The sequence below is a fragment of the Enhydra lutris genome, unplaced genomic scaffold, assembly GCF_002288905.1.
Source record: "Enhydra lutris kenyoni isolate GAN:26980312 unplaced genomic scaffold, ASM228890v2 scaffoldscaffold3, whole genome shotgun sequence".
Classification (NCBI taxonomy): domain Eukaryota; kingdom Metazoa; phylum Chordata; class Mammalia; order Carnivora; family Mustelidae; genus Enhydra; species Enhydra lutris.
The window spans coordinates 75,261,996-75,405,371 of NW_019154087.1; the positions used below are offsets into that span (position 1 = coordinate 75,261,996).

Sequence of the window (143,376 nt, forward strand, 5' to 3'; positions counted from 1 at the left end):
ACAAGATCTTTTTATTTCTTACTATAAAATAAATTTAGCTCTTTTTCAGTCTCTTTGAGACACCCTACTTATCTTTCCTATATAGGTATATAATAATTTTTATTAGATAAATGTTCATTGTTTGTATTATGATTATAAAATCTAATACAGCTGAAAGATATCATATACTATGTTTATTTTTTCAAACACAAATTAAGTTTTCCTTTGATATAAATGACTTGATTTTTCATTTGCTTAATTATCTGTGTTTATCGCTAATTCAACCCTTTGCCTCAAACCAGTTGTCCCTGGTTGTGTAAATCTCTTCTCAAAGCATTCAGATACAACAAGCAATGTGGTAATATTGTCTTACTGAAGACATCCCCCAGAGACTCTGACCTGCTCCAAAGTGTGTGGGTTGTTTCCTAAGCATGCTTCACAGCTGTACCTCTCTTAAAAATCAATATTTTAAGATGTTGCATGACCCTAAAATGTCTTTATTCTACTCTCACCATAATTAATAGTTAGGCTTAAGACAGAATTCTAAGTTGGAAATAAGTTTCCCTTAGAACTTTGAAGACACTAGTACAGCACTTTCTAGTTTTCTAGCATTCCTTTGAAGAGTCTGAAGCTGTTTTGGCCATTGGTCCTCTGTTCACTCTGGAAATGCATAGATATTCCTTTTACTTCATTGATCTGAGATTTTATGCTGTAGTGCCTTGGTGTAGGTTAATCTTTATCCATTGTGCTGACCATGCAGTGGGGCTTTTCAATCTGGAAACTTAACATCTTTCAACTCAGACATTTTCCTTTAACTAGTTCTTGGTTAATTTCCTCCTTTCTTTTTTATTTTTCTATCTCTGTGAGGTTTTTGTTCTCATTTTATTTAAAGTTTGGACCTTCTTGTTGGTTAATTTTCATTTCTTTTCTCTATCTCCTTTCTCTTTTTCTCTATTTCTTTGAGATTTCTTCAGCTTTATTTTTCAGCCCTTCCATTTCTTGTTGATCCCTAAGACTCTTTTTATTTTTAAAGTTTCTGTTTCTTCTTTCTTAAACATCCTGTTTTTCTTATTTTGTGGTTCAATATTATCTGCTGACTCTCTAAGAATATCAGTAATAGTCTTTTTGAAGTTGTCCTTTCCTGTATAGGTTCTGTTTTCTCTGAGTTGTTTTTCCCCCCTCCTGTTTGCTTTGCCTCTGCCTGATGTAGTAGAGGCTTTTTCAAAAAATACTTATTCCTGACTGGTTGCTCATATTTCAGACTGGTGTACTCAAAACTCTTTTTGGAAACTCTGAGCCCACAGGTGGGGACTGTCAACTGTTCTTCTTAGAGAGTGATACCATGTGAGCTTTTCTCATAGAAACTCTCATGCTAGCATCTTTAGACTCTGGGCTAGTCAGAGTGCCCAAAGAAGACCTTTCTACTCTCCAGCTTGGAAGCACAGGCCTGGATGCCTGTGCTTTGGATACAGAGTTGGAAAGAAAGCTGAGGTTGGCAGTTCTCAATCTTCAGTAAACAAATTTCACTTACTCCCTCTGAGATTAGTATATAGCTGTGTCTTCAGTTGTGCCTGGAGTCTCCCAGTACAGAGTTCCTCTGTTGTAACTTCGGGAGTAAACCTCCAGGCTTCTGCTGGGGTGAGGAGGGGGCAAATGCCAGTGTGTGCTGAGTAGGAGTCAAAAAGCAATGGGGTGGACTCTAACTGCTTTTTAAATAAACTTTCATCAATTAGTCTGTTTTTAGCTTCCTTTTATCCTCCTTTTAAATTCCTGAATCTTCTGGAGAATCTGTGTTGAAAATGGGGTCTTCTTTTTTCTTTATTGATTGGTTTAGCTAAAGGTTTATCAAAACTGTCTTTTGGTTTCTTTGATTTTTCTCTTTTTGTTGGTTTGTTTGCCTTCTGTTTCTTTGACCCTTACTCTATTATTTCCTTTCTTCTACTTACATCACATTTGATTTGCTCTTCTTATTCATTGATTTTAGGTATTTATTTTGTTATTTTCTTATGCTGACATTTAAAGCTATAAATTACTCTTGAAGTACTATTTTTTTGCTGCCATAAATTTTGATGTGCTCTCTAAAAATTTTGATTCAGGTTAAGCTATTTCCTAATTTCCCTTCTAATTTCTCTTTTTTGAGGTTATTTAGAAATGTGCTGTTCAATTTCCACATATTTGGAGATTTACCAGATTTATTTCTATTATTGATTTCTAATGTAATATCCTTTGCAGTTGGAGAATGTACTTGAATAATTTCATTCTTTTCACAGTTTTGGGGGCTTCTTTTAAGGCCAAGCATAGGGTCTATCCTGGTAAATGTCCCATATAGACTTGAAAAGAATGGGTATTTTGATGTTGCTGGGTGGAGTGTTTATATGTCCGTTAAATTGAGTTAGTTGTTAGCATTTCTCAGATCTTCAAACTTACTGATTTTCTTTCTACTTATTCTATCAGTTCCTAAAGGGAGACTATCAAAATCCTAACAATAATTTTTGGATTATAAACTACATCTTCTTTAAGATTTATTTATTTATTTGAGAGACAGAGAGAGAGGACATGTGAGTGAGGGGAGGGGTGGGAGAGAGGGAGAGAGAGAATCCTCGAACAGACTCTCCACTGAGCACACAGTCTGATGCTGAGCTTGATCCCAGGACCCTGAGATCATGACCCAAGCAGAAATCACGAACCAATTGAGTTACCCAGGTACCCCTAAACTATACTTTTTAATTCTGTCAGTTTTTACTTCACCTGCTTTAGGGATTTTGTTGTTGTTTAAGGGCATGCACATTTATAGTTTATTACTATGTATAGTAAATATATATATATATATATATATATATATATATATATATATATATCGTTTTATTGTTCTTTTGTTACTATGAAATAATTCTCTTTTCTCAGTGATAGCTCATCTTAAAGTCTATTTTGTCTGATATTAATATAGACACTCCATTTATATTTATTGTTAGCATCATATAGATTTTCTATCTTTTACTTTATTTGTTGATCTAGCTTCAAAGCTGGTCTGAATTTATTTATTTATTTTTAAAGATTTTATGTATTTATTTTAGGGGGGAGATGGGAGGGGCAAAGGGAGGAGAGAAGCTCAAGCAGACTCTACACTGAGCATGGAGCCTGGAGCCCAATGCAGGGCTAGATGTCATGACCCTGAGATCATGACTTGAGCTAAAATAAGAAGTCAGATGCTCAAGCCACTGAGCCACCTAAGAACCCTTGATGTTGCTCTGAATTTAGAGTGCATGTTTTGTACCCAGAATGAGGTTGGATCTTGCTTTTTTTTTTTCAGTCTGAGACAATCTTTGCCTTTGGATTGGAGTATTTAATCCATTTATATTTGATGTAATTATTTATGTTTATATTTAGAGCTATGACGTTACCATTTGTTTTTTACATGTCTCATCTCTATTTTGTTCTTCTGTTCATCCTTTATTACCTGCTTTTTATTAAAAAATATTTTTTGGTATACCATTTTAATTTCTCTTTATTTTTTCCATCAGCTTTATTTAGCTGTTTACTTATTTATTACCATGTTGTCACAAATGGCAGGATTTCCTTCTTTTTAAAGACTGAATATTATATAGATATATAAATTTTCATAAATATGTGAAATATAAATATACATATATAATATTAATATAAATATATAAATATAAACTTTATAAATATATATAAAAGTTTATATCTATATAAAAGTTTATATTTATCCATTCATCAATTCAACAGACATATTGTTTCCATATCCTAGCTATAGTGAATAATGCTGAACTCAACATGGGAGCAAAGACCTCTTTAAGAAACCAATTTCATTTCCTTCAGATATATGCCCAGAAGTGGGATCATAATGTAATTTAATTTTTTTATTCTTTAAGAAACCTCCACACTGTTTTACATAATGCCTGTACTAATTTACTGTCTCACCAACAGTGTAGAAAGATTCCTTTTCTGGGTGCCTGGGTGCTTCATAGTCAGTTGAGCAGCCAACTCTTGATTTTGGCTCACACATGACCTAAGGGTCCTGGGATCCAGTTCTGAGTTGGACTCTGTGCTCAGTGAGTAGTTTGCTTGAGGACTTTCTCCCTCTCCCTCTCTTCTCCCACTCACTCTCTCTCTAAAAATAAATAAATAAATAAATCTCCTTTTTAAAGATTTAATTTATTTGACAGAGTGAGACACAATGAGAGAGAGAACACAAGCAGAGAGAGTGGGAGAGGGAGAAGCAGGCTTCCTGCTGAGCAGGGAGCCTCATGAGGGGCTCAATCCCAGGACCCTGGGATTATGAATCATGACCTGAGCTGAAGGCAGATGCTTAATGACTGAGCCACCAGGTGCCTCTAAATAAATAAATCTTTAAAAAAGATTCCTTTTTCTCCATATCCTTGCCAAATTGTTATCTTTAGTCTCTCTGATAATCATTTTAACAGATGTGAAATAATACTTCATGGTGGTTTTGATTTACATTTTCCTGATGACTAATGAAGTTGAGCAACTTTTCATGTACCTGTTGGCCATTTGTATGTCTTCTTTTGAGAAATGTCTATTCAGATCTTTGCCCATTTGTTTTTTGCTTTCTTGTTTTGTTTTGTTAATGAGTTGTATGAGTTCCTTATATATTTCGGATATTATCTCCTTATCAGAGACAGTTTGTGAACATTTTCATCCGTTCCATAGGTTGCTTTTTCATTTCACTAATTTTATCCTTCTCTGTGCAGATGCTTTTTGCATTTGATGCCATCCTATTTGGCATCTTTTCTTTCATTCTGAAGAGTTGGAGCATTACTGTAAGTCATGTCTAGTGGTGATAAACTCTCTTAGTTTTTGTTTGTCTGGGGAAAACTACCTTTCCTTCAATATTAATGGATAATTTTGTTGGATATAGTATCCTTGGTTGGTAGATTTTTTTCTTTCAATACTTTAAATATATTATTCCAGTCTCTCTGGAGCAGAGAGAGACTACTCCAGATTTACAGGAGTGCAAGGTTTCTGGTCTGATTCTGAGAAATCCACTGATAGTCTTTTGGGGATTTCCTTGTATGTGATGAGTCTTTTTTCTCTTGCTGCTTTCAGAGTTCTCTTTGTCCTTGAGTTTTGATAGTTTGAGTATATTATGTCTTGATGTAGTCCCTTTTAGGCTAATCCTATTTAGGGACTTTTGAACTTCATGAATCTGGATGTCCTTTTTCTCCCAAGATTTGGGAATTTTTTTAGCCATTGTGTTTTAAAATAAGTTCTCTCACTCCTCTTTCCAGAAATCCCATAATGCATAAATTGATTCATTTGTTAGTTTCCCATAAATCATGTAAACTTACTCCACTCTTTCTCATTCCTTTTTCTTCTCTAACTAGATAATTACAAATAGTTGAGTCTTTGAGTTTGCAAATTTTTCTGCTTGGTCAAGTCTGCTGTTGAAGCTGCCTACTGCATTTTTCATTTTATTAATTATATTCTTCAGTGTTTGGTTCTTTTTAATGATTTCTTTCTCTTTGTTAAACTTCTCATTTTATTCATGTGTTGCTTTCCTGATTTTACTGAGTTATTTATCTGTATTTTCCATGACTTGCTAATCTTCCTCAAAACAATCATTACATTATCATAGATTCATAGATTTCCATTTTTTTGTGGTTGGTTATTGAGAAATTTTTGTGTTCCTTTCATAATGTCATGTTTCCTTGATAGTTCATTTTCCTTATAACCTTGTGTTGATGTCTGCACATTTAAGGAAGCCACAACCTCTTCCAGACTTTACAAACTGGCTTTGGTGGGGAAAGAGCTCCACCTGTGGTGGGGGGTTCTAGGGCATTGGCTGGGTGAGAGGCTGTGGATCCAGATCTGGGGCAGGGGGTGGGGGTGTAGCTTTAGCTCTAGATCTGGACAAGACACAATGACATAGTCTCTGTGCAGGTCCAGCAGCTGAGGTCAGCATTAGCAAAGACTGTGGAGGTCCTTAGCAGCCAAGCCTGCAGGTGTCCCTAGTGATGGTGATGGATCCTTATGTGTTGGTGTTCCCTGCTGGCAAAGGCTGTTGGGATCCCCCTGTTCCTTTCATTCCCCACAGGGGAATGTTGTGGCCAAGATCTTTCTTGGTGCTGGATTTGGCATGCCGTTGTGCTCACTGTAGTGGTAGCACTGGTGTCTGAGCACAATGAAGTGGTCATAGTGCCAGGTCTGGCGCACAAGCATGTGTAGAGCAAATGTAGCTCCAGAGTCTGGGGTACAGACAGGCTTGGTGCAGCAGGAGCACTGGTGTCTAAGATGTAGGCAAATGTCAAGGACCATGGCTCTGGAATCAACAACACAGGTGCACTTGTTGTGGTCCTGCCATTGTCTGGGGCATGATTTACATTGAGGAGCTGCTGAGCTAGGGTATGAGGCATATGTGCAGTTGTTGGGGACGGGGACTTGGGGGCCCAGGGCTGCTCCAGCCCTGGGGGATACACCAGCAGCTCTTTCTCAGGGCAGGGAGCACAATAGGGTTTTGGGGCAGGAGAAAGGCATAACAGCAGCTTCTTCTTTGGGTGGAGGGCACAGCAGTATCAACTCCAGGGAGCTTCATCATCTGAAGTTAGCACCAATAAAATACTGTGGGAGCCTTTGGTGATGAAAGCTTTTGGGTGTCTGCAGGAGTGGTAAGGGCCACTGCATCTGGATCTCCTTTTTCCCCAAGTGGGGAGGTCATGCTGAGGGACTCTCTCTTGGTACCAAGTTATATCAGAGTGGGGCATATGGTGGTCTAGTTAAGATACTTTATATGCTTTTCTATGCAGCCATTCTTGGTTTTGTGTTCTATTGAGTTGCTGCAAGTTCTTAATTATATTTAAAGCTCTCTCAGTGCTTTTTTCATCTGTTCATAGTCCTTTATTCATTACTTTTTTTTTTTTTAATGGGAGGGAGAAGTACTAGGATTGCCTAATCTGCTAACTTGCTAAGATCACTTTTCATCTTTACCTTTTAACTAAGTTCCTTTGAGAGATGCCTGGGTGGCTCGGTCTGTTAAGCATCTGCCCTCAACTCAGGTCATGGTTCCAGGGTCCTGAGATGAAGTCCTGCAACCAGCTCCTTGCTCAGTGAGGAAACTGCTTCTCCCTCTCCCTCTGCCTGCCCGTCCCCCCACTCATCCTCTCTCTCTCTGTGTGTCTTAAACAAATTAAATTAAATTAAAGCTAAGTTCCTTTGAATTTGTTTTCTTTAGTTACTGTCTTGGGCATTACAATATGCACCTTCAATTTATCACAATTTACTTCAAATTAAAACTGATTTTTTTGTGTGTGAAAAAGGAAACTTTGCGCTGGTATAGTTCCATTTCTTCTCTCCTCCCACATTATTATTTTCATATACATTTATATGTGTTATAAACCCCCAGTGTGATGTTTTCATTCTTGCTTTAAACAATCTGATATTTTTTTTTAATTATGAGAAGAAAAGGTACTATATATTTATATTTTTAATATATGTATTTTTTATTTACCTTCATGCTTGCCATTCCCAGAGATTTTCATTCCCTTTTGTGAACTGGTTACCATCTGATGCCATTTCCTTTCAGCTAAAAGAATTTCTTTTTTCTCCTTTCTTTCTTTCTTTCCTCTGTAGCTTAAGTCAGATAAAAACAAATTCTCTCAGGTTTTTTAACATGGAAAAGATATTTTTATTAGATAGTAAATTCTTAGGTGACAATTCTTCAGTTTTTTTTTCTTTTAAGACTTCAAATATGCATTCCACTGCCCTCCAGCATCTAGTTTTCCCAATTAGAAGTCAATCTTGAGTTGTTTTGTTGTTGCCATACATATGATGCATTATTTTTCCTCTTGCTGCTTGCAAAATTATCTCTTTTCTTTGGTTTTCTGTATTTTGACCATGATATCAAGGTGTGGTTCTCTTTGTTTGTATTTATGTTACCGTAGACTTGGTGGCTTATAACAACATAAATTTATTTCCCATTCTTCTAAGGGCTACAAAGTCCAAGATCAAGGTGCCAGCAGGTTTGGTGTCTAGTGAGAACCCTCTTCATACGTGGTTATTTTTCACTGTAACCTCACATGGTAGAGGGGAGGAGGGGGACTCTTTTGGGCCTGTTTTATTCTTGGGCACTAATTTTCATTCTTTGCCAGATAAATACTACTGAGAGAATTTGATTCTACCCAACTTACATGAGGCTCCGCTCTCTTGACCTAATCACCCCCCCAAAGCCCCACCTCTTTATACCATCATTCTGGGCATTAGGTTTCACCGAATGAAATTTGGGGAGACACAAACACTTTGAGCAAGTGTTATTTACTGTTGGTGGAGAAATTTCAACTACGTTTTCTTCAAATTATTTTTCTGTGCCTTTTCTTTTTCCTCTCCTTTGGGGTTCCTATTATATTTATACTAGAACACTTTACATTGTCTGGCAGGTTTCTAAAACTCTGTTCATTTTTCTTAATTTTTTTTGGTATCTTTTAGATTGGATTACTATTGATTGCTCTCTCTTCAAATTCAAACTCTTTCTTCTGTCATCTCAGATCTGCTGTTGAACCTATCTAGTGAATTTTCAATGTTAGTTTTATAGTTTTCAGCTCTAGAAAATCCATTGATTTTTTTTAAATCGTTTTTTAAATTTATTTTCAGCATAACAGTATTCATTGTTTTTGTACCACACCCAGTGCTCCTTGCAATCCATGCCCTCTCTAATACCCACCACCTGGTTCCCCCAACCTCCCACCCCCCCCACCTCTTCAAACCCTTCAGATTGTTTTTCAGAGTCCATAGTCTCTCATTGTTCACCTCCACTTCCAATTTCCCCCAAATGCCTTCTCCTAACTCCCCATGTCCTCCATGCTATTTGTTATGCTCCACAAATAAGTGAAACCATATGATAATTGACTCTCTCTGCTTGACTTATTTCACTCAGCATAATCTCTTCCAGTCCCGTCCATGTTGCTACAAAAGTTGGGTATTCATCCTTTCTGATGGAGGCATAATATTCCATAGTGTATACGGACCACATCTTCCTTATCCATTCGTCCGTTGAAGGGCATCTTGGTTCTTTCCACAGTTTAGCGACCGTGGCCATTGCTGCTATAAACATTGGGGTACAGATAGCCCTTCTTTTCCCTACATCTGTATCTTTGGGGTAAATACCCAGTAGTGCAATTGCAGGGTCATAGGGAAGTTCTATTTTTAATTTCTTGAGGAATCTCCACACTGTTCTCCAAAGTGGCTACACCAACTTGCATTCCCACCAACAGTGTAAGAGGGTTCCCCTTTCTCCACATCCCCTCCAACACATGTTGTTTCCTGTCTTGCTAATTTTGGCCATTCTAACTGGTGTAAGGTGATATCTCAGTGTGGTTTTAATTTGAATCTCCCTGATGGCTAGTGATGATGAACATTTTTTCATGTGTCTGATAGCCATTTGTATGTCTTCATTGGAGAAGTGTCTGTTCATATCTTCTGCCCATTTTTTGATATGATTATCTGTTTTGTGTGTGTTGAGTTTGAGGAGTTCTTTATAGATCCTGGATATCAATCTTTTGTCTGTACTGTCATTTGCAAATATCTTCTCCCATTCCGTGGGTTGCCTCTTTGTTTTGTTGACTGTTTCCTTTGCTGTGCAGAAGCTTTTGATTTTGATGAAGTCCCAAAAGTTTATTTTGGCTTTTGTTTCCTTTGCCTTTGGAGACATATCTTGAAAGAAGTTGCTGTGGCTGATATTGAAGAGATTACTGCCTATGTTCTCCTCTAGGATTCTGATGGATTCCTGTCTCACGTTGAGGTCTTTTATCCATTTTGAGTTTATCTTTGTGTATGGGGTAAGAGAATGGTCGAGTTTCATTCTTCTACATATAGCTGCCCAGTTTTCCCAGAACCATTTATTGAAGAGACTGTCTTTTTTCCACTGTATATTTTTTCCTGTTTTGTCGAAGATTAACTGACCATAGAGTTGAGGGTCCATATCTGGGCTCTCTACTCCATTGATTCTTTTTTTTAGAATTTCCACTTCTCTGTTGAGATTCTATTTTTGTTGGCTCTTTAATGTAATTTCCTTTCATTTTTTGAGCATATTGTCCTTTAATTCCTTGAACATAACTATAACATTTGCTTTGAGGTTCGTCGGCTAAATTGAACATCTGGGCCCATTTGGAATCAGAATCTAGTGACTTTTTTTTTCTGGTCACAGTTTCCTGTTTCTTGGCATGTATGATAATTTTTAGTTGAAAATTAGATATTGTAGTGACTCTGAATTCTGTTTTATTTTCCTGAAAGTTATTGATTTTTGTTTTGTTTTGTTTTACTAACTTATCTACACCTCGATTGTTTTCCTCTATGGTGTGCAGCACCTAATATCACTGTGCAGTTTTTAATCTCTTAGTCTTCTACTTTGGTTTTTTTTTTTCTACTTTGTTTTTTACTCTGGCTTTCTAAGGGTATCCCCTGGTTCTGCATTGTTTAATAGTCAGGCAGTTATTTGAATGTAAGTTATGCTCAGACACTTTGAAAAAGCAAACCTTCCACCTTCTGCTATCTCAACTTTATGTGGTTGGAGGAACAAATTCAAATCTACCGTTAGCCCTTAGGTTTCCCTTAGTTTTCACTTTCTGCTTCTCTCTCTTGGTTCTTCCCAACTCATGCATATTATATCAGTCAGTAAAAGAGGTACAGAGTGTTTATTAGCTCAGCCCTTTCATGACTCTCTTACTTTCAGGATCTCCGCCGTTATCTTTCTGGGTGATTTTCTGCCTACTCGGAACAGAAGCTATAACCTCAAGCAAGTAAAGCTGCAGATTTTCACTTCTTATCTAGAACTGATTCCATGACCTTTAACCCATAAAACTGCAGATTTTCATCTCCCCATCACAGACATAGCTGTCACCACTAGCTGGTAAGCCAACTGGTTTTCACTAACTAACAGCTCTCAAACCAAGCTCACTATTCATTCCCATTGGAAAAGCTGTGATTCTCACGACTCAGGCTAAGGGGTGGGAGGAGGGGGTTGAACCTGTAAGCAAGAAGACCACAAACTCATGGCCATTCTAATGCAGTAGCAGTTTTTCAAGATTAAACATTTCTTCATTTGTTGTTTGGCTTTGGTCATTTTCTAGTGCCCTGAAATGGTTGGTTTTGACATCTTTGTCTAGTTTTTTGCTTGTTTTCTTCAAAGGGTGATTGCTTCTCACACCATCACTCCTCCAGTGAATTTTCAACTAGATTACTTTAATGTTTCTTCTACTCAAATATTTTACTGCCCTTGGTTTTGATTTTGATCAGAAATGTACTGGTGTCAAGAGGTTGGCGCAACCAACATGGAAGGAGAGCTCTAAATTTTGCATAAGTCACCTCAAAAGTGCAAAAATAAATGGGAGAGCCAATGAGGCTGAACATTAAACTGGGGTTTCAGAGTCCAATCTCAGTGTAGCCATAAGAGCCCTCTCTAAGGTTCTTTAACAAACGTGTCTAAAAAGGATACTCCTAGCCTCACCTTACACATTTCATAGCTTCCTGTCTTCTCCCTTGGGTCCTGCCCCCATCTCCTCTCTGCCTTTCTCATGGATTCTATGACTCCGTGAGGGTGAAAATGGCTGAAATTAACTTTCACTTCTGCTCAGACAAGTGAAACCCAAGAGCAAGGTCATTTCCTCGTTCTTTTCTGAGTGGCTGCTAGAATCCATTTTTGTTTTTTTTCCGACCCCTGTTTATTGGACATAGATAGAAAGGTGACACTTTTTTTCCAGACCACACAAAGGCTAGCTTACCCTCCCTTTCCTGCAGACATTCACCTCCCCTTGAGCTCCAATTTTGAACAGATGAGCCAGAGTCAGAGGAAAATAGATTTTCTCCTTAGGAAGGTAGATTTCCTGCTCCCACTACACTTTTAATGTGCTCAGGTGCAAGTATATAATTTGTCCAAAAGTCACTTATTTAGTCATTTATTTAATTAGACATAATGGTACATAACTCAGGCAGCATCATTTGGATGCTTGTTCAGTAAAAGATTCAACCTAAGTATCTGCCTCTGAGAGTTTGAAAGATTCTTAGTCACAAACCATGTTCAAAGCCATCTGCTTGGTAACTTCTTCTAATAATCCCTGATGTTCCTATTGCTTCTGCCCCTGTTCTAATACTGTGCCTTGTTGGGATTCTGTGGCCCCATTTCCCACCCCGCATTATTATGTCTATCTACCAGACATCCTTTCCAGTCTCCCTAGGCTGACTCCCTCAAGGGAAGATCATGCTTATTTATACCTCAACCCTGAGCCTCTGGCATGTGCTTAACACAGAGCAAACGTTCACAAAACGTTATTTGTTGGTTGGTTGGTTGGTTATTTGTTGTGTTAATTGAATTGAAATAACAAAGCTAAATAATCTCATCTCAAGTCAGCAAGTCTTTAGATCAAGAGTTTAAGGAGTTTGGGATTCTTTCAAGTTGTATTTAATGCTTAGATCGGACTCTCAGGTGTCAGGAGATGAATATAATAATAAATTAATAAGAGCTATGATTCACTGAGCACAACTCGTTCGGGACACTGTTCCAGGCTCTTCACTACCAAGGATAGAAGAAGAAAAAGCAGTGTTAAGGATTAGGTTTGGGACTTAGATTAGACGTATTCACATCAGCTACAAGTTATGTGGAGTTTATTATGTACTAAACACTGTAATACAAATTTTTATGCGTTAATCCATTTACTGTGCAAAAAACTTTTGGGGAAATCAGGTAGGTTGTTTTCAAAGAGCCATGGAACCCAAAAACTCCATGTTGCTGCGGTTGTTGCTATGAACATCTGCAAAAAGCTCTTTCTTACCCAAAACTCACAGCAAATTACTGTCTTAGTCCTAAAATCCATGAGGAAACTGAGATTCTGGTCTGTGGTTCCAGGCCAGGAGTAGAAGCAAGCCTGTCTGAACTCCATCCCTGCCAATGTTCCCAGACATAAAGGCAGGAGAGGAGCAAGTACAGTGGGACAATGGAAGAGGCTCTGTGATCAGAATCAATGACTGCTTAGACTGCTATTTTTTTTTTAAATGAGAATTAGCATTTGTTGAGAGGCAATTCTGTGCCCGTCACACCCATTCTGTCATTTGTGCCCATGGTATCTCTGGGCTAGGTATTATCAGCACTATTCAGAAGACAAGACAAAATCAACAAGGCTGAGAGAACAGCTTCCCAGGCTCACACAGATGGCAAAAGACAGCAGAGACCAACCTCTTTCTTGTCTTGCAGATAAATGCTGCAAGGCAGAGAGAAATACCTTGTAGAGTTAGCTTGGAGGTTTACTAACTCTGCCAAGTCTGGTGCGGGAAAGCACCACCCATGTCATTAAACCAAACCCCCATGAGAAAACTTTCTAGTAGCAGAGGGTCATTGGAACCAGTGTGGCCCAGGGTCTGAGAAAGACCAGCTGCTTGTGGTCCTTCCTCCCAGGCTTTTCTGGGTCAGTGGTGCCCATTGGACCCAGTGAATCCACAGACGCCTTCAAAGTGTTCCATGGGAGGGGCGGGGCTCCTTGGAGGAAGCTGGTGAAGCTCTGACCACAGACTGGGGAGCATGCCACCTCTGCTGGTGCTTGCCGCCAGCAGGAAGCCACGAGCTACGGGAGCCGATTGAGACAACCACGATGGGCTTTTTCTTTGGGATTGTATCAGGAATTGCTGGTTATAACTAGAAGGCTGCAGCATCACGAGGGTGCTGGGATTGAAAAAGCTATGGTGACAAGCTACTGAGCCTTACCAAGGTAAGACTGCATCTTTGTTTTGTTTTGTTTTTGATTTATAAAAGCTCATCCATCCAGGGATATCTTGTTTCTTGGGCTTTCTAAGCTGGAAAAGCCAGTGAATGTGCCACAGAGGAAAGACAGGAGAAGACTGTGGGGTAGGAAAGGGGGTGGGCACATGCATACCGGCCATGGGGCTCCTGGCAAGTTATTCAGCATCTCTATAAACAAGGGTAATGGTACCTAAGAGGCAGACGCGGCAGAGGCTAGCAGGGATGTATGGGGAGTGTCTGGCTCAAGGCAAATGACTGATTGTTGCCCTCTTTATATTTTGCTTGTTTTTAAACAAGGTTTTCCATTTTTCAGACATCAGGGGTAGTGTGATAGAATAGGTTTAATGATTACTTTTTGGGCTAAGCGATCAGTTTCTGAGAAGGAATGAACAGTTGACAACACATTTTGGGAGGGGTTTTAAAATTCTAGGGCTTTGACAACTGTTCCAGTCATTTGCTAATTGGCCACTGCTTTCACCTTCAACTGTCCACACAATCAAAGGACTATAGAATGGTTATCATCGTGCTGCCACAGTTAGAGAGAAAAATTGTGCATGATATATGTAGATACTTCTCCTTCCTGGATGGAGTTTGATTCCCCTCACCTTTGGTGCTGAAGGGAGTTAGAATAAAATATGGAAACGGAAGAACAGTAACTCCATAATGGAGTATGCTGGCAGACACAACCTGAATCAGGTGAATCAAGGTTAATGTCTCGAGGGATAAGTCGTGTTGTATTATATAACTTTGGTTATGGTGCAAAGAGAAAGTACTTCCCCTCTGTGCTGTTCTTCCCCCAAACCCTTAGCCCTGATCTCATCATGAAAAAACATCAAACAAACCCAAAGTGAGGGAAAATCTACAGAATACTTGACCTTTGCCATTGTCAAGGTTATGGAAAAGGAGGAAATATGGGGGAACTGTTACACGTCAGAGGAGAGTAAGGAGACATGACAACTAAATTCAAAACTCACATCTGGGATTGGAGTGGGTCCTAGGGGCAAAAAGTCATTAATGAAAAAATAGGTAAAATCTAAATAAAGTCTGGAGTTTAATACCATTGTGTCAATGCGGGTTTCCTCGTTCTGGCAAATGTACCTTGGTTAAGTAAGACAGTAATATTAGGGGGAACGGAGTGCAGGGTATATATGAAGTCTCCAGGCTATCTTTGTAACTTTTCTGTAAACCTAAAATTATTCCAAAATAAAAAGCTAAAAAAGATTATACTCATCCTGCCTCAGAGCAGATGTGGTCAAAAGGTGAGCCTGCTTTGGGAAAACTGGAATCCATGACATGGTGGTTCCTGCCCTCTCTTTGAACTTTCTGGAACACAACAGGCCTTTTGCATTTTTTACCATTGTCTCCCCCAACCCCCACCTTAGTCCTAGAAAGTTCTATATTTCTCTCTCTCTTTTTAAAGATTTTATTTATTTATTTATTTACTTATTTACTTATTTAAGAGAGAGAGAGCGCACAGAGGGAGAGGAAGAAGCAGACTCCCCACTGAGCAGAGAGCCCAATGCAGGACTCAATCCTGGGACCCTAAGATCATGACGTGAGCCGAAAGCAGAGGCCTAGCCAGCTGAGCCACTCAGATGGCCTTATATTTCTTTCTCTTTGTGGCATTTCTCATCATTCATGTATTCTTTTATTCAGAACAGTTTTTGAGCCCTTACTGCATGTCAGGGGCTTTAGGGCCAAGTGCCCCCTCCTCTGTCTGCCCAGCAGTGCTCACTGTGCTGGTTCAGGCTCACAGTCCTCTAAGTACACCCAAACCTGACCTCCTCCTTGGTGATGAAGCAGAAGGCCAGAACAGAGGCAAGTGAGGGCCCTGACCCTGTGTGGAATACCAGGATGGAATCTGCTGTCCTCTGGGCCCAGTCATCCCCACAGAACCTGTGGCCAGCCAAGAAGCTGTGAGCCAAGCTGGGAACCAATTCCCTGGGAGCCCACTGTGCCACCCTCAAGTCTGCAGCAGCCAAACAGAGCCGCCAGAGGCCAGCATCCTTGCTTGTAAGGGTCACGTGTGTGGGGAGGTAGCAGTGGAGCCAGAGCAACCTGACCCCACCCCTCCAATACATCCCTTACCCACCCCCACCCACCCAACAGGCCCAGCAGAGCAGGTGTGCTCTGGTTCATGGGTGATGTCCCAGACAGATTAGAGAAAGAAGAAAGAATCATGAAGCTGTAGGAAGACAGCACTTAGATGAAAATCAGAACAGTTAGATGAAGATCAGAAGGGAGAGCAGCGATTACCACTGGGTCTCGGGTCCTTTTCCTGTCACAGCTCCTGTTCCCCCACTACCAGCCCATCTGCTTTGTCTAAGTCAGCCCCGTGCTGCTCTGGAAAGGTCCAGACCATGCTCCTCCTGTTCCCTCAGCCTGGGGCCCCCTCCCTACCTTCTCATCAGGGCAAGTCCCACCTGTTCTAACTCCTGGGACCAAAGCCACTGCCTTCTCTTCTGTCCCCAGTGCCCAAATCCATCCCTGTGTCCCCGTGAACTTCCAACAGATGCTGAGGGCTCCTTGTTTGCAGGAGTTCTGGATCTGTACTTCCCCAGAATAGGGAGGTGGGCCTCTTACATCCTCCCCTGGGTCCCAGAGCACAGGAAGGTATCTGGAGCAGGGTGGATGCCCTGTGAAATGGTTCTTGAGGGAAAGGAACAAGGGCAAGGAGGAAGAAAGCTTGAAGGCAGAAATGCATGTAAGACTTAATGACCATCCTTAGGCACAGTGACCACCCTTAGGCATGGTGACCACCCTTAGGCACAGTGAGCTTTGGTGCCATCACCACACCCAGGGTTTTAATGGGGGCCCTTGTGGAAGAAGGTGGTTGTCACTAGATCTCTGGTGTGTTCCGCTAGCTGCAAGGTGCAGTATCGTCCAGAGGAAGACGATGGGCCTTGGGGCCAGCCAGTTTTTCTCTAGGACCTGGTTCTGCCACTTCCAGCTAGATGAGCGTGAGCAAAGGACCCAGGTCTCTGTAAGTTGGGAGCAGGTGCACTCAACTTTAAGCCCAGATATGAGAACTAGATAGAGCAGGATGATTAGAGCATAGAAGAGGCTCTGCATTGGTCCCTGCTTACCCTGCAGGACCTCGGCTCACCACAGGCCACTGTGTGCTTTCTCACCAGAGGGCTGATACTCAAAACCATGTCATATAAAGAGGTTCTCTTGGGTGCCTTGTCCTTACCTCTTTCTGTGGACTTCTTCACATACCTTGGTATCTGAACTGCTAGGTTACGACCCGGGTGAAGCGAGCGAGTCACCTGGGGTACAGAGTTTAAGGAAGTCCTCACTCTCAGGGTTGCTCGGGCTCAGGAAATGTTTGTGCAGGTTTCTGTAGTGTCTAAAAGATACGAGGTGGTCTGCGCTTAATGGATGAAGTCAGGAGTTCAGACCTCCAAGACCGCAGACCCTTGATGAGTTTCATGGGGTCTAGGAGCTCTCTGAACTTGTCTGCAAGGTTTTATGCACATGTACACTCCCACACCAAGCATGCCTGGCTTCTATCACATTCCCAAAAAGATCCACCAACTCCAAATATCTGGAATCAACACATCCAATATTTAGTAATAATAATTTAATTTTAGCTCTCAGTGTATTGTGGATCCCAGGAATTAGAAAAAACGTGGGCATAGGAATACCACAAGGCAGCTACAGCTGAAAGGTTCTCTAGGATAGAGGTTGGATGGCCAGCCTGTGGACCAGAGCGCTTCAGTTCAAGGTGTTGCCCTGCAGCTTTCTGACTGTGACCTTGGGCAAGTCACCAAATGTCACCAAATGAAATAACAGTAGTTCAACCTCAGTCCATACTGACATAACTCAGGTAGGTTAATTTTACCCTGGAGTCTTACTTCTTTATTTGTTAGTAACAGTTGAAACTGAAAAGTATACAATATTTCCACCTAGATTCTATCTAGTTCTCAATGTGAGGATCACCAGAAGAGTCCCTATAGTTTGCAAAGAGCACTTTGCACGTTGTAACTTTTTAAATTAGTTTTTATGTACAATGTTTATTTTGAAGTTTCAGAAGAGAGACCATGGTTTTGTTATGTTTCTCAAAGAGGAAATGCATTTAATATGACTGAGAAATGAATCCAGATATTTTGGGTGTGCCCCCCTCCCCTTCCTTCCCCACCATCAAGCTAGTCGGTCCAAGATGCATGGGGTGTTCAAGGGATTGCATTCCAGAATCAGGATCAGGCACACTTTCCTGGTGAGGGCATGTCGTCCTAGGCATGAGCCTAAGGTTGCTGTAAGAAGTAAGGTAGGGAACTGTGTCATTGTTACTGTGATGCCACTAAGACCGCTGTTCACCATTCCTCTCAGAACTACCCTAAGAGTTGCAGGAGAATTTCTGTCAGGCTCCAGACTTGGGAAATCCATGCTTCTCTGGAGCAATGGATATCCTAAAGACACTTTTTCCTCCAACTGATGATTACCCACTCTGTGCTTTGGACTACAGGACACTTAGAGCCTAATTTGCATCTAACCACTAGCAATTGGGTAGCCCCATCTTATGGTCTGTATTTCTTTGTAACCAGCTTTACCCTCAAAATTGTTTCTCTACCCTAATTTATCCTTTGGTCTTCATTTCTTCATCTCTTTTTCTCTTCTATTTGTTTCATGTTTGCTTTCATAAGTGGCTTCAAATCTTTTTGGAAGCCCCAGAAAATGAATAAATAAACAAAAACAGAATAGCATTTTTGAAAGAGCTTGGTGCCTGGTGTGGGTGCTCCATAAGAATTAGTTCCCTTTCTGTGTACAAAACAGAAACCAATTCCTTTTTTGTTTGTTTTGCCAAAGGGGTCAACCTATGGCGAAATGCTCAGCTGTGAGTCTATTATAGGTGCGTAAACAGCTTGTTACACTACCTATTTTTAGATATTCCACCTTGTATTGTAGCAAAGATTATACATAGTTATTTCATGTTAAGTTTTCCTTTTATTTCTTACTATACAGCCATCCAAAAAACAAAAAACAGAAACAAAAACGAAATCTTACCATTTGCAATGACATGGATGGAACTAGAGTGTATTATGCTGAGCAGAATAAGCCAATCAGAGAAAGACAATTATCACATGATCTCTCTGATATGAGGAATTTGAGAGGCAGGGCGGGGGTCGTGGGGGCTAGGGAGGGAAAAAATGGAACAAGATGGGATCAGGAGGGAGACAAACCATAAGAGACTGTTAATCTCTGGAAACAAACTGAGGGGGTGGGTGGGGAGGGATAGGGTGGCTGGGTTATGGATGTTGGGGAGGGTATGTGCTATGGTGAGTGCTGTGAATTGTGTAAACCTGATGATTCACAGACCTGTACACCTGGGGCAAATAATACATTATATGTTAAAAAAAAAAAAAAAAGATTCCCTTTATTCCTAAGCAAAGTTTTCTGAGGTCTGTAAAATACTTTGTACAAATTTGTTTGTACCTTTGTACTATTGTAACTCTTTCAGAGGGAACCTGGAAGGTGTAAATAAACATCTACAAAAATACTGTTTCTGTTAATAATTTATAATCAATATGTTAGTAAAAGTAATAAAAGTTATGTAATTAAAAAACAATTCCTTTTATTCCTGCCATTTTTACAATACAATCAGATTTTTTAAAAGAAATTTATTTATTTATTTATTTACTTACTTATAGAACACGTGCTCAGGTTGAGGAGGCACATGAGTTGGGAGGGTTGGGGTGGGGAAGGGGCAAAGGAGGAGGGAGAGAGATTCTTAAGGAGCCTCCATGCACAGCATGGGGCTGACGCGGGGCTTGACCTCAAGATCCAGAGATCACGACTTGAGTTGAAATCAAGAGTCAGGCGTTAAAGCCACTGAGCCAACCAGTTGCCCCCAAAGAAATTTATTATTTTTTTTAAAGATTGCATTTGGAGATGGGAGTAAAAGTGATAATCCATTTCATGATTTTGTTTGGGTGGCTATATGGGAAAGGCTCAAATCTCTTTTCCCTATGCATTCACGTGGAAAGGAATCATTTCCATGTTGTGGTATCTGTCTGTCTAATGGGTTCCCTGGCATCTGTCAGTGCAACGTTGGGTGGGGGAGATGGAGGAGATTAGGTTAAGATAGGTATCTTATAGACTGAGAGCAGTGGTATGCTGGTAATGCTGGTAAACGTTCAACAACCAGCTTTCCGGAAACAAATATACACACATATACACATGTATTAATTATAAACTATACTGGTATAAAGAATATGTAACACATAATTCACAAATAGTAACAAAATATGCAATATTCTTTATTATGGATACCATAGAGACATCGATTCACCATAGAGTGCTTTTGCTGACTTTCGCCAAATTCTTGTGTTCATGGTCAAGCTGTGGTTTCAGTTGACACCCAAGTAGAGGGGTGGCATGGATGTCCTTGATAGTTTCATTTATGTTAAGAAGACCAAAGTGACAGACATATCAGCCATGCATGCTGGGCATAGACAGCGACGTCACTGGCTTCTTTGCTAAATTGGATAATAGTTTTTAATTACTCAAAAAATTTTTCTTAGTTTTTTTGTGCTGTTAACGGCTATGAACAGGACACATTTTAAAGTTGAACCTACATTATGGGCATTTTTTCCGTCACCGTATTAAGTCCAGAAAATCAACAACAACAACAACAAAAACAAATCAGCTCCAGGTTTAAAACTCCTGCCTATTCCTGTGGTGTAAACACTCCTAGAGAGCCAACTTCAAGCTGCTCGCGTGACCTGGCTGCACAAGGGGCTGGGAAGAGACACCCAGTAGTCACACAGTCAGACAGCATTTCCATCCCACAGATGTGACTGATGTAAACAACCTCAAGAGCAGAGATAATAGCGAAATGTAGTGAAATAACCAGGGAATGGTGACATTTAAGTGTTTATTACCTTCATTTCTAGAATAATTCACTTAATTATATTTTATATAATTTAGATTTTATGTAATTTTAATTTTGTATGGTTTAATTTTGAAAAGTGATGTGCTTAGCAAATGGCTCACAAAATTCCCCCAAATTTAGCAGTTGACTCCCACAAACCTGTACAAGTTGGCCCCAGCACACTGCTGATGAGAAGCTGACTATATCAGTTTCAAACCACAGATCAGCATCCTGTCTGCATCTGGCTTTGCAAAGCAGGGACAAGTGGAGAAGAGCCTGCCTCCTGGGATTTCCTGAGTCTTGAGCCTTTCAAAGTAGGTCTAGATACCCAGGGAATCCTGCTGTGTGCTTGGTGGCAGGAGGGGTGTGCGTGGTGTTGGATAGAGACGTTCTCCCTACAAGGGTCATGTCCCTGCACCAGTTCCAGCTGCTGGTGACCTAACTTTTGGAGACCATAGACCTCTGATGAGTTTCCTGGAGCTTATGAGCTTCTTAAACCTGCATGCAAGGGGGGCGTCTGGGTGGGTCAGTTGTTTAAGCCTCTGCCTTCGGCTCAGGTCAGGATCCCAGGGTCCTGGGATTGAGCTCCACATAGGCTCCCTGCTTAGCAGGGAATCTGCTTCTCCCTCTGCTGCTCTCTCTGCTGGTGCTCACTTGTGCTCTCCAGCAAATAAAATCTTAAAACAAAGAACAAAACACTTGCATGCAAGCTTTTGTGGAGGACATGAGCAACCCTCTGCAAAGATCATTTCTGCAAAGATCTTTCATCAGATTTCGTCAACTCAGGAGGGGTTGGGACTGCTGGCACAAAAAAGATTGACTTCTCCTGAGCTGCCAAGGGGTGAATGCAGCTTTCCCATGTCATGAGAACATGGGTCAACATGGGATGCTCTTTCTGCTCCAAGAATGACTCCTGGGAAGACTTCACCACCAGTGTCAGCTAGATGTACAAAGCAGAGGTATTTCTTCAAGTGGGTCAGGGCTCAGTGAAGTACAGAGGGCTCATTGTTGGCAATTGTCAGAGGCTGAGATTGGTGGGACAACACCTGTTTCCAACTGTCTTGATAACCAGGCCTGGTGGCTCGATCACAGGTGTGGGGGAGGTAAAGTGGGGTGTCCCTTGTACCTTGATTTCTGCCAGAGCCTTATCTTAGCTGCAGCTGCTTGTCTCCTGGGCTGTCAGAGAAAAGAGCCAGTTCTTACTCTGTCTTCCTGGTCAAATAAATCTTCCCAGGTTCCTTTGCTCCACCCTGTCAAACAAGTCAAGTGGCCTCTGAGAACCAGCAAATGGGAAGTGAAAATAATACCCCAGAGGGACTCCTGGCTCAGACATCACAGGGGACAGGCCCTGTGACTGATGTCTTCCTCCGAGCTAGAACCCTGGCCTCTAGAAAGATCTCATTGACTTATATGATAGTTTCCTCGCAGAAAGGTCACACTTCTTGGTGGCATAGGAGAAGGGTTTAAAAGCTTCCTGCAGGAGGCCCCTCAGGAGGGTGATCGAGGCACGCAGTGAGGACAATGCCACCTTCCCTTCACTGCTGCCAAATGACGCTGTAACATTCGTGCCAGTGGGTTTGGGACCTTCTGCTTTCAAATCACCTTCCTCTAATGGCTGCTTGCACATAAAGCCACTCTTAGGATGTGCCCTTCACCCTCCTCCTGGTTCCTTCCCCTCCTCCAATTCATTTGTGTGTTGTCAAACCTGCCACGGAGAGACAGACTACATGTAAGCAAACCCATGCCTCCGTGTTTGGTCCTTCTTTTCCTGTTGATTGGAAAGCCCCTTGACAACTGAATGAAGTAAAGTCATGAGCGGAGTGGGGAAGAACCACGGGCCCTTGAGAGCTGGTTTTGCCCATATATGCTATTGTCATAAGTTTGATAGTTAAGATCGTCTTTGAATCTTCATGGTTATATGCTTTTAACTCCTTGCAGGTGGGAGTGGCTGCTAGCTGGTCTCCACCAAACACATGCCCAAAACTCTCCAGTGTGGTGGTTTGCTGTTGGAGGTCAGCCCGAGTGACTAAGGGTGCCCTGCATCTCCCAACTCTGTGAGATTCAGCCTGAGAAGGGAGTATTTGTGGTTTTAGCCTTGGATATCCTAGAGCACTCTGGCATGTGGAGTTCGGGGAAAGCCATCCATTTTGAATCCTATTTTAAGGATTTTATAACTAGAGAGGCAAAAAGAAAATCTCTTCAGGGAAGGAGATATAGGTTATGTTCTCTGTCTGTCTCTCATATACACAGACACACACAGACACACAGACTCACAGGTCCATGCACACACATGAACACAGACACACACAGACTCACACACACAAGCACGGATATATGCAGGCACACACACAGAGACAACACACACGCATACCTATCATCAACAACAAAACATCACAAAACCCACCATCACAAATGCTGTTGCAACAAAGTGAAGGAATAAATCTGCCCCATAAAGAGAGTCCCAGGTTTCATCCATTTGGTAGAAATCCCGTTGCTAAAGCACCATCTTCCCTAAAGTTCTTCTCATTCGTTCTTGTCATTGAACAGAGTTTTCTGCTGTCAGATGGCAAGCAATGTCTGTCTTCTAGTCCAAGCAGGTCCTGAGAAGGGAAGGAACATCCCCTTCCTACTCCCCTTACCTCAGGGCCCAGACTGGTGTGTTGGTGGCCAGCAAGTTGACAGGACCACAGGGTTGGGGGACGTCTGGGTGTCACAAGAGGGGCCATGGAGCAGTAGAGGAAGGAGATGAAGGAGACTCCAGGTCTGCCTAAAATCCTCAGGATCCCTGCCTGGTCTTTCACTGCCCTGCTAAGGGTGACTAAGTCTGCTGGCATCTCTAGGAGGAGGCTCTGTTCCCCGCAGAAAAAAACTAAAACATGGCCAAAGTGGGAGTCTTAGCTAAGGCCAGAGGGTGAGCGAGAACACACACCAGTTTCCCTGAGTGAGGGAAATGCTGTGGTAACATTTGTCCCCTCCTTTCTCAGATTTGTCCCCAGATCTCCACTGCTTTAGTTCAGGCCCTTCTTGCCTTTAGCCTGGATGACTGTGGTATCATTAGAGCTCCTGCCTCTGCCTACAGTGACCCACATTGCAGTCTTTCCTCTCTGTTGCTGGCAAGATGTGTCTGAAGCTCAAATGTGGCCCTACCACCCCCAGGGTAAAAATCTTCATTGACTCTTCATTGAACAAAGCCTAGGCCTCGAGAGACCAGACATCTGGTCTACCATCCCAGTTTCCCTCTTGTCATCCTTCTTCAGATGCATGGGGCCCAGCAGTCCTGTCCCCAACATTCCCTGTTGCCCATCACATCTCAGAGCTTGTGCTGAGCCCTCTTCTCTGTTTCAAATGCCCATCTGCCTGAGGAGAGCTCCTGGGCATCCTTAAAGTTCCAATCTCAAGGTCTCAGCCTTTGCAAGCCTTCCTATGTCCCACCCACCCTGACCCAGGCACCAACAGGCTTGTCTCACCATTTCTGCCACTGGGTCCTGCAGGGGGTTAGCATAGCAACAGCCTCAAGCTTCATGCTAGGTGAACACGGCTCTTGCCTTTGTTCTCCAGGTGCACCATCAGGTTGTATCCCCAGTTCCCAGTAGCACACCCAGAAGGCAGAATCCCTTTTCTGTGGTCACACAGATAAGCAGCGACCCACCTGACCCTCAGGCCAGACCTCCTAGCTCCTCACTCTGCCTGGCCACACTATGGGGTGTCTCTCCAAAGCATCTGTGAAACGACCTTGAAACTCTCCCATGACCTCTTTGCAAACTTAAGGGGTAGACAACACACAACTGAATTTGTCCCTTGGCTTTATTCTCTTTTACCTTCCCAGGGTCACACACAGAAATATGTATTTGGCTCATTTATCATTCATTTTAAAAAAGAGAGAGAATTGCTGTTTGTGAGAACAAAGAGGCTAAGGAGAAATCTTCGAAATTGTTGACAGGGACATCAGCTTCACAGAAGGTAGAAGAGTGGGTTGAGCGAGTTTATTACGAAGGTGGTCCTATTCCTGTGGAAGAACATCCGGAGGGCTCAAGGAAGTCATAACAGAGTAGATCTGTGTGGGATAAATATGCATTTTGGTCCACACTTGGTGTACAAAAATAGAATATTTAATCTGAGCATCTTGATTTCTGCTGGGCATTGGGAAATAACCCCAGTAAACTCAGCACTCTCCTCCTTTCTCCAGGGTTGGGCCGCAGTTCTGGGGTGGGGTTTGTGGGGCTTAAGACTTTGGGGGAGCCCATCTGGTCTTCATCAGAAATCCACACTGGCCACTGCCAGGATGTCTCATGCCAGCCTCTGACCCAGGTCTGGCCTTCTTCCAGGACTTCTGTGCCACATCATGGGTCAGGGGAATCATGACACCACTTCTGTGCCACTCTGGACTGAGGCACTCGTTGAGATGCCCTGAGCTCCTGTCTGCCCAGATTTGCTCACCACATTTCTCTCAATCTGAGCCAAGAGAATTCTCTTATTTCTACTTTATCTCCCTGTGGCGATGGCTTCAACAAGAGTGAGGGACACAATATTAAGTGAATAAAAGAAGAAAAAAATCCATTCTTATCTCAAAAAACACGTGTCTGCTCTACCTGCTGACAGAAACAATGACTAAGCAACACTGGATTTGTTGCTTTGATTTTTTTTTTTTTTTTTTTGGCCAACATATAATATATTTCTAAACAGTGTCTACAGACTTGAGGAGCTATGAGAGCTCCCACTGATCAAGAAAAACAAAGGGGAAAGGAACTGAGGCAGGCGAAAGAAGGGAGGACAGCTTGCCAACCAGTTCTAGCTGTGGGAAGAATGGACCAGGAACTTGGAGAGAAGGAAGCAGAGAGCCCTGCTTCCTACCTATGGCAGACCACCCCAACCCCTGGAATGATCCTAGATCCTTTAAGTGTGGCCTAGATCACCAGGAGGATGTTGAGATGCAAGTGGGTGCTGTTGGATCCTACAGATGTGGGGCCTGTCACTGCCTCTGAGGAGGGCAGATTGCCCTGGTTGGAGAAGACAGCACCCACGTCTCAGAGGAAGGAAAATCAACATTCTAAAGAAACTTTAAAAGGACAGAAGCCTAGGTGGTGACTCCAGTGGAAATAAAGGGTCCAGGTTGGGAGGCCAGCCAGTACTTGGAATCCAGAAGGATCCAGTCAGGGAATTCCAGTAGGCAGACTTGAGAGTCTTGGGAGGGGATATAGGAGTTCATGTGAAGACAAAGCTGAAAGGGTGCCAAAGCTCAACCAGGCATTAGGGGGTACAGATGACTTTAGTAAGACAGGATGGTGACCTCAAATTAGCACTGAAGGAGGAGCCTGAGATCAAGAGGGGGAAGAAACCAGGAGAGATGAGAAGAGAATGGCTGGCCAAGAGGGCCAGCCTGTACCAAGCTAGTTCTGTCCCCGAGACTGCGTTTCTATAACAGGGTGCTTGTCTCGCCATCTTGGCTGGGGGACTTCTCTCTCTGGGCTTCAGGTTCTGACTCTGCCAAATGAGGGGGTAGGCTAAGTGGGCTCTGAGCCTTCCTTCCAGTCAACCCTTTGCTTGTCTACTTGGCACATAACTACTTCCACAGTTAGATGTGGAAGAGAGGCCGGTACGTGAGTGCTAAGAAGCGTGTCAGGTGCCTTCTGCCATGGTCTCACTTAATTCCCACGAAAAGCCCTGTGACATCATCAGGAACTCACAACGGCCCCAGGGAGGGGGAGGGGGAGGCTAGAAGGCCAGAGCCCAGATGCAGACTCAGGTCTGTGGGACTCCAAAACCAGGGCTCTTAGCTCCTCATTATTTGGTCTGTCAGCTGCCCGCTGTGAGCAGAGCCCTGAGCCAGGCCTACAGTAAGGATAGGAGAAGCTTGGCACCCAGGTCAAGGCAAAGGCTAAATGCACGCTGTGAAATTGCAGCTTGCAGAACCACACACGGCAGCTGAGCAGAAATGGACTTCCGAGGGTGCAGGAGTGCAGGGTGGGGCTCACTCAGCCTCCAAGAAACCTCCGCCTGAGGCGGCATCCAGCACCAACTCACCTGAAGAAATGGCCCACCGGACAACGCCTCTCTTGTCCTGCAGGCCAGGTCAGCACCTGCCAGCTTGGCTTTTCTCCATCTGGGGAGCATCACCCCTTGTCTACTCAGTAGCTCAAGCCTCCTTGACATCGCCGTTCATTTCTCTGTTGCTCCGACATCCATCCGCCCTTGGGGATCCATCCTCTCCTGAAATTTCCCCTGCCCCATGGTCTCCCCGCCCTGGAACGTTCAGTTGTCTATCGTTACTTATTGTGACATGCACTACTCAGCCAGATGCATGCTAGGCACCAAGGACACACGTGAGAGTTGCTGAAGTCAAGCATGTGCCACCATCCTCCACACACTCATCTGTCTGTGACGGGGCTGTCCCTGATGTCCCGCCATGAGCTTTGGGGCCATCCGATGAGGGAGCAACTCATTGATCCAGGGGTCGGAATAGCCGCAATGGAGGAGCTTCAGGAAGAAGCTGGTTTCACCAGGCCCAAGAGATCAAACCCCCGAGGAGGGTTTGAGAAGGAAACGCTGGATGTGCAGTGCTGCGGATATCGGGCAAAGGGTGGAGGGCAGAGGGCTGAGGGCTAGGGAGGGAGGGAGGTTGCTGCGGGAGGGTTGCTGCACCTACCGCTCACATACCCCAGTCATCCCCCCAGCCGCAGGCATCTCTGTGACAGGGAGGCAGCTAGGCGCTTAGCCTGGGAGAAGGGAGCCAGAGCACATGCTGCTTTTCCTTGGGAGGCTCGGTCCTAATGAGCAGTGTGCTGACCATGACCTTTAAGATCCACTGGCATCCTGATGGCTGGAGCTGCTGCCCTCCCTCCAGCAAGCTGCACTGCGGGAAGCTTTTTCTTTCTTTCTTTCTGTCTTCCTTTCTTCTTCTTCTTCTTCTTCTTCTTCTTCTTCTTCTTCTTCTTCTTCTTCCTCCTCCTCCTCCTCCTCCTCCTCCTCTTCCTCCTTCTTCTTCTTCTTCCTCCTCCTCCTCCTCCTCTTCCTCCTCCTCCTCCTTCTTCTTCTTCTTCTTCTTTCTCCTCCTCCTCCTCCTCCTCCTCCTCCTTCTTCTTCTTTCTTCTTCTTCTCTCTCTTTTTTTAAGATTTTATTCATTTATTTATTTGAGAGAGCTAGAGCACAAGCAGGAAGGGAGTAAAAGGACAGAAGGAGAGGGAGAAACAGACTCCCCACTGAGCAGGGAGCCTGATGCAGGGCTGGATCCCAGGACGCTAGGATTATGACCTGAACAAAAGGCAGACACTTAACCAACTGAGCCACCCAGGCATCCCCCAGAAAGCTTTGCTGTAATTGTCTCTTCGTGACTGTTGTGAGAGCAGCCAACCTCCCAGCACCCGTGGGAAACCCATGGTCACCCCCGTGTCTGTTTCCAGCATCAGCAAGCGTCAGACAAGTCATTTACCTCTGACTCTCTGAGTCAGCCCACCTGTGCATGGCACATGGGAACACCACAGGCTCACCTGGATTTAGACACTAATGGCCTCGGGCTGCTTGCATGAAGCTGTCTCCTCATTGGCTAGACTCGGATGCTGACCTAAACAGTAAAGGGTCCGCCAGGGTGATGGAGGGTGGGGACAATGAATGTGCTCCCACTGCTCTCAGTGGCAGGCTTGGTTTTGGGGGTCGGGGGAAGTCTAGGGGAACTCTGACCCGGTCTGCCCACCCTGTCTGCCTTCTCAGCCTACTCAGGTGGGAAGCCCCGGAAGGAGCCACTATTTGGAGGCAGGACAGGGCTGCAACCAAGTGGAAGAATAGGCTGATTTTGTACAGATTGATCATTTGTCTCCTTACTGGACAACTGTAAACCTTACATAACACCCCCCAAATTTGAAAGCAGATACAAACCATCAATAATTCTACTAACCTCACATTTTTTCCCAAGAACTACTGATCTTCTTCATATGGTACAGCGTTTAATGGCTAGACTCATAAGGCATTCCACTTTTCTTCCTTCCTTCCTTTTTTTCATCATAACATAAGCATCTTTTCCATGACAACATGTCTTCACGATGGTCATTTTCGTGGCTGTATAACGTTTCATTGTGTTAACTCTACTTCACCATTTCTCATGGACATTTGGTTGGTGGCTGCTGCTGCTGCTGCTGCTGCTTCTTTTTTTTTTTTACATTATAGAGGGCTATGATTAAAAACAAAATAACATGTAGTTTGCAAAGCTATGCTGAGCCCTATGACGCAGCTGAAGGCTATTCTTTCCTAATCTCTCCAAGAAATGACAATTATCCAGGGAGCCAAATTGCTCATTTTGAGGGTGGAAGTGGGTGGACTTTGAACTGCGTTTTACATCATGGCGGTAGTGGCCTGAGCACTTCATCCTCTCCCATCCAGCTTCTTGTGGTCGGCAATTGTGTTTGCCAGCGAGGGCGACCCATGTGGTCTTTGGCTAGAGAACAGGCTTTCCTCTCTGTGAAATGAAATGACTCATGAAGAAACAAAACCAGAGCGCCTGGATGGCTCAGTTGCTTAAACGTTGGACTCTTGATTTCGACTCAGGTCATGATCTCAGTGTTATGAGAGCGATCCTCCTGTAGGGCTCTATGCTCAATGGGGAGTCTACTTCTCCCTCTGTCCCTCCCCCCACAACTCCTCACTCTCTCTTTCTCTCTCAAATAAATAAATCTTTAAAAAAAAAAATGAAGAAGCAAAACCCAAGAGTTTGGTCTCATCTATCCCAAGGGTGTTAATCAAAGGTCCGTTAATTAACTGTGGGGCTGTGGGGTTTTTTAAGGGAAAGGGCACATGTTTGTATGAAAGTGTATTTTCTGGGGAAAATCTATACTTTCACCAGGTTCTCAAAGAAGGCTGTGACTCCAAAACTGTTTTAAAAGACAACTGATCTCTCTCTCTCTCTCTCTCTTTCTCCCCCACTCCACATACTCCCCACAGCTCCTTTTGGAAGAGTGGGATTAAAATGAAAGGATCCTAAAGATCTGTGTCTTTAACCAGAGGTCTAGTCATGGGACAGAGAACATATTATCCCCATTTTAAGGATGAGAAAACTGAGGCTCAGAAATTCTTCTAAGTGCATACACCTAGCATGTGGGGAGCCTTGGATTTGAACCCATGTCTGTTTCACCAGCAAGTCTGTATATGCATACCCATTATGCTAAAGTGCCTTATGGTTAGGAGAATTGTTTCTATTTTTATTGCTTTAACCAAAGCTAATTGCTAATGTGTTAGTGAGATATTCTGCTATGATTGTGGCCATCCATGGTGCTTAACTAAAGGAAATATTTTGGCTTTTTTTTTAAAAAAAAACCTTGCATTTTTCTCCAGGGAGTCAGGCTGATACAGAAATATTTGTAGTTGGTTAATTGTTCTTTCATGCTACAAGCATTAACCACAGGAGGTGAACTGTGTTGATCAAACCGAAATGTTGTCACTCAAGGCTTAAGGAGCCGAAGCAAATGAAATTCAAGAGACCAGATCTGTCTGTTTAACCCAACAGGGTGGGAGATTTTGGCTTGTGATTCCCTGAATATTATAGGCCCTTTCAAACTGATGTTTTTATTAACAACAAACTATTGGACACAGTAAGTGGCTTTGGTTTCCTTTCTCTTAGTATTCCTGTGCCAAATCTCCTTCAGCTCCAGGGCTAGCTGGAGGCAAAGAAGGTGGGGCGTGATTTAATTTCACTCTCCTGGCTTCCTCTGGAAATCTCTGCTAAGTTAGCCACTTCTTATTACTGAAAATTGGCAGCCCTTAAAGGGGAAAGACTTCCTCAATAATACTGTAATAGCATTGCATGGTGACAGATGGTAGCTAGACTTGTCATGAGCCCAGAACACATAGATTTGTCAGATCACTGTGTTGTACACCTGAAACTAAGGTAACATTGTATGTCAACTATACTTCTATTTAAAAAGAAAAAAAGAGGTGAGGGGGAGACTTCCTGAAATATGGGAAATAATTATGCAGTCAAAGAAAGGAAATTATAATTTAATTTTGGGCATCTTAGATGTAATACAACATTAAACATTAGATCAGCGTGCTTTCTTGGTCCCAAAGTGTTGGTTAATGATCAATAATCAGCATTTAGAATAACACTGGCTTTGGTATAAATGACACCTTCCTACCATTGTACTGGTAAATTAAACTGTTTACTCTTCACGGGTGCAGGATGGATAAAAAGACATTTTCTGATGTTCGGGTTTCTCTGATTAATTAATTCACTCACCCCATTCAAAATAAGAAAGATTTATTGCATATCTCATATGTTCCAAATGCTGAGAATGGTCCTGAAGATACAAAGATTAAAACAAAAACAAACAAACAAAAAAAATAAAAACAAAACTCCCTTCCCTTGAGGCACTCACAAGGGGTCTGATTTAGAAGACAGACATTAAACTTAGGGCCAGATATACTGTGGTTGGTGCTGTAAGGAGCACTGTGGGCACAGGGGACAGGTGATGGGACAGAGTGCCAGGAAAGGCTGGTGATGCCTCGACTAAGTCTTAAATGAAGACTCGTCCTTCAATCAGACCCAGGGAATGACATGCATGAAAGTCATGCTGGGTGTTCTTCAGCTCTTTCCCAGAACCTATTATCATTTCTTGACATGTTCTAGTCAAGATCATTAGCATGAAATCCTCATTCTCAACACTGCGCTGAGATCAACCTGCCAACATGTCCGTTATCAGACAGGGATACAGATAGTCTGAAGACTGATGGTTCTGAACTTTTAGGCTTTGTACTGTGGTCTCAACAGACATTTTTCTATGGTACTTTATAGTTTACGAATTACTTAATGATTTCATTTGATCCTTTAAGGCAAGTGGGGAACCCTAGTCCTAGCCCCATTGTACAGATAAAGTGATCTCTGAGGCCGGGAGAGATTTAAAAATCTCTTCCCAGGGGTGCCTAGTTGGCTTGGTTAAGTGTCCTACTCTTGATTTCATGATCTCAGGGTTGTGAGATTGAGCCTCACATGGGGCTGTGTTGGGTATGGAGCCTGCTTAAGATTCTCTCTCTCTCTCTGTCCTTCCCCCTCCCCTACGCATGCTCTCTCTCTAAAATAAAATAAAAAAATCTTGTCCCAAATCACACAGACTTCTAAATAAATAAATATTATTGTTTTTTGATGGTTTGGAGTCACTACTATTCTTGTGCCATGCAATAATAATATTAATAATAACACTTACTGTGTGGTAAGGTATTATTCTAAGTACTTTACACATTTCATCTTATTTAATATAAAGTTGTATAAAAGCATTTTTGGCCTTTGCCTCATCTTACAGATGAATCTATATTATTCACTTACAAGGTTTTCTGGGCAACGTAACATGATTGCCTTTCTAAAAACGTATTTATTCAAAGAAGACAAGTTTCTCTCAAAATTTTTTGGCCCTCGATAGAGTATTTCTTTTCACATTTTATCACAGTCTACCTCATCCTTTCCCTCCATACCCACTGCCTGGATTAGGCCCTGATGTCCACACCCTGGGCCTGGCTGAGGCTGTTGATCATTGTGTGGTTGGTTCAGGAACCAGGACTCTGAATCTTAGAGTGAGTGTTAACAGGCAGGGGAGAGAGCCAGAGGGCAGCTGAAAGAAGACCCTGTGATTCATGGATCATGATGAGGGCAGCGGGAATTGAGAGGGGAAGAGAAACCAGGGAAACATTTCTTGTGGGATCTCTGAGTCACCACCTTGGGCTCCATTGGGCAGTGAGAATGCAGGGACTGGACCATCTCTGTATTCCATCCTCATTTTTGGGAGCCGTCAGCAAAGCCTGGGTTCCCCCCAGATCCCTCTGTTCCTCTGCACCTCCAGAAATCTTCAGTGGAATTATGGCCCACTGATGTGAAGGTTGAGGGCTGTGTGGTGATCATATTTATTTGTTTATTTGTTTGTTTGTTTTGGTGATCATCCTTCTAAAGCCCTCATCCCACGGATGAGGAGGTGGAAGCAAAGAGGTGAGGTGACTGACTGGCTGTAGACTGCGCCATGGGTTACTAAATGGGATACTGAATGACCCAGGGACGCCCTGAAGGCATATGGGATGTTAAAGTGCCTTCTGAATACTCAGAAAGAGGTAGGACATGCTTGCAACAGGTTGGGAACATTTGTTAAATTCCACGTTATTCAAACTTGGTCAGTTGGCAGACCACGTATCTTATATTGTATGTGGAGGCTGTGTATTAGCAAGACTTGGGGTAACCAGCACAACCCACCAGCCAGCCAGGCTGGGTCTCAGAGTTTACTGAAATGGAAAAGCCTATGCCTTCCAGAGTATTTAACTCATTGGTGTTTTCTGAGGGAAATATTTAGGAGGCGGCCATAGCAGAGGAATGAAAGCGGACATGCCCAATTTGTAGCCCTACTGAACTCTACACCTGGCTGAAGGGATAGCAGGCAAATCTTGCCTCTGTCATCCCCATTTTTTTTTTAACTTTGTAAAGTGGGGTCAACAGTGCCTGCCTATGCGGGGGCAAGGGGGCTTGTGGGTGAGGATTAAATAGAAGCTGGAACATAGTGTGAACCCAGGGAGCTTGTCAGTGGCTTAACGCCACGTCCCCAGGGCCTGGCAGAGTGCCCAGAGCAAGTAGGTCCTAGGACCCATGGGTTCTCCCCTTGGTCCTTCTAACTGGACATATTTCTCACAACATGACTTTCCTCTCTGTTGCTTCTTTGTTTCCTGTTGCCCTAATCTGTGTATTTTGTTTCTTCCACCCTTCCATTTTCTTTGACTTCATTCTTTTCCTTCGACTTCATTCTTTTCCTTCTTACCTCTTTCATTTGCAGGTTCTTGTCTTTCCGAATAATAGTGTATGCATTTAAAATATAATTTTTCCTTAGAAGGACACTCCTTTCTACCTTGTACTCTACACAGTCATGTCGTAAGAGGCAGGGAGCGGGTGGGACATCAACTCCCTGAGCTGCTTCATTCACCTCTTTTCTTTAGAGCAGTGGTTTCAAATGAGAAATCATGGCCCTTTAGTTGTTCATAAAATCTATTCAGTGGATTGTCACAGCCTTTAAAACATGAAATAAACAGAGAATAGGAGAAAATATTTGCAAATCATCTATCTGATAAAGGATTAATATCCAGAGTATATAAAGAACTCCTACAACTAAAGAACTAAAAAAACAACCTAATTTAAAAATGGGCAAAGAACTTAAATGGACATTTTCCCAAAGGAGATAGACAAATGGCCAGCCAACATATAAAAGATGTTCAGCCTTACTAATCACTGGGGGAAGTACAAGTCAATGGCCAATGAATTATCACCTCCCACTCCTTAGGATGGCCACTAACAAAAAAATAGAAAACACGTGTTGGTGAGGATTTGGAGAAGAGGGCACGTGTGCACTGTTGGTGGGAATGTAAAGTGGTGCAGCCACTCTGGAGTACGGTATGGCACTTCCTCAAAAATTAAAAATAGAATGACCCCATGATGCCGGAATTGCACATCTAGGTATACGCACCCCATTGAAAGTGTCTCAAAGAAATGTCTGCATCTTCATTTTCATAGTGGCATTGTTCATAGTCGCCATATTTGAAGGGATAAACAATGGGCAAGCAAATTGTTGCATATTCGTGCAATGGAATATTATTCAACCTTCAAAGGAAGGAAATTCAAACACATGCCACAACCTGGATTAACCTGGAGAACATTTGCTAAATGAAATGAGCCCATCAGAAAAGGACAAATTCTGAATGGTTCTGCTTACGTGAAGTACTTACAATAGTGAAATTCATCAAGACAAAAAGTAGAGTGGTGGTTGCTGGGGGCTGGTAGGGGGGGGAATGGGGAGTTGCTCTTTAACAGATACAGAGTTTCAATACTGCAAGAAGAGAAAGTTCTGGAACTGGTTCCACAACAATGTGAATCTACTTAACATCACTGAACGTCACACTTAAAACTTAAGATGGTAAATTTTATGTTATGCTTATTTTACCACAGTTAAATCTTTAAAAAGAAATGTAGTAGAACAGACTAGAAAAGATCCACTCGCATTGCTTGCAGTTTAAGGGTAAAAAGTGTTTCCTGAACCTTTGTTTCATAGTGGCATGGGTGTGTGTGCACATGCATGGCTGGGTATGTCCTGGCTTACAGATGTACAGTATTTCTTACTGAGGGTCACGGTGAACAAGGAAAAGAATTTTGACAAACACTGCTGTGGATAACCTCAGACCACAGAGCGTGGGGAGGGCACCAGCAGTCTGTGTGGAGAGATCTCCCCTCCCCGTGTGGCGGAGCACAGAGCCGTCAGAAGAAGGGCTGCTCCTGATCTTTTGTCTCTTTCCAAGTTCTTCCCGATCCACTCTAGAAACACTTATTGATGTCTATGGAGAAAAAGATAATCTAGTGGGTCTTACACATTCTTCATCTTCTTCCATTTTCCCCAAGAACTAAAATCAGAACACTCGATGGGTGTGGAAGGGTAAAGAAATGACAAGTATTTAGCACACTCAGTAACTGAGAAAGGAGGGAGGGAAGGAGGGAGGGAGGAAGGATGGGAAGAAGGAACTACAGAAGGAAGAAAATGGGGGGGGAATAAAGACAGATTGGTCTAGATTTCCCAGGCTTGCAGGCTTTATGTAAACCCTCTCTACCCTCAGGAAGCTCAGAGGCTCATTGAAAGCCTTCCCAGAAGGAAGGCGGAACAGGGATCCTGAAATCTCAGGTCTGGTTTGTAGAAGCAACAGGGAGAAGCACTCCACGCTGCTGGGCCTTCGAGGCATACACAGGAGGTCTCTTCTTGGGGAACAAGAGTGGCTAAGCTGCCCTACCAGTATGCCCAAAGGGAGACATTCTTTTGTCTCTAGCAACTATGGAGGGGAGCCTATTGAAAGTGAAAGTGTGGAGCGTGTGTTTAATAAAGGAGCTACCATTGGTACGTGGTTTATAACTTCTGTAGAGTGCTGCATACAGAAGGTGCCAGAAGCTCTCCTACTAGCTCCCAGATGAGCAGAGCCGAGTCCTGCCAAGAAGACACAGAGCTGGGGCTGAAAGGGATTCACTGTAATTTACAATCCTCACTCTTCCTGCTACGACAGGGAAAGTGACAACACTGGTCTGGGCCATGAGGTGAAGAGAAAAGCCAAGGTTTAGAGTGAGGGGGTGGGATTCCTGACGCATCATCACATCACACCAAGCTCAGCACCCTCATCTCCAAAACCTCACAAGGCTGCTGCAAAGACCATATTCCATGACACCTTCCATTGCCATTGTAGATATTAGGATGGGTGCCGTGTTAGAAGAGAGGCCATCCATTCATTCACTCAGAAACATCTGTGCACAGTGGCTACATGCAGGGAGTGGAGTTCCGTCCATGGGAAAAACAAAGGCCTAGCCTCATGCAGCTTTTCCTCTCTCTTCCGGTGGGGGGAGAGGATACTGAACAAATCTGCACATATACAACGTCAAGGGGCGATCAGGGCTACGGAGCAAAATAAATCCTACTGAAGTGCCTGGGTTGGGCGTGGACGGGGCTTGTGTTATCTTCGGAGAGCAGGGAAGGTCCCACTGCTACTCAGGGGACATCTGAGCAGAGCCAGAAGGGGGTCAAGGAGCCAGCAATGTCTGAGGAAGGATACTGCAGGCAGAGGAAGAATGAGTACGAGTGCTTGAAGGTGGGAGCGTGTGGGTTTTTTGAACTCCCAAGAGAGAAGTCAGTGTGCTGGAAGCAGAGTGGGTGCAGGGAGAGCGGAAGGAGACCAGGAGGGAGAAGAGAAGGGTGTGGCTCATGGGCTTTGTCTGATATCTGTGGACTTTGGGGGGTGGGAAGTGTGCATGTGCATATTTGTGTGTGTGTGTGTGCATGCGTCTTGCACACAATAAAATATACATCACACAAAACTGACCATGTTAAATGCACAGTTCAGTGACACTAAGTACATTCCCATTGTTGTGCGAGCCATGACTGCCATGAACCTCCAGCCTCCAAACACACCCAGACCTTCCAGACACCTCTAGAATCTGGAGCGCCTCCTGTCGTTGCCGCTTATGCCTTGCTCCTCTGTGCTTCACCTGCTTTCAGAGTGTATTTGAGAGTTTCTCTTGGGCCTGTGGGAGTGAGTGGCACCTTGTGGGGATAGAAGCTCACCACCCAGCTCCTGGAGACCATACTCCTTGCCCTGCTGAGCCTGTAGCCCAGGAGACCCCCCGCCCCTGCCCCGTTTCCTGTTCTGCAGTCAGAGCTTTTGGCCCCGTGACATGGTGGGGTCTTATTCCCCAAGGCCCCAAGAACTGGACCCCTCTGAGTCAGGGGCCCCCTCTCAGAGCTGAGAGTGACTCCCGGAAAGCCAGAGAAGTACCTTTTCCCTGAATTTCTCCATAGGGGAAGCATCAAGAACAGCCCAGCCCCATGACCATAGAGGGGGCTGACAGGGTGAGGGGGCCCCAGGAAAAGTCATCAGAAGTATGTGGGAGCCAGGCATCCTCAGATGGCTGACCATCCTCAGATGACTGACCTTCGGTCAGGCTCTCAGAGCTCACATTACAGAAGGGGAAACAGAGGCTGGGAGAGGGCAAGGGAATGCACAGGGCCCACAGCCCTTTGAAGGTTGCATCAGGTCTAGAACCAGGTTCTCCTGGTTGCTGAAGACATGGCAGCCCCCCCACTGAGCAGCCCTGTGGCCTCACACAGGCCCTGGGGGCCCTTCATCCACAAGGCACAAACCAACTTGTGTCCAAATTCAGGCTCTAGCTAAGGCTCTCGATCGTCTTCCCCGATCAAGTACCCACCTTCCTGTGTGTTTAGTCAGGGCACTCAGTGTTTAAAAACGGACTTGTCAAATCCCTGCTGGACACTGGGTTCTACTTCTGCAGACGCCCCACAGCAGGGGGCAGGGGGTGCAGCAGAAGGTTCTGATTCTTCAGGAGGTTGGAGGGGTATCTCTTTCCTCTCCCCTCCCCACCACATCTGAAGGTCCTCACCTTTTCATTGGCACCTCACCGTTTCTATGCACTTCCCCCAGTTCCCCTGACAACACCCTGTCCCACTACTCATCACTGTGCCTCCTGGGTTGTCTCCTCCTGAGCGACCCTTCTTCTGGGCTCCCACCCCACTATCTCCTCCACACAGTGGCTGCAGCAATCTTTCTAAAAGGTAAGTCAGCCTTGTTTAAAATACTTTAATGTGGTATTTTGAAAGAAAACCCAACTCCTTCTTGGCCTGCCCCCCTTCTTTGCCTTCGCCTACCCGGCCTTCCTGCTCACCCTGTTCCAAGCACACAGACACCCTCCTGCTCCTAGAATGTGCCAAGTGAGTGCTGTCCTTGGGGCCTTCCCCACTGCTGTTCCCACTGCCCTTCCCAACCTCTGCAGAGCTGTTGCCTCAGTTTAAAAATGTCACCCTCTGGGAAAGGTCTTTCCTCACCGTCTGAGTAACCCAGTGCGTCTGAGATAATTCTATCACACTGTCCTCTACTTTCTGCCCAGCACTTACCTCTTTTGGAAACGGCTGGTCATTTCTTTACTTGCTCTCCTTCACCGGCCACCTGTCAACTAGAAAGCGAGCTCCGGAGGGGGAACCTGGGCTGTCATGTGAGTGTCTAGCACTCACCCCGCAGCACAGCCCAGGGTCTGTGCAGAAAGGTCTTTGCTGGGGACAGAATAGGTCCTCACGCGGAGGAGAGATGACTCTGGGCTACCCTGGGTGCAGTCAGGCGGAGCTCCTTCTCCCGCGCATCTGCTGGGAACCCACATTGTCACACTCTTTCTGGAAAGCAATCTGACAGTTTGGACCAGGGATCCTGAAACAGCTGCACACAGTATTGGTCCAAATTAGTGTTCCTTCTGAGAGCCTAAACTGAGGTGGAAGAAACCCGAAATAGAGGCAGCAATTTCTACACAAATATTAGATAAAGCTGTCCGTGTATGTATGTGTGCACCTACATAGGACAGGAGAGCAAAATTTTAAAATTGTGCTTATTTTAAGTCTGAATGATGAAAAAAGCCTATGGCGTAGTGTTTAGTGATAAGAGGAACACAAAAGTGTATGTACAGCCGGATCATAGCTAATATGTATTTAGAGACCGTTTGTGCCAGGCACTGCGGACTTCGCTTCTATCTCCTGCCTCTCTCCTCTCTCCCCGTGAGACTGTTATTATTTTACTGCCTGGGAAAATGAGATTTCAAAAGATCAAAGATACTGATGAATGTGGTGTAGTTTATAAATCATGAAGTCAGGATTTAAGTCCATTTCAAAGATTCCATTTTCAACCATGCTCCATACTGGTTTCAGCTTTGGAAAAGCACCCTCCCCCACACCCAAAAAAGACTAAGATGAAATACCCCAAATTATTAATAGAGGTTGCCTCTGCATGTTGGGATTATAGGAAACTTTCTTCTTTTTAAAGTCTTATATTTAAATTTGTTGCTATGAGTACATATTATTTTCATACAAAGTTTATCATTTTATTAAAAAATAAGTTTTCACACATAAAGCTATACATAAATTTGGCTTATCAATATAGAAGCAAAAAGGGGCCCCTGGGTGGCTCAGTGGGTTAAAGTCTCTGCTTTCAGCTCAGGTCATGATCCCAGGGTACTGGGATGGAGCCCCGCATCGGGCTCTCTGCTCAGCAGGGAGCCTGCTTTCCTTCCTCTCTCTCTGCCTACCTGTGATCTCTGTCAAATAAATTTAAAAAAAAATTTAAAAAAATATAGAAGCAAAAATATTTTTAAAAAAGGGATTCGAGTCAAATACGATATTTAATATATTGTCACTAAGTGAAGCTCATTCCATCATGAGAGAATTCAACATTAAGAAAAATATTAATCTGTCACATCATCAAGTCAAAATAGAAACGTAATTGTTGATAATTGTCCAGATAGATATTTTGAAAGACATTATGCAGAATTCAGGGACATTCCTGCGAAAGCTTCTTGTAACCTAGAGAAAAGGAAAAGTTTCCAGATATCTATCGAAAGCCAACAGCCAAGATAAATGAGATAAATGAGACATGCCTAATATTGATATCAGTTAGCTTTGTTTTGGAAATTTTACTCTGTATAATGTAACAAGACAAAGCAGTAAAATTACATATTTAAGGAAAAGATGTAACAGATGACATATTTGTCTTCCTGAGAAATTTAAGACAAGTAATGGAAAAACTATCAGAATTAGTAAAATAACTCAAATACACAAACACCAATAGATTTCTTTTTTCAATATAACATTAACAAACCCATGTTCCAAAATTAATGCATGGATTTAAATGTAACACCAACAAAAATTAGCACGACCATTTTTAACTTGTCAAAATTATTCTTAAATTATATCGGAAAAGTGAGTGAGAAAGAAAGAAAGTCTTAAAAGAAGAAATTGAACTGCATTATTAAACTGGAGTAATTAGTATGTGTGGTTCTACGCAGGAACAAAGGAGTCTAGAAACAGGCCCATGAATACATGGAAATTGAATATTGGACAAGCAAGTGTTTCAAATCATTGAGAAAGATGGGTTTTTAAAATACTAATTTGTTTGGAGAGAGAGAGAATGAGAATGCAGAAGCAGTGGTGGGTGCAAAGGGAGAGGTCGGGATAGAGTCCCCCCAGATTCCTAACTGAGTCTGATGCGGGCCTTGATCCCACGACCCTGAGATCATGACATGAGCCAAAATCAAGAGTCAGGCATTTAACAGACTGAGCCACCCAGGTGCCCCGAGAAAGATGTATTTTCTTTTAATTTATCATATAGTATTTGATTTGTCAACAAAAATGTTTCTCTTCATTCCTGAAATATTCTATATATTTTTCAAAAATTTAATTTTTGCCCTTGACATTTAGTTCTTCCATTCATTTGAACTGGACAGTTGAGAGCAATTGTAAGGTAAGGATAGAATTTCATGTTTTTTTCTGTATGGAAAACCAGTTGTCCTAGCATCATGCATTGAATGGCTCATCATTTTCTTGGTAATCTTCTATATCTCTTCTGGAATATACCATTTTCCAAATGGGTGAAGGTCAGCTTGGGTCTCTCTATTCCATTTCCCTGTTCTATTCATACACCTCCACTCTTAATTGCTTTTAATAAGCATTTGTATCTCATAGGGTTCTTCTACATTATTCTTTTTCTTCAGGGATATATTTCCTGTTTTGGGTCTTTGCTCATGGGTAAAATTTTATTTATTTATTTATTTATTTATTTATTTATTTATTTATTTACTTGAGAGAGAGAGCACAAGCAGGGGGAGCAGCAGAAGGAGAGGGAGAAGCAGGCTCCCCGCTGAGCAGGGAGCCCAGTGAGAGGATTGATCTCAGGACGCTGGGATCATGACCTGATTGAAGTCCATTTTGGGAATTCACAGTAGAAAGGAAGGAGCTTGCCTTACTGCCCTCTAAGTCCACAAAATCAATCAAAGCTATGTTGTTGAGAGAAATCTCCCAGATGGGCACAAGAGATCATGATCATCATAGTGCAATTTGTCATCATGAAAAAGTGGAGACAACTTCTCTTCAGTAAAAAATGAATAAATGGGGGGCACCTGGGTGGCTCAGTGGGTTAAGCCTCTGCCTTCGGCTCAGGTCATGATCTCAGGGTCCTGGGATCGAGCCCCGAATCGGGCTCTCTGCTCAGTGGGGAGCCTGTTTCCTCCTCTCTCTCTCTGCCTGCCTCTCTGCCTACTTGTGATCTCTGTCTGTCAAATAAATAAATAAAATCTTTTAAAAACTGAATAAGTGGTTAAATAAAATGAGGTTTATTCACTAATGGAATAAGATAAAAAAATAGAAGAACTAGAGATCTATGTAGCAAAATGAACAAATCTTAAAAACACAATTTGGGGTCAAAAAAATGCAAAATGGTGACACGCATTATGAAGTCACTTTTGCAAAACATACCAAGCAAAAGTATAGATTGTTTGTGGCTGTTTATCCATATGTCACAAACATATAAACTCGCACATGGCAATAGCACTCACTAACTTTGAGATAATTATTATTTTTGGAGACAAAGGAAGAGGAAAATAATGATCAAGCTTTAGTTTTATCTGTGACATAAAAAGAGAAGGGAGGAAGGAAAGGGAACTGATGTAGATGTACATTATATAAGTATCTGTTTGATATTAGTCCTGTTACATTAGTGTGCTTTGCAAATACATGAAATATTCATAAATAATAGTGGAAAAATATAAACCAGTTGTATATTTCTTTCATCTTGAGGTGGGGAAGATATTTCTAAGTGTGAACACCAAAGGTAAAAATTGGTAAGATGAATAGATGGACTGGATAAAGATGTTACCCTTCTATGTACAATAAATACCATAAATTAGAAAGCAGAAGATGAGTTGAGAAAAATATTTACAATATACATGACAAATTAATATATGAGTTAAATATATTTACCATAGAAAGTGATTCTGTATATCATTAAGAACATTATAAACACCTCAGTGTAAAAGTGAGGTTGATAAATACAGGATAAATATTATTAGAAAGTGAAATTAAAATTATGGGTTTTTTTTTTTATTAGTTTTTAGCCAAAGAACTATGAAAAGCTTTTCCTCTTTTTTCTTTTTCTCTCTCTTTTTTTAAATTTTATTTTATTCTTCCAGCGTTCTAAGATTCATTATTTGTGCATCACACCCAGTGCTCCACGCAATAGGTGCCTTACTTGATACCCACCACCAGACTCACCCATCCCCCCACAACCCTCCCTTCCAAAACCCTCAGTTTAAATTTTAAATTTTAACTGTGAGTTGAGCAGGTTGACAAAGATTTCTTTAAAATTTGATAAAAGCCACTGACGAAAGGCCAGACAAATGGGCTTCCTTCATCGCTGTGAGAATGTAAATGAGCATTACCTTCGTAGAGATCAATACAGCATCAGAGATGAAGACCCTGACATCTATGTATCTTCCTTGATTTAGTAGTCCCACTTAGAGAAAAACAGCTTTAAAAATATTGGACCAATGACTAAATATATCTTTTACAAAGATGTTTGTTACGGGTTTATTTGTAATGATCAAAGATTGAAAATAACTTATTTGACCAATAGTGGTTAAATAAATTAATGTTGAGTCTGCACAATGGCATGTAGTTACTAATATTGGCTCCAAAATTGCATTTACTTATATATAGTTTACCGTACTCTTTACGGAAATAACTATAATACTGTATACACAGTTTGGCCCTATTTTTTTTTAAGATTTAAATATTTATTTTGAAGAGAGAGCAAGAGGGAGAGAGAGCGTGAGAACATGCAAGCAGGGGGAGGAGCATAGGGAGAGAATCTTTCAGCAGACTCCCCACTGAGCACGGAGCCCCATGTGGAGTTCAATCTCACGTCCCAGCAAAATCATAACCTGAGCAGAAATCAAGAGTCAGATGCTTAACCAACCAAGCCACTCAGGTGCCCCAAGCCCCAGTTTTTAAAAAGTGTAGATACATCTATGAAAAACTCTATAAAAACTCTGGAAATTCACCACGAAAGCGTTCGTAGTGATTCTCCGTATGTGGTGGGATTACAGGTGATTTTTATTTTGTTCTTTGCATGGATCTGAATTTTTCTGACTTTCAACAGGTATGTATTACCTGCTTATGAAAAATTAGGTTAAAAAGTAAAGGACAACTTTTAAAAAATAAATTAACTTAGCATGAAGAGTATAATAACATTTTTCAGATAAAGTACAGGGAAATATATACTCATATACCGAGGTATGAAATGCCTGAAGGCCAATTTGGCAAAACAGATCAGAAGACTTCAAAGTGTTACGATCTAGCACCTAGCAATCTCACTTCCAGAACTTTTAACCTCAACCAAGATTAACGGGGGACATGAACAAGGATAAGTATGTGAGCAAAGGGCACCCTTGCCGCATTCTTTCTGATAGTAAAAGATGGAAACAGCTTGGGTGTGTACAAAAGCAATGGGTAAAATAAGTACGGTACAACTTACTGATAAGATGCCTTGCAGCCTTGTAATGTATACTACAGGCAGAATGGGTAATGCCAGGAACAGATGGACATGATACACTCTTTCAAAAGCAGGTCACCACCAAACAGGATGTAGATAATGATCCCAGCTCTGCTTTTTTTTTTTTTTTTCAAATGGCAATGGAAAATTATGTACCAGAATGTTCACAGTGGTTATCTCTCTGGATGACAGTGTTATAAGTAATTTCTGTCTTCCTCTCTACTTTCTACTTTCTACTGGATTTCCTATAACAGAAGCAGATTCCTTGTGTAAAGAGAAAAGCATATTTAATGTGATTCATAAGAGGAGGGCGAGTGCTCCAAGCTTGGATGGAGCACAGAAAGGACAGAATTCCATCACGTCATTCATGCTTTCTGATGCTGCTCAAGGGCACATGTTCCCATGTATTTTATTTTTTTGTAGATAATTGCCTAGTTTCTTTTTATTTTTAACTTCACATTTTAAAATAATATTTAACGGTATTATGTATTTGAGCATGTTGCTTATGTTTAATCCAAATCGCACTGAGGTATGTAAAGCAAAAATGTAAAGTCTGGGGCACCTGGGTGGTGCAGAGTCTGTTAAGCCCGGGACTCTTGGTTTTGGGTCCTGAGATCGAGCCTCCTCTGAGCACTGCATTGGGCTCCATACTTAGGGGAGACTGCTTGAGATTCTCTCTCCCTCTGCTCCTCCCACTTGTTCTCTCTCTCTTTCCTCTCTTTAGAATAGATAAATAAACCTTAAAAAAAGAAAAAAAAAAAAAGTAAAGTCCTCCAATCCTTTGGTTTGTGAATTTCATTCCCAAGAAGTGGCTCTGTTAGCAGTTTCATTTATATGAAGGGCTTCCAGACATTTTCTTTTCATTTGCAGATATATTTATACACGGCCTGCCTCTGCACCCCTCCCCTGCTCCCACCAACAAAGATCAACACAACAGAGATCATATTATACAAAGCTCCTGCAATTTGCTCTTCCACTTCACAAGCATGTATTCTGGGCCTTTTCCTTTGTCAGAAACCTTTTTTTTTTTTTTTTAATTTTATTTATTTATTTGACAGCGGTCACAAGTAGGCAGAGAGGCAGGCAGAGAGAGAGGAAGGGAAGCAGATTCCCCGCTGAGCAGAGAGCCCAATGCAGGGCTCAATCCCAGGACCCTGGGACCATGACCTGAGCTGAAGGCAGAGGCCTTAACCCACTGAGCCACTCAGATGCCCCGGCCAGAAGCCTTTTTTATTTTCCCTTATGTAATTGGAGTCACACTCAGTTGCTACTATTTCTCTCTCTTTTTTTTAAAGTATTAATTTTTTTAATAATCTTTACACCGAATGTAGGACTCGAACTCATGACTCTGGAATCAAGAGTCACATGCTCAGGGCACCTGGGTGGCTCAGTGGGTTAAAGCCTCTGTCTTCAGCTCAGGTCATGATCTCAGGGTCTTAGGATCGAGCCCCGCCTCAGGCTCTCTACTCAGCAGGGAGCCTGCTTTCTCTTCTCTCTCTCTCTCTCTGCCTGCCTCTGTGCCTACTTGTGATCTCGGTCTGTCAAATAAATAAGTAATCTTAAAAAAAAAAAAAAAGAGTCACATGCTCTATGGACTGAGCCAGCCAGGTGCCCCTCTGCCACTATTTCTTTTATCTCACATGCCATCCTCTTTCTTGGATATTTCCCCCCATTTCTTCTAGAGTCATTTGTTTCATGCCTAATAGCATCATTAATTTTCCCCTGTGGGTGTGTGTGCCTCGTGCATGTACGAGAGGAGATTTCATGCTCTAAAGGCTTAACTTAAGATGCCAGAACAGGGATAAGTCTTTTCCACCATGCTAAGAACTCAACACACCATGGAATATGCAACTCAACACCCTTCCATGGCCTCCAGATGCTCTTTTTTTAAAATCGGCTTTAATGAGGTATAAATGACATTTCACAAAATCTGCCCATTTTAAGTGTACAATTATGTGGTTTACAAATATATGCCTTTGGGTAAAGACCACAGTCAAAATGTGGGCTATTTCCATCACCCCCAAAAGTTTCCCCAAGGCCCTTTTTGTTCAATCCCTTGACACCATCCCCTTGTCCCTGAGAACCACCGATCAGCTTTCGGTTACTGTAGTTTTGCCTCATACAGAGTTTCATATACATGGAAACATACAGCATGTTTTTGTGTGTGTTCGGCTTCTTTGTCGTAGCACAATGCTCTTGAGATTCAAACAGGTTCTTATAGGTATCAGTTGTCTGTTACAACCTTAAATGTTTTAAATCTGGGACGCCTGGGTGGCTCAGTTGGTTGGATGACTGCCTTCGGCTCAGGTCATGATTCCGGAGTCCCGGAATCGAGTCCCGCGTCGGGCTCCCAGCTCCACGGGGAGTCTGCTTCTCCCTCTGACCTTCTCCTTGCTCATGCTCTCTCTCACTACCTCTCTTTCAAGTAAATAAATAAAATCTTAAAAAAAAATGTTTTAAATCCATTCATCAGCTAATGCACGCTTCAGTTCTTTTCAGTTGGGAGCTAATAAGAGTAAAGCTCCTAAGGACAGATGCATACAAGTCTCTGAGGTCATAGGGTTGCATTTCTCTTTGAATAGTAACTAGAAATGAAATCTCTGGGCCACAAGATAAGAAGTTCCCAGACTGTTCTCTGAAGTTTCCGTTCCATTTCACCTTACCATCAACATTGTAAGAAAGTGGCAGTTTCTCCACAGCCTTGCTACACTTGATGTGATCAGTCTTTTGATATTAGCCATTCTCGCAGGTGTGTAGGGATTTCCCACTGTGATTTTTTTTTGTGACTTTTTTTTTTTGAAGATTTTAGTTATTTATTTGACAGAGAGAGATCACAGTGGACAGAGGCAGGCAGAGAGAGAGAGAGGGAAGCAGGCTCCCTGCTGAGCAGAGAGCCCGATGCAGAACTCAATCCCAGGATCCTGAGATCATGACCTGAGCCGAAGGCAGCGGCTGAACCCACTGAGCCACCCAGGCATCCCCCCACTGTGATTTTTAAATGCCATTCTCGTAGAAGTCGATACTATTAAGCACCTTTTCATGTGCTTGCTTGCCATTCATCTATCTTCTCTGTTCTAGTATTTGTTCAATTGAATTTTTGTCTTCTTTTATGAAGTTATAAAATTTATTTACATATTCTTTTTTTTTAAAGATTTTATTTATTTATTTGAGAGAGAGAGACAGTGAGAGAGAGCATGAGTGAGGAGAAGGTCAGAGAGAGAAGCAGACTCCCCGCGGAGCTGGGAGCCCGACGCGGGACTCGATCCCGGGACTCCAGGTTCATGACCTGAGCTGAAGGCAGTCGTCCAACCAACTGAGCCACCCAGGCGTCCCTATTTACATATTCTTATATCAGATATATATTTTTCAAATATTTTCCCAGTCTGTGGTTTACATATTCATTTCCATAATAGTCCTCTCTCCCTCTCTCTCTCTCTCTCTATATATATATATATGTACATACATATATATATATGTATACATATGTATGTTTCTTTTTTTTAGAGAGTGTGTGCACAAGTGGGGCTGGGGGGACACAGGGAGAAGGAGAGAGAGAATCTTAAGCAGGTTCCATACTCAGCACAGAGCCCAACATGGGGCTCTATCTCACAACCATGAGATCATGACCTGAGCTGAAATCAAGAGTTGGATGCTAAACTGACTGAGTCACCCAGGTGCCCCAATAATAGTATCTTTTAAAATGTAGAAGCTTTTACCTTTGAAAAAGTCCATCAATTTTTCTTTTATGGTTTATGGGGTTTTTTGTGTATTTTTAAAAAATTTTTATTTATTGGTGCCTGGGTGGCTCAGTGGGTTAAAGCCTCTGCTTCCAGCTCAGGTCATGATCTCAGGGTCCTGGGATCGAGCCCCACATCGGGCTCTCTGCTCGGCAGGGAGCCTGCTTCCTCCCTCTCTCTCTGCCTGCCTCTCTGCCTACTTGTGATCTCTCTGTCTGTGTCAAATAAATAAATAAAATTTTTACCAAAAAAATTTTATTTATTTATTTGTCAGGGAGTGAGATAGAGAGCACAAGCAGGGGTAGCAGCAGGCAGAGAGAGAGAAGTAGACCCCTGCTGAGCAAGAAGCCCAATGAAAGACTCAATCCCAGGACCCTGAGATCATGACCTGAGCTGAAGGCAGATGCTTAACTGACTGAGCCACCCAGGCATCCCTATAGTGTACGGTTTTATATTCCTAAAGATTTTTTTTTAAATTTTTTATTTATTTGACAGAGAGAGAGAGAGAGAGATCACAAGTAGGCAGAGAGGCAGGCAGAGAGAGGAGGAAGCAGGCTCACTGCTGAGCAGAGAGCCCGATGCGGGGCTCGATCCCAGGACCCTGAGACCACGACCTGAGCCGAAGGCAGAGGCTTAACCCACTGAGCCACCCAGGTGCCCCCCTAAAGATTTTTTTAACCAAGCCAAAATCACAAAGATTTTCTGCTATGATCTTTTTCTAGAAATATAACATATCCATTTTTAGCAACTTTTATGATTTTTTTTTTCTTTTTGACTGGGTTTCAGCAATTTGATTATGATATAACTTGATGTTGTTTTCTCTATACACGAGGCTGATTGACTTTCTTGAATCTTTGGGTTTATGGTTTTCACACACTTGGAATTTCCATCTTTCATATCTACAAAGATTTCTTTTTCTCTTCCAGCCCCTCTCTGATAATCCAGTTACATTTTTTGAACACTTAATACTGTCTCATTGCTCACTAGAGCCCAATTCCCTTTTGCCAGTTTTGTATCTCTCTGTGCTTCACTGTGGATAGTTTCTATTGCTGTGCCCACAAGCTCACTGGTCTTTCCTCTACAGGGTGTAATGTGTTATTATTATCTTCTAGAGGTGTTTTTTTGTCTGTTTTACAGATCACATTTTTCATCTCTAGACGGTTGATTCGCGTCCTTTTTATCTTTTCTTCTCTTCCTATTCTATTTCATGATTTTGTTTTTTTTAAAGATTTTATTTATTTATTTGACACACACACACAGAGATCACAAGTAGGTAGAGAGGCAGGTGGGGAGGGGAGCAGGCTCCCCACTGAGCAGGGAGCCCAATGCAGGGCTCGATCCCAGAACCCTGAGATCATGACCTGAGCTGAAGTCAGAGGCTTAACCCACTGAGCCATCCAGGAGCCCCATATATCATGATTTTCAATTATACACTCCAGTCTATTTATGTAATTTGTAATGGCTGTATTAATGTTCTTGTCAACTGATTATATAGACATAATTTCTGGTTCTGTTCCTGTTGATTTGTGTTTCTCCTGGTTACAAGCTATGTTTTCCTATTTCTTTGCAGGCTTAGTAATTTTTTCTTTTTTTAAATTGTATAATTAAAATACAGTGTTATATTAGTTTCAAGTGTACAACATAATGATTCAACAATTCTATACATTACCCAGTGCTCATCAAGATAAGTGTGCTCTTAATCCCCATTACCTATTTCACCCATCCCTCACCCACCTCCCCTCTGGTAACCACCAGTTTGTTCTTTGTATTTAAGAGTCTGTTTTTTTCCCTTGGTTCATTTGTTTTGTTTCTTAAATTCCACATATGAGTGAAATCAAATGGTATTTATCTTTTCCTGACTGACTTACTTCACATAGCATTATACCATCTAGATCCCTCTATGTTGTTGCAGATGGTGTGCCTACTAATTTTTATTGGGTTCCAGATACTGATTTTTATAGTGAAGTTGAATATTGTTGTTCCTTTAAAGAGTGCTTTTCTTCATTATGGCACACTATTAAGTCTCTTACGGATCAAACTGATCATTTCAAGGCTTGCTTTTTTGATTCTTAGAAATCATATCAATGTACATCAGTCTGTTTTGGACTCCTCTGCTAGCATTAAAGATAGAAATAAAATCATCATTTTGAACCAAAAAAAAAAAAAAAAGAGTCATCACCAAACCGAGGTCAATTGGATTTTCTTCTACATTATTTTCTAGGAGTTTATAATTTCATGTTTTATGCTTAGGTCATGATCTATTTTTAGCTAATTATAGTGAAAGGTATAGGTCTATGTATAATTTTTTTTTTTTTTTTTTTTTTTTTTTTTGTTTTGTGGTTTTTCATTTTTTTCAGCATTGTTTGTTAAAGAGAATATAGTTTCTTCACTGAATTGCCTGGCCTCCTTTGTCAATGACTAGTTAGCTCTATTTGTGGCCGTCTGTTTCTTGGTCCCCTGTTCTGTTAATTGGGATTGCTTTAAATCTGTAAATCATGTTGGAAAGAACTGAGATGATAATAATATTAGTCTTCCTGTCATTGTAAATGAAACATATCTTTATTTATTTATTTATTATTTATTTAGATTTTTTTTATTTCTTTCATCAGAATTTTGTAGCTTTCTTCATATACATCTTGTTCATATTTTGCTCAGTTTATACTTTAGTTTTTCATTTGTTCGAGGTAAATGGTACTGTGTTTTTAACTTCAAATTTCAATGCTTTATTGCTGTTATATAAGATAGCAAATGACAGGGCACCTGGGTAGCTCAGTGGGTTAAAGTCTCTGCCTTTAGGCTCAGGTCATGATCCCAGGGTCCTGGGATCAAGCCCCACATCAGGCTCTCTGCTTAGCGGGGAGCTGCTTCCCCTCTCTCTCTGCCTGCCTCTCTGCCTACTTGTGATCTCTGTCTGTCAAATAAATAAATAAATCTTTAAAAAAAAAGCAAATTACTTTTGTTTATTAATCTTTATTCTGCAACCTTCAGTTGTCTTTCTTCCTTCTCAACCTGTTAGCCTTTTATTTTCTTTTCTTGTCTTATTGCATTAGCTTAGACTTACAGTATGGTGTTGAATGGGAATGGTGGCAGTGAACATTCTTGACTGTTTGCTGTTTTCTAGGATGCTGCTTGACATTATAATCTAGATCATTAACTTGGAACTCCCACTGTATCCATCTTAATATTTTTCAATCACATTTTTAGTTCATAAGAACTCCTTTTTTCTGATTTTTCATTTTCACATCAACATATTCCTTTTAAATTTATACTATATCATGTATAATCTCTCTGAGGACACTAATTATAGGTTTTCTTAAAAGTTATTTTCTGCACTCTATCTCTGCTTTCTTCTGAATTATTCCATTTGTTTATTGTTAATCATCTCTTCAATATTGCTCAATTTCTTCTGATTCTTTTGACACTTGGTTGACTGTTTATATTTATGCATAAAGGACATTGTTCTGTATTGATAGTTGATATAGATTTCCTCTGAAGCTATGTGAGACTGTTTCTCCATTGACCGCTTCCCTGAATAGAATGACAGACTATGCATTTTGATTAAGTCATGTGGGGTCTTCTGAAGGTGCAAGAAATAAGTAAGAAGGTAATAAGACTGGCTTCCTTAAAAAGTGATACAAGGTTTGTAAAGCTAATTGTACTGCCTGGGACCAATAATCATATTAGTTGCTATTATTGGCCATGGTGGTAGTGATGGTGGTTGTATCTAGATTTGTGAACTTCATACCTACTAGAACATCTCAATCTTTTCCAGGCAAAAATTACTATTTTTATGTAGCCCAATCTACATGCCAACCTCGTATATATACTATCTTTATTCTTTACAGTAATTATTCAAGGTAAACTTACTATTTCCATTATGCAGATGAGCAAACAGGTTTGGAGTAAATAAATCACATTACCTTTCAAACAGCTATTAAGCAGCAAAGCCAGAATTCCACACATTTCTGTGAGTTTCCAAAGTCAGGAAGTGCTCTCCCCACCACACCCACTGTGTTGTCCCTCACACACTATTACTGAATCTGGCCTTTCTGCTATGATGCCTCACTGGTTGATTTTTTTGAGCCTTAATTGCATGCTTTTTTCCTCTTATTTTAATTCAACTTGTTAGTTTCAGGCTTTCATTCCTGAGGGATTTTTTTTTTTTAAATCTGGCTCTGTTAGTTTTCCCCCTCATTTTATATGTTCTGATAATCTAATGAACAAAATTTTTGAGTCTGCATACAAATTGCTGAGAAAATATTGACTAAGAAAGGCTGAAGTTAGAACCCTGAAGCATGCCACTATAGTCCTTCCTCGATGTGAGATTAATCTATTATTTAGCACTACTCAGTAAGGTAGCTTACTTAGACAAATTTGCCTGGCCCTGGAATAACAAAACTTGCCCAGAATGAGACTTACAACAGGAATTATAAATAAATGAATAACTTGAAAAATCTCATCACAAGTGTCTTATTTTTATTACTTCCCATGTTTTGGAACAGAGTGGGATCAGTCAGACTTCAAAGCCAGGTAGAATTGGTTTTTAAATATGTGGTTCCCATGGGGCACCTGGGTGGCTCAGAGGGTTAAGCCTCTACCTTCAGCTCAGGACATGATCTCAGGGTCCTGGGATTGAGCCCTGCATCAGGCTCTCTGCTCAGCGGGGAGCCTGCTTCCTCCTCTCTCTGCCTGCCTTTCTGCCTACTTGTGATCTCTGACAAATAAGTAAATAAAATCTTTAAATATGTGGTTCCCTGTATGGTCTTGGGCAAGTCCTTAAACCTCACTGGACCTCAGTTGCTCTGTATGTAAAATGGGAGGAAATATGTCTGCTGTCAGGCGTAGACATACTACATATAAAGCACATGGCACAGCCTCCAACCTTGAGAAAGAAGGAGTACTAGGCACTGTGCTAGTACATATGTTCATGTAATAGGCAGATCCTACAATGAAGAATTTTATATATTAATTTAAAATCTCTGTGTCTCTGGACATCTGTGTCTCTAAATCCATTCAATAATCACAATTAACCCCAAAACATCAGGGGTCTGAGACTTTTTTCTTCGTTTCTTTTTCTGTCTTTAATCTTTTCCAGCTTCATCTTTGAAAGCATAAAATAAAGCCAATTTTTTCCAGTTCAAGTGTGTGCTCCCTACCCCCTGAAACCTGATTGATAAAGGTGCTTCTCTGCACAACCTTCCCTTCTGTTTACACATTCCATCTCTGGGTTGTGTTTAATAAATGTTGGAGAGGTGGCTCAAAAAGACTGAATGATGGATAGTGTCTTTTTTTTTTTTTTTTTTTTTAGAGAAAGTGTGTGTGTATGTGCATGCACAAGTGGGAATGGGGTGGGGAGGTTGGGAAAGGCAGAGGGAGAGGGAGAGAATCTTATGCAGACTCCACACTGAGCACAGAGCCCAACGCAGGGCTAGATCATACAACCCTGAGATCATGACCTGAGCCCAATCAAGGAGTCGAACGCTTAACCAACTGAGCCACCCAGAAGGCCCCTGATAGTGTCTTTTTAAAGAAGTCCAAGTTAAAGGGGTGCCTGGGTGGCTCAGTGGGTTAAAGCCTCTGCCTTCGGCTCAGGTTATGATCCCAGGGTCCTGGGATGGAGCCCCGCATCAGGCTCTCTGCTCAGCGGGGAGCCTGCTTCCTCCTCTCTCTCTGCCTGCTTCTCTGCCTACTTGTGATCTCTGTCTGTCAAATAAATAAATAAAATCTAAAAAAAAAAAAGAATAATAATAAGAAGAAGTCCAAGTAATGAATAGACAGACATGGGAAAATACCTGTGAACTCAGTAAGAGAGAACAAATCTTTGAAGACAGAGATGAGACTCAAATCCTTGTTCTGCACCTCAATTTCTTTACCCCCCTGCCTTCAGTGTCCTGTCTGAGGACAAGGAGGATGATAGTGATTCCGTTTAGCTCACAGGGTCATTTTGAGGTTTCTAAGGTACAGAGTGTGAAAATGCTTTACAAACTGGCAAGTACCATAGGGAGGTTAGCTGTTATTACAGAAAAGGAATTATTTCCCCATGTCAAAAACTTGCAAAAATATGTTAATACATGAAGAATATCTGTAGGGAAGATAGAAAAAATTCATTTCATTTAAAAACAAGATCACCAGCAGGAAAACTACAAGCATTATTTATGAGGGGTTCATATGAAGAAATATCCAAGCAGGCCATCTTTTTAATCTTTTTTACAAGTAATACTACAAAAGTGTAGCCAAATAAAGAAAGGGTCTTTGTGAAGTGAGGTTGGTGAACCTGTCTGCATCAGTATCACTGGGGATACTTGTTAAAAATGGAGACCTCCGGGCCGTCTGGGTAGCTCAGTGGCTTAAAGCCTCTGCCTTCGGCTCAGGTCATGATCCCTGGGTCCTGGGATGGAGCCCCGAATCGGGCTCTCTGCTCAGTGGGGAGCCTGCTTCCTCCTCTCTCTCTGCCTACTTCTCTGCCTACTTGTGATCTCTTTCAAATAAATAAATAAAATCTTAAAAAAAAAATGGAGACCCTGGCGCCCCACCCTGACCCAAATATCAGAACTGCTAGCTAGGGCTAGGCCTCAGGAATTTGCAAACTCCCAGTTGGTTGTACTGCAAACCAAGGTTGAGAACAGTTGTGCTAAGGAAGCATGATTGACTCCATCAGGCAGTAGTGAACTCATGATTTGATCTTTTGTTCAATTTTTTTAAAGAAAACAATGCCAACAAATTTAGAAATTAAAAAGTAGATTAAGACCCATAGTCCCATCAATACAAAGGGCAACAGTAGTTGTATTTATGTTTTGGGATAACAGAGACATGTTTTAATTATCATTACTGTGGGTTTTTTAAAAATATAAATTTGCGTGCTGTCTCCAAATAAGGGAATTTTATTCACAGGCTAGGAATTATAACAAGAACTTAGATATCAACACAGTGCCATTTTTCCTCATAAATGCCTACCAAATTTCAAGCTTCTCTATGTCAGCAGAATCAAATGTGGGTGACTCAGTCAACATGTGTCTATGTTTTACTTAACACAGATTCACAAGAATGCCGTCTTCCTTCCTGAAGCTTGCTCAGCACCCTCAAACATTTTACCACTCAAAAATCTTTTCTATTAACCCTACCACAGCGGGGAGTAAATTTCCACTGTGGAAATATTTTTACTCTACAAAGTTGAAATAGCCACGTGTGTGTCTCCTCAATGTGCCTGAATTGACCAAGAGCACAACTACGTTGCAAGTTGAATCACTTCTAGCTTGCCCCCTAGCAAGGGTTCGTCCGTGCTGGTGCTCAGCCAGGAGTTACAGCTCTGTATCTGGTCCTATACCAGTACGGGATAAATATGCTACTAGTACTTAAAGGTATCACCCAAGGTGGTAACTGCGGTTTCTTGAATAATTCCATCATACCCTCTACAATCCAGCCAGTGGAAAATACTCTTTCCTGAGCAAGGTTTCTATCTCTATGTCTCTGGAAAAGCACTATTTCTTTATATCCAAATACAACCCAACCCTGGTAGAACTCTACATGGCATTTTTTTTTTTTCTTTCTGATCCTTTAATTTCTCGACTCCCTACTAACAAATGTGGAAGGAATGTTGGAATTAGAGCATCAGTATTTAGTAATATTTAATAGCCCTTAATGAAAACATTAGTTGAAGTGTTGATGAGGACCTTGGCAATGGAGAGATCAGACCAACATCACTTGAACCCAGATCTATGTTAGCATCATTAAAGTGGCATAGCCAGACAGTGTAAGCCTCCTGATAGTATGTGATGTGGAGCACATAGTCCTTCCATAAGGCATCCCTACGAGGAAAAGATGAACCTGGATCTAATGGAATCCACTGAGTTAACTCTATGTACAAGGAATAGGGAGATAGAGAAACAAGTCATTATAAGAGAACAAAACCCAAAATCCAGAATATTCTATAGGACCACCAACCTGGTTTTTACAAATGATGGCATGAAACTAACCAAAGTGGTGGGTGTGGGCTACTCTAGTAGAGGGAGAGACAGAACAATCATATGTGATGTATGAAGTTTGTTTGAATCCCAAATAGGACAAACAAACAGCAAGAAGTCATTTTTGAGACAGTTGGGGAAATGTGAATACACATAGGCTGTTAGATAATACCATGGAATTATTGCCAGCTTCGTTAGGTGTGATAATGACATTGTGGTTATGTGAGAAATGTCTCCACGTTTTAGTGATGTATGCAAAGTATGTGAAAGTGACATGGCATGTTTCAAGCCATTTGTTTCATTTCATTTCAGAAAGTTTCAATCCTTTATTTATAAAATGATTTGTCTTAATGTCAAGAAAGTAATGTACAATTATGGAATTGGCTGATGAGTATGTGGGTGTTCATTATACTCCATATTTTTTATACTTTGAGAATTTTCATTAAAAATCACTTTAATCTTGGGGCGCCTAGGTGGCTCGGTGGGTTAAGCCTCTGCCTTCGGCTCAGGTCATGATCTCAGGGTCCTGGGATCTAGCCCCGCATCGGGCTCTCTGCTCAGCGGGGAGCCTGCTTCCTCCCTCTCTCTCTGCCTGCCTCTCTGCCTGCTTCTGATCTCTGTTTGTCAAAATAATAAATAAAATAAAGTCTTTTAAAAAATCATTTTAATCTCAAAAATTATTTGAATTGTCCTTTAAGATCTAGCTTGTGTTTCCTTCCACGTGGAAGTGATTTCTTCTTGCTTGAGCTCAAAAAACATCTTTTCAGTATGTAATTCTGTCTACCCTGGATTGTTGTAACTTGGGTATATGTCTCACCTCTATCCTGCCACAAGGATGGACTCTGTCGTTGTTTCTTCTCTCCGTCTTTGCCTGACACAGTACATGGTTGACAGCAACTGAATGAACACAAGAATATAGAGCTCTAAGAGCCAGCACTACTGCTATTTCATGTTCACATGTGGAGGGAAATATGAGGCAGCCTCATTCAAGCTGAGTTATCTTGAAGTTGAGACTCGGAAAATGGGTTTCAATTCAAGTTCTTTGGCTCCTTTACTGATTCAGAGTCATAGGGCCATTACTATACTTTTCTCAACTAGGAAATGGATGAAGCACTAATGACTTCATGGGGGCAGGACTTGAAATTCCTAGATGTTGGAAAAGACATAAAGGAAGAGAGAACTCACTGAAGGGAAGCCAGTATCTCATCCTGGCGGCGAGCACCTGGGCTGAGCCCTGGCTTTGCAGATAGGCTCACCTGTTCCCCCTCGATGCTGCCCACCCATGCCTGACAGGTTAAGTCAGAAAGGTAAAGTTTTTAGCAAATAACAAGGCAAGGTTTCCAGACTGCAGACTTAGGAGCCAGTCAGAACTGCATGTAAGGCCCACCCCACGGCTTACTAGCTGCTTGACCTGGACAGACGCTTTCATGTCCCAAGTTCATCTCTCTGTAGAAGGAAAGTAGCCATGCCTATCTCACACCGTTACTGAAGAGATTATTACTGATAAATTGTATATGCGGAAAAACAGTAAATCATTTATCAGATACTGACTTCAGACCAGACACTTTCTGAGATGACCTAATAGCCCGTAATAACTAATTTAATCCTTGCAACACTCTGTTGTGAGTAGTTATTTTCACAAAACTAAGAGACAGAAAAGTTGAGCAACTTGCCCAAGGATATACAAGTAGGAGATAGCAAAACCAGGATTCAGAGCTCAATATTCTTGTCCCCTGTGCTGTGTGGTCTCCCTCAAACATGACTGCAAATGTAGCATGTCTGGCTTAGTGTCTGGCACCCGGGAAGTACTTAAGACGTTATAGTACTTGCTATTTAAAAACATAAACCAGAGTTAACCTGACAACTTCATGCATGAGACTTTTTTTTTTCCAACCAAATCATCCCCCTGCCTCTAAAATAACATGTCTGGGCTTCTGGAGCAACAAGTGTAGGTGGAGGGACTCAGAGCCATCAACACTCTTCTGGACCACACAACAGCCACCATCTACCTTGGCTTTGTGCCCCTGCACACCACCACCAACAAATACCCTGGCTTCCAACACCAGGCCCTCAGAAACTCCTCCTAAAAAGAGGTGGTAATCCCAGTGGATCCCAGGGCCATCTTTGGGCATCATAAGACTCTGGAGAGCGAAAGTGTCACCCAAGTTGCTCTGGGCGTCTTCTAGTTAATATTTATTTAGCACTCTCTATCCTCTGTACTTTTCCTGCTCTCATCTTGTTGGTTTGCATGACAACCATGAGAGTTATGTACAAGCTGTTAGTCTTGACCTTTAGAAAACCTACATATTTGTTTCACTATCCCAAAACATTTTCCATATGTTGCATTGGAACTTGAGCACGTCAGCTAGTGAAAGAACATTCTCAGCATCAGGGGGGCCGGTGACCGCCTGCTAAAAGCTCAGTCTTGGCAGGGCAACCATTTTTGCCTGGGTAGTAGTGTTTGCACAATTGGTTTAATACTTTGGTGCATTTTTCTCTAATTTAACACAAATAGTCATGGAAATTACGTCCATAATGATGGGTGAGCTCCTAATTTAAAAACATCTGTGAGAGGCTGAAAATAGATGGTGAAGATATGCCAAATAGACAAAACATAATTGAGAATTTCATAACATGGCTTAATTCTGCAGAAAACTGCTCTTTCCCCACAGAACAGCAAAGTCAATTGTTTGATTTTTTTCAGCATTCCCCGTTGAGTACGCTTTTTCAGGAAACCTTTATTTATGAAACAAGGAAAAGTTTCATACCTCCCCATTTTATAGATAAGGAGACTGAGACTCAGAGAGATAAAGGGGTTTCCCCAAGTTCACACGGCCATATGTAGGTAGTTTTGAGCCCAGGTTCCTTGAACCCCCAGCTACCTGCACTGCACCAGGGAGTCGGGAGAAATCTGCCTGAATGTGCCCAAACTCCAGAGGGGCACACAGCCCCCAGACCTCTCCACTCCAGTAGCAACCCCAGAGGTTTCTCCTCTGGATAGAGGGCTTCTGAGGCACCTGGCAGCCCCCAGGGAGAAGACAACAGGGTATCTGAACCTGAACCTGAACTGTGGGTCAAGGGTGAGGGAGCTTCAGGCAGGGCCACCTGTGCACCTGCTTTGAACAGTGAGTTCCAGACAGTACAGGCAGAGAACAGCCTCCAGCTCCTGGCCCTTCCACCTCAGTGTGACCTTAGCAAGCCACCTCACCACTCTTATCTTCAGCCATAAAATGAGGATATTTGTAACCAATCTATCGATGCTTTCATGAATATCAAATAAGTCATATACGCCAAGTGTTTTTCCACCTGTGGACTGCTGGGCAACTGTAAATACAGGGTTTCTAATTTCTCTATTTTTAGTTGCTCCCTCCACCACATCCCCTGTCAGGCTGAGGCTGTGGGCCTGTCAGGCTTTGAGCATCTCCCCTGGGGCAAACACTGACCTCCCTGCTCTGGTCAAATTCTGCACAGGGGGCTTGAATCCATTCCAAATAAACAAACAGAAGTTCCTTGCCTCACCTTCCCATCCTCTTGCTAGCCGTCCCCCACTACACACACATACACACACACTCGCATATGGGCACACTCGCGACATTGATACATGCACAGGTGCACATGTGTACACCCTCTCACCTTCTCTCCCTCTCTGTGTCTCTCTCTCACACCCACACAGACACACAGACTCACACATTTCTTCCACCCATCCTCTGTCCTTCACCACTGGAAAGGAGGCCAGTGTCTTCTCAGTGCAAGAAAACCACCTGGAGCCACCCAGGACATGCATGTGTTACACTTTGGTTTTGCACGGACTTCTGCATTTCCTGGCTCCGCCCAGCCTGAAACTGTTAAAATATCACAGCAGGGGGGCAGCCCCAGCCCCCAGACACAGCTCTAGTCGTCACATGGCCTCCTGAGTAGCTCTAGACTCCAGTCAGTCACTGGGGTAGAGGGACCCATAGAGAACCTATGTATGTATAGAAACCGTGGAAAGTCATCTGTATATACACCGCTAAGGAGGTGAAGGACAAAGAAGTATAAGTAGTGGGTGATTTGATTTCAGGAATTTTACTTTTTGTCAAGTTGTTTAAACACTCGGTTATGTTGTTTAAGTGGACAAAAACGTTTGTCAGGAAGTTTAAAATTGGTGGCAATATGGCTGACCAGATATGGCTGATCATTTGGGCTGTGGCAGAAGCAGAAGTCCAAGTTGGAAAAATTCTAGAAGCTGCTACCTGCTGACCCTTCATTGAGCCAGGAGGTCGGGAGAAGTCAGGAAAGGCGTGAGGCTCAGGCAGCCCTCGTGGCTACTCAGTGGCTGTTCTTAAGAACTGGGGCTGGTCCTGGCTCCAGGCCTTATGCCTCTCTGTTGCTGAACCAGGCACTGGTATTCTCTTTTTCCACTGGTACAAATAATATATGCTTCCTATTAAAAAATTCAAGGAACATATAAAATTATATGAAAGAAGGTAAAAGTTACATGAAGTCCTATCACTTGAAATAAACAACATTAACATTTTAGGAAATATCTTTTTGGGCCACAATATGCACGTGCGCGCGCGCACACACACACACACACACACACAGAGGATTTTTGTAATTTGCTTTTGTTTTGTTTTTTCATTTTCCACCTCCCTTGTCCGTCTCTACCTCCCCCACCAATAATGAAAGTAAACAACTTTGCGTTCGTCCTCCTAAACCTCTCTTCATGTAACATAAAGATGTATGCGTGTCTGCATAGAGGTTACTTTTCTCATTATTTGGTATTTCCAAATATGGAATAATTTTATGCACCTCTGTGCATCTTGCTTTTCTCATGTAACAGCATGTTCTAGAAAAGTCCTCTTAGCTTCACTTGTAAAGGTGTAATACATTCTTTCTAAGAGTTGTATAATATATTAGAGACTTTTAGAGTGCATATTTATTCAACAATTCCCCAAATGGTGAGCAGTTACAGAGTTTTTTTTGTTTTGCTTTTTGTAACTACCAGTATTGCTGCAATAAACATTTTTATATCGCATATATTCCTACATAGTGATGTTCGATTAGTCTCTGAGATTCCCAGAAGTGGGACTGTAAATTTAAAGATATATGTATTCTTTAATTTTAATAAAACTGGAAAAATTTCTACACAGTCAGTAATATTTCATATTTTATTTGTCTGATAAATATCTATTAAGTCCTTACTCCTTGCCAGGCAATTTGGATTCAAAAATGAGTTAAGATAAAGATCCCAGCCTTCACTGAGTGTTGATCCTAGAAATACAATGGGGAAGAAGAGATGAATGAAAGAACAGTAATTATATTAAATACTTTTCTACCACGAATGTATAAAAATGTAATTCTCCCTTGCTTTCCCATCAACAATTGGTATTATCATTCCTTTTATTTTTCCCCAATCTTATTGATGTAATGTGATTATTTTATCTTAATTTGCATTTAATTAAACATTTTTCACATGTTTGTTTATCTAGTGGGATTTGTGTTGGATGAACTGACATTCACAATCTTTATTCATTTTTTTATTGAGTGAGTCGTATGCTAGACCATATTCTTGTTTAATTACATGAGCTCTGTGTATATTATAAATACACATCTATCTGCAGGTTGCCTTGCAAGTCATTTTCCCAATCTATTGCTCAGGTACTGACTTCATATTGATTTCCTTAACTATAGAATACCTTTCACTTTTATAAATTTGTATTTTTGCTATCAATATGTCTTTTTGTCCTTTCAGCTTCTGACTATTCTATCATTGTTCATTGTTATTTCCAAACTCTGGGTCATATATATAGTCTCCTAAATTTTCTTTCAATTAAATTTTTTTAACTTTTTAATATTTTTTCAGTATATGTGGAATTTATTTTTTAATATGGTGTGAGGTAGGGGTTCGATTGCTTTTTCTTCTAGGTAGACAGCCACTTGTTAAATGTCACTTATTAAAATCAACCATCAGTTCTCCTTTGAAGTAAAATGTACCTTTTTCATATATGCAATTCCAAATGCACTATAATCTGTTTGCATGCTTATTATTCTGCTCTATTGATAATATGTCTATTCTTACTCCAATTTTATGCTGTTTTGATTACAGTCTACTTTATCATTATTTTAAAGCTAGATTAAAACTTCATTTGGTCAGAGAAAATTTCAGATAATTTTATCCAATTAAAAATTGTAATTGTTATTAAAACAATTTAATTTAGGGGCGCCTGGGTGGCTCAGTGAGTTAAAGCCTCTGCCTTCAGCTCAGGTCATGATCTCAGGGTCCTGGGATCGAGCCCCGCATCAGGCTATCTGCTCAGCGGGGAGCCTGCTTCCTCCTCACTCTCTGCCTGCCTCTCTGCCTACTTGTGATCTCTATCTGTCAAATAAATAAATAAATAAATAAATAAATCTTTTTTAAAAAGTTAATTTAATTTATATTAGGGACAAGAAAGAGGACATAAGAAAGAGAAGAGGTTGAAATAATTACAAGACAATACTACATAAAACTTTATGGGAACAAACTGGAAAATGGAGGAAATCAAAGATCTATAAATCATATAAATCATCAAAATGGTGCAAGGGAGAGGAAAAATGGGAACTGACAAATTCTTGTAGAAGAAATTGGAAATTTACTTAAAGACCTACTTTTTATAAAAGGACCCCTTGGAGTTCCAAATAGCCTTTAAAGAAGAGAGTCCCAAGGTTATTAAACAGTTCAAGACCATAGGAAAAAGGTGGACAGCTCCCTTGTATGTTATAAAGCCAGCATTATCTTGGTGTTAACTCCTCATACACAGAACCCGTTCAGGAATATTGATTCTCATTTGAAATAAAATATTGGCAAATAGGATCCAACCATGTATCAAAAAGACTAGTGAACTGTAACCAAACAGCTTTTATTTCAGAATGAAGAGAAGTTTCAGTAGCAGAAAATTTATCAACAGAATTCATCACATCAACAAATTAAATTATCATATTAAAAGATACTCAATAAGTACCTGATAAAATTTAATATCAATTCTTTTTTTTTCTCTTTAAAGATTTTATTTACTTATTTGAGAGAGAGACAGGGAGAGTACAGAAGAAGAGTGAGAGGGAGAAGCAGACCATCTGCTGAGCAGAGAGCCCGATGTGACATGAGCCTCAGTACCAATTCTTAATAAAAACCCATAATCCCTTATGCAAAATTCTGATACCAAAAAAAAATCTCTGAAAACTGAAATGTTGGCCCATAACTTTGGTACCAAATTTCATTTAAAAAATCCTGTTCTTTACAAATGTGAAGTATTGCAAGCCCTGTACCCAAGGCATACCTCAACTAAGTATTCATGGATAATTTATTGTGGCTCTCTGTCCTGTATTTAAGATTATTATAGTCTTCCTTTTCTTCAAAGAGATTTGAGGAAAAGTAATATGAGACATGTGCTTTCACCTCTCTGGAAGAAAAGCACCACTGCATTTCATTAAATCTAAGACACCACTGTTTGGAAGGCTAGCATTTATTTTATGTATGACTGACATAGGGAAAAAAGATGCTGCTAATTACTTTATGAACCATCACTAATTAGATGCTGCTAATTACTTTATGAACCATCACTAAAACACATCATGGTTTCAGAGATATTGAAATGTGAAAAAAAAAGGGGGTGCACCTTGGAATCAAAGAAATGCTGTGAACACATCCGAAAGCAGTCAGGAACTCTCCACCAACTGCACGGCCCTTCAGACAAGAGCAGGAACGCCAGGTCCTTTCCTCTAAATGTCTGCCTGTTGGGGATGGGCCAGGTGTGAGGTGGAGTGTAGTAGCCAGTGGTCAGCCAGGACTCCAGAGTTGGCTCTTCAAAGGTTAAGTGACCATGAACCAGCTACGGAACATGTCAAACCTCAGTCTGGGACTGTGATAGCGCCTATTTACGCTTACTTTAAAGTGAAAAGGATGACGGAGACAGGGTTTGTGAAGTTCCCAGTCAAGTGTAAGCCCCTCTTAAAGAACCAGCCCTGGAACGGAGGCAGTGCTGATGTCTTGGTGATGCGGCTGTGGTCTCTAGCATCTTTCCCACTTCCATCATTCTATGATCCTTTACCCAAGAATCTTGGCTGTATTTCTCTCACCTCTAAGGAAGTTTCTCTGAGATTCCTGAGAAGAGGCAATTGGCCTCAAATGCCTGAACCATCCCTGGGCCCTGAATTTATAGCCTCTCACCTGAAAATCTGAGCGGGAAAGAACCTCAGACATGTTCTTACACGGGCTGGGAGAGGAACGTGACCTTCCCATGTAATGCAGACTGTAGCAAAGTGAAGACTAGAACCCAGACCACCAGAATTATCATCAACACTTTCCGGATGCCAGGGCTCCTGTCCCTAGGGCACTGGGGTCCACCCCAGCAGTTTCTGGCAGTTTGCTCAGGCAGATGATCTCTGTGTCCTAAACCCAGTCATTCCTTCTCTCTGGACCTCTTCTTCCTGCTCTGGGGGAAAAAAGACAATACAAGCTTAGCCTGCCAGATCCCCTAAACTGATTCCATGTTCTGATTTTGACTTTCATTGCCCTCCCACTTCCATCCCTCCTCCTCTTCTCTCTAATTGGCCATCCGGAAGGGGCTGGGGGAGCTCTTCTGTACTGAGGCTCTGAAGGCCTACTCACATCACCAGTCTGCTGTGTGTTCTCTGACAGGATGGGAGTGGTGAGCAGCAAAAAGCAGGTGAAGGAGAAGAGTAAGGCCCAATGGAGTCCTGTGAAGGTCAGCACCCAGAGCAAAGATCCCCCACCACCGCCACCCTTGGTGAGTGATGGCTGTTCCCAGCTGGAAAGGGAGGGGGAGGAAGAAGAGCAGAGAGCACATGCTTGTCTCCAGCCAGCACCAGGGCCATCTCTAGATAATTCAGGGCTCTGACAAATCTGCCCCTTGCCCCTGCCACCAAACGTGGCAGCCACCTCATGCTGGTGTGGCAATATAGTAGAAGATGTTTAACAGCCAGAGTGCCGGTGTTTACATTGAATAGCTGTGTGCTTTGAAGCAGGTTACTAACTCCCCTTTGCCTCAGTTTCCGCATCTGTAAAATGGGTATAGTGAAAGTGCCTTCCTGATAGGGAGGTAACAACATGTGATGTATATACAACCATGCAATTCCATAACATACTACCCTTAGCACAGAACGGGGCATGTGTAGTTCCCAGTAATTCTTAGCCAGTTCTCATTTCACAAGGGCAGCCTTGAAGAGAAAAAGAAATCAAAAAGATCAGCTCGAGAAGAGGGTGTGGTGGGAATGGGTCTGAGGCACGTAGCAACGTCTGCTGCCCCCACCCCTACCCAGAAGCTCCTGGACAATAGTCCCCTTCCTAGCACTGCTGCCCACCTTCCAAGGAGTTACTCTCCAGGAACGAGGAACCCTAAGACTAGCCACATCTCTCCAGCAAACCCTTGGCTTCCCGTGGAGCCTGAGATGCTGTTCTGGGCTTGTTTACAGAACACTTAGAACCTTTCCACAGAGGCTACTACATTCCAAAGAGGCATTTTTAGATGTCTGTTTGTGACACTCCCCTCCCCCACCTGGCCACCTATCCCTTTTTGGTTGGGGGCAGTTGGGAGTCATGCCTGGAACCTGCTCTCTTGCTCTCTGCCTCTGAGGGCACATTCAACTGCTCATCAATTTAGTCCAACAGTGACCTGATGGGACGTAGGATTGCTAATCCCATTTCTTAGACAAACAAGGCATTTTATCTGTGTCTCAACTTAGCACAGAACAATGAGATGCTTGTTGAATGAGTGAATGATGGCTCAGATGACTTAGACTGTAATATTGCCAAAGTTACATGCTAATAAGTTATAGAGGCTGGAATGTTTTAAACTTTATTTTTTTAAAGACTATTTATTTATTTGAGAGAGAGAGCGAGCAAGCATGAGCAGGGGCAAGGGTCAGAGGGAGAGGAAGAAGCAGACTCCCCGTTGAGCAGGGAGCCTGACGCGGGACTCGATCCCAGGACCCCAGGATCATGACCCCAGCCGATAGCAGATGTTCAACTGACTGAGCCACCCAGGTGCCCCAGAGTGTTTAACTTTAAAAAAAGAAATCATATGATATATTCTAATTGTGGAGAAAAATTATAAACACTCATTATCCCACTAGCCAGCGATATCCAGAGTTGGCACTACAGAACCCCTGTTCCCAGACCCTATTGTCGATGTTATTTATATTACGTGTTTGTATTTTCAATGGAGCCATACTGTATGTACCATGTGGCAAAATGCTGCTTCAAAATTGTGTTCAATAAATATGGAAGACAAACAAAAAATGCTCATAATATGTCCATCAGATTAAAAGGATAATGAAGTGAATACCCAGCACAGCCCCTTTGGTCTTCAGGAGCAGTGACCATTGTCCCCACCCAAGTCCATCCCTCACCCCAGGCCCCTACCCTGAATGTGTCCATCATTTCTTAGCTTGCCGTGTTGTATCATCACATGTGCATATACTCCTAAAGACTGTTTAGTTTCTTCTGCCGGTTGTGAACTTTTGATTGAATCAAACAGCATGTATTCTTCTGAGACGAGGTTGTCAGATCTCCCGTTACGTCTGTGACCTTCATCCATGTTGATGCGCATATCTGGAGCTCAGAAGTTCCCACAGCGGCGTAGCATTTCCTTGCATGACTGTGCCCCAGTTTGCCTATTTTTCTGTCATTAGTCCTAAGGACGATTTCCACCTTTTACAATTCTTCTGTATTATTGTAGTTTTGCTGGGAGCATTCTCGTGCATGGTTCCTGATACACACATACAGAAGTTTCTCTACAGGGTATATACCTAGGGATGTATTTGTTGAATTTTAGGGAAATACGCCCTACAGAGCCCCTGGGTGACAGGTGCAACAGCCTCCCAGCCCAGGCCTTGGGTTTGGGGGGTGTGGAACTACTGCAGCGTGTGTGTGTGTGTGTGTGTGTGTGTGTGTGTGTGTGTGTGTGTGTGTGTTTCTGCTGCAGGTGCTGTTTAACCACCTGGCTCCTGCACCTCCGGACACGTGTCCAGACCAAGGTAAGAAGGGGCTGCTTTTGAAGCCGAGGCTCTCCAGTCCATCTGCCCTGGGCCCAGGCTCTGTGCAGGCAGAACAGGGGCCCAGCTGGAAGCAGCTTCCTGGAGAGGACGGGGAGGCCCTCCAGGGTCAGAGAGGCAGAGGCTATGGGGGGGAGGCAACTAAACCAGGCATAGCGAGGGGTGTGGCCCAACTCTGCCCCAGGCTTCACCTGCCCCCGGGGGCCCCTCCGGGAACCAAGACCCAGTTCCTGTAACTGAGCCTGGGTGGTTTTTGTGTTTTGTTTTTCAAAAAAGAACTACAAACTATAAATGAGACAAAAAGAAAAATGTTACAATAAATACAAACAGCAAAAAAACAAAACCAAGTTTTCTTTTTTTTTTTTTAAGATTTTATTTATTTATTTGGCAGACAGAGATCACAAGTAGGCAGAGAGGCAGGCAGAGAGAAAGAGGGGGAAGCAGGCTCCCTGCTGAGCAGAAAGCCTGATGCTGGACTCGATCCCAGGACCCTGGGATCATGACCTGAGCAGAAGGCAGAGGCTTTAACCTAGTGAGCCACCCAGGTGCCCCCAAAACCAAGTTTTCAAAGATTCTAACTCAGTCAACTGACTGAGGGCAAGGGCCGATGGGTCTGAGTATTCCCTCCTGCCCTGAGTCTGTTCCGAGAAAGATAGAAAGCACTATCTTTCTCCCCAACTTCCCCACTTTGCAAAGCTGCTGCTGGCCTTCTGACCACTCATGCCACCCTCCCTCACCCCGTCTCTGCTGGTGGGTAGGACAGTGGGGGATCGTGTAATGAGTGACCATGGCCCTCCTGGGTCAGGGGTTTGGAGCCTGGGGAGCGGGTGTGGCTCACAGGATGGTCGCTTCCTTCAGAACTGGCTTGCAGGAGCATGAGGAGCTCTGACAGCCTGGGTCCCTCATGGCCTCACCCGGCATGCACTGAGCAAACAGTACCTACTCTGTCCAAATACTGGGGAGGCTATAAAATTGAATAAGACGTGGCTCCTCAACCTGAGAGAGCTCAGAGTCTGTCAAGCTCCCAAACAAAGTGCTGAAACCAGATGTTTCTCATCCTGGTGTTTCTCATCCTGCTGGGACTCACGATTGATTACCACAAGGCTCGTCCTTCATTTCCTACTTGTGGGGGAGGGGTGGCGGTTCACAGCCCCAGCAAGGAAGCCCTAGGGAAAGCAATAAACTAACTTCCTTCGATGCAAAGACTTGAATCTTAGAACTGGAGGTGGGGGGCATCGTCATCTATTCCAATCCCCTCTTCCCCCCATGGGGAGGTGACTAGCCGTCACACCACACATCGGTGACAAAGCTGAGTCATCCGCTCCCAGGTGATCAAAGTGGTCTCCAAGTGACCTTTTCCAGTGGCTCTTGGCTCTCCAGAGCTGGCAGAAAAGCCCTCCTTACTCGCAGTGGCCATTTGGATGTCCATTCCTGGGACTAGCAGCAAGTCAGGGTACCACCTGCCAGGAGCACAAGGCCACAGTTACAGGTCAAGGTTATAGCAGCCACGTTCCCAAGACCACTACCCTCTTTGGAATAGAGGTAGGAAGGGGCAGTTGAGGAAGGGGAAGAGAAGGGAAGCTGATGTGACTTTGAGGCAATAAGGAATCAGCCAACGCTCATTCCCAAACTTGGGATGGCAGCCTTCAGCCCAGTGCAGCCAATCTCTCTAAATCTTTGGGCTAGCTACTCCCTGAGAGGGTAGCTCTGGCCAGGCCTTAGGGCTTTGATGTGGAGACCAGAAGGGATGACAGGGTGGACTCTAGGGGCAGCCTGTCCTTATTCCCGGCAGCAAAGTTAGAACGTCAGTCTGGTAGACAGGAGATCCCCTGCTGCCTCGGTGAGCGAGAAAGCACACCACAGTTTCCCCTCTGTCCCTGTGTCCTCCTGACCTCATGGCAGCCAGAAATGGCCCACAACACAGACTCACCCAGCCCCTGCCCTCACTCTACTGGGCCCAAGCGGTGCACATCTCTTCCTTGTTCCCTCTAGAGGAGCACTTCGTGGTGGCCCTGTATGACTACAGCTCAGTGAATGACAGGGACCTGCAGATCCTGAAGGGGGAGAAGCTAAAGATACTGAAGGAGTAAGTTCCTGGAATGCGGTCCTGTGGTCAGGGGACTCTGAGCCTCCCTATCACAGTGGGACAGCCAACCAGCCGTCCACCTCCTCACACCACCCCATCCCTGCCCTCCATGAGTATCTCCTCTATCGCTCCACCCCCAGTCCAGTCACCCACCATTTCTTTTTACCTTGACCCAGTTTTCTCCTTCTATCTACTGTTCCAAAGTCTTTCTCACAAGGTGGCTTCCATTCACTATCTCCCATTCCACTGTCAAAATCGTACTTCTCCTTCAAAACTACCTCAAACATCACCTCCTCCATAAAGCCCTCCTGACGGGCACAGCGCTTGCCTGGCTGCTCCGCCACAGGTTTGTGTGTCTCCCTTGCCAGTCAGGACCTCGCACAGGATTCTGCTCATGAAATCATCTTTACTTAATTTCTAGGGCTCCCTCTCAGAAACTCCTCCAAAGTCTGCTCTCTCTCAAACGTCGGGCTTTTTCTGTGGAGCCCGGAGGTTCTGCTTTTGTTCTTGAAGTTCTGCGATGGCCTTGAGCCCAAAGCACAAAAGCCTCGACCTTCTGGGCACACACGTGGGCTGCCCGGCTCCTCCTTTGGGCAGCATCTCTCCTCCTGCTATTGTCTTTCCTGTCTGGTCCCATTTCCCTCACTAAACTCTCAATCTGTCCCATTAACCGAGAGGAAGGCTACTCACGGAAAACAGGGGCCCTCTGACGTGGTCAGGCTGTCTGGACAAACTCTTCCTCTGGAGTCTTCACCAACCCCTTCCTCCCTGGACCAGTCTGTGAGATGCTCAGCAAGTTTGCACCACCAGCCCCCGCCCCACTGAGCAACTCGTACCAGTTCCTTCTCATCTGCCCTCCGTGCATCCTCTGCCTCAGAGATGGGATCGGAGTTGGGGAAGGGCTGTGAGCGCCCCCCAGAGATACCCACAGGAGCCACTATGCCATTTTGGTTTTCCCTCCTCTGTAGAGTTGGAGACTGGTGGTTGGCCAGGTCTCTCATCACTGGAAGAGAAGGCTATGTGCCCAGCAACTTTGTGGCCCGAGTGGAGACCTTGGAAGTAGAAAAGTAGGTGGACACACGGAGGGCCCTTCAAAGCCGAGGCCCACTTGCTGCTTCTGCCCTGGGGGCTGCTGGGCAGGGAGGGGTCGGAAAGGGACTGAAAGGTGAGACTCTGGGAGCATAGCATGGAGGGAGCTAGAAAGGGGCATAACTGGGGCTGCTGGGAAGTGTTATCCACAGACCCAGACAGCCTGGTGCTCAGGGAACCACTCCTCTGTGCTCACCTCACTCTTCCCATCTGTGAAATGGAACTGCTCCTCCCCTGATTTATTTGGATGTAAACGTCCCTACAGGCCTGTGACCTTGCAAGCTAACCTTGAGGCATGATGATCAGCTCCCTCTCCTCTAGGGCCTCCGATGGGCAGGACTTAGGGGTACTCACAGCAGTACTCCCCAGAACCCTCATAACCCACTTCTGCATAGCACCAGTCACTCATTCCCTCCTACAACATGCACTGAACAAACAGAACCCAGACTCTGACTCTGTCCACATGTGGAGAAAGCTGTAGAAATGAGTAGGATGGGGCTTTTTCCCTGAAAGAGCGGAGAGTCTGTTAAACTCGTGAGCAAAGTGCTGGAACTGGGTTAGTGGCCTCACCTGGTATCCCTCATCCAGTGATGGTCGCCCTTGGGAGGGTTCTCTGTCTGGCACTCCCAGGCCTGCACCTCTCCCTGGAACAGTGTGTGGGGTCATGGGCACTAACTTCCACACTGATTGGTCCCTGCTTCAGAGGAACATGGCAGGAATCTGTGCTCTGAGGGTCTCAGCACTTTGTGGAATTCAGACTTGACCTCAAGGAGGGGCTGCTTTGAGGGAAGGTGGTTGGGTACATTTTCCCAGAGTAGAATTAACAAAGGGCACCCAAAAATGTTCTCAGTTCAAGAAAGCAGTAAGTCCATCCGCTGATGGGAAGTAAAAAGAAAAGGGAGCCCAGGGGCCAAAGGGCATTTCATGAATCAAGATGTGAGGAGTGTTGTTATTTCAGGGTTAACCTGAAAAGAGGAAAACGCTATTTTGGGGGGCGGGGGGGTGTACAGCTTAGAAGGGAGGCATGGATAAGAATATTTCAAGGAGTATGGTCGGCCTCTGAGGTTTGCCTGCCTTTTCCCTTTTCCAGATGGTTCTTTAGATCAATTAGCCGGAAAGATGCTGAGAGGCAGCTTCTGGCTCCAATCAATAAGGCGGGCTCCTTTCTTATCAGAGAGAGTGAAACCAACAAAGGTAAGCATGGTGCCCAGTGCACCCTTCCTGTGTAGTCCTCAGGAAGCCCCCCTACCCCACCCCAGGCTGCTTCTGGGAATGCCAACCAGGGGAACCTAGAGGCTTCCGGGCCTCCTGTCTCTCTTTCAGTTCAGGCCCTGCCTGGCCAGCCCATCTAGTGTCCAGAAGCTGGGTGTGAGGCTATGGTGCCAACAGGTCTCCATTGGCTGGGCTGGACATGAACAGGGTGCAAGTAGGAGAGGCAGCTAGAGGGTTGCTCCCACCCAGGCTACTGTGCATCATCTCTGGCTCAGTGGGGACACTGAGGCTGGCGGGGTCTGAAGAGAGGGAGAGACCCAGAGCCATGTTTTGGAATCAAAGGATTTGGGAGCCCATAGACCCCTTAGAAATCATCTCAGCCGAGGCACTTAGAGTCACCTGGAAGGTGACAGAGTTTGGAGAAAGGCCCGTGGCTGGGTATGAAAGACTGGGGTAGCCATTGTGGAGAATGGGGAGCACTCATGGATTCAAACCCCCGTTGACCAAAACATTTCTGCCACCGCCCGCAGTCCACCGGGCTTTCTCTTTCTCTTTCGTTTGGTTTTCTCTCCTTCTTTCCTTCTTAAAGTTACTTTTGTTATGACATATAAAACATACAAAACTTGCATAAATTATAAGTGAGGGTATAATTACAGAGTCATAACAAGGAAACACCTGTGCAGCCACAGCAGAGTGAACATTCCGAATATCCACAGCCCCTCTCACCACTCCACTTGTGCCCCTTTCTGACTCAACCTACCCACCCCCCCCAAGAGAAATCATGGCTATCTCAACTCTTAAGGAAATCCTCTTTTCTTTTTCTTATTTTTTTAAAGATTTTTTTTATTTATTTGAGAGAGAGAGCGCTCACAAACAGAGGGAAGGACAGAAGGAGAAGCAGACTCCTCACTGAGCAGGGAGCCCGATGCCAGTTCTATCCCAGGACCTTGGGATCATGACCTGAGCTGAAGGCAGATGTTTAACGGACTGAGCCACCCAAGTGCCCCAAATTTTAGGGAAATCCTTTCTTGCTTTTCCTTATGGTTTTACCACCCATGTTTCGCGTATTCTTCAACTTGATGCAAGTGGAATCATCCTATTTTTATTTTTGTATGTCTTGTCCCTTCCACTTGACATCGTTTGTTACAGTCTATATTAATTTACTAGGCCTGCTGTAATAAAGTACCAGAAACTGGGGGTGCTTCACAGAAATATATTGTGTCGTGGTGGTGCTGGAGGCTGGCAGTCCGAGATAGAGGTGGCGGCAGGATTGGTTTCTTCTGAGGCTTCTCTCCTTGGCTTGTAGATGGCCACCTTCTCCCTGTGTCCTGACCTGGTCTGTCCTCAGTCTGTGTCCTAATCTTTTCTAACAAGAACACCAGCCATGTTGGATTAGTCAACCCCCCACCCCCGCTAATGACCTTAGTAGTTACTCTTTAAAGATCCCATTGCCAAATAGAGTCACGTTCTGAGCTACTGGAGGACTCCAATATAGGAATTTGGGAGGGACACAATTCAGCCCATAACAGGTACCCTCGTGTTGTTGAGGACAGTGGTCCATTCACATTCACTGCTCTACAGAGCCCAGCATATAAATATTCTGTAAGCTGTTCCTCCTTTCTAACGTTGGGAGACATATGCTGTCTCCAGCTTGTGGCTGTTATGAACCTGCTGCTCTGAACCTTATTATATATGCTTCCTGGTACATATTTGCCATTCTTGGGATGCTGAGCTAATAGCCCCATTTGAAAGATGAGGAAACTGAGTCTTTAAGGGAAGAAATGACTCCCATGAGGCCAACAGTGAACAGGGATCAGAGGATCAGAACCCAAGTCATCTAAGAGACTTTACAAGGTCTACAGTGTGTCCAGTTGGCCTATCGTGAGCTGATGGAGGCAAATTTCCCTGAGTAACACGAAGGAAGCCTTTGTTCATCATGACATGGCACATAAGGACCTCGTACATCCTTGTGACCAATTTTTAACTGGAGGAGAGGTGGTGACAGTGACATCAGAGGAGGAAGGGGAGAGATGATGGCTGGGCTGCAAGCTGGTTCCCTGTGGTTGGGGCAATGAGAGGAGACAGAGGTTCTGCTTAGTGGGAGCACCCCGCCAGCCTTGCCTCCAGCTCCATCACAGCTTGAGAACCACAGCGAGTGGAAGCCCCAGAGCAGCAAACAAGGGACAAAGAGGGCGGCTCATTACACCCTGGGACGCTCGGGGGAGATCCCAATGCCTCCCTGCCCTTCAAAGGGTCAGGGCCAGGTTGAGGAGTAGGGGGTGTGCATTGGTAAGTTGGGTGGTCTATACCACCCAATTTCCAGAAATGTACCAGTGGATAAATTAAATCCATATATATATCTATATATGGATATTGCCATATTGCCACTATTCCATTTTAATGGCAAAGCACCTTTGACCAAGAAGCGATTTGGGAATCACTGGAGATGACATACCTCTTTGTTTTTAGAGAGTATTTCAAACATGTACAGAAGTAGAGAGAATAGTATAATGGAACCCCTGTGTGTAACATTCTGCTTGGACAGTGATCTCTCAGTCAATCCTATTTTCTGTGTATTCCCACCCACCCCTACTATGTTGACTCAAGTCCCAGAATCATGTGATTTCACCCTGGACATGAAGTCTTAGTCATTGTCTATTGCTAAGGTGCCCTCAGAAGAAAGGGACCCCCCCAACCTCAGGATAGAGGAAGGGGTTCTCTAAAGGTGGGGGTACCCCTCTTGTCCTTGCCCACCATGGAGAAGCTAGTCCAAGCTGGAAATTGGCCAGTTGGAGGCAGGGCTGCAGGACTGCCCCAGCATCATCAAGCCCACACACACAGACGGACATAGACACATGTGCACACATGCTCCTCAGAACTCTGAAGCAAGTGCCCTCCCTCTGCATCTGAAAACTGCAGCCAGCGGATGGAAGACGGGGAAGGAACACTGCCCACAGAAGCTGGGGAAGTGAATTCTCACTCCGTATTGCCTCTGTTGTCTCTTAGCCTCTCAAACCTCTGTTTATGGGTACCTGGGTGAGGATCAGCTAGTTTCCCAGTCTGAAGGGCACAGTTCTGCGGGCATTAAATCTCAATCTCTGGGAGCCCTGAACCAGCAGTTGAAAGTATTTGGAGGAATAACAATAAGAAGGATATTAAACTGTGAAAAGAAATGGGAGACAGGCCCTTGGATGAACCCCGGGCAAGCTGGAAGCCCTAAATCATGAGCTCCAGTAGCAGCATCGTGGGGAGGAGAGCAGGGTCTCCTAGGCTTCTTATGATGCAGCCTACACGAAGTCCAGCTGAAAAGGAAAAAAAAAAAAAAAAAAAAAAAAAAAAAAAAAAAGAGGAGTGGGGAAGAAAGGCCCTCTTCCTCACTACCCGGGTGGCGTAAGGTTCAATGAACTCATTAGAGCCACTCTCCTGTTTCTTAGATAGTGAGACCCGGTTGCACTTACCGGGGGCCGAGGCAGGGGAGACAGTTTGCAGCCAGCAGGGCGGGCTGCGGTCGCGGGCGTAGGATGGGCCTGGCGACAGCAAGGTGCACACACATCTTGCATGGTTTGTAAGTAGGTGGTGAGAGGCGCAATAGCTAAGGGAGCTGAGAGGGAAAGGTGGTTTGCGAGGGAGACTTAACAGCACCGCGGAAAAACCAGGCATGCACACCCAGAAGAAGAGGCGTCCGAGCCTGACACCTAGCGGTGGAGCTTTGTATCGCTTACCGCAAAAACGTCCTCTCCGAGGATGGGGAACCTTCAACCGGCCACTAGCATTCCCCTTCCTGACCTCAGTTTTCTCATCTTCCCATTAAGAGTAGCGGGCGTGTTACCCAGAGAGCTGGACAGAGACATTTTATAAGAATATCAAGTCGTGGATAGACGTTTCTCCAGTGGAAACTCTTGCCTCCTAAATTGATCTTAACCTTTAGCATCTGCTATCCCTGTCTGCAGGCAGACAGTAATATACATGACAAGGTGCAGAGATGTTTATGAATTTGAATAGAATTCCTGGGAAATAGCTTATTATATTCTCCTCCACGGACATGAGTGCTTAAGTTTGGTGTTTGCTATTCCTTGTGGGGGCAGAGCCAGCCTTTTCAGCTAGAATGAGTGAGTTGAATGAATCCAGGAATCTATCAATCCTCTAGTTCCTCCAATAACTCTACATTTCTCAATAAATAGTCCATGGCCAAGGGGAGGTCCCTGGATGACCAGATGCCCAAGTAGGGGACAGCATGTTTGCTTCAGAGCTCTGGGATTCCCTGCCTGAGTTTTGGGAGATAAACATCAAGGTCTGAGTTGGGTGGCGAGGATAGGGAAGGCTTTCTGGAGGGCTGAGGTTGAGATGAAAGAAAGGCAACTTATGGTGGAAAGAGTTAAAAGGGAGGGCAGAATTTGGGTGGTTTTGAAATGAAGCCCAAATCTCAACCCTGATTTTCCCTCTGTATGCCTTGTGTGTTTATTACTCCTCTAGGTGCCTTTTCCTTGACTGTGAAGGATGTGACCACCCAGGGGGAGATGATCAAACACTACAAGATCCGCTCCCTGGATGAAGGGGGCTATTACATCTCCCCCCGCATCACCTTCCCTACACTCCAGGCTTTGGTGCAACATTATTCTCGTAAGAGGGGAGGATGTGATAGGGGTGCAGAGGAGCCCTTGGATCTATCACGAGATCTCAAGATCATGTGAATCACTGGTGCCATCTTAGGGTAGGGGGTTATCCCAAAGCTGGGCAAATATCGGCACAGTGATTCAAAGTCGATTTCCCTAATCCTTTCTACTGACTCACTCAGCATATGACCACTTGGAGCATAACTAGGATTTTCAGTCTTAGAGCAGGTCAATGACAGCATGCCTTGCTTTATGCAAAATGAATGCAAATAGCAGAGAGTGTGTATAGCAAATGTGAACACAGGCATATGTGTACTTGGACATGGGAGTGTGGTTGGCAAAAACAAGAAGGGGACACAGCTGGGAAGGATATGGTTCCCGAGGGAGACCTGTGATCGGGCTACTGTGGTAATCTCCAGCCCCATCTCTTCTTCCCTAATGCAGAGAAAGGGGATGGTTTATGCCAGAGGCTGACCCAACCCTGTGTGAGCCTGGCTCCTCAAAACCCCTGGGCCCAGGATGAATGGGAAATCCCCCGGCAGTCTCTCAAGCTGGTCAGGAAACTCGGGTCTGGGCAGTTTGGCGATGTCTGGATGGGTGAGTATGTGGTAGCCAGAAGCCTCTCTCTCCCTGCCCTGTGTCCTGAAGCACAGAAGGCTCGGGACATGCACACTGTATTGTGCTTCCCCAGAAAGCTTGTTTGGGAGAAGGGCCAGAGGCGATGGTACCCATTTTACAGATGAGGTAATGAAGGCAAGTCTGAGACACTGCAGTGACTTGCCCTCCGCTGTCAGGACACCACGGTGGTGCAGTAGGAACAGACTCCAGCTCTCCCAACACCTTAGTTGGTTCCCTCCCTCACTTTTCACTGCTCGGGGATAGCCTGCCATGAACTGGTGTGTGAACTTGAACATCCTCTTAGTTTTGGTTTGCCAGATGGAAATGACCTGTTCAACATGGTCAACGGTGACCCAGGAATTCCAAAAGTCTAATAATAGACCAAGCCACTGCTTGTAGCTGTGTGACGAGCTAGGTCACTGAGCTCCCCGGTCCCTGTACGTGTAGCTGACGACCACTCTTGTACTCACCAAGAGCACTAGCAAACTATGAAAGGCAGTGCTTTATTTTATCCCTGGACCGGTCCATAGCTCTGGGGCATGATACCCAGGTGAGATCCTACTGTGTCCCCAAACCCTCCTCCAGCACCCGGGACTGATGCCTGAAACACCTATGTGCGGAGCCCTACATAGGTCCTTGCAAAGATCCCCTGAGAAGGACGTGTCAATTATGATTTATCTTTTACCTTTCAGTGTGGATGAGGGAGCTTGATGGAGGGAGGGGAGAATGTGGAGGTACGGGGGAAGGAAAGTTGCAGGGCACAGAAAGAAGGGAAAGAGATCTACAAGCCACCTCTGCCTCCTCAGCAGTGTTGCCATGGGCTGTGATGCCCATTTCCATGCTGAAGCTATCGTGTGGTGGAAGAGACTCAGGTCGGGAGAGGAGGCAGGCTATAGGGAGGACAGAAGGGACATGGCACACCAGGACAGACCTCGTGCAGGGGCTAGGAGGTAAAACAGCCTCCCTCCAGGCAGGGAAGTTTCTCAACTTCCTGAGGCTCCAGTCAGGCACAAGAGGCTGAGACAGGCTGGCATCCTGCAGGAAAAGCCAGCTCATCTGTCACCTATAGGACCTGAACGTTCGAGTCCAGGGCTCCACTCTAGGGGACAGTTCTAACCTCAGTCCTCCACCTATAGAATAAGGATGGCTCCTGGAAGCTTATAGACATTTTAGTGAAGTGATCACCTCCCATAGTGTCCGGATCTTCTGAACGGTTTCTTTATTCTCTCTCCGACCCGTCTCAGGTTATTACAAGAACAATGTGAAAGTGGCCATCAAGACCTTAAAGGAGGGAACCATGTCTCCGGAGGCCTTCCTGGCAGAGGCCAACATGATGAAAACTCTCCAGCATGAGAGGCTAGTTCGTCTTTACGCCGTGGTCACCAAGGAACCCATTTACATCGTGACCGAGTACATGGCCAGAGGTGGTGCTCTGCATGGGGCTGCATCGTCAGACAGGGGTGGGAAGGGGCAGGGTCAAGGCTTGAGGAGCCCAGAAAGCTGAGGCTGATCTGCTGCAGTGGGTCTGCCAGTGAGGGGACCTCCATGGGGGATCCCTGGGCCATGGGCCCCACCAATTAGCCAATATCCTACAGATCTTAGGTTTTCCACGGGACTGAGGGGCAGGAAGGAAGGACGGTGGGAAACAATATGGGTCAATGGTTCTTCCAGAGCTGTGTCCCGCATTCAGACACACTTCAGGCAACATTTTTGGAGGGCATCTTCTATGCCCAGCATTGTTTGATGCCCACTAGGGAGGGCAGAGCACTGCCAAGAGTGCTCGACTGGGCATCCAGAGATGGTTCTGGCCCCAGTTCTGCCACTCACTAGCCATGGACCTCTGACAACCATAAATGACATCATGGGTGAAAAGAGAGATCAGGCCAGCTGGCCATGGAAGTCCACAGTGGAGCCAAGATCTCATGGGGCAGTGGGTGGGGGTCAGCCTGTGAGCTCCTTCCCACCCTTCCTGTGACCCTGATTGCCCAACGCTTCTGTAGGATCCTAACCTGCCATGTTAACCTAACTCCTTAGAAATCATCCTCAAGGGGGTCCCACATTGAGCTGGGAGCACAATGCCTCCGCCGCCCACCCAGCCCCCCCTCAGGTGGCCATCCCTCCCAGTTCTTAGATGTCACGGTGGAGCTGCATTTGTCCCCTGCACCAAACCCCAGGAGGCAGGGACCCTTGGTCCTCAGAGACAGAATCTCTGCCAACAAAGGGTGAAGGGGACAGGAAGACGCTGTGGGACATCATGCCAGGAACAGGCACTGAATACAGAGTCGGGAGATCAGGTTCTGCTCCTGGCTCCCCGGCTGGGTGGCTCTGACCCTTGCTGAAACTGAACTTCCTCTGAGCAGCTGGGAGCACAGTGGCTGCCACCTGGGATGCTCTGACGACCGAGACTAGAATTTCTGTAAAGCAGAAAGCACTCTGCAGCTGTGGGTGGTTTTGTTCTCTGTGTACCGGAGATCTGACAGGGTGCCCCATGCTTCCTGACACCAGGTTGGGGGCAGCGCACACATGGGAGGGACCGGCACAGCCGGGGTTGGTTCATTTTGCACAAGAGTGGTTGCAACTTCTCTCTCCTTAGGATGCTTGCTGGATTTCCTGAAGACGGATGAAGGTAGCAGATTGTCCCTCCCCAGACTGATCGACATGTCAGCCCAGGTTTGTGAGCTATCAAGTACAGCAAAGCTCAGGAGTAGTGATGACCAAATGAACCCAGAACCCCACCTTCTCCTCTGTGCCTTGTGGCTTCATGAAACTGGCTCTTCAGAGGTTGTAGCCACTCAATTAAGGCTGGGCTGGGAAGGGCAGAAAACACAGAGTAATAACGGTTTAAATTTGTAAACATCCAGAGGTGTTCTGTGTGGGGGCCAGTAAGTGGGTCTTTCCCTCAAAGACACAGGGACCCACATTTCTTCCATCTGCTCAGCACTTAGCATGTCATCTAAGCCCACCTTCTTCCTTCTAACAGCTGAGCCACTTAGCCTTCCCACCTTCTTCCTTCTAGAGACATGTCATGTCCCTGAAGTCACCTACTATCTTTACTTTGACATTTCTTTCCTTGCCCCCAACCATGTCACCTGGCCACACCCAGGCTGCGAGGGAGGTTGGGAAATGCAGTCTTTATTCTGGGCCATTGGGATGAAGTGAGGTGAGTCCAATTATTCCTAAAGAGAAGGAGAACGGATGGTGTGGGAAACCCGGAGGGTTCACCTGAATTCCATGTGACAATGTAGGCAGGCATGTCGTGACCTCCTTTCTTCCTCAGATTATGCCCACAAATGCCTTCTCCAGCAGGTGAATCACAGTCCAGGCTTCATGAGGTGAAGAGCAAAAGGAAGAGAAGGGGTCGTTCCTCCCCGGGGATGTTAGCCAAGGGTTCTAACTGGCAGGGAAACACATCTGATGGCCCTGAGTGTGTGTGTCTGCTAAAACTGGAACTCTCAGCAGAAAAGCTCTGGTCTGTGGTCAGCCGGTGAGACCCGGAAACACTCACACATCCGCCTCCAGAGAGGAAACCTCCCCCTCACCCTACACCACCACCCCATCCCCACCTTGTCTGGTATTATCTGTTATTAGTATCAGTGCAGGAACTGATGTCACCATGCCCTTTTTCCACTGAGGTTAGCGCACCTGGGTTTGGGTAGGGTGCTGAGTGGTCTCGGAAAATTAACACTGGTAACCAGCCTCAAACCACAAAAGAGTGATAAGAGTGGCCACCCCTTCTTTCTTTCTTTCTTTGCCTTTCTCACTCTCCTCTGTCTCTTTCTCAGTCCCTAGGGAAATCTTGGGTCTTCCCAGGGGCAAAGGATGTGAAAAGCCACCTGCATTTATACCTAGGGGTGGCCAAGAATCTAAGGGTTAGAAACCAGAAAATCAGAACCTTCCAAGTGAACAGCTTCTAAACCCCATTCTAGTCATGCTTGCGTCTCAGCACACACGTGTGTGGACACACACACACATACACACGACCCTTCTGGGCGCTCCTTTTCCTGCTTTGCAGGATGAAATGCAAATCCCGCCTACAACCATAATTCATGTGCCCTACTTTGCAGCCCCACAGCACCACCACTACCCCCCCCCCCCGCCGATGTCCTCTCACACCCCTGAGCCCTCACTCATTCTGCTGCAGGTGCTGTTTAACCACCTGGCTCCTGCACCTCCGGACACGTGTCCAGACCAAGGTAAGAAGGGGCTGCTTTTGAAGCCGAGGCTCTCCAGTCCATCTGCCCTGGGCCCAGGCTCTGTGCAGGCAGAACAGGGGCCCAGCTGGAAGCAGCTTCCTGGAGAGGACGGGGAGGCCCTCCAGGGTCAGAGAGGCAGAGGCTATGGGGGGGAGGCAACTAAACCAGGCATAGCGAGGGGTGTGGCCCAACTCTGCCCCAGGCTTCACCTGCCCCCGGGGGCCCCTCCGGGAACCAAGACCCAGTTCCTGTAACTGAGCCTGGGTGGTTTTTGTGTTTTGTTTTTCAAAAAAGAACTACAAACTATAAATGAGACAAAAAGAAAAATGTTACAATAAATACAAACAGCAAAAAAACAAAACCAAGTTTTCTTTTTTTTTTTTTAAGATTTTATTTATTTATTTGGCAGACAGAGATCACAAGTAGGCAGAGAGGCAGGCAGAGAGAAAGAGGGGGAAGCAGGCTCCCTGCTGAGCAGAAAGCCTGATGCTGGACTCGATCCCAGGACCCTGGGATCATGACCTGAGCAGAAGGCAGAGGCTTTAACCTAGTGAGCCACCCAGGTGCCCCCAAAACCAAGTTTTCAAAGATTCTAACTCAGTCAACTGACTGAGGGCAAGGGCCGATGGGTCTGAGTATTCCCTCCTGCCCTGAGTCTGTTCCGAGAAAGATAGAAAGCACTATCTTTCTCCCCAACTTCCCCACTTTGCAAAGCTGCTGCTGGCCTTCTGACCACTCATGCCACCCTCCCTCACCCCGTCTCTGCTGGTGGGTAGGACAGTGGGGGATCGTGTAATGAGTGACCATGGCCCTCCTGGGTCAGGGGTTTGGAGCCTGGGGAGCGGGTGTGGCTCACAGGATGGTCGCTTCCTTCAGAACTGGCTTGCAGGAGCATGAGGAGCTCTGACAGCCTGGGTCCCTCATGGCCTCACCCGGCATGCACTGAGCAAACAGTACCTACTCTGTCCAAATACTGGGGAGGCTATAAAATTGAATAAGACGTGGCTCCTCAACCTGAGAGAGCTCAGAGTCTGTCAAGCTCCCAAACAAAGTGCTGAAACCAGATGTTTCTCATCCTGGTGTTTCTCATCCTGCTGGGACTCACGATTGATTACCACAAGGCTCGTCCTTCATTTCCTACTTGTGGGGGAGGGGTGGCGGTTCACAGCCCCAGCAAGGAAGCCCTAGGGAAAGCAATAAACTAACTTCCTTCGATGCAAAGACTTGAATCTTAGAACTGGAGGTGGGGGGCATCGTCATCTATTCCAATCCCCTCTTCCCCCCATGGGGAGGTGACTAGCCGTCACACCACACATCGGTGACAAAGCTGAGTCATCCGCTCCCAGGTGATCAAAGTGGTCTCCAAGTGACCTTTTCCAGTGGCTCTTGGCTCTCCAGAGCTGGCAGAAAAGCCCTCCTTACTCGCAGTGGCCATTTGGATGTCCATTCCTGGGACTAGCAGCAAGTCAGGGTACCACCTGCCAGGAGCACAAGGCCACAGTTACAGGTCAAGGTTATAGCAGCCACGTTCCCAAGACCACTACCCTCTTTGGAATAGAGGTAGGAAGGGGCAGTTGAGGAAGGGGAAGAGAAGGGAAGCTGATGTGACTTTGAGGCAATAAGGAATCAGCCAACGCTCATTCCCAAACTTGGGATGGCAGCCTTCAGCCCAGTGCAGCCAATCTCTCTAAATCTTTGGGCTAGCTACTCCCTGAGAGGGTAGCTCTGGCCAGGCCTTAGGGCTTTGATGTGGAGACCAGAAGGGATGACAGGGTGGACTCTAGGGGCAGCCTGTCCTTATTCCCGGCAGCAAAGTTAGAACGTCAGTCTGGTAGACAGGAGATCCCCTGCTGCCTCGGTGAGCGAGAAAGCACACCACAGTTTCCCCTCTGTCCCTGTGTCCTCCTGACCTCATGGCAGCCAGAAATGGCCCACAACACAGACTCACCCAGCCCCTGCCCTCACTCTACTGGGCCCAAGCGGTGCACATCTCTTCCTTGTTCCCTCTAGAGGAGCACTTCGTGGTGGCCCTGTATGACTACAGCTCAGTGAATGACAGGGACCTGCAGATCCTGAAGGGGGAGAAGCTAAAGATACTGAAGGAGTAAGTTCCTGGAATGCGGTCCTGTGGTCAGGGGACTCTGAGCCTCCCTATCACAGTGGGACAGCCAACCAGCCGTCCACCTCCTCACACCACCCCATCCCTGCCCTCCATGAGTATCTCCTCTATCGCTCCACCCCCAGTCCAGTCACCCACCATTTCTTTTTACCTTGACCCAGTTTTCTCCTTCTATCTACTGTTCCAAAGTCTTTCTCACAAGGTGGCTTCCATTCACTATCTCCCATTCCACTGTCAAAATCGTACTTCTCCTTCAAAACTACCTCAAACATCACCTCCTCCATAAAGCCCTCCTGACGGGCACAGCGCTTGCCTGGCTGCTCCGCCACAGGTTTGTGTGTCTCCCTTGCCAGTCAGGACCTCGCACAGGATTCTGCTCATGAAATCATCTTTACTTAATTTCTAGGGCTCCCTCTCAGAAACTCCTCCAAAGTCTGCTCTCTCTCAAACGTCGGGCTTTTTCTGTGGAGCCCGGAGGTTCTGCTTTTGTTCTTGAAGTTCTGCGATGGCCTTGAGCCCAAAGCACAAAAGCCTCGACCTTCTGGGCACACACGTGGGCTGCCCGGCTCCTCCTTTGGGCAGCATCTCTCCTCCTGCTATTGTCTTTCCTGTCTGGTCCCATTTCCCTCACTAAACTCTCAATCTGTCCCATTAACCGAGAGGAAGGCTACTCACGGAAAACAGGGGCCCTCTGACGTGGTCAGGCTGTCTGGACAAACTCTTCCTCTGGAGTCTTCACCAACCCCTTCCTCCCTGGACCAGTCTGTGAGATGCTCAGCAAGTTTGCACCACCAGCCCCCGCCCCACTGAGCAACTCGTACCAGTTCCTTCTCATCTGCCCTCCGTGCATCCTCTGCCTCAGAGATGGGATCGGAGTTGGGGAAGGGCTGTGAGCGCCCCCCAGAGATACCCACAGGAGCCACTATGCCATTTTGGTTTTCCCTCCTCTGTAGAGTTGGAGACTGGTGGTTGGCCAGGTCTCTCATCACTGGAAGAGAAGGCTATGTGCCCAGCAACTTTGTGGCCCGAGTGGAGACCTTGGAAGTAGAAAAGTAGGTGGACACACGGAGGGCCCTTCAAAGCCGAGGCCCACTTGCTGCTTCTGCCCTGGGGGCTGCTGGGCAGGGAGGGGTCGGAAAGGGACTGAAAGGTGAGACTCTGGGAGCATAGCATGGAGGGAGCTAGAAAGGGGCATAACTGGGGCTGCTGGGAAGTGTTATCCACAGACCCAGACAGCCTGGTGCTCAGGGAACCACTCCTCTGTGCTCACCTCACTCTTCCCATCTGTGAAATGGAACTGCTCCTCCCCTGATTTATTTGGATGTAAACGTCCCTACAGGCCTGTGACCTTGCAAGCTAACCTTGAGGCATGATGATCAGCTCCCTCTCCTCTAGGGCCTCCGATGGGCAGGACTTAGGGGTACTCACAGCAGTACTCCCCAGAACCCTCATAACCCACTTCTGCATAGCACCAGTCACTCATTCCCTCCTACAACATGCACTGAACAAACAGAACCCAGACTCTGACTCTGTCCACATGTGGAGAAAGCTGTAGAAATGAGTAGGATGGGGCTTTTTCCCTGAAAGAGCGGAGAGTCTGTTAAACTCGTGAGCAAAGTGCTGGAACTGGGTTAGTGGCCTCACCTGGTATCCCTCATCCAGTGATGGTCGCCCTTGGGAGGGTTCTCTGTCTGGCACTCCCAGGCCTGCACCTCTCCCTGGAACAGTGTGTGGGGTCATGGGCACTAACTTCCACACTGATTGGTCCCTGCTTCAGAGGAACATGGCAGGAATCTGTGCTCTGAGGGTCTCAGCACTTTGTGGAATTCAGACTTGACCTCAAGGAGGGGCTGCTTTGAGGGAAGGTGGTTGGGTACATTTTCCCAGAGTAGAATTAACAAAGGGCACCCAAAAATGTTCTCAGTTCAAGAAAGCAGTAAGTCCATCCGCTGATGGGAAGTAAAAAGAAAAGGGAGCCCAGGGGCCAAAGGGCATTTCATGAATCAAGATGTGAGGAGTGTTGTTATTTCAGGGTTAACCTGAAAAGAGGAAAACGCTATTTTGGGGGGCGGGGGGGTGTACAGCTTAGAAGGGAGGCATGGATAAGAATATTTCAAGGAGTATGGTCGGCCTCTGAGGTTTGCCTGCCTTTTCCCTTTTCCAGATGGTTCTTTAGATCAATTAGCCGGAAAGATGCTGAGAGGCAGCTTCTGGCTCCAATCAATAAGGCGGGCTCCTTTCTTATCAGAGAGAGTGAAACCAACAAAGGTAAGCATGGTGCCCAGTGCACCCTTCCTGTGTAGTCCTCAGGAAGCCCCCCTACCCCACCCCAGGCTGCTTCTGGGAATGCCAACCAGGGGAACCTAGAGGCTTCCGGGCCTCCTGTCTCTCTTTCAGTTCAGGCCCTGCCTGGCCAGCCCATCTAGTGTCCAGAAGCTGGGTGTGAGGCTATGGTGCCAACAGGTCTCCATTGGCTGGGCTGGACATGAACAGGGTGCAAGTAGGAGAGGCAGCTAGAGGGTTGCTCCCACCCAGGCTACTGTGCATCATCTCTGGCTCAGTGGGGACACTGAGGCTGGCGGGGTCTGAAGAGAGGGAGAGACCCAGAGCCATGTTTTGGAATCAAAGGATTTGGGAGCCCATAGACCCCTTAGAAATCATCTCAGCCGAGGCACTTAGAGTCACCTGGAAGGTGACAGAGTTTGGAGAAAGGCCCGTGGCTGGGTATGAAAGACTGGGGTAGCCATTGTGGAGAATGGGGAGCACTCATGGATTCAAACCCCCGTTGACCAAAACATTTCTGCCACCGCCCGCAGTCCACCGGGCTTTCTCTTTCTCTTTCGTTTGGTTTTCTCTCCTTCTTTCCTTCTTAAAGTTACTTTTGTTATGACATATAAAACATACAAAACTTGCATAAATTATAAGTGAGGGTATAATTACAGAGTCATAACAAGGAAACACCTGTGCAGCCACAGCAGAGTGAACATTCCGAATATCCACAGCCCCTCTCACCACTCCACTTGTGCCCCTTTCTGACTCAACCTACCCACCCCCCCCAAGAGAAATCATGGCTATCTCAACTCTTAAGGAAATCCTCTTTTCTTTTTCTTATTTTTTTAAAGATTTTTTTTATTTATTTGAGAGAGAGAGCGCTCACAAACAGAGGGAAGGACAGAAGGAGAAGCAGACTCCTCACTGAGCAGGGAGCCCGATGCCAGTTCTATCCCAGGACCTTGGGATCATGACCTGAGCTGAAGGCAGATGTTTAACGGACTGAGCCACCCAAGTGCCCCAAATTTTAGGGAAATCCTTTCTTGCTTTTCCTTATGGTTTTACCACCCATGTTTCGCGTATTCTTCAACTTGATGCAAGTGGAATCATCCTATTTTTATTTTTGTATGTCTTGTCCCTTCCACTTGACATCGTTTGTTACAGTCTATATTAATTTACTAGGCCTGCTGTAATAAAGTACCAGAAACTGGGGGTGCTTCACAGAAATATATTGTGTCGTGGTGGTGCTGGAGGCTGGCAGTCCGAGATAGAGGTGGCGGCAGGATTGGTTTCTTCTGAGGCTTCTCTCCTTGGCTTGTAGATGGCCACCTTCTCCCTGTGTCCTGACCTGGTCTGTCCTCAGTCTGTGTCCTAATCTTTTCTAACAAGAACACCAGCCATGTTGGATTAGTCAACCCCCCACCCCCGCTAATGACCTTAGTAGTTACTCTTTAAAGATCCCATTGCCAAATAGAGTCACGTTCTGAGCTACTGGAGGACTCCAATATAGGAATTTGGGAGGGACACAATTCAGCCCATAACAGGTACCCTCGTGTTGTTGAGGACAGTGGTCCATTCACATTCACTGCTCTACAGAGCCCAGCATATAAATATTCTGTAAGCTGTTCCTCCTTTCTAACGTTGGGAGACATATGCTGTCTCCAGCTTGTGGCTGTTATGAACCTGCTGCTCTGAACCTTATTATATATGCTTCCTGGTACATATTTGCCATTCTTGGGATGCTGAGCTAATAGCCCCATTTGAAAGATGAGGAAACTGAGTCTTTAAGGGAAGAAATGACTCCCATGAGGCCAACAGTGAACAGGGATCAGAGGATCAGAACCCAAGTCATCTAAGAGACTTTACAAGGTCTACAGTGTGTCCAGTTGGCCTATCGTGAGCTGATGGAGGCAAATTTCCCTGAGTAACACGAAGGAAGCCTTTGTTCATCATGACATGGCACATAAGGACCTCGTACATCCTTGTGACCAATTTTTAACTGGAGGAGAGGTGGTGACAGTGACATCAGAGGAGGAAGGGGAGAGATGATGGCTGGGCTGCAAGCTGGTTCCCTGTGGTTGGGGCAATGAGAGGAGACAGAGGTTCTGCTTAGTGGGAGCACCCCGCCAGCCTTGCCTCCAGCTCCATCACAGCTTGAGAACCACAGCGAGTGGAAGCCCCAGAGCAGCAAACAAGGGACAAAGAGGGCGGCTCATTACACCCTGGGACGCTCGGGGGAGATCCCAATGCCTCCCTGCCCTTCAAAGGGTCAGGGCCAGGTTGAGGAGTAGGGGGTGTGCATTGGTAAGTTGGGTGGTCTATACCACCCAATTTCCAGAAATGTACCAGTGGATAAATTAAATCCATATATATATCTATATATGGATATTGCCATATTGCCACTATTCCATTTTAATGGCAAAGCACCTTTGACCAAGAAGCGATTTGGGAATCACTGGAGATGACATACCTCTTTGTTTTTAGAGAGTATTTCAAACATGTACAGAAGTAGAGAGAATAGTATAATGGAACCCCTGTGTGTAACATTCTGCTTGGACAGTGATCTCTCAGTCAATCCTATTTTCTGTGTATTCCCACCCACCCCTACTATGTTGACTCAAGTCCCAGAATCATGTGATTTCACCCTGGACATGAAGTCTTAGTCATTGTCTATTGCTAAGGTGCCCTCAGAAGAAAGGGACCCCCCCAACCTCAGGATAGAGGAAGGGGTTCTCTAAAGGTGGGGGTACCCCTCTTGTCCTTGCCCACCATGGAGAAGCTAGTCCAAGCTGGAAATTGGCCAGTTGGAGGCAGGGCTGCAGGACTGCCCCAGCATCATCAAGCCCACACACACAGACGGACATAGACACATGTGCACACATGCTCCTCAGAACTCTGAAGCAAGTGCCCTCCCTCTGCATCTGAAAACTGCAGCCAGCGGATGGAAGACGGGGAAGGAACACTGCCCACAGAAGCTGGGGAAGTGAATTCTCACTCCGTATTGCCTCTGTTGTCTCTTAGCCTCTCAAACCTCTGTTTATGGGTACCTGGGTGAGGATCAGCTAGTTTCCCAGTCTGAAGGGCACAGTTCTGCGGGCATTAAATCTCAATCTCTGGGAGCCCTGAACCAGCAGTTGAAAGTATTTGGAGGAATAACAATAAGAAGGATATTAAACTGTGAAAAGAAATGGGAGACAGGCCCTTGGATGAACCCCGGGCAAGCTGGAAGCCCTAAATCATGAGCTCCAGTAGCAGCATCGTGGGGAGGAGAGCAGGGTCTCCTAGGCTTGTTATGATGCAGCCTACACGAAGTCCAGCTGAAAAGGAAAAAAAAAAAAAAAAAAAAAAAAAAAAAGAGGAGTGGGGAAGAAAGGCCCTCTTCCTCACTACCCGGGTGGCGTAAGGTTCAATGAACTCATTAGAGCCACTCTCCTGTTTCTTAGATAGTGAGACCCGGTTGCACTTACCGGGGGCCGAGGCAGGGGAGACAGTTTGCAGCCAGCAGGGCGGGCTGCGGTCGCGGGCGTAGGATGGGCCTGGCGACAGCAAGGTGCACACACATCTTGCATGGTTTGTAAGTAGGTGGTGAGAGGCGCAATAGCTAAGGGAGCTGAGAGGGAAAGGTGGTTTGCGAGGGAGACTTAACAGCACCGCGGAAAAACCAGGCATGCACACCCAGAAGAAGAGGCGTCCGAGCCTGACACCTAGCGGTGGAGCTTTGTATCGCTTACCGCAAAAACGTCCTCTCCGAGGATGGGGAACCTTCAACCGGCCACTAGCATTCCCCTTCCTGACCTCAGTTTTCTCATCTTCCCATTAAGAGTAGCGGGCGTGTTACCCAGAGAGCTGGACAGAGACATTTTATAAGAATATCAAGTCGTGGATAGACGTTTCTCCAGTGGAAACTCTTGCCTCCTAAATTGATCTTAACCTTTAGCATCTGCTATCCCTGTCTGCAGGCAGACAGTAATATACATGACAAGGTGCAGAGATGTTTATGAATTTGAATAGAATTCCTGGGAAATAGCTTATTATATTCTCCTCCACGGACATGAGTGCTTAAGTTTGGTGTTTGCTATTCCTTGTGGGGGCAGAGCCAGCCTTTTCAGCTAGAATGAGTGAGTTGAATGAATCCAGGAATCTATCAATCCTCTAGTTCCTCCAATAACTCTACATTTCTCAATAAATAGTCCATGGCCAAGGGGAGGTCCCTGGATGACCAGATGCCCAAGTAGGGGACAGCATGTTTGCTTCAGAGCTCTGGGATTCCCTGCCTGAGTTTTGGGAGATAAACATCAAGGTCTGAGTTGGGTGGCGAGGATAGGGAAGGCTTTCTGGAGGGCTGAGGTTGAGATGAAAGAAAGGCAACTTATGGTGGAAAGAGTTAAAAGGGAGGGCAGAATTTGGGTGGTTTTGAAATGAAGCCCAAATCTCAACCCTGATTTTCCCTCTGTATGCCTTGTGTGTTTATTACTCCTCTAGGTGCCTTTTCCTTGACTGTGAAGGATGTGACCACCCAGGGGGAGATGATCAAACACTACAAGATCCGCTCCCTGGATGAAGGGGGCTATTACATCTCCCCCCGCATCACCTTCCCTACACTCCAGGCTTTGGTGCAACATTATTCTCGTAAGAGGGGAGGATGTGATAGGGGTGCAGAGGAGCCCTTGGATCTATCACGAGATCTCAAGATCATGTGAATCACTGGTGCCATCTTAGGGTAGGGGGTTATCCCAAAGCTGGGCAAATATCGGCACAGTGATTCAAAGTCGATTTCCCTAATCCTTTCTACTGACTCACTCAGCATATGACCACTTGGAGCATAACTAGGATTTTCAGTCTTAGAGCAGGTCAATGACAGCATGCCTTGCTTTATGCAAAATGAATGCAAATAGCAGAGAGTGTGTATAGCAAATGTGAACACAGGCATATGTGTACTTGGACATGGGAGTGTGGTTGGCAAAAACAAGAAGGGGACACAGCTGGGAAGGATATGGTTCCCGAGGGAGACCTGTGATCGGGCTACTGTGGTAATCTCCAGCCCCATCTCTTCTTCCCTAATGCAGAGAAAGGGGATGGTTTATGCCAGAGGCTGACCCAACCCTGTGTGAGCCTGGCTCCTCAAAACCCCTGGGCCCAGGATGAATGGGAAATCCCCCGGCAGTCTCTCAAGCTGGTCAGGAAACTCGGGTCTGGGCAGTTTGGCGATGTCTGGATGGGTGAGTATGTGGTAGCCAGAAGCCTCTCTCTCCCTGCCCTGTGTCCTGAAGCACAGAAGGCTCGGGACATGCACACTGTATTGTGCTTCCCCAGAAAGCTTGTTTGGGAGAAGGGCCAGAGGCGATGGTACCCATTTTACAGATGAGGTAATGAAGGCAAGTCTGAGACACTGCAGTGACTTGCCCTCCGCTGTCAGGACACCACGGTGGTGCAGTAGGAACAGACTCCAGCTCTCCCAACACCTTAGTTGGTTCCCTCCCTCACTTTTCACTGCTCGGGGATAGCCTGCCATGAACTGGTGTGTGAACTTGAACATCCTCTTAGTTTTGGTTTGCCAGATGGAAATGACCTGTTCAACATGGTCAACGGTGACCCAGGAATTCCAAAAGTCTAATAATAGACCAAGCCACTGCTTGTAGCTGTGTGACGAGCTAGGTCACTGAGCTCCCCGGTCCCTGTACGTGTAGCTGACGACCACTCTTGTACTCACCAAGAGCACTAGCAAACTATGAAAGGCAGTGCTTTATTTTATCCCTGGACCGGTCCATAGCTCTGGGGCATGATACCCAGGTGAGATCCTACTGTGTCCCCAAACCCTCCTCCAGCACCCGGGACTGATGCCTGAAACACCTATGTGCGGAGCCCTACATAGGTCCTTGCAAAGATCCCCTGAGAAGGACGTGTCAATTATGATTTATCTTTTACCTTTCAGTGTGGATGAGGGAGCTTGATGGAGGGAGGGGAGAATGTGGAGGTACGGGGGAAGGAAAGTTGCAGGGCACAGAAAGAAGGGAAAGAGATCTACAAGCCACCTCTGCCTCCTCAGCAGTGTTGCCATGGGCTGTGATGCCCATTTCCATGCTGAAGCTATCGTGTGGTGGAAGAGACTCAGGTCGGGAGAGGAGGCAGGCTATAGGGAGGACAGAAGGGACATGGCACACCAGGACAGACCTCGTGCAGGGGCTAGGAGGTAAAACAGCCTCCCTCCAGGCAGGGAAGTTTCTCAACTTCCTGAGGCTCCAGTCAGGCACAAGAGGCTGAGACAGGCTGGCATCCTGCAGGAAAAGCCAGCTCATCTGTCACCTATAGGACCTGAACGTTCGAGTCCAGGGCTCCACTCTAGGGGACAGTTCTAACCTCAGTCCTCCACCTATAGAATAAGGATGGCTCCTGGAAGCTTATAGACATTTTAGTGAAGTGATCACCTCCCATAGTGTCCGGATCTTCTGAACGGTTTCTTTATTCTCTCTCCGACCCGTCTCAGGTTATTACAAGAACAATGTGAAAGTGGCCATCAAGACCTTAAAGGAGGGAACCATGTCTCCGGAGGCCTTCCTGGCAGAGGCCAACATGATGAAAACTCTCCAGCATGAGAGGCTAGTTCGTCTCTACGCCGTGGTCACCAAGGAACCCATTTACATCGTGACCGAGTACATGGCCAGAGGTGGTGCTCTGCATGGGGCTGCATCGTCAGACAGGGGTGGGAAGGGGCAGGGTCAAGGCTTGAGGAGCCCAGAAAGCTGAGGCTGATCTGCTGCAGTGGGTCTGCCAGTGAGGGGACCTCCATGGGGGATCCCTGGGCCATGGGCCCCACCAATTAGCCAATATCCTACAGATCTTAGGTTTTCCACGGGACTGAGGGGCAGGAAGGAAGGACGGTGGGAAACAATATGGGTCAATGGTTCTTCCAGAGCTGTGTCCCGCATTCAGACACACTTCAGGCAACATTTTTGGAGGGCATCTTCTATGCCCAGCATTGTTTGATGCCCACTAGGGAGGGCAGAGCACTGCCAAGAGTGCTCGACTGGGCATCCAGAGATGGTTCTGGCCCCAGTTCTGCCACTCACTAGCCATGGACCTCTGACAACCATAAATGACATCATGGGTGAAAAGAGAGATCAGGCCAGCTGGCCATGGAAGTCCACAGTGGAGCCAAGATCTCATGGGGCAGTGGGTGGGGGTCAGCCTGTGAGCTCCTTCCCACCCTTCCTGTGACCCTGATTGCCCAACGCTTCTGTAGGATCCTAACCTGCCATGTTAACCTAACTCCTTAGAAATCATCCTCAAGGGGGTCCCACATTGAGCTGGGAGCACAATGCCTCCGCCGCCCACCCAGCCCCCCCTCAGGTGGCCATCCCTCCCAGTTCTTAGATGTCACGGTGGAGCTGCATTTGTCCCCTGCACCAAACCCCAGGAGGCAGGGACCCTTGGTCCTCAGAGACAGAATCTCTGCCAACAAAGGGTGAAGGGGACAGGAAGACGCTGTGGGACATCATGCCAGGAACAGGCACTGAATACAGAGTCGGGAGATCAGGTTCTGCTCCTGGCTCCCCGGCTGGGTGGCTCTGACCCTTGCTGAAACTGAACTTCCTCTGAGCAGCTGGGAGCACAGTGGCTGCCACCTGGGATGCTCTGACGACCGAGACTAGAATTTCTGTAAAGCAGAAAGCACTCTGCAGCTGTGGGTGGTTTTGTTCTCTGTGTACCGGAGATCTGACAGGGTGCCCCATGCTTCCTGACACCAGGTTGGGGGCAGCGCACACATGGGAGGGACCGGCACAGCCGGGGTTGGTTCATTTTGCACAAGAGTGGTTGCAACTTCTCTCTCCTTAGGATGCTTGCTGGATTTCCTGAAGACGGATGAAGGTAGCAGATTGTCCCTCCCCAGACTGATCGACATGTCAGCCCAGGTTTGTGAGCTATCAAGTACAGCAAAGCTCAGGAGTAGTGATGACCAAATGAACCCAGAACCCCACCTTCTCCTCTGTGCCTTGTGGCTTCATGAAACTGGCTCTTCAGAGGTTGTAGCCACTCAATTAAGGCTGGGCTGGGAAGGGCAGAAAACACAGAGTAATAACGGTTTAAATTTGTAAACATCCAGAGGTGTTCTGTGTGGGGGCCAGTAAGTGGGTCTTTCCCTCAAAGACACAGGGACCCACATTTCTTCCATCTGCTCAGCACTTAGCATGTCATCTAAGCCCACCTTCTTCCTTCTAACAGCTGAGCCACTTAGCCTTCCCACCTTCTTCCTTCTAGAGACATGTCATGTCCCTGAAGTCACCTACTATCTTTACTTTGACATTTCTTTCCTTGCCCCCAACCATGTCACCTGGCCACACCCAGGCTGCGAGGGAGGTTGGGAAATGCAGTCTTTATTCTGGGCCATTGGGATGAAGTGAGGTGAGTCCAATTATTCCTAAAGAGAAGGAGAACGGATGGTGTGGGAAACCCGGAGGGTTCACCTGAATTCCATGTGACAATGTAGGCAGGCATGTCGTGACCTCCTTTCTTCCTCAGATTATGCCCACAAATGCCTTCTCCAGCAGGTGAATCACAGTCCAGGCTTCATGAGGTGAAGAGCAAAAGGAAGAGAAGGGGTCGTTCCTCCCCGGGGATGTTAGCCAAGGGTTCTAACTGGCAGGGAAACACATCTGATGGCCCTGAGTGTGTGTGTCTGCTAAAACTGGAACTCTCAGCAGAAAAGCTCTGGTCTGTGGTCAGCCGGTGAGACCCGGAAACACTCACACATCCGCCTCCAGAGAGGAAACCTCCCCCTCACCCTACACCACCACCCCATCCCCACCTTGTCTGGTATTATCTGTTATTAGTATCAGTGCAGGAACTGATGTCACCATGCCCTTTTTCCACTGAGGTTAGCGCACCTGGGTTTGGGTAGGGTGCTGAGTGGTCTCGGAAAATTAACACTGGTAACCAGCCTCAAACCACAAAAGAGTGATAAGAGTGGCCACCCCTTCTTTCTTTCTTTCTTTGCCTTTCTCACTCTCCTCTGTCTCTTTCTCAGTCCCTAGGGAAATCTTGGGTCTTCCCAGGGGCAAAGGATGTGAAAAGCCACCTGCATTTATACCTAGGGGTGGCCAAGAATCTAAGGGTTAGAAACCAGAAAATCAGAACCTTCCAAGTGAACAGCTTCTAAACCCCATTCTAGTCATGCTTGCGTCTCAGCACACACGTGTGTGGACACACACACACATACACACGACCCTTCTGGGCGCTCCTTTTCCTGCTTTGCAGGATGAAATGCAAATCCCGCCTACAACCATAATTCATGTGCCCTACTTTGCAGCCCCACAGCACCACCACTACCCCCCCCCCCCGCCGATGTCCTCTCACACCCCTGAGCCCTCACTCAGGCTGCCCCCTTCACCCAGAATGCCTGGGCAAAATCCTAGCATTTCATCCAGCAAAATCCTAACCAACGTTCAAGATCCAAGTTAAATTCAATTCAGATTTCCCTGGATGGGAAAGGGGCAGAGAACACTTTCTGCATGAGTTTCTGTTAGCACTGTGTGTGCTGTAGTCGTCTTGAAAGCCCATCTGGTTCGCTCGCAACTTTCCCCCCTTTGGTATGATTTCCAGTACTTCTCAGTACGCATTTGTTAATGGGAGGAGTACTGGTAAATGTTATCCAGATCCAAGATATTTGGTATTCAGCTTTCTAGCCCCCACAGTAGCATACCAATAAATGTATGATTTAGCAAAGGAATAAATGAATGACTAAGGGAATGGATTCATGAATAAACCAGGGCAGATGGACACTTATGGAGAAGTGGGATGAAATCCAGTGCTGCCTTCTTGCCATCGCTGGTCTGGGGGTACATTGGCATTTTATGCTCTGCCTCAATTCCTTCATCCATCAAGTGGGAGTGTGAAGAATAAAGCCTAAATGAATTTCCTCGACTACAAGACACAAGCGCCACATGAGCAGCTATTCCTGGCCCAGTGCTGGTGATGGGGGACAGAAACAGAAACGGCCTCTGGTCCACTGGAATTCTGCGCATGCCATCTGAGGGCCTGGTTAGCTCCCTGGCCACATGTCTTGTGTAATGCCCACCTCAACTCCGCACCCTGGAGACCCCTTTTCTCATGTTCCAGGTCAGGACAGGGACCCCTCAGAGAGCTTAAGCAGCTCCAATCCAAGGCTCCCTGCTCCTGAACAGTGCTGCTGACTTGGCGAGGAGATAAAACCCTTTCTTTCCCTCCTTCCCTGCCCTTTTCTTCCCCGGCCCCTCAAAAGACCTTCTTCTCCTGCTTTCATTCTGCTGTCTTCCTCCCCCGCAGACACTTGGAAGGACAGAGAAGTGGGTGAGGGGTTCAGGCAGCTCTGGCTTTGACATCCATGTCTCTGCTTTTCTGGCCTTTTCAAGGGCTGGGGTCTATGGCTTACTCAGCTGAAGAGTGGTGGAAGCCAGTTTTCTCCACTCAGGAATCTGCTTCTTCTCCTTCTCCAGCAGCACCCCTTGCCCCCTATGCATCTACCAACAAACACAAACACAGACCTCCAAGTGTTCCTGCCCCTTCCAGGCTATGAGGGGGTGAGGACCGGCCCTCCAGATAGGTGGGCAGGTCCTTCCCCTTCTGATAGCGGCTCTGCAGGGCACTCTGGTTGGGCTCCATCCTTGCCTGGAGGTCCCTACGCTGTTCTTCACTGTGTGGCTTGTTCCCTCAGATTGCTGAAGGAATGGCGTACATCGAGCAAATGAATTCGATCCACCGCGACCTGAGGGCAGCCAACATCCTGGTGTCTGAGACCCAGTGCTGCAAGATCGCGGACTTCGGCTTGGCCCGCATCATTGACAGTGAATACACCGCTCAAGAAGGTGGGCGGAGCCCCCATCTACAAGGGAGACCTTGGGCCTCACCTTCCCCAACTCCCTAACCCCGCTGTGCTTCTCCTTGCCACTTCAGAGCAGAGCTTTGTGGTTTTCCCAATTCTGGCCTCACTCCCAGGTAGATCAGCATTTCCGTAAAGGGGCTTCACTAGTGTCTGATGAGGAATGGCTTCGTGATGAAGTAGGTTTGGAGATGCTGCATAGGCCGTTCAGACCCTCTTTGGAGATTCCTGGTGCACACCAACATGTGAAAGGCACTGACAAGTCCTGCAGCAAAGAAACAGCATATATTTGCTTCACCTGTCTCTCCAAAACTAATTTGAGCCCAAGGTACTTTTTTCACTTGGCTTCTATAAGCCTCCCACAGATCTAGGGTTTCCCAGAACACACTATGGAAAGCATTTTTCTGAAGCATGAGCAGGCAGCAAATGCTTATACCCGAATTAGGGTTTCCACAGAGCACTCTGCTTTTCTTCATGAGGAAAAAAAAAAAAATTCTTCATGAGAGGATTTAAAATGGTCAAATACATGTATCAAGTAAGCTAGCAAGCAATATTAGCTGAGCATATTAATCAGTTGGCACAGGAGAAGGATCAATAGGGCTTGTTCCCTGAGGAAGCTTCAGGCTGGCTGGGAAAACCGAGAAGGCAGGGCAAGGAAGGAGGTAATCCCGTGCTGAGCTGTATGCTGTCTACTCTAAATGCTGACCAGGCTGCAGCTCTCCAGGGGGCTTCACGGGACAGCGGGATTGGAATTCCCTCCTCACCGTGACCCGAGGTGGCACACAAGTCCCTTGTCATCATTTCCATTTTGCAGGTAGGGATTAAAAGGCAGGGACCAGTTAAGGTGACTTGCCCAAACCATGGATTTCTGTTATTAAACACGTGAGGTGGAAATGACTCTTCTGTCCCAGGTGGAAACACAAACAGGGTGACAGAGGTTGTCTCTTGGGCTGTGCACCCCTAGTGTCTTCAACATGCCTACTCATGTGTTCTAGTGGGTCTTAGTGGTTCTCTGGAAGCATCTCTGTTGTGTACAGAGATGGTGGTCCAAGGCCTGCTAAAGAGGGGGAGGGAAAGTGCATAGGGACAGTCGGTCATGGCCTCACAAAGCTGCCTGTGGCTTTTCTCATAGGCGCCAAGTTCCCCATCAAGTGGACTGCCCCAGAGGCCATCCATTTTGGGGTGTTCACCATCAAAGCGGATGTGTGGTCATTTGGAATCCTCCTGATGGAAATCGTCACTTACGGGCGTGTACCCTATCCAGGTAGGTGGCTTGGTCCCTCAGTGACTAGATGGGCTCCCTGCCTTCCAGAAATGGCTGCGATGACAGATATCCCATCCTTGGTGCCTGGAGCTGCCCACATCTATGCCAGGATGGGGTCCCCGCAGTTGGAACAGAGACTCATGCATGTCACTCTGGGGACGGAGGCTCTGTGCCCCTTCCTCAACATTGCTTTTGGCAACAGGGCTGTGCCCCTTCATTCAGGAGAGGTCAGTAAACCCCCAAACCAGGAATTAAGTGAAGGTCAGTGTCTGAACTCAAGTTCACTCCAAACTGGTTCTCACTTGAGGACAGCTTGTCTCTCCTCTGGCCTTGCACCTTGGGTGTAGTTCCGGAAGCCGTGTTCTGACTGTACAACTTCCCAGCCCTGCCCCCCTCCGGGCCGCTGAAGGGCTTGGCCAACTCAGCAGCCTACAGCCAGCGGTCTCCCTCCGCCAGCTGGTGCATCTTCACAGAGCACCTGGCCAGCGAGGGACGGGCTTGGGCTGTGTGCCCATGGCAGGTAAGCAAGACAGGGTCCCACACACGGAGGAACTGCCCGCACTAAGGAGACAACCCAGAGCCTCCCCTCCAGCTGTTCTCGGAGGAATGACATGTAAATAAAGGGTTGTTTCTCAGGGGCACCAGCTGGGTAGCCCAGTGACCTGCGAGGGAGGATGTGGTGGTCTGGGCCTCACGGGCTCCCGCCGCCCCTCAGCCGCGCTCTGCGTCCCCTCCACCTGCAGGAATGAGCAACCCCGAAGTCATCCGCAGCCTGGAGCGCGGCTACCGCATGCCGCGGCCCGACTCGTGCCCACCAGAGCTGTACCGCGGTGTCATCGCTGAGTGCTGGCGGAGCAGGCCAGAGGAGCGGCCCACCTTTGAGTTCCTGCAGTCAGTGCTCGAGGACTTCCACACGGCCACGGAGCAGCAGTACGAGCTGCAGCCCTAGGCCCTGGCGCAGGGACACGCGTCCGGAGCCCGAGAGGCCCGGGGTTGGCTTACACATGCGACCCATCCTGTAGAACTGACCAGGCATGTTCACCTCGCAGCTTTTATTCCAGCCCCAGTCAGCCTGGAAAGGCAGGGAGGAATTGGTACGCCCATTTCTCAGATGAGGAAAGTAGAAGTAGAGGTGGCCTGACGGGTGGATCACACAGCACGGACTCTGGACATCCAGTGGCAGTCCCACCCTTCTCTGGCTGTGTGACCTTGGGTGAGTCACTCAGCCTCTCCGTTCCTCCGCTGTCTTACTTGTACAATGAGGGAAGAACCATGATAGTACCTACCTCGTACGTTCCTCAAGAGGATTACATTCGTTAACCCCAGTAAGATGTTAAGAATAGTGCCTGGCAAACGCCTGGCACACCGTTAAACGTTTGGCATCGTGTAACAACCCTGAGCTGGCGCCAAAAGCAAGAAGTCGGCTACAGGTGACTGGGGAGTTCCGCTGCTCCCACCTGCGCCGTCCGCGCCCCTGTCCTGCTCGCTCTCTGCTACCCCAGAAGCAGGACTGGGTCCTCTGAGATGTCCGTTCAGAGAAGCGTCCAGCACTTTGGGGACTTTTCCATAATAAAGTCACGAGATCTGACCTTCGCCGTGTCGTTACTTGGGACAAGCCTGGACCTCGCTACGTGGCACAGGTGGTTTGAATGAGTGACGCGGTGAGGGACTCGCGGATTCGTGGAAACCGAGCCCAAGCCTCAAGGACAACACCGCAGACCCAAGGGTCATTGCCTTTTAGGGGAGGCTTGAGCGGGCCCGGCAGGTGGCGCCCTCACCTCAGAAATCCCTGGGCTTCTGGTCTGAGTCCAGGACCCTTTGCTGAGGACTGACAGTGGGAGGGTGCGAGCCGCACTTGTTGGGGGTGCGTGCACGGGGGGGGGCAAGCGCCCTGGGCTCTGAGTCCTGCGACCAGGTGCAGCAACGATGTGCGGACGATGATGGGATGGTAACACCAGAGAACATTCAAGGCTTCACACTGTTCAGGAAGCTCCCTATTTGTCATGGGGTTTTTTGTTTGTTTGTTTTTATTTATAATAGATTTATTATAATAGATTATTATTAAATAGATTTATTACGATAGATTTTTTTGGGAATTAGGTTTATGAAAAATAAGTGGAAAGAATAAATAATGTCCATTTACCCCTCACCCCCGCCCCTCTATTTCCTCTATTATTAACATCTTGCAATAGTGTGGTTCATTTGTTACAACTGACAGGCCAAATTAACACATCATTACTAGCTAAAGCCCGTAGTTTACATTAGGATTCGCTCTTTGTGTTATGTTGTATGCGTTTTGGACAAATGTATAATGACTTGCCTCCAGCATTATGCTACCATACAGAATAGTTTCAATGCCCTAAAAATCCCTTATGCTTCTATTCACCCCTTCCTCCCTTTGAACCCCTAGCCACCAACTTGCCATGTTTTGACCCCTCTGATCCTAGTAACCCAAGGAATATTACGATGCTGTGTACAGAGGAAGAAAGGCAGGCACAAAGAGATTGGGTAGTATTCCCAGGTAACACTGCTTATTAGTGATGGGAGGGGGTTGTGGAGGCAAGCACAGCTGCTGGATTATGGCAGCAGAGTCTGGGCGGGGAGCTGCTGGGCTGGGAGAACCTCACCGCAGGAGCTGCCCCTGCAGGGAAAGAGAAGTGACTGGGCAAAGAAGAACAAACATCTGTACGGTCCTTGGGATTTCCAGTATGCATTCCTGTAAGGTCCTTGGGATTTCTAGTGTGTGTTTCCATACTGTCTATGGATTCTCAAACAGCTCTGGGGAGGCATCACCATTGTTATCAAGCCTATACTCCTTTCCATACAAGAAATAAATGACAGAGACTCCACACCACGAAGCTTATTAAGAGGCTCTTAGCTGGCCAGTGCTGGACCCCAGATTTGAACCCATTCTTTGCCCCCAGCCCCTCGCCACAAACTACTACGTAGGTGAACACGACACTCCCAGGAGCAGGCGATGCTGGTACGCGGAGGTCAGGCAGGCTCACATGGAGCCTAGTGAGTGTGTGTGAAGCAGGCAACATGGTCAGATTGGGGCTTGGACAGATCTCCTCTAGGCCATCCAGGATTTGGGAGGTAGAGGGCTCTAGGGACAAGAAACCTTGTCCTCAGGGCAGTGGGGAGAGGGAGGGGCAGAGAATCACCTCTGAGCTCCCCCAGGAACCATGGGCACTTTGGGGGAGAGTACTGCTGAGTCTTTCAGAAAAAAAAAAATCACAGCTCAGCCTCCCCCACTCTGGAGGAGGCCTCGTGCCCACGCCCCATCTCCTCAGAATCTCTGCGAATTGGGGCTGTCAGGGCCAGACCCCAAGATGAGGGAACATGGCTGGAGGGAACTAAGCTGGAATTCAGGGCAACCTGTAGAGGGTTGGGGAGGGCACCAGACAGACAGATCTGAGCCCATAAGGCTCACAGATGAGCAGTGTCCTGAGAGGACCTAACTGGATATAGGACTGGATGTGACTCTGGATGTAGGACTGGAAGGAGTCCTATCAGCCAGATAGAAAATGAATCCCTCCTTCCTGCTTAGCAGCCTGGACCTACAGCCTGGGCACCACCTCCCTGCCTTTCACAGCCCCTCTGAAGTGGTTTCCAGTGACTTGGGCTCCAGCTATCCCGAGCTGCAAGGCCTGGGGCTGGCTTGTCACCTCCCTGGACCCCACCACCTTCCCATAAAGATGAAGTGGGTTCTCTCAGTGCTTTGTAACTGCACTGCTTCTAAAAATCACTTCAGCTCCTTGTTTTGAAAAACAGGTTTCTTGGGGTGCCTGAGTAGCTCAGTGAGTTCAGTGACTCTTGGTCTCAGCTCAGGTCATGATCTCGTGGATTGTGGGATCAAGCCCAGCACTGGGCTCCGTGCTCAGCAGGGTGTCTGTTTGAGATTCTCTCCCTCTGCACCCTTCCCAAGGTGCTCTCTCTCTCTTTCCCTCTCTCAAATAAATAAACCTTTGGGAAAACATAATAAATAAAAGACAGGCTTCTAGTCGCTTTCTGAGATTCTGACCCAGCAGATCTAAGGTAGGATCTGGAAACCTCATCTTTCCTAGAGCCCTCAACCCTGGAAGGGATTCAGATGACGGTGTGGTAGAGGTCAGACCATGACACAGGGGAAGGAACATCTAAAAATACCAGTGCCAGGATTCCAGGAGGGTCCCGACCATTGGCACATTTTAGATGTTTGCAGCTGATACTAGAGTTCAGCCAGGATTAGGAACCATGGGGCTAGGCTGCATGGGGTTAGGAAGGACTCTTCCCAGGATGGCAAGCCGCAAGGCACCTGGGGTTCCTAGTCTGATGCTCAGGTCCTGGAATTGCAAGACCAGCTCATGTCTGTTGCTTTTCCCAGTTCTCTATGCAAGCCCTAACCTGCAGAAACTAGAAAAGAAACCCATGAGCCCAATGCTTTCTCAGACCCACCTTGTCAGGCACACAGAGGTTTTCTGGGGGTGAGGCTGGAGCCCAACCTTGAGGGACCAGAGAGACTTTTCACCACCAGGAGGCGCCCTTGCCTCAGCGGTGCCCAGAACTGAGCCTGAGTGCCCCAGGAGGTTTTGTTAGGACAATCGTTCAGTTTATAACGACCCAGAAGCTTTTCAATTCCCAGCCAGAAAGTGAAGTGTGAGAGGATGTGGAGAGAGATGCAGCATGACAGAGAAATACAGAGATAGATACAGAGAGAGACAAGACAGAGGGAAACAGAGACACAGAGAGAGCCTGAATGGGCAGAGGCGATATTTCCTGCTCCGGGAATTTGTCTTCCGAGTGGAAGGGCTGCTCACTCAGGGCTGTGGAGATCATATTCTCCCGCCAGGATCTGCAAGTGGGAGCAGATTGCAGGGAGGGCCAGGGCCTGAGACATTTGATTGCAACCTGTCTCCCAAGCTCTGGTGAGGAGCACACCTGGCCTTGGACCCAGACGTCTCCCTGCCTGTGATGGAAACCCTGCCTTCCTTTCCCTCTTCCTCCACAGAGGCAGGACACGTGTGCCGCAATGGAATTGCTGCAGCATTTGGAAAATGAAGAACGGCAAGATCTTTGGGGTTACATAGACCTGGGTTCAAATCCAAGCACTTCCTTTCCCAGGATGTGTGACCTTGGACCCTTGGCTTGATTTCTCTGAGCCTCAGTTTCTTCAAATGGACATAAAATAAAAATACCCAAAATAGGGAAACCTGGGTGGCTCCATGGTTAGAGCTTCCAACTCTTGATTTTAGCTCAGGTCGTGATCTTGGGATCGTGGCATTGGGCAGCCTGGCATTGGGCTTCACAAGCTTAACACAGAATCTGCTTGAGATTCTCCTTCCCTCTCCTTCTCCCCGAAACCAGTCACACTCTAAATAAATGAGTGGATGGATGGATGGATGGATGAATAATCTTTTTTAAAAACACCTAAAATACAGGCTTGTTTTGAGGTTTAGACAAAATAGTACATACAAGGCATTTATCATTGTGCCTGTCTTCTGGCAAATGCTCAGAAATGTTAGCTCTTGTTATTATTATTCTTAGGATAGCCCCCAAAGAAAGGCCTTTAAAGACACTGAGTCACAACCTCCAACACCTTATCTGGGTTTCCCTGTCCTCTGTGATCTGTCTCCAGATTTGGGCTTCTAATACCACCAGTATTCTGTTCTCCACTCATTGCCGTGATTTTTCTTTGTCTTCTCTCACACCCCTCCCACCTTCGAGGAAGGACTTCAAAAAGAACACACGGGATTTGAAGTCAAGGACCTAGGTTTAGCAGCACTTTCCAACTGTGCAACCTTGGGTAAATAACTCAAGTTCTCTGAGCCTCCACTTCCTTGTCTGTGAACAGGTGAGAACAATGACTCCCTTGCAAGGTTGTTTTAAGGATTTAAAGAGTACTTTAAAAATGGAATGGTAGGGCGCCTGGGTGGCTCAGTGGGTTAGGCCGCTGCCTTCGGCTCAGGTCATGATCTCAGGGTCCTGGGATCGAGTCCCGCATCGGGCTCTCTGCTTAGCAGGGAGCCTGCTTCCTCCTCTCCCTCTCTCTCTCTGCCTGCCTCTCCGTCTACTTGTGATCTCTCTCTGTCAAATAAATAAATAAAATCTTTAAAAAAAAAAATGGAATGGTAGATTGTGCTGCCGGAACAGGTACCACAGAGCGGGAGACGTCAGCCACAGATATGTCTTTTCTCATAGCTTGGGATGCTTGTTTCAGAAACAAGCCTATTTGGTGTGGGTAAAATTCTCATCTACAAATAAGTAAGATCCACAGAGAAGCTGGAACACCAGTGGACCAGCTCCTTTTTTTTTTTTTTTAAAGGTTTTGCTTTTAAGTAATCTCTCCGCTCAACTTGAACTCCAAGCCGAGTTCGAGAGTTTCTTGCTCTACCGACTGAGCCAGCCAGGAGCCCCAGCAGAGGACTGACTGGCTTCCTGTGGACAGTCTAGATTTACACAAAAGATAAATCTGTCTTTAAAATGAAATGATTTATTTTATAGAAGGGTCCACCACATATTCCTGCAGGTACTTTAAAAAGCAGTCTTCGATGGGGCACCTGGGTGGCTGAGTGCGTTAAAGCCTCTGCCTTCGGCTCAGGTCATGATCCCAGGGTTCTGGGATCGAGCCCCGCATCAGGCTCTCTGCTCAGCGGGGAGCCTGCTTCCTCCTCTCTCTCTGCCTGTCTCTCTACCTACTTGTGATCTCTATCTGTCAAGTGAATAAATAAAAAAATCTTTAAAAAAAAAATTTTTTTTTTAAAAAGCAGTCTTCGAGGTTCCTCAGGCCTCCCGTCGCCCTGGGTTTTGGTTTTGGCTGTGGTAAAACACCCCTCACATAAAATGTCCCTATCAGCCTAGGAACTTTCCAAGTGTGCTGGTCCGTGGTGTCCCAGTCCCTCGCATCGCCGTGCAGCCACCAGCACCCTCCACCTCCAGAACTTGTTTGTCTTCCCAAACTGAAACTGCATCCCCACCGAGTGCCAGCTCCCCACTCCCCCCCCCCCCCCCCAAACTCCCATTCGACTCTACTTCCTGTCTCTGGGGATTTGGCTATCCAGGTTCATCTGTACCGTGGCCTGGGTCAGAATTCCCTCCTTTGAGGCTGAATGAGATTCCACTGTGTGTTGTCTGTATTGCATTTTGTTTATCCATTCATCTGTTGAGGGGTACTTGGATTGTTTCTATCTCTTGGCTGTTGTAAATAATGCTGTTATGAACATGGGGGTACAAATATCTCTTCAAGATTCAAGCCTGGGGGTGCCTGGGTGGCTCAGTCAGTGTCAGCCTTCGGCTCAGATCATGATACCAGACTCTTGGGATTGAGTCCCACCTCGGGCTCCTTGCTCAGTGTGGAGTCCGCTTCTCCCTCTGACCCTCCCCGATCTTGTGCACTCGATCTCTTTCTCTCTCTCTCTCTCTCTCACTCTTTCTCAAGTAAATAAATAAAATATTAAAAAAAAAAAAAAAAAAAACAGATCCAAGCCAGGACCATAGAGTAGTTTTCTTTTCTTTTCCTTTTTTTTTTTTTTTAGAGAGAGAGAGCCCATGTGCTTGAGTAGGGGGTGGGGCAGAGGGAGAAAGAGGGTCTTAAGCACACTCCCTGCCGAGGGTGGAGCTCCGCCCAGGACCCTGAGATCATAACCTGAGCCAAAACCTAGAGTCAGATGCTTAATGGACTGAGCCACCCAGGCACCCTATTTTTAATTTTTTACAGAACTGCTATAGTGTTATCACAACAGGTGCTCTGTTCTGCATTCCCAGCAGCACTGCACAAGGCTTCCAACTCCTCCCCATTGATGTCTTCTGCTTGTTTCGACCCAGCCCTCTTACTGGGTGTGAGGTGGACACTGTCATTTAACAGCAATCACCCAACATCGTTCGACTCTGGGCCCCACAGAACCTCAGGCCCTTCTGACATGCCCTCAGGTGACTCTGAGTTTCTAGGGGTGCGTTGTTCCCTGTGTATGCTCACGACAAACCACTCCAGGATGGTGCCTCTGCTGTCTCCCACGGGACACAGGGACTGAGGGGCCTTTGTGGGCCTGGATGAGAGGTCCAGGTGGGTGGAGGTCCTGAGGTAGGGAATAGCACTCTATTCTGAGGAAAAAACCTTTCAGCTTCCTTTCAGGGGAGTCCACCCCAGCACCACCTCAGGGTGACCTGGACTTGCCCAGGGCTCTCACCAGCCATCCCCAGGTGGGCCTGCACCCTGGTGGACACATGTGCAGGTGTTCACAAGGGTTTGCAGGACATGCAGCATCGCCGTCTTCACTGGAATGAACCATGTCCAGCTTGGGGCACTCGGCCGTAGGAGAGAGAGCAGAAGGCATCGGCCACCAGGCGGATCAGGGAAGACAATAGACACCTGGACCTCCAACAGGCTTGTGGTGAATCCTGTAGCCAAACTGGGCTCTTCAATTTTTCTAGAATGGACAGCCAACCTTGATACCATGTTGAGAATCTTAGAGAGCTGAAAAAAACCTTCCTGATCAGTCAACATTTATTGAGTCTGAAGTGCCATCACAACATGGAAAAGTAGATCCTATGATCCTCATTTTATACATGAGGGGACTGGGGCACAGAGAGGTAAGTAACTGGCCCAAGGATACACAGCCGATAAGTGGTGGCATGAGGACTCACTACTTAACCATTCTTCCAGAAAGAATCTGGTCAAGATGTTCCAAACTGGGTTCCTGGGAGCCTTGGGGGTCTATGGTGGGTCTTGGGAGTAGGAAGCTCCCAGTAGGATGGAAGTGGGAGTTGAGAAGACCCCACTCACCCACTTCAGGCACCAAGGTCCCTCTTCCTATCTATTTCACATGTTCAGCTACCCTACAAGGGTTATTTGAACACAGCGTGGTTTTAAAATTGTTTTGAAGGTCAGTCACCTAGTCCAAGCTCCGTTCACCCTCTCCATCTCACAAATGTGAAACTGAGGCCACACACTAGGGCCCAGCCCTCCAGACACTTGGCCAGGTCCTTTCCCTGTCCACCCAACACACTCGGATTCCTGGTGGACAGGTGTTCGTTGACGCCGGGTTTTTCTGGAAATAAAAATCCTCATATCCGAGCACTCTCCAAATCAGGTTAGTTGATTCCCTAGAAATCCCCATTCCGTAGCCATGCCAGAAGAGCTCTTTATTTCTTGGAACAGATCATAGAGCCTTTAACACAGTTACCCTCAGAATGGATGCAGCACTTGCCATTTACAAAGGGGTGTCCTCGCTTTGTGTTGCCTGGCATGTTTTCCCCGGTTTCTCTTCCTTCAGGCCAGGAGGAAGGCAGTGATGCTGGCACATTCCCCGCCATCACATCAGAGAGAGTGGAGGGGCTGGAACGCAAATCCCGGGCTCCTGGCTCCATGCCCAGCACTTGAGGGACCCAGCAAGTGCACTGAGATTAAACGTGCTCTTGAGAAGTGAGGAACAGGGCAGACACAGCCTGCACAGGGCCCGCTGAGTGGCCCTCGAGGGGCAATCCTTTTAATAAGGTTAAGCAAACCATTCCAAGAGGATGACAGGGAAGTTTTGTGAATGCCTGGTGGAAAAGAAGCAGGGGAAAGAAATATCTGGCACCGATGAGGCCACCAGGCTTAATGGATTCTCATCCTTGAGACAGCAACATGGCCCCTAGAGAGGTGAGGTGGCCACAGCCCCCAGGCATGAGGTCAGGAACTGTGCTGATGATTCATAGAGTAACAACTCCGCCTGACATCAGCCAGAGACCTAAAAATAGCCACCAGAGAATGTCCAGAAGATAATGGGGGAAAGTCAAAATTTGTGGGCAGAATAGTGGCTGCACATGGAAAATGTCTCACTGGCACCTGCAGAGAACTAGCGACCTTTCAGGTCCTTTCCTGACCCTGAAGGGATCCAGCAATGGGTAAGATGAGAAGCTACACCCAAAGAACCCTTAAGTCTGCCCTCATCCATGGAAGCTAAAGTCTCATACCATTCATGCTCATGATCGAGGATGCTGGTAGCAATGCCATTTACCGACATTACTTGTCAGGCGCTCTCCTTAAGCTTTATGTGCACAAACTCATTTAGCCTACAAGACAACCATCAGAAGCAGGTTCTGATACTAGTCCCCTTTTGTAGATGAGAAAACCAAGGCTCTCAGGCTCTTGGGGGTGAGGTCATCTGCCAAGAACACGCAACTAAGGCTCGAGCCCAGATCAGCCTCTGAGCAGAGCCTTTCCCAGCTAGAATTCCCTAGGAGAGGGCGCGAGCTGAGGCTTTGAGGCTGCCCACCACACAGCAAGCCAGAGGCAGAGCTGGAGCTGCCCCCAGAACCCACTGGTGGGGGCTTTGCCCACACCCCTTTGGCCTCTCTCCCTTGCCAGTCACCAATCATGTTGTGGACAGAGAGGTTTTGGAAGAATTGGGCAGTGTGTTCACTTTAACTCTTGGCTCTGCCTCTTACTGGCTATGGAATTCCCTGACAAATTATTTAAACTCTCTGAAACTCAGTTTCATCATCTTTAAAGTGGACACAAACGTACCTCAAAGGGAAGCTGGGATGAACTGAGATAATGTACATGAACCTTTGGGTACAGGGTTGTGCCCACAGTAGGATAGCAGCACATGCACGTTCCCATACCCCTGTTAGAGCTCAGGCCAGACAGCATCTTCCCTGGGTCACCTGGGAGCCAGTGTGGGAGCCCTGCCTCCCCACCCCCACCCCATCTGCCTCCATCTCCAATCAGCAGGCTACCACATCTCTGTGGCTAGCAGAGACTGACAGGGGCTGATGGGAGCCAGTCCCAAGGGGTCTGAAGGCAGATTACTGAGGACTGATGAGGTGAAGAGGGACAGCTGCCATGAGCTGACAGAGTTGCCTGGCAAGATGGGAAGGCAAGAGGGTAAGGGGGAATCCCTAATCTCACCTGATGTCTTCTGGAAGGGCAAGGGTACCATCTGGGGACATCACCGCTGGAACCTTCCCTTCTGTGCCAAGATCACTGCATCTCTTGGTTAAAATTAGCTTCCTACTCATCACTCTGGACTGAATGGCCTTTTCCCATGAACTACCAGGACTTGGCCTTGTACAGACAGGGGCTGGGCTGTGCTCTCTATTCTCCAGAGAGCAAACAGGGCACCTGTTTCCATTCAGGAGACTGGACAGGAGGTGGGGTGTGTGCATGAGAGTGTTCACACATGTATGCAGGCATATATAACCAACCAAACCAGGGGACCCAGGAAGAAGTCTAAACCCTAGAGTCATGCAAGCTTCTAATCATTGGCATCATTCTTTTTTTTTTTTTTTTTTTTTGAGATAAAGTGAGTGGGGGATAGGGGGGAGAAGGAGAGGAAGAGAGAGAATCCTCAAGCAGATTCCCCACTGAGTGCAGAGCCCAACACGGGTCTCCATCCCAGGACCCTGAGATCATGACCTGAGCTGAAATCAAGAGTCAGCTGCTTAACCACCTGAGCCCCCCAGGCACCCCTGGCATCATTCTTTGATTGTGCTGTTTATTTCTTACTTCCAAGGCTCCCATGTGACATCTGGTGACATCATCTCACTCCTGCATAGTTCTAGCTTTAAACAGTAGGCCCAGTCCACCCACTTGCACCACACCTGAATCCCAGGAGATTCACAGATATTTTTTAAGTGAGGGAGCAAATGACAAAGCAAAACAAAGAATGGTTTGGCCAGACAGTCCCCTCTGTTAGGCTGAGCTGTGTCATTTCCCACCATGTCCCCAGCTCCTAGCACAGGAAGACACATAGGGAACATGGGAAGGGCACAGTGGATATTTGTCAAATATATGAATGATTGGGGACAAATTTTGCTCTTTGCCCACATGCCCCTAGATAGTAACATACAAGCCAAAACATGCTCCATGAAAGTCAGGCAAGGATGGTTTGAGCCACGTTAGCCAAGGAGGCTGAGACTGGGAAGAAAAGAGCATAGTGGTCAAGGCTCCAGAGGCTCAAATTCGGCCCAGCTGAGTGACTGATTCCTCACCCATCAGGTGCATCCACCAGTCAGGGCCCCTGCCCAAAGTGGACCAGATGGTGCCTCTCTAGCCCTCTACATGATGGACAGTCAACATAAGGGTAACCATTAATATTTTTACCAGATTTCCCCTGGAGAAATGTGGGTTAAACATTCAGAAATATAGGATGCAGAGGAGACCCTCATGAAGGACATAGGAACAAGTTAAAAATAAGTATTAGACAGGAAAAAACATTCGTGGTACTTATATCAAAAGCATTACTGCAAAGAAAACCTAAGGAGCTCTTCCTGGTCTCAACAACCTAAAACAAATGGACAAATGATGAGACACAGGAACTGCATAGAAAAAGAACTTCAAACACCTAATAAACATAGGAAAATGTGCCCAACCACAGCAATAAATGGAAAAATGCAAATTAAACAGCAATGCAGTATTTTTTTGCCATCCGAATGGCAAAATGGCAATACTGCTAATATTCAACCATATTGGGGATGATGTGGGAGAATGGTTCCCCTCCTCATCAAGTGTTGTTGGAAGTGTAATTGGATAAAGTCTTTTGGGGGTGCATTTTTGACAGCACCACCCCAGATTGGAGATGTATATACTCAGTGATAAAGCAGTTGTCCTTCTAGAAGTTTATCCTACCCTAAAACGTGCCCCAAAGGTGCATGTACCATACCTTTCACAGCAACATGTTTGCCATACCAAACAGCAAACATTGAGAACAACTTAAAGGCACAGCAGTGGGGAAGGTATAAGTCAAGGAGGACACAATCATTTCATGAACTACTATTTTGGCATTAAAATGAATGGGGCACTTCTCTAGTTACTGATACAGAAACATGGCCAAGACATGTCAAGGAGAGGAGAAAGGTGGAGGAAAACTTCACATATGGCATGACTCTACATACACACAATTTTATATTTATCACACATGCACATTTATGTGTCTATAAATATGCCTCAAAGGGATTTATGTGATACCCACCCAGGAGAGCCCTGAGTGACCTCCGGGGGGTGGGGTGCGACTAATGGGACAAAAGCGGATAAGGGAGGGCACTCACGTTTTATGCTGTTCTTCCGAATTGCTCCAGACTTTTAGTATGAGAATGCATTAATGCATTGGGAGAAACAAAAAAGACAGGCAGAGGTCAGTGATGGATTGCTCAGTGCAATTGTGCCTGGTGGCAGAGAATGGATGACATGACCTCTGGGGCTGGGTCCAGCCCTGGGGCTGTAAGCGGCCTCCTGAGGTTGGGCCTCCCTTACCTACCCGTCCCCCCACCCAGTTCCAGCCTATTTCCTCTCCAGATAGCGCCCTCCACCAGGTTATCATCCGGCTCCGAGCCCTGCACCACGCCTTTAATGTGCCATCACGTGGCTTATCGGCTTATCGTCCCCGGCCCGAAGCAGGGCCGGTGGGAGGTCCAAGACTGTGCCTCATCCGCAGTAGACTGGCGCTGCTAGATGGTGGGAATCCCCCACCTCTTGGCCCAGGTCAGCAGCTAATGCCGTGGGGGTAGGGGATTAACTCCCTACCAGCAGCATCTCCTCTCTCTACTACTGGGGCATCCCTGTGATAGCCCTCAGACAGCCGTCTCTTCCTATTACAGCAGCTAACATGGATTGTATGCCTACTAGGGACCAGCCCTGTCTTAGGGAGTGAGCATGCTTTTCTTCTTCTTAATATCGACATCATACTAACAGATAGGTACTAGGGTGCTCACATCACAGATGGGGAAACTCTCAGACATACTAATCGACCAAAGCCACCACCAAACATAGGACAGAACCAGAATTTCGACCCGGGCCACTGCATGGACTTCTGCCCAGAAAGCAGGAGGTCCCAGTGGACCTCATCTGTTCTAGACCTAGGTCACCACCAGGTGCCCCTCATCCCAGCAGGGACTCATCCTGCCATCTTATCTTTGGTAGTTGGTAAGGGACCCTCTCCACCAGGGGTAGCACAACAAATGTCATTAAACTTAGCCCAGCTAATTAAGAATTTGTCTTCTGGCATTTCGAAGGAGTGGAGTAAAAAGAGCACTTCACAAGATCAGACTCTTGGCAGGCCTCCCAGAACCTCAGCCATGCCATTTGCCATTTGCCAGCTTCAGTTTTCCCATCTGTAAAATGGGTATAATAAATGTACCTGGGGGGGTGGTAAAGGAGGTATTAATGTACATCATGCCCTTGGGTGTCAAGTAAATAGGTGTCTAGAGGAAAGGTTAGATGACCTTTGAGGTTTCTCCCAACTCTATTTATAATCATGACTGACCAAGGTGAAGTTTCCTTGGTACCGTCTATGAGAAAATAGGATTGGCCAAACCAGAGTAAGTGAGACTACAGAAGAAATACTTCTGAGTTGAGGAAACAACTTGCATAAGGCTTCCAAGAACCTCTGGAAACCTACCAAACACACTCACCACAGATCTTCTACTCTGAAGGCAATTCCCTGGCATCTCCATCAGCCTGCCCACCTCAAGTAACTTTATATCCCTGAACGTATCAGGACAATCTTACTTTCAAAGTCTTCAACTTTCCACCACAGTGCTTCTGTGAGTCGGGCTCACCTTCACTCCACTGGAAAGGGTTAGTACAATGGGATGGGAGAAGGACCCTGTTGTGTGGGATCTCAGGGAAGTGTGAGGGAGTCTAGGATCTGGGGAGCTTTGGGAAAGTTTTAGAAAATTCTGGACAGAATCCCTTCATGAATTTAGGGAGCAGCAATTTCTGGTCTTTGGAGAAGATAGCTGGATTTTCAGAAACTGGTCACCTGTTCTAGGTCCATCCCTACTTGTTGTGAAACCACAGCTCCCTCCCAAGTTGAGACGCCATTTGGGCATGCAGAAAGTTGTTAGAGGCCTCAGCACAGAAGGGACACTTAGGCCATCAGAGCAGGAAAGGCATGGAGTTCCCCTAATCTCTTTTGCCTGGGCCCAACCCCCAAGCAATTGCTGGCAAGTTACCTAGATTCTCTGTGCCTCAGTTTTCTCTTGGGCAATTTGTAGCAGCCCCACCTCCTGAGGTTACTGGGAATGCTGAGCACAGGACTGGCCTGGAGAAAGCCCTCATCCAGCATCCCCTAGCTCTTGAGGATGATGATCAAGACTTAAAGGAACTGATTGGGGAAATATCACCAACTCCTTGGTTCTCCCAGAGACCTTTGGTGACTGTGTGCCATTCTGCCAGGATCATTTCCCAGGGAGGCTGAAAGTGCTGGGGACCCTGTCTCAGGGTGCAGAAAGGAGGTCAAAGAGTGGCGGGTATGTCTTGGGCATGGTGAGATTTGGGGAGTGGAGTTTCATGGAAGAATAGGTGTGTTGGGGGTGGGGGTGTCATGGTGTGAGGATGTTTTGGGGGTGGCTAAGGAAGGATGGGTGGATCCTGGAGGTGTGTCTTAGAGGGCATCAGCCTCCTCACCCAGGAGCCCCCACCAGCATGTCAGATATGTTCGTGAGGTCTCTGGTAAGACAACATCCAGGGGGGCTGCTGGAATAGATGAAGCAAGGAAAGGAGATGGTTGGAGAGAGGCTAGAGTGGACAGAGGAAGCAGCCAGCAATGGCTTCAGGCACCTACAGGGGGCCTCGGGCAGTGGAATGGGAGTGGGGGAGATTGTTGTGAAAGTGTCCATTCTGGTGTATGCGTCTTCTGAGCTGAACATTGTTCTTGGTGACTCAGATTCACCCAACACACGCTTAACGATTGGGTGCCTGGCATGGAGCCAGAAACTTCCCATGTATCATTGTGTTTCCTGCTTTAGAAACCCTTTGAGAAGGCACAGATGAAGAAACTGAGGTTCAGGAATGTTGGGTGACTTGTCCAGCATGGTTTTAGACTTCCTGTCCAGTACCCTTTGTGGAACTGCCCCCCAGCTACTCACAACACAATTGGCTCCAGAGAACACTGTGACTCTAACACAGAGTCAGCTGGGTGAGCAAGGACTCGGAGTAAAATATGATTTCAGTACTCCGATCAAGGACTTCCCAGCAAATTCTTTTGGGTCAGCATGACCTTCTCAAATATTAGGTTGGACTATTTGAAATTGCCATTTAATATTCAAAGTAATTGAATATTAGCAATGTCATGGGGCTCAACCTAATAGTATTTGGAAAAATCTTAAACAAACAAACAAACAAACAAAAAACGGGTGGAAACAAGCGTGAGAAAGAAAGACCTCTGTCCAGCTCGAGGATTCTATGACTTGTCCCTTGAGTTTAATTGCAACTATGATCAGTCTTATTAAGATGAAGGCTGAGACTCAAGAGATATTACAACCCCAATTCCTGCCATCACCCAGAGGAGGAAAGGCACAGTCTTGGGCAACCACAGGCAAGTCCCTGTGGCTGGAAGAACCATAATGCTAACGTGGTGTGTGTTGATGGTGAGATTCCCTGGGGAGTGGGGCTGGAGTGGGACCACTGGTGGGCAGTCGACTCACCAACACTGAAAACCCTCCATCTTTACCTCCCCTGTTGCTCTGAGTTCCTTGTGTCCCACAAGGATTCCTGACCCCAGACACTGATATAAATCCAGTCTTGGTGGGAATTTGTGTGGGCTTCAGTCCAGGGCAAGAGAGTGAGGTGAGCACTGTGAAGGCCAACACATTGGGATTAAAATCCTGGCACTGTCACTTCCCAGGTGTGACCCCACGCGAGCATTCCCCATCACTCTGCTGCATGTGCATGCCTGCTCCCTCAGCTGCAGAATCTGGCTAATAAAGGCAACCAACTGTTGAGGGCTATTGAGAGGGTAAGTGGAGAAACGTTTGTCAAGCACTCAGTAGATGGTAGGTAGTGGGCATTTATAAAGTGCTCATGTGAAGCCAGGCCTGGGTCCATGGGCCTCCCCTATCTTCCCCCTTTGCTCCATCACCGCCCTTGTCTTGGCCTCATCGTTGGTGGTCCTGGGCCCACCGCAGGAGTTTCTCCCTGTGATAACTCTGGGGTCATAGGGGTCAGCCTGGGGCCAGCAGCTCGTCAGGCATCTTCCATCTCTCCCTGCTCCCTGCTGCTGAGGGACTGTGCGGGAGGCTTGAGGCTCTCATCTCAGAGACAGCGGTGTAAACACTGAGATGGACCGGCAGCACCCGCAGCAAATCTGGATGAGCCAGGAAGCACCTCGCCCTCTGCTGGAAGCCACAGGCGCTGGGGGAGGAGGGCCGGGCCGAGAATGGCAACATCCCATCATAGGAGGGCCTGTGCCAAGGACCCAGTGTCCCCCAGGTGTGTCCAAGGTGGGCTAAGGGATGTTCTCCGAGGACTCTTTCCCCAAAATACTGCCCCTCTGATATACTCCTTTGAGTTCTTTGGGACCACTGTGACCATCAGGGTCCTCCTCTGCACATAGGGAATAATACACCTTCTGTACTTAGCCTGGAAGGACTGTGAGCACTGGATTGTGTGGTGCCCAGCACAGAGAAGCAGTCAATACCAGTCAACATCATCCTGCGAGGAATTCTGCCCTCTCTAAACATCCTTTCCCAAGATGTTAGGGTGCCTGCGTTGGGCCACAGAGGCAGCCTGGTCTGTGACATCTCTCAGTGAAAAGAAAATGATGGAATTACAAAACTTTGGAGCTGAGAGGTCCCTGCAGAGCTGGGGTGGCCCAGTCATACTTTCCTACTTTATAAAGGCTAGTCACATCTGCAATTCTGAATTGTGTGCACTTTGAAACAGGCCCTCAGCCTCCAAGCCTCAATGTCTTGGTCTCAATGTGGAGCACAGTGACAATGTCTGCACCGCCAATCTCACAAAAATGAGGTGAGGGACGAGAAAAACTTCACAAATTTAAGGTTCCTACTAGTTATTTGCATTGTTTTTAGAAGTTCAAGTAGCCAAGCGTCTCCCCAAAGTAGCTTGGGCTGGGACTCACCCCAGCCTGACCTTCGGGCCACCTCCCTTTCCTGGTCCACAGAAGGGGTGAGGTGGGCAGTCCACAAATGGGGGCCCATGCAGCCCTGGGGCTGAAGCAGGCTCCATCTCTCCCGCTCCTACTTCAGTGCTAGTAGCTGACATGCGGGGACCGTATCCTGCATGCTCAACCCCGCACGTGCTTGGCTTCGAAACCCTCTTTCCGCCATCCACAAGAGGCAGATGCCCTGACTTCCTTTTCCAGTCTCCCTGTGTGCAGCGCATGCTGGGTGTTATATGACGTCATATGACAAACAGTCACACACGACCCGGCCTACCGGGGGAGATGACTTAATTATAACCATGACCATGAAAATGATGGTGCCTGCCACTTCCTGAGTGGTTACTACACCATTGAAACTTGGTCCTATTACCTAATGCTGTCCCTCTGCAGTGGGGCATGTTCTTATCCCCATTTCATAGACGAGACAACTGAGGACTAATTAGAACAATAATCAATCAGCTGAGATTGGACCATATGTGGGCCTTTCTGACACCAGAATTCTTGCCCTTCTGTGTACCATTCTTCTAGATACTCTTCCCATCTCCTTCGTCCTGCGAATTAAGCCTCCGCTTCATGCACATCTTCTAGCTTCTTGTAATTCTAAAAATTTTGAGCCATTCTTTTTGTTTTTTTGTCCCCCAGTGTAACCCTGCCCTGTTTATTGTAAACCACCAACATGGAGCAGTCTTTCAGGGTAAGGCTGCTTCAGTTTTCCTCTGAATGATCCTGTTGACTTCTGAGCTCTGGTGTCAGCCAGGCCCTAGGCGACCCAGATCAGTGTCATGGTGGTGACAAAGAGGTTCAACCTCCAGTCCCCGCTGAGCATCCTACCCCAAGGCCAGTGTCTTCTCGATTCCTGGCCTCTCCCTCCCATTCCCACATGAAATAATGATGTCAAGGAAGAAATCAATGTCTTCTCTACCTACTTAACAACCCCACAATTAATTAGTTTACATTTAATTCATACATGAACGAGAAGAAAGAGAAGGAGAGGGGAAAGGAAAAATTCTGACCCATCAGGTCGGAGGGAATCCATCTTGGCTTCTAGAAATCACCACACATTTTCTAAACATTTGCAAACTACCTGGATGGAAGCTCCGTGAGAGCAGCCGGTTTTGCTCCCTGGCCTAGAGCAGAGCTTGGCATATAGTAAGTTCTCAGAAAATACTTGTTAAATGAATACATCTGAAGCTCTTTACGCCTGTTTCCATCCACCATGTTTGTTCTGGGGCCCGGTGGCTCAAGGACTTTCTCCAACTTTGTCTTCCCCTCTCTCCCCATCACCTAGCCTGCTTTCCTGGACTTCTTCATGCTGCCTTGGCCTGCTTTCTACCTCAGAACTTCCCTTGTACCAGACCCAGGATCCCAGGCTCTTTGACCCAGGGTCCTCCTTTTGAAAGGGTGGAGAGTCAGAAAATAATTGCCTAGAGATGGATTAAGAAATCAAAAACTTCACATACTTAATTCAATCTCCTTGATTTCAATCTCTTCACCTTGGTCAGAACTGTTCGTAAGAAACTCCGTGAAACGATTTGCATTTCCTCTTATTTCTTTTCCTCTATATCTGTTTAAAATAAGCAGCAAAGAAGAGGCAAAGAGACTCTAGGATGGGAAAACGAGAGGTCTGGAAAATCCCCAACTGATAATCAGGACTGTGTTTCCCAGGCTCACGACAGCTAGCCTAGCAGGTTTGCGGACTGCAGTGTGTGAGAATGTTAGAGCCAGGTGAGACCTGACATTCGGGGGTCTCTAGGGGTGGACTTGCACCTGCCTGTGGGCTCCTGTTCTTTTTGTGCTCATTTGGCCTCACCCACCTTGAGGGGAGATGGTGAGCCTCAAGGTAATTTAATGTCCTACTTCCTGTTTCCTTCCTTAGACTACCTCTTCCCCTGAACTTGCAAGACCCACTTTAGAGGAGTTCAGAATCTGCCTTGGGGTCTTTTGCCTCCTATTTCCTGCCTCTCAGTTCTGCTGGAATAAGGCTGAACTTTTGATGCATGAATCCTAACATTATGCTAAGTGAAAGAAGCAAATCACAAAAGGACAAATAATGTATAATTCCAGCTGTAGTAGTCAATTCATAGAGACAGAAAGTACACTGTGGTTTCCAGGGGCTGTGGAGGGGGTGGATGCGGAGTTATTATTAATGGGGACGGAGTTTCACTTTGAGATGGTGAAGAGCTCTGGACATGGCTGGTGGTGAAGGTTACACAGCAATGTCAATGTCACCGAACTGTGCACTTAACAATGGTTAAAAGGGCAAGTTTTATGTTATGTATATTTTGCCACAATAAAAAACCTAAAGAAAATTAAAGTGGGGGCGCCTGGGTGGCTCAGTGGGTTAAGCCACTGCCTTCGGCTCAGGTCATGATCTCAGGGTCCTGGGATCGAGTCCTACATCGGGCTCTGCTCAGCGGGGAGCCTGCTTCCCTCTCTCTCTCTGCCTGCCTCTTTGTCTGCTTGTGATCTCTCTCTGTCAAATAAATAAATAAAAATCTTTAAAAAAAAAAAAAAAGAAAATTAAAGTGGTACCTAAGTGGGTAAGTAGTAGCCCTAAAAATTTTTGTTGGACCTGTTATCTCTGTTTCAGAATTTAGAATGGCTTTCCAGATTTCTGGAGTGAGTCGGCCACATTGCTCACTGGGCCTTAAGCAGTGCTGGGCACATGGCAGGCCCTCAGCAAAGAGTGAATGAGTGAATGAATGTATAAATGAGTGAATGGATGAATGACATAGTGGAAACCCCATGTGCCCTCTTTCTTACCTCCCACTCCTCCCACCATCTTCTCTTCCCCATCCTCTTCAGAGAACAGAGATCAGCTGCCTTGGTCTTGATGACCCATGTGGAAGGGACCATCAGAAGCCATTTGTTCATGCTGCTTCCCCTAGGAAGACATGTTTCAGGCAATCAACGTCTATGTTCTTAGAGGCCTCCAAGGAAGAGGTCTTGCTAATCCCCAGGGTCACGTTTTAAATGCTCTTTGATTGATGGGGTATTCTTCCACACTTTAGTCTGCTCTGATTTAAACCTCCCGCACCCACCCAGCCAATTCTCTTCCCCTGAGAGATGTGAGAGGCAGCTGGGAGAAGCAGGTGGGGGGTGCCACGCTCAGCTCAGGATAGAGAGTGGGTAAGAATAGGATTCAGCCACCTTTTAAGTACTGTCAGTCCTGACAAAATATTATGAGGATTGATGAGGTCTTCCCTGAGGCTGGAGATGGATTGTGTGGCCTCAGGAAGTCCCCTTTCCAAGTCGTGGAATTCTCAGAGTCTATGAGGCCAAATGAACATAGCTCTGAAGAGCCTAGGCTGTGTGAGCTGCCATTTTGGAACCTCTCTCTGATGAGCGTTTCCAGGAGTCAAAGGGAGGACAAGTAGTGACTACTAAGTCTCATTGAAAACCCAGAGAAATAATTGTGCAGCAAAAGGACACCATGGGAAAATATGAACAAATAGTCAAAACTCACAAATTAAGCAAATGAATTCTATCTGGCAACAAGAAGGAAGAGGGTTCCTGACTGAGGGAATAGCTTGGTTGAAACTATAAGCAAATGCTGAGATGGCCTGATCTCCTAGTACTCTGTTGCCTTATTTGAAGATTAATCAGTTTTCCATAGATCTTAAAGATTATGAGTAACTGGCATTATAAGAAAACAGTATGTGTAGTGGGTACATGGTTAATTAAACGTATGTAGTGGGTACATGGTTAATTAAATGTATAAGCAGAATGTATGTCACTATGGGCAGGTGATTTATTCCCACAAAAGTAATCACACTGCTATCTTCCAGTTAGTATATTTCATATGAGAATTGATACAGGAATTATATCAGATATTCCCAAATGATGTGCTCTACAGCCCTATAGAATCAGAGACTTCTTGAGAGAGTAAATACATATTAGCATATTAAAAAATGTGAAAAATACTTCAATAAAGAAGTCTGTTTCACCTTGCCATATAACATTTCTCCAAACTAATTTTCTACAAAAGCCTCTGTCCATCATTATCTATCATTCTATGGAAATAGAATTTCTTGGAATATATTTAGGAAAATGCTTAAGTATGTCATTCAAATACCCTTGACTTACCCCATGATTCCTTAAACAGTTGATGTCCATTCACAAAGATGGACTCTGCTGTCCCAACACCAGGAATACAGAAACACAGGACAGCAGTCCCCATCCACCAGAAACTCATGCTGCATGCTATGGGCTACTGGCTTAGCAAGGGCTGTGTAATTCCACAAAACAATTCAATAGGAGTTGGAATAGAGAAAGCATAAGGTGCAGGAGACACACCTACCCCAGGTAGGCAATTAGGGAAGGCTTCCTGTAGAGGAACCAGCCAGGCTTATATGGGGAGAAGAATGTTGTAGAAAGAAGGAAATGCTTTTGAGGGACTTGGAAACACAAGCAAAAAGAACCTACCTAGGAGACAGAAAAGAGTTTCTGTATGACTAGAGAAAAGGGTGTGCACAAAGGAATGGGGAGAGGGATGGCTGGAGGAGAAGATGGAAAAGATCATAGCGTCCACCATCTTAAGAAACATGGGCTCCACCCTAAAGGCAATGTAGCACCAATGAGGTTCTAAGCATGAGATTGTCATGCCTCATGATCTTGCCAGCGCAAGATGTTTGTCTGCACTGAGGCAGATCGGGAAGAGCAGATGCTGAAGAGACAATCCTGCACAGGGGATGGGAGGGACTTGAGACAAGACCTACCATTTCAGACAAAGGCAGCATCCAGGCAAGCAATTTTTATCAAAGAAGTCAGTCCCACGATGGATACCATTCCCTACATAGGCAGTGACCATCAGAAAGTTCCTCTCCTAGGAAGGAGAGATGACATGGAGATACAACAGTAATCTAGGGAAGCTTTTTTTAAAAAGAGGAAGTAGTGGTGAGGAGGTAAAAGAGGGTAGTGGAAACTGAGGAACAAGTGAGAACTTGGTGTCAAGGACAAAAATTTAAAGCTTTGGTGATACTGTAATAAGATCAGTGGGTAAGCATGAAAACCAGAGCTCCTTAAGACTCTGGTAACTAAGATCAAAATGGATTTTGAAGCTTGGGGTTCAGGGGGTGATTAAGCGGCCTTCACTGAGAGGTGGAGGAACTTCACGAATGCTGGAAACCAGGCAGGTCCTGATCTGAGTGGCACCTTGGCCTCCACAGGTTGGTAAGAAAGCAACAAAGCTGTTCTGGTCTATGCTGCCATCTGGTGGCTGACAGTAAAAACTGGGAGATCATTTCTCGCTCTCTCTCTCTCTCTTTTAATTATTTATTGATTTGTCAGAGAGAGAGAACACAAACAGGGGGAGCAGCGGGCAGAGGGAGAAGAAGCCTGATGCGGGACTCGATCCCAGGACTCTGGGATCAGGACCTGAGCTGAAGGCAGACACTTAGCTGACTGATCCACCCAGGCTCCTCTCCTATTTCTCTTTTGAAGGAAGTATGAACACTGTGCCGTCACCTCTTTGCAACATTCTTTGGGTCTCCATCCAAAGCTTAGTGCACTCCAGATCAGACACTTGCTCACGTTTACGTCCTCTGTCCTCTCTTAACCCCTGCATCTCAGCCTGAGCCCTTGCCAAGTTATCTCAGAGGAAATCTCCCTCCCCGTTTCTGATCTTGTTTTCTCTTGTTCTTTTTCTTCATTTTGTTTGGGGACAGAAGGAGATTTTCTTAAATGATCCCAGTCATAGTTGGAAAAAGTAGCAAAGGGTCTGTATTAGTGGAAGGAACATGTATGAGGTTTGAATTAAGGATCACCATCTTCACAGGTGAGCACTAATTGGTACTCAGGAGCCCCCTCAGATGAAGGCAAAAGTCTCCATCTACCTCTCCACTTCTGATTAAATCTATGTCTCCTTAGGACCTAGCAGGAAACAGACTTCTTTATCAAATTTTTCATTTTGTTCCTTTAAATTCTGAGTTTGCAATAGCATTTACTTTTCATTACAAAACTATGGCATTTGAGGCACTGGGTTTAACAGATCCGGGGTTTTGGCCTCCCAAAGTATTGGGAGTATTACTGGGTTTTTCCAGGGAAATGTGTTACAATTTCCAGATGAAGCCATCCATAAGCAGCAGCTATCTGTGCTATTACTTCCTTAGCTTCAAAATTGAGACAAGGTCTATGGGCACAGATATAAGTACACTGGGAACAGCAGATCCCACCTGCTTCGCGTGAACAAGACAGAGAACTCACTGATTGCATTTGTCTTTCTAGAAATACTAGCAGGATACCTATATGAAACAGAGGGAGCCAGGGGCCAAGGACAAAGCCAGAGCATTATGAAAACCCATGACTCCTAGTGACCATGTTCTTCACATCATGGGCAGAGCACCTGCCGAACTAAAGGCAAGGCATCCCTGACAGGTCCACAGGTGGGACTTCCACGTGAGACTTGCAGCATGAAGCCAGGTCTGGCTAGCCAAAAGAGACTGAGCTGTTACCAGGAGGCTCCCCTAGAATGCACACGACTTACGAAACCAGAATGATATTTGCAGGCACCAGAAGAGCTCCGCAGTTCCAGCTGCTGGTTCCTAACCCTATGAATGATGTCTTCTGTGCTCCTGGTCCTGGGAGAATAGGAGCAGCTATGGCTCCTGGATGCCAGTCTCTGCCTGTCTGTGCCTGCCTTGTCTGCCTCTCTCTCACATGCACACGCACACACACTCATACGTGTATGCATCCACGTGTGCACGTGCACACACATGCATGCCTTTAAGCACGTTCTTACCTAAGACCTCTCCTTATTTGGGGCTGAACAGTAGCCTGTGTTCTCCTGAAGGCCAGAAGAGCCACCAGCCCCCTCAGGGACACTCTGCTCTTGCCTTTGCAGAGTGACCTCCCAGAGAGCCAAAACAAAGTGACAAATTTCACTTGTGCGGAAACTCGTGGAAGGCTCTTCTCCTCAGTGGGGCAGAGACCACACTCTTGCCCTGTAGCAGAAGAGCCAGGGTACATGACAGCAGCTACCACAGTGACACACAGGACCACGGACGAACCCCACGCTCTTGTGATTTGTGAAAGAGAATAGCAATGACATTAAGGTTGGGTTTTTTTTTTTTTCTTCTTGTCTTTCTTCCTTATTTTCTCTGCCATCTCGTGTTTCAGGATTCCCCATTCCCATTCCATGCCTGTTGATTCTGGAAGGTCCACGTAGAAGGGTCTCTGGGCTCTTCTGCACAGCACTTTTCATAAGGCTGCCTCGAAGACCCGGGACTCCCGTGGAGGTTGGGGACGCACACCCTGGCGTGGCCCGGCCCCAGTCCTCTTCTCAGCCCCTGTGTCTCCCAGTCCCTGTCCCACCCCCGCATGCTGTGGTCACCTGCCTCGCTCCTTGTGGCATGCCTGTCCCGCAGAGCGACCATCTGGCTTCCCGTCAGCTGGACAAGGCATTTGTCAGCTTTAATGGATGTACAGCTCCCAGCCCTGACATGTTTTATGCATCCCCAGGGGGCTTTGATCTCCTTGTCTACATACATAAATGAGAGGATTACCGAGACATCCAGAACAGGGCACCGAAAATGTCTTTCACTGAGGTGCTTTTGCCTCCCCAGATAAGAGTAATAAGCTGCAATCCCCAGGGGCCATTAGGGCCCGGAGCTAGAGGGTAACTTCACTCAGGGAGAAATGGTGTAGGGAGACTGGCCTAGAAGGATCTCCCTGTCATGATTCCCCGATATTGTTTATATCTGGGTGACGTGGATAAAGAAACCGATCACTTCTGGCACCGCCTTACCTCCCTGAAGATTACAGACAACTGTGGCTGACATTTGCCAAGGTTGCTTTGACTGACTCGGTGGTGGCATATGGTTACTGTCAGCATTTCTGGACGTGGGGGCTGGGAAAGGACATGGGGCTGGGGACTGGTATTTTTAGGACACTTGGAGTCCTTGGCGGGATTCAGACCAGCTCTCCAGACTGTTACGAAGTCTCAGTGTCACTCCTGCTTTGCCCCATCTCCTGAAAGAGAAAGGAAGAGCAAAAGAGAGTTTGCGGGACTGTTGCCCTGATCATCCTCTGTCCAGTGGATGCTGCTGGCCAGTGTTTGGGGGTGGGGTTTCTTTGAATGCACACCCAAAGTTTCAAGATGGCAACAGAGAAAGGGTAACGAAACAGCAGAGAGACAGGGAGGAGATAAGCAGCAGGGAAGTGGGAAGGGGCCTCATTAACCATCAGCCAGGTGACTGGGGGGCCTCACAAGTTGCTCAGCTGAGCAAGCAACAGCTCTAATCCCAATTCTCTGACCCTTATTTGTTGCATAAGGCTACTGGATCTACTGACCTATTTATCATATGTGCCTGTATGTTCTAGGGACAGTGAGTCAATGAGGCATCATTCCTTCCTCAATAAACTCAGGACTTTGCCATCATTTTCCTCTTAGTGAAATAACTGTGGGCTTTCTGGGTTGAAAGGGATCCTGAAGGACCATCTGACCTAACCTCATCTAAGGTTTGAGGATCTTCTACAGTATCACTAAGAAAGAACCATCTGCCCAAGCTCAAATACTTCTGGTGATGGGTACCTCACTACCACAAATCACAGGCACCTTTGATTATTGTAAAGCTCTTCCTGTGTTGGGCCAAAATTTGTTTTCCGTTACCATCTACGCCTTGATCTTCTTCCTTATCTCTGGTGCTGAGAAGAAAGAGTGTCATCTACCTCCACCTAACTCACTGGAAAGTTATACTCTACGTCTGTCAAATGGCAAAGTACAATTAGGTAAAGTCTAAGTGCTGCGCTTTACCCAACCCTAGGTCACTGACCAACCCATCCAGGGTATTTGCAGGAGTTAGAAAATGGCGTCTTTCTCCCAGACTCAATACCGCCACCTGCTGGAAGACTGCACAATACTCCATGTAGTGGATACACTCACCACTCCCTGGGGAGCCCCACCCTCCCAGCCCCCCCAGAGCCCCCCTGTACTACAGGTTCTGTTTTCTTTGATTCGCTCTGGCATGGGAGAAGGAAGTTCAGGAGTCTCAACATAGGAAGGGGGTTGATGATGTGTCATCTAAAGCCAAAGTGATTTCTTAAATTTGTTTATAAGAACAAACAAAAATTTCTTAAGTATCTAGACCAATCCTCTTAAATTTCAGAAAACATCTCATAGTTCCAGATGCTTTTAGCCCCTGTTCTTACCCCCTTTTTCTTTCTTTGCTCTGCCTTTTTTCTCTTCTTTCCTATGTTAGTGCCTCATTCTCAGGCCCCAACCCTTGCTGCTTCACTCAGGATTGGATGGAGGGGGTCTGTGATACTGAATTATGGACACCTGCTAAAGAACAAGCCAGTTTTATCATTTTCCCAGAAATTGGAAAGGAGCCACCAGGAGCAAACAGGAGAGGCAAGCCTAGTCTTCCTCACTCCCTCAGGCTCTGAGGGCTGAGCTGGGGACCCATGTGGGGGCAAGAGGCCCAGCCCCGCCCTCCAGCAGCTTCCAACCCAGTAGAGTATCTGACTTGGGCTTGAGACAGACATTTCCTTCTTGGCAGAAAAGGCCATTCTATCTGTTTGACTTGTTCCATTACTTCCAACAATGATGTTCAGCGACAGGGATACAATATTCCACGCCGGAGTTTGGCAGAAGCTTTGAGCAACAGGTAGACCTTTGCCGTCTGTCCCATTTTGGGCCATCTGGGGATGCTGGATGGGTGAGGGCCAGCTTCCTGAGTGCAAGTTTCTGGGCAGTTCTCATCCTCCAGTCCCGAATGCATTCAGCAACTGTGTGGAGTGCGGGGTTCTAGAGGAGGTGACATCTGGGAAAGCGAAAACAACTCAGGTTACCATGACTAGGTGAATGGAGAAACAAACTGTGCTCTAGCTTTATGACAGAATAGTATTCAGTCTTCCAAAAGAAGGACTATCTGACCCGTGCTACAACACGGATGAACTTTGAGGACCTTGGCAAAATAAAAGAAGCCAGGCACAGAAGAACAAATACTGCACGATTTCCTCCTCATAATCAAACTCAGAGAGACAGAAAGTGGGACGGGGGTTGCCAGGAGCTGGGGGAGGCAGCCAGGGGAGTTAGTATTTAATGGGTGCTGAGTTTCAGTTCGGGAAGATGGGCTCAGTCTGGAGACCGACATGGCGTCTGGTATCCAACACTGTGAATGTTCTCACTACCACGGAGTTGGACACTCAAGAAGAGACAAAATGTCAAATTTATTTTGTGTATGTTTTACCACAATGTCTTTTAAAAGTTAGGCTTATTTGGAGATCGGAGGTGGGCGGGGACTGCATTCAGGAGGCGGAGTGGAGGCCTGCGGGGTTCTCTCTGTTCACAAACAGGAAGCCGAGTTTGAATCCCTCCCTACGGTCTGGTCTGGTCCGTTTGTCAAGGGCGAGTCATCCCGCATGTCTAAGCCTCAACCTTGTCCTCAGTAGAGTGTGACACTACTATTCCCCCCCATTCCCTCCTGTAAAGGGGCCATGATGATCAAGGGGAACAGCCTCTGTTAAAGGGTTTTATAAACCACGGAGCGTGAGCGGTTTGGGGGGTGGTGTCGGTGGCCCCATTGCAGGCCACTGTGAGAACAAGGACTTGAGCTGCAGACTCACCAGATCCAGGTCCAAATCCCAACTTGTCCTCAGCTGGTTGTGTGACCTTGATCAAGTCACTCAATGCCTCAGTTTCACTTAAAGTCATTTGTAAACCGGCATCCGCATTGACTGCCCATGGGGGATGCACCAGTCAGGATCCAAGGGGAAGGGGAACCAGGGGAAGAAGAAATCTGTTCTGAGGCTTTAGTGGGGTTTAAAACTGAGGAGCGGTTAATTGGGTGATGCAATTGCTCCCAACCTAACAAAGGGCAGGGAGGGCCCCAGAGTAAGCAGTGCAGGAAGACACCACCCTCGGTCTGGGGCACGAGGAGCAGGCTGTGTTCCTGAAGCCCAGGCACCAGAGAGATCCAGAGGATACGGGAATGCAGTGGGCCTGTTCCAAGGGAGCAAAGGCCTGGATCTGAGGGTAAATAAGACAGGACAGAAATGCCATCCGCTCAGCACATATCTCGCCCTTGCCCTGGTATTGAACTCTGAAACCACTTTGTCTGACAAGGCAACTTTCCCTCCTAACCCAAACCCAGCAGAAGCCTGAGGGCACAGAGGCAGCTGAAGTCCACACACAGGGCAGCTCCTGGAAAAGGTCAGGTAGAGAGAGGAGGAGTTGGGGTGAGGGGTGGGGGGGACAGGGTGGTGCCTTGCACGTTGTGTCCAGGAAAGAGTACTGGGCCCTTGAAACCGCAGTGGGGTCTGGAGTCCTCGAGGCTCTTGGTCTCCACATGGGTCTGCCCTGGTCGGGTTTGGATTGGGTTTGGATTTGGATTGGAGAGCTGAGCTGGGGCTGACTAGCCGACGATCCGTTCTTGGGCCTGGTCAGGGTGGAAGGGGCCCCACCTTTGTCCTGGCTGGGAATTTGGCTCCCTCAGCCTGGCCACCTCCACGGAGGGTCACCCACCCCCTGGGGCTCTCAGCTAGCCCCCTCATCCGGGTCCCTTCCAGAGCACACGGGACTAACCCAGAGCCTCTCCACAGCTAAGTGTTCCTGCCAGCAAAGGCTTTTCTCTGTTGTGCTTTCCACACGCTGGCTCTCCAGTCAGTCACCCTGAGAGGCGGTCCCTCCCGAGGCAACACAAGAGGCAGAGCCAAGGCCCTTATCCGGTCCCTGCCTAACTCGCCAGCCCCTGTAGGGGCAGTGTGGGCAGGAGGCCGGGGCACACCATCCCACCACCTGCCGCCTTCTTCCACTTCTCACTCCCTCTTCTCCCATCCTCCGGAAGCTCGGTAGCAGAAGGCATTCATGGCCCCTCTCTTGGGCCAGGACACTCCCTTGGGCCATACTCTCCTCCATCTTGAGATGAATGCTGCCCCCCCCCCACCTTTCCCTGGGCCCAGTGCCCTGGAAGACAAAGTACAGGAGCAGGAAGCCAGCTGACCAGTAGGGGAACAGAAGTCAGGAGGAGTTTCATCCGGGTGATAGAGGACCAGCTAAGCCCAGGCCTGGAGGGTGAAGGCATAGGGACTCCCAGTTGGCCAGAAGCTGCTGGCTCACAAGACAAGGGGGCAGGAGCACTTGTGAAAATAAAAGGGTCTTCTCTCCTTTGGATTCAGAGATTTGAATTGGGTGCTTTGGGCCTAAATGTATTGAGACAATGGATCTATGCTTTAGCCAGAGATGGGATAAAGTCTCCTTGAAGGAAGACCTTGAAGGACCCAGTCTAACAGGCAGCCTTCACCTTCCTGAGGGCCCTTGCCTACAAACACCCACTCAGACCCAGCTCAATCTGCTTTTTTGGCTCTCTGAATACCCTGATACCAACTAGCACCCCATCATCTCCCCTGTCCCCTCCCTGCCATGTGCCTCACTCTCTAGACCCATCATGCTCCTGGGAACCCCTCCCTCCCTACATCGGGGACATCCTTCCTTCTGCCACAATGCCTGGCAGGCTGAGATGTGCTCCAAGTGGAAACTTGACCTGAGCCATCTGTCCCTAGAAGCTGTACCAACCACCACCATTAGGGACCATCACACCACAATAGGCATCCAGCATGTGACTCCTCTGGGGTGTGGACAGCCTCGAAGAGCCAGTCCACAGGTGCAGAATTAGAAGAACCTGTATTTGAGTCCCAGCTGCAATGCTGGGTGTCCTTGCCTATGTCACCTAGCCACTCAGAGCTCTAGTCCCCTCAACCATGACATGGGAAACAGGACAGCTATACCTGTCCCGCCTTTCTCACCAGATTGTGGCAGAGACGCAGATGGGGTAATAAATGTAACAGGGCATGGCAGGTGTAAGTCGGCTGGCAAAAGTGAGGGAGGACTATTGTTATCCTGGGTACTTTGTGTCGGAGTTTTAGGAACAGAAAACTCTTAAGTTCCAAACTGCTCCCCAACTCTCTCTCCCCAGAGACACCTCCAGACCAAGCTGGTGGACAGGCTCCATCCACAGGCAGAGGAATGAAGTAGGAGGGGCCTTCAGATGCCATGGATTCTTTAAAATATGTCTATTTCAGTCCCTGAATTACTGTTTTAAATTTCTGAAATGCCAGAGAAGCAAAAGCCGCCTCTGACCACGTGTTGCTGCCTCCCACCCTGTCTCCTGAACCTTTCTCCCCAAGGGGCCCCTCCCGGGTGAAGGGCAGACCAGGGCCTCCCTCTGCAGCTTCCCACTGCGCCGGCCCGAAGCCTGGCGCTTGGACCCAGTCCAGCCTCAGAGCCAGGATAACAACACAGCTCTCCTCCCAACATTTGAGCCAATTAAAAAGACAAATGACCACCGGCTTATCTTCCCTCCTTCTCTACCCCTCTCTCCCTTTCCACCCCCATACTTTGGGCCCTCCCCTCCAGGGAAATGGGGCTAGGGACCTTCAGGCTGTGATTGCCTTCTGGAACAACTAGGCTCCCCCTGACCCTCTCTCCTGCCCCTCAAACCTGCTCTGGGGCCTTTCAAGGTCTTGATGGATGTAGCTTCCTCCTTTTGGAGCTCCAGCCTCCTTTTGGAGCTTCTGAGTGTATCTGAGCCCTTGTGCTGGTGGGAGAAGAGTGGGGTGGGGTGGGGGAGCAGACCAGAAGAAATCAGAATAGAAAGGCAACAGGCTCACAAAACATTTTTTTTCAATGAAAAATTCTTAGAGTTATTTTCCAGTTCTGGCCTTGGGGCCCTAGAGTTTTAAGACAAGGCTCTGATTCTGGTGGGGCATTTAATATATTCACTCCATGGTTAAGATGACCAGGTCCTCTGCCTCAAAGGAGGCCAGGCTCCCCAGGAAAGAACAAGAGTTTTGGAGGTGCAAAGCCATGGGTCTAATCCAGCCTCCAGCCCTAGTGAGCTCTGAGACCCAGCGCAAGTTACTAAAGCCCTCTGAGCCCGCACTCCCATTTGTCAAATGCCTATCTCATGGGAGGGCTAGACGAATAAGTAAGATATCATGCATTAAGTGTCCAGCACAGCACTGGGCATATCCAAGGCATGCTGTTAATATCCCTCCCCCGATTACTCTAATTTCTCTATGGCTCACACCTTTACCTCCTATCATAACTTGAAGGGTCTCATAAGCATCATCGATAGAACGGTGATACTTATGAGATAGAACGATTTCATCATCATGAAATCTAACTGAAAAGAAAAAAGAGAAAAAAAAAAAAAAACCTTTGTTGTTACTTTTACTCCCTGATGAACTCCTATTAATCCTTCAAAACCCAGTCCAATTGCCACCTCTCTGGCTTTTACCTTCTCCACTACTCCCCCAGAACCTTGATCACACTTTCACTTTCACTCTGTAATACTGTCATCGTTCCATTCAGTTCATCTGTTGGTATCTGTTGAACGCCTGCCGCGTGCAAGGCTCACTGCCAGGTCCAAGGAATATTCTGGTGAACAGGAGGCAGGAAATCGCTGCTCTCCTGCAGCAAATATTCGAGCAGGAGGAAACAGACATAAAAAAAAATTTTTTTTCTAAAAAATAAGCAACTTTTCTGTCTCCTAGACAGTAGACTCCTTGTCTTCTCCCTCTTTGTATTCTGAGAAACCACGTCATGCCGACAGAGTGGAAGCTCAGCAGATGTTCATTCTTTCTCTAGACCATGCTTCATTTTCCATGTTTCTCTCCTCTGGGAAGATGACGGAGGCCTGTTCACAGGCCCTTTTGGCAGTCAAGGTCCATGGCTCCTTAGGTCTGCACAGTTCTGAGCACCGTGTTTCATGGACACACCGGTAGACTCAACAGCCCTCCCCGATAGGGAGAACATTCCACCAGATTCTCGAGGCTCTGCAGGGAGTCTCACCTGCTGCTCACCTCTGGGCTGGGACCCTCAGGCTGGGGGCGGGGTGGGGGGCAGAGGGAGCAGGGAAGGGCTCCCTCCAGGCGTGTATGTGCAGGCTGGAAGGGAGCCTGCTGACAATCAGGAACTGTCTGCTGAGTCGTGGAGCTGCTTCCCAGAGGACCCTGAGAGGCAGGAGCCAGGCAGGAGCTGGTTTCCTTCCTGTTCCCGGCTGCGGCCAACTTTTTGTAGAGGAGCATTTGGGGTAATGTTTGGCTCAGCCAAAGCCCAGAGTTGCTGGGGTCCTACAATGATGGAACTGAAAAGGAATTCAGAGGTCAGCCAGCTCAGCTCCCTCACTGATAGAGAAGACAACGGAGACCCAGTGCAGGCAATAGCCACATTTTAGACGAACAGGGTCTTGCAGATCTCCTCCGTCAGGAAAGGGAGACTCAGAGATTTCACGCTCCTCCCCCACTTTCAGCACACCTCACCGATCAATGACAGCACCCCCCAGCCAAACAGAGACAAGGCCCCCCGTTCCTCTTGGCCTGACCCCAGGACAGACTGCTGAGTCAGCACATCGAACAATAATGAGGCTCATGATGGTTCACATGGACACTGGAAGCTTGTTTTGTGTCAGATTTCTACAGGTGTGGCCTCATTTGATTCCCACAACTCTGTGGGGCAGAGACTTTCATCATTCCCATCTTGCAGATGAGGGAAAGGAGACAGAGAAGTGAGTAGCTCGCCCGAGGTCCCACAGCTAATAACCAGGGCTCACACAGCCTCTGGGGCTTGGTCAGCAAGGAGGGAGGACAGGTGGGCAGGGAGGCATGCACATCAACCCGAGAGCTCATTCTGAGCCACAGGCACCAACACGTTTTCTCAGGACAGTACATCAGGGACGCACCCCCCCTACCCATGCTAGTCATGTATTGTTAGTTGCCATTACTAAGCTTCAACGAACGACACATCAGGTGTAGAGCTGGATAATTGATATATACAAGATCCCATTTTCATCCCCAAAGCAGGCCCAAAAAGTAGGCATCGTTGCCTTCATTTTACAGGAGGGGAAACTGAGACTCAGAGCAATTAACTAATGCCCAGAAGGGAAGCAGCTCATCGGTGGTAGCCTCAGAATTTGGACTGGGACCAGACTGACTCCTGAGCCCATGTTCTATTTTCCATTGACCTCTGCCTCTTCCCAGGAGTGGTCACCCCCAGCAGCAGGTGTTGGGGGAAAGCAAGGAGCTCCTACGTCTATGGGTCCAGCAACTCCTGCCAGCACAGTCCCTGGCTCATTGAAGAGACGTGGCAGCTTGGTCAGGGGCTGGATGGGCTCGTCCCCTGGCCAGTGTGTACTCTCCCACACGCAGTCCCCCTCCTTCTGGTCACCATTCATCTCAAGCAGCCACATGGTAAGCACCCCGAGGGTGGGCTTGGTCCCAGACCCACTGGGTCCCGTCCAGGTGTGGTGGTGTGATGGAATAAAAAGTGCTCGAGATCTGAAGTCAAGAGAATCCCTTTAAGTCAACTCTGACACCAACCACCCTCATGGTCCTGAGTCCCACGTCACCCCCAAATATCAGCTTCACCTGAGAAACGAAAAGCAGCAGACTCTCCTGTCAAGGTTGTAGAGGGGATCAAAGAAGCCCATGCAGGCTGAGAGCACCACCTTGGCAGCCAAAGGGCTTGCTCCCGGTTGCAAAGTGTCACCCAACAATGGAGCAACCCTGCCCAAGTCATTCCACTTTGCTGAGCCTCAGTTTCCTCACCTGCAAGATGGGGGTATGGACCGTCAAATCTGTCCCACCCTTTACTGTGCAGACCAAATGGAGGGATGTCTGTGAGGCAACTCTAGATTAAGAAGCACCAACCAGATGGCATTTGCCACGTGCTCTGTAAATCACCACGGTCTCATAAAACAAAACTTAATTTCCTAAGCAGCAATGTTAATGGCACAAAACCAGCAGTTGCCAGCTGCCCTTGGTCCTGCAAACGTCCTTGTGCATTCCCAGGGTCCTAGATGATTGCACCCTTGAGATCGAGGCTCTCGGACCCTTCCTCAGACTGGGTGGTTTGTCAGGACCATCCTCTTCAATGCTCAGGCAGCAAGTCGAGCCTTCTGGCTCTCCCTGGGCGGCCGCAGCTGCTGCCTGAGACATCTCCCTGCCCTTGAGAAGGTAGCTTGCTAATGCAAGTTTTGTCTGAAATTCCGTTCCGGGGCCTCCCCCTGCCCTAGAGCGCGAGGCCTTGAAGATGTTGCGTGTTGTGTGGGCTGGACCAGGCAAAAGTAACAGTGCGAGAGAAAGGGGAGCGAGAGAAGGAGACTGTGAGCATGATAGCTACGGGGTCAAGGCCAGAAAGCACAGTGCAGACTGAAGGTTTCCAGGATCCCTCTTCTGGCTGAAGCAATTGTTAGTGGTGATAAATAAAAACAAGCCTGCTCCGTAGCTCCTTCAGCTCATGACCTCAGATGGTCTTCCCAATACAAGCCCCTCTCACATCCTTTGTCCTGGAAGAGCACCAATGCCCTCTGGACTCCAGCTGAGCCACATTCAGGCCTTTGCCCACCTTTTACCTGTGTCTTTTAAACAGCAGACACCTGAGATCCTTCTCCACCACCATCCAACCCCACAGCCTGCTCTGGTTTAGTTATGAACTGAGTGTGTCCCGTCCAAATTCCTGCATTGAAATCCTAACCCTCAGTAACTCAGAATACAACTGCATTTGAAGATGAGGTCCTCAAAGGGGTAACTGAAATTCAGTGAGGTCATGGGATGGCCCTAATTTGATATGACTAGTGTCTTGATCAGAAGAGAAGATAAGAACATGAACATGCACAGAGAAAAAGCCATGCGAGGACCCAAGCAAAAGATGACCATTCTCAGGCCAAGAGACAGAAGTTTCAGAAGAAACCAAGCCTGTTGATGCCTTATTCTTGGGCTTCCAGCCCCCAGAACTAGGAAAAAATAAATTTCTGTTGTTTGATCCTTCCCCCGCCCCCATCTGTATTAATTTGTTGTAGCAGCCTGAGCAAACCAATAATCCTTTCATAGTAGCTTCATTCAATTCAAGAGCTACAGACAGCCCAGCCTTTGTTTGCCAGGTACTGGGCCACACAGTGCAGATTTGAAGCTGAAAGACACACAGCCCCTGACCTCAGGTTGCTCACAGTCCAAGGCAAGGGCCGATCATTTCAAGGAAAGAATTCATTGGCAGGGGTGGGGTTCAGGAGGAGCACAGAGTACGGGATGATTAATTACATGGGAACATCAAGGATGACTTCTCAGAGGAGGTGAAAACTGAGAAAGTTTTATTTTTTTTAAGATTTTATTTATTTATTTGGAAGGGGAGGTGGGTGACAGGGGAAGGAGCAGAGGGAGAGGGACAAGCAGACTGGATCGCATAACCCAGAGTTCATGACCTGAGCCAAAATCAAGAGTCAGATGTCCAACTGACTGAGCCACCCAGGCACCCCACCTGAAGAAGTTTTAAAATGATGGAAAAGGCTGGACCATTTACCAGGCAGGGAAGAAGAGTGACTGAGTGCTTGGCAGACACTGACACACGAAGGGACGTGGCAAATTTGGGAAATTACCCAGACTAAAGGAGCAGACGAAACGCAAACTGGGGCGGATGGTGGGAAACCAGGTAACCTCTGTGAGCTTAGTTTCTTCATCTGTACATTGGGAATAATAGTATTTCACACAGTTGATAGGAGTCAACTACAATGGAGAAAGAATGTTTAGAGCAAAGCACTCAAAGCTTACTTCAAATAAACTCATCATAAACCCCTTAAATTTCCAATTCTACTCACCTCGCCTTACTATTACTTCAATCTTCAAGTAGGCATCCATTAAATCAGGCCAGCCCTGATTTTTTTTTAAAGATTTTATTTATTTATTTATGATTGAGAAAGAGAGAAAGTGAGAGAGGACACGAGCAGGGAGGAAGGGCAGAGGGAGAGGGAGAAGCAAACGCCCCACTGATCGTGGGATCATAACCTGAGCCAAAGGGAGACCCTCAATGGACTGAACCATCCAGGCGGCCAGGCCTGATTTTTTTTATAAAAAAAAATAATTAAATATTTAGAATAGATTTAGATTTGCAGAGAAGTTGCAATGACCTTACAGAGTTTCCATACACCACCCTACCCAGTTTCCTCATTGTTAATATTTTACATTAATATGATACACTTGGTACCATTAAAGAACTGATATTGATACATTATTATTAACTGAAGTCCATATTTATTCAGTTTTCCTTAGTTTTTTTTTTAAACATTTTATTTATTTATTTGACAGAGAGAGATCACAAGTAGGCAGAGAGGCAGGCAGAGCGAGAGGAGGAAGCAGGCTCTCCACGGAGCAGAGAGCCTGATGCGGGGCTTGATCCCAGGATCCTGTGATCATGACCTGAGCCAAAGGCAGAGGCTTTAACCCACTGAGCCACCCAGGCGCCCCTGGATTTCCTTAGTTTTTACCTAACGTCCTTCTTCTGCTCCAGCATTCCAGTCCAAGATACCACATTGCATGTAGTTGTCATGTCTCCTTAAGCCCCTCTTGGTTGTGACCATTCTGGTCTGATTCTTTTATTCCAGGCATACATTTGCTCAAAAGGGTACCAATGCACAGCAGCAGAGAGTGGGGGAAAGAGCTGGGAGATTTCCTGAGAAAAATGTGATCTTTTTCAGTATTGTATCATTTGGCTTATCAGCAATGGACATTGGTTACAAATGAGAATTCTTTATTTACTGAAGGAGACCCAAGAAGCCCGTTTGCGGTATTCCCAGCTCATTTTATCTTTTGTGTCAAAATATAATAAATAATTTATATCAGTCAATGCCCAATTTTAAAAAGTCTCCCCCAGCGACAGCCTGAGTCTTTTCTGCTTTCCCAGCAATGCTTCTGTGGTCCAGGTGTCCTGCGATCCTCGGACCACCTGAGCCCTCAGGTCGGCATCTGGTGGAGGGGTGAAGAGCTGACTCCATCCCTGGAACCCCGAGCCCCAATGGGACCGAGGAAGAGGAAAAGGGCTGCGCATGCCCAGTGGCTTCCATTCTCTCTGAGGCCCTCATCTGTAACCCCCGGGTTCCACCCCCAATGCCGCATGGTTAGATGAGATGCTTCCACTCTAAACCTACCCAGGTGGCCCCTGGAGTGCAGTAGGCTGCGGTGGGACTGTTACTGGCTGTTCTTCATAAACATTAGAGTGGAGGAATGTCACTGCAGGCGCTTCGGGCTGCTGCAGGAAGCACGTCCGCAGCAGGCTGCCTAATGGAAGATGAGGGGAAAGTGCCCCACAGGCTTGCCAGAACAGCCTTCTGCGTGCAGAAGGCGCTAGGTCCTAGGACTCTGTCCTAGGTGCTAGGACTCTGTCCCTTCACAGGTTTCACATTAAGCCCCATCGGAATGACGAGGAACCAGAGAAGAACTCGCTGGAGCGGCAAAATGTACGAGCCCATAGCGTCAGAGAGCAACAAACCCCATGTCCCACCCCACTCACACCCACTGCCTGCAGGGCCACAGGTAATCACAACATCGTGCTCTCAGCTGAGTGCATTTCTTTTCTTACTTGTTGTTGTTGTTGTTGTTGAAATAAAAGAACTTTTTAAATGCTTTGAAACATTGTTGAAAGATTCAAGCAGATGAAGTGAAAATGCTTCTTGAGCTCCCCTGCATCTGTGTCCCCTCCCCAGGGTGCCAGATGCTAACAGCTGACCATGTGTTCTGACCCTTTTCAAGGGATTTACATGCATGTAGGCACACATTTAGAAATAGAGTATATTTCTAATATACTATACTAATATGCTGGGGATGTGCTATTTTAACATACTATTCTCATCTACTAGAAATACAGTCTTTTGCATAGGATTTTTTCAAAGACTTTTTATTTATTTTAAAGCAGAGGGAGGGGCATAGGGAGAGAGAGAATTTTTTTAAGATTTTATATATTTATTCATTTTTGCAAGAGAGAGAGAGAGCACACGAGTGGAGAAAAGGGTAGAGAGAGAGGGAGAAGCAGACTCCTCGCTGAGCAAGGATCCCAATGCAGGATTCGATCTCAGGACCCTGGATTCATGTCCTGAGGTGAAGGCAGGTGCTTAACCGACTGAGCCACCCAGCCACCTAGGAGTGAGAGAATCTTAAGCAGACTCTACACCCAGTGCAGAGCCTGACAACGGGAGTCCATCTCATGACCCTGAGATCATGACCTCAGCCAAAACCAAGAGTCAGAGCCTTAACCAACTGAACAACCCAAGTGTCCCTCCAAAGGATTTCAAAAGTAAGAATGTTGTATGGTTTATATAACTATTTGCTTATAGAAATTGAGGGAGGTTTTTCTTTCTTTTTTTTTTTTCTTCTATATAAACCATGCTATAATTAAAGTGTCCCTTTTTTAATCTGTAGGTAAGGCTGGTAGGTGTCCATGTCCCCATCAGGGCCAGATGACCAGGTATCCTTCTCTTCATCCTGGGAAGAGCAAGAGACCACCACTTTCTGTGCATATTTGCCCAGGGTGGCTCACGTGGGTGGCCAGTAGCACCCAATGTCCTCCCGAAATAGTGTCTACTTCCACAAATACAGCTGATGAATCATTTAAAGGCTTGGTATTGTTGAATGGCATGCCCAGTCTAACTATTCAGGCTTCAGGCCATTTAGCCTCAAGATGATCACAGAGATAATATATATATAGACATCACATTCCCATGCAGTGACTGCCGTAACAAATGATCACAAACCTGGTGACTTAACCAACAGAAACTTATTCCCCCACAGCTACAAAGGTCAGAGTCTGAAGTCAGGATTTCTGCAGAGCCGTGCTATCTCTAGAGGCTCTAGAAGAGAACCCCTTCTAGCTTTTTCCAGGTTCTGGTGGCTCCAGATATTCCTTGACTGGTGTCTGTATCACTCCATTCTCTGCTTCTGCCTTCATATGGCTTTCTCCTCTGTGTGTCCATGTCTTCTCTTCCCCCTTTCATAAGGACGCTTGTCATCAGATTTAGGGTCCAACCAGCTCATCTAGGTTGACATCATCTCAAGATCCTTAAGTATATCTGCAAAGACCCTTTTTCCAAATAAGGGAGTTCACAGGTTCTGGGGGCTAAGACATGGACATCTCTTTTGGGGTCATCATTCAACCCACTGCAGGGGTCCATAGCTCAGTCTTCCACTTTACAGATGAGAGCACCCTTTCCTGCCAGAGGATGATAAATGCTATGGAGAAAAATAAAGCAGAAGAGAGACACAGGGAGGTGCCAAGCTAAGGGTGGGTTTCCTCTTTCAAAGAGGGTGGTCAGGGAAGTCCTCTCTGATAACATGACATTGACCAAAGAACAGCAGAAGTGAGGATGTGAGTCATACACGTGTCTGGGAGAAATCCTTCCAAGCAGAGGGGACAGCAAGTGCAGATCTGGCCTGTGTGTTCCCTTAGCATGTTGTTCCTACTGTTGTAATAATTTACCACATTCCTTTTCTTTTAACCACTTACATATTTGTCTCCAGGATTAGACTGTGTGTTCTTTGAAGATAAAAACTCTATCTTTCTCCTTGTAGGATCGCCAGCACCTAGCTTAGTGCATAATGCATGATACATGGTCAGTAAATATTTGATGAGAAAGCAAATGAATGACAAAAAGTATAAAGAGATGCATGGCTTAAATGGCTTGCCTGAGGTCACACAGCTGGTTGGGGCAATGCCAAAACCAGAACATCAGAGCTCTGGTTCTCATGAGAAAACGAGGTTGTGTATTTCAATGGAAGCACATTCTTCTAGCTGATTTTCCTTAAAGAATCAATTGTCTCAATATGTATTGAGACACACAGAGTAGATGTGACCACCCAAGAAACAAGGTGGCCTTGGAAGGAGGTAGGGGATAGAAGGGTGTGCAGTGCTGGACAATTGAGTCAACTGAGTATCAGCAGGGATCGTGGTAGTTAAGAGTGAACCCTGGACTGGCTTGGAGGCTGGGAGTCAAGGCCACCATGAACGGGGTCAGGTGAGTTCAGGTCATCAGGGCCTAGAAAGTAAGTATAAGCCATACAGAAAAGGTTTCATGAGGTCCAAAGCCAGGAAAGGGAAGAAGCCCAAGAACATAGGTAGAAAGGTGGTTGATTAAACATTTGCAGGACCTTGGATAGCTCCACAAGAGGCTGGGCTGAGGGGCATTGGATGACTGAACTTTCAGCCTCCAAGTCCCAAGGGTGAACATTTGGAGCCACCTCTCAGAGGAAACTCTGAGATTTAAAAGACCACAAAAGTCCACAATCATGGTGGACCTAACATGTTCATTTTGAAGAACAAAAGGCTAGTACTCTCTGAAAACATTTTCCAAAAGTAGTGGCTTTTTCAGCATGTTTAAGATGTTATGCTGACATGACTGATGGTTGTGAAAACCACAATGAAGCACCAGAGAAATCAGTGGTCAAAGGAGGGGCCTTAGCTAAGTTCCAGATCTCCCACACCCAAAGGTGCAGACTCCACCACTGACCTGGCCTGTCTGCTCCAGTTTTTGGACCCTGGCTACGTCTTGAGCAAGGGGTAATCTTCCCCAATGCAGGAATCCCCAGGCATCCTCAGGCCATGCTGATGCACCCATGGTATGTCAGAATGAGCATGAACTTTGAAATCATCTCAAAACAGAGCTTCTTTGGGCCTCTATTTTGACACCTGTAAAGTGGGGACATTAACATCTTACAAAAAGATTAGTAAAACTACACAAAGTGCCTGGCATGTAGCAGAAGTTCTATGAGGGATCATGGTAGGACAGAAGCCATTCTCCATCCTTCTTAGGGTTTTACCAGGGGTCCAGCGCACACCTCTTGGAAGTGGCACTGTCTTTCTCCCCAGAGTTTTTATCCCTGCCACATCTCACCCAAATTTGAAGCTCAAGTCCAGGCAAGATCGTACCATGAGATAAAAACAGCGAACCAGAAGGAGGATTTCCTTTTTTATTTTTTTAAGATTTTATTTATTTATTTGACAGACAGAGATCACAAGTAGGCAGAGAGGCAGGCAGAGGGGGTGGGGGGAAGCAGGCTCCCCTCTGAGCAGAGAGCCTGATGTGGGGCTCGATCTCAGAACCCTGAGATCATGACCTGAGCCAAAGGCAGAGGCTTTAACCCACTGAGCCACCCAGGCACCCCCAGAAGTAGGATTTTCAAAAGCCAGTGGAAGAAGAACTCAGTTGCTTAAGAATTGCTTTATGCAGTAATAAAATCTACCATTTGTGGAGAGCAACAGCTGCGCAGCTTCTGAGAAGGGCTGATGAGGAACTCAGTGACAGTATATCCAGGCCAGAGTTCCTGCCTTCAGAATCAGGCCAGGTCAGTGGGGTGCTTCCCTACCAATATAAAAATGCTGGTGGCATCCCTTGTGACTAAAAACCTTATCCCCTATGAGGAAGAGAATCCAGAGTGCTGGAATCAAACAGATCAGAATCTAAATCCTGTCTCTGGTTCTCACTAATTCTATGGTCCTGGGCCAGTTACATAACCTCCCTGTGCCTTGGTCTCCCCATCTGTGAAATGGAGGGCTAACACCTACTTCAAACAGCTATGGTGAACTGTAAATGAGAGAATGTGTGAATAGCTGCTGGCACATAGAAAGCACTCAACAATTGTTAACTCCTTGTCTTCCTTCCCCTAGGAGTAAATATCAAGATTTTGAGGGGAGAAAAGGGCTAGCTTTTAGATTTTGTTCTAAGTTTTCTTTTTTTTCTCTTCCTTTTTTTCAGCTTTTAAAAAATGATTTCATTTTTGATTTTTTAAATTTGAATTGTAAGTTCTTTAAGTGAAATGGACAACGTTTTCTCCCTTGTCGCAGGCAAAAGTAGAATCACAGAGCTGAGAAAACTTCAGCAATCACCCCTTTCAATGCTTTTATTTTAAAGATTTATTTATTTATTTATTTATGAGAGTGTGTGCATGCAGTGGAAAGGAGCAGAGGGAGAGGGAGAGAGAGTCTCAGGCTGACTCCACATTGAGCACGGAGCCCGAAGCAGGGCTTGATCTCACAACCCCGAGATTACAATTTGAACCGAAACCAAAAGTCAGATGCCCAACCGACCACTCCACCCAGGTGCCCCTCAATACCTTTATTTTATTTTTTTAATTTTTTTTAATCATTTTTAAAATTTATTTAATACCTTTATTTTAATGAATAAAATGAGTCAATGAGGTACTAGAGGTGATGTTGTCTTCTGTTTCGCAACTCCTTTAGCTTCAAATGACCAAAATCCAACTCAGACAAAGCTAAGTAAAAGTGAAATGTTTGGGATATGAGACACTGCTGGACCTCATGTGGGTTTGGGGGCAGGAGAGGGGGAGTAGGGGTGGGGCAGCTGGGCAGAATAATCCACCCTGTTCACCAAGTCACCCAGCCAGTGAGTAGGTAAACACTAGAGCATTCTGGTTCCTAACCCAGTACTTTTTTCTCCTCCATCAGCTCACAGTCCCAGACACACTGATAGACCTTATTTACTAGGTGGTGGGAATGATTTGTGCTATTTCAGTCCCTTAGGAGATCTGGAGACAAATCAACCAGAATTGGTGGTGTGATCAGCCTGCAGCATGGTCAAGATTATAACCTGGGGCTCCATAGTACTCGCCATGAGCACCTGGCTAACCTGCCCCACGCATCCATAGGTGTGCTGGGAGCAACGTTGTTCTCAATAGTCCAGCAATGGTGTGAACACTGAGCTGTATCTCTGGTCAGGAATTCCTGAGCCTCGAAAGAGACACACTAAACAGACACACTACACACTCACAGTTAGGAAAAGGTCCTTATCTCTCTGTGAACCCCGCTGGGCATCTCTGAAAACACATAGCAGGTCAGTTCTGTAAAGTGGCTGTTCATGCATCTGGTGCTATCTTCACAGTTTATGGACCTTCCAGCATAGAGAATCCAATCTCCTGCTCCCACTGAAACAGCCAACAAACCTCAGCACCAGCTGATTTGGACCTGTGGCCAATCCACAAGGAGCTCTTGGACGGCTGGTGTCAATGAATGTTAGAGTTGGAAGGAACCATGGAGATAATCCAATCTTGCTTCCATTTTACAATTGAGGCAGCTGAGGCACAGAGAGAACCATGTTATTTCAGGGCAGAGGTTTTCAACATTTGTACAACAAATATTGAGTCTGGCCTTGACCAGGTAAGTGCTGGCCTAGGGGCAGAATGGCTACACCACGAACAGAACACCTGAGCTTTCCATGAACTCCCTCCATGGCCATTCAAGTCCTGGGAGATGCTGAACGTACCATGGCCATTCAAGTCCTGGGAGATGCTGGACGTAAAGTCCTTCTGTTTCCCTGGGACCAGCAGTGGGAGAGTTGGCTGGCCTTGACGGAAGTCCAAGCAGAGTCCTGGCAGAGTCCTGGGATCACCAGTTCCTCTGGGGCAACCCCCACCACCCCCCAGAACAAACTGTTAGAGCACTTGGGAGACCTGTCTTGGCCAGCTGTTCCTTTTCTATCTGAAGAGCTGAAATTCTAATAGGGATGATTTATGAGTTTCTGAGCAAGGGGAATAGGAGCGGCACTTTCCCCTGACACAGAGCCTGGTCCCGCGGGTGCCGGGATGAGTAATGCTCTCCTGGGGGGCAAAGGGCTCTTGTCTGAGTCAAGAGATGATTTAAGTCCTCAGGGAGCCAGCATTCTCTCCAATAACTCACCCTCCTTGAGAAAGGGAGTGGAGTCCCCCTGTCCTATCGGCATCTGTGCCCACTCAGGGCAGGAGGCGCCTCACGAGCAATCAGCGAGGGCACCCCACAGTTAGCATCCTTTGGAGCAGGGCAGGGGCTGGCAGTTAGGCACAGGGCGTGGGTACATGTGCTGATGGCTCGGCCGGTGGCTGGTCCAGACCTCTGAAGGCAGACACCTAGCGGAAGAAGGAACAGCCTTAAACTGGCTGATCCTCAGGGCCAGGCGAGCTAGTTATAAAGGACACAAGAGGATTTGAACTGGATAAAAGAACTTCCCAACCATCAGATTGGCACACCACCCCCTAGAGAGAATAAACTGTCTTTTGAGGCAGTTGACGAGGACGTGGGTGCACAGGAACCCTGTGCATTGCTGGTTGAATATAAAATTGTACAACCACTATGGAGAGCAGTATGACAGGTCCTCAAAACCTTAAACGTCAGATTACCATTTGACCCAGAAATTCTACTTCTAGATATACACATAAAACAGTCGAAAGCACAGATCTGAACAGATACTTGTATACCATGTTCACAAGAGCCAAAAGGTACAGACAACCCAAGTGTCTATGAACACATGAACAGACAAAATGTGGTCTGTCCATACAATGGAGTAGTATTCAGCCTTAGAGAGGAGGAAATCATGACACAGGCTACAACAGGAAGGTGCCTTGAGGAAGTTGATGCTAAGTGACAAATCCAGTCACAAAGGACAAATCCTATATGACGCCACGTATCTGAGGTACCCAGAGACGTCAAGTTCTTAGAGGCAGAAAGCAGCATGGGGGTGGGCAGGGGCTCTGTGAAAGAGGGAGTGTGGGGAGTTTATGTTCAATGCTGATGGGTTTTCAGTTTGTGCTGCTGAAGAAAGTTCTAGAGACAAACAGCAGTGATAGTTGCACGGGGATGTGACAGTACCTAATGCCATTGAACTGCACACTTTAAATAACTAAAGTGGTAAATTTCAGGTTATGTACACTTTGTGAGAATAAGACAAAAAAAGGGAAAAAAGGAAGCTCAACCATCACAGGAGAAGGGACTCAGATTTCTTAAGGACCCAGACGTCTTGGAAACTAACAGGTTTCTTCTGATCACTGGGGAGACCTACGGTAAACTTGAGAGAAAAATGGGAAGACAAATTCTGGATCACATCCAGGGCAGGTCCTCTTGCCAGAGATGATGGTGCCGGGGGCAAGGATGGCACGGTCTTTGAAACATAGATGCAAAATTTATATCAACCCCAACAATCCACTTCCTAAATCCCTGTCTGTCGAATCGTCTCCCCGTGATACCTTTTCTGTAGTGTGAAGAATAATTACCAAAATACTCACAGCTACTATTTATCTGGTATATCCTCTGTGCCAGTCACTGTGCTAAGCACACTGTAGGCATGGTTCAAAACTCACAATGAACCTAGGAGAAAGTGCTGTTACAGATGTGGAAAACAGAGACTCAGTGCACTTACACATCTTCAGCCGGAGATTTTTCCAGACTTCCCTCTCCCACTCAGCATGCTGTACACACACCAAGGGGCTTGAGAGGTGGGGGTGAAGCTGGTAGGAAGGAGGCATTTGAACTGGTCCTTCAAGGAAAATGAGGCTCTAGCCATGAATCAGGTGTTGGGCTCGTTACTTAACTTCCCTAAGCTTCAGGCTCTTGTCTGTAAATGAGAAAGATCATCACACCTGCCGCGCAGTTTTGCCATGAGGAGGAAACGAGGCAACTACGAAGTGCTTAGCACTGTGACTGGCTGGCGGGGCTGCACATGGAGAAAGGGCTGATAAACACCAGCTATCCTGGTTGGTATCCACCTCTCCCTCCTCTGAGCTCTCTGGGTGCTCTCGCCTTCACCCCTCTTGGTGCACTTAGCAATTGCCTCTGTGCATTAGATAGAACACTCTAATTCAGTCCAGTGGCCGCCCCACTCCCCACAAATTCTACACTATAGGAGGGCAGAGGTCGTATTTTGCTCCTCTCTGGGTCTCCAGCAGCCGCGTAGGAAGTGCACAGTCAGGCGACATAATAAATGGATGCGTGATGCTCTCTGACCAAAAAAAAAAAAAAAGAAAGAAAAAAGAAAACACAAAACCCTCCCATGCCTATAATCAGAGCCGCAGCCAGCCTGCTAATGAGGAAGGCCAGAGCACTGTCCCGCCCCATCCTTGGCGCAGACAGCCAGACGACCAGCTGGGGCAGGGCTGATCTCACCAAGGATAAGAGGGAGCAGGGGGCTTTGCAGAGGGGACAGCCTTGGGTCCAGCGGTGCCGACCTCCTGGCAGACCGTCCCAGAGGAAGTGACAGGCCTGGGCCTGGAGGCCTCGGGGTGCAGCTCCGAAGCACGACGTGAGCTGGAAAACTGAAAAAATGAGAGTGGGAAATGGGAGTCAAGGAGCCAAGGGAAATGGCCGATCTGTTAACAGGCTGTTTTTGCTTTTGTCTCTGGAGAAGGAAGAGGATGGAGAGCAAAGAGAGGA

The 143,376-nt window shown here is 46.4% G+C and overlaps 2 protein-coding genes across 4 annotated transcripts; both read left to right on the forward strand.

The window, feature by feature from the left end:
• The first annotated feature begins 13,357 nt into the window (after positions 1 to 13,357).
• Positions 13,358 to 79,943, forward strand: LOC111154657 (tyrosine-protein kinase Blk-like). Of its 2 annotated transcripts, none has more exons than XM_022514449.1 (10): positions 13,358 to 13,706; positions 63,876 to 63,984; positions 66,181 to 66,232; positions 68,243 to 68,336; positions 69,305 to 69,403; positions 70,516 to 70,619; positions 75,111 to 75,257; positions 75,695 to 75,847; positions 77,113 to 77,292; positions 78,462 to 79,943. In XM_022514449.1, the coding sequence occupies exons 2-10, from the start codon at positions 63,877 to 63,879 to the stop codon at positions 78,719 to 78,721; spliced, it is 1,197 nt and encodes a 398-aa protein (XP_022370157.1). In that variant the 5' UTR covers positions 13,358 to 13,706; position 63,876; the 3' UTR covers positions 78,722 to 79,943. The 2 variants fall into 2 exon arrangements, with proteins under 2 accessions (XP_022370157.1, XP_022370167.1); XM_022514459.1 differs by having other exon boundaries at positions 77,113 to 77,278; positions 78,462 to 78,548.
• Positions 79,944 to 80,596: 653 nt separating this feature from the next.
• Positions 80,597 to 98,612, forward strand: LOC111154650 (tyrosine-protein kinase Blk). 2 transcript variants are annotated; one of them, XM_022514437.1, is made up of 10 exons: positions 80,597 to 82,165; positions 83,134 to 83,232; positions 84,345 to 84,448; positions 88,934 to 89,080; positions 89,518 to 89,670; positions 90,936 to 91,115; positions 92,285 to 92,361; positions 95,139 to 95,289; positions 96,436 to 96,567; positions 97,311 to 98,612. In XM_022514437.1, the coding sequence occupies exons 1-10, from the start codon at positions 81,975 to 81,977 to the stop codon at positions 97,514 to 97,516; spliced, it is 1,440 nt and encodes a 479-aa protein (XP_022370145.1). In that variant the 5' UTR covers positions 80,597 to 81,974; the 3' UTR covers positions 97,517 to 98,612. The 2 variants fall into 2 exon arrangements, with proteins under 2 accessions (XP_022370145.1, XP_022370135.1); XM_022514427.1 differs by having other exon boundaries at positions 96,436 to 97,376.
• The last annotated feature ends 44,764 nt before the right edge of the window (positions 98,613 to 143,376 follow it).

What these genes read in the sequence shown, in the direction of transcription:
- LOC111154657 (XM_022514449.1), top strand. Translation starts at nt 63,877, where the DNA reads ATGGGAGTGGTGAGCAGCAAAAAGCAGGTGAAGGAGAAGAGTAAGGCC. An exon ending in CCCCACCACCGCCACCCTTG is followed by an intron (nt 63,985 to 66,180) that starts GTGAGTGATGGC and finishes TTTCTGCTGCAG; the next exon opens with GTGCTGTTTAACCACCTGGC. An exon ending in TTTGGTGCAACATTATTCTC is followed by an intron (nt 75,258 to 75,694) that starts GTAAGAGGGGAG and finishes TCCCTAATGCAG; the next exon opens with AGAAAGGGGATGGTTTATGC.
- LOC111154650 (XM_022514427.1), top strand. Translation starts at nt 81,975, where the DNA reads ATGGCAGCCAGAAATGGCCCACAACACAGACTCACCCAGCCCCTGCCC. An exon ending in AAGCTAAAGATACTGAAGGA is followed by an intron (nt 82,166 to 83,133) that starts GTAAGTTCCTGG and finishes CCTCCTCTGTAG; the next exon opens with AGTTGGAGACTGGTGGTTGG. An exon ending in GAGACCTTGGAAGTAGAAAA is followed by an intron (nt 83,233 to 84,344) that starts GTAGGTGGACAC and finishes TCCCTTTTCCAG; the next exon opens with ATGGTTCTTTAGATCAATTA.